At 40.6% G+C, this 107,249-nt stretch overlaps 5 protein-coding genes across 11 annotated transcripts; 1 reads left to right on the top strand and 4 right to left on the bottom strand.

Moving 5' to 3' along the window:
• Positions 1 to 11,774: 11,774 nt before the first annotated feature.
• On the bottom strand, positions 11,775 to 16,055 carry LOC139442305 (nicotinamide N-methyltransferase-like). The gene is made up of 4 exons (XM_071223096.1): positions 16,037 to 16,055; positions 14,873 to 15,037; positions 14,093 to 14,297; positions 11,775 to 12,204 (listed from the first exon to the last, which is right to left on the bottom strand). The coding sequence occupies exons 1-4, from the start codon at positions 16,053 to 16,055 to the stop codon at positions 11,775 to 11,777; spliced, it is 819 nt and encodes a 272-aa protein (XP_071079197.1).
• A 6,367-nt stretch (positions 16,056 to 22,422) lies between these two features.
• LOC139444307 (phenylethanolamine N-methyltransferase-like) lies at positions 22,423 to 26,465 on the bottom strand. The gene is made up of 4 exons (XM_071225242.1): positions 26,375 to 26,465; positions 25,073 to 25,255; positions 24,225 to 24,429; positions 22,423 to 22,852 (listed from the first exon to the last, which is right to left on the bottom strand). The coding sequence occupies exons 1-4, from the start codon at positions 26,463 to 26,465 to the stop codon at positions 22,423 to 22,425; spliced, it is 909 nt and encodes a 302-aa protein (XP_071081343.1).
• A 228-nt stretch (positions 26,466 to 26,693) lies between these two features.
• On the bottom strand, positions 26,694 to 27,227 carry LOC139442301 (dynein heavy chain-like). The gene has a single exon (XM_071223092.1). It carries the CDS (start codon positions 27,225 to 27,227, stop codon positions 26,694 to 26,696), a length of 534 nt encoding a protein of 177 aa, XP_071079193.1.
• A 4,838-nt stretch (positions 27,228 to 32,065) lies between these two features.
• On the top strand, positions 32,066 to 47,254 carry LOC139442822 (anti-sigma-I factor RsgI6-like). The gene is made up of 12 exons (XM_071223718.1): positions 32,066 to 32,266; positions 32,982 to 33,130; positions 33,656 to 33,757; positions 35,837 to 35,996; positions 36,733 to 36,778; positions 37,187 to 37,345; positions 37,578 to 37,633; positions 38,635 to 38,772; positions 39,399 to 39,570; positions 41,138 to 41,248; positions 43,832 to 44,050; positions 45,680 to 47,254. Exons 1-12 carry the CDS (start codon positions 32,097 to 32,099, stop codon positions 45,920 to 45,922), a joined length of 1,725 nt encoding a protein of 574 aa, XP_071079819.1. The 5' UTR covers positions 32,066 to 32,096; the 3' UTR covers positions 45,923 to 47,254.
• A 2,265-nt stretch (positions 47,255 to 49,519) lies between these two features.
• Positions 49,520 to 98,798, bottom strand: LOC139442750 (uncharacterized). 7 transcript variants are annotated; one of them, XM_071223635.1, is made up of 9 exons: positions 98,719 to 98,795; positions 64,181 to 64,229; positions 62,768 to 62,863; positions 61,810 to 61,884; positions 58,034 to 58,141; positions 55,160 to 55,216; positions 53,897 to 54,195; positions 51,152 to 51,259; positions 49,520 to 50,550 (listed from the first exon to the last, which is right to left on the bottom strand). In XM_071223635.1, exons 1-9 carry the CDS (start codon positions 98,773 to 98,775, stop codon positions 50,035 to 50,037), a joined length of 1,365 nt encoding a protein of 454 aa, XP_071079736.1. In that variant the 5' UTR covers positions 98,776 to 98,795; the 3' UTR covers positions 49,520 to 50,034. The 7 variants fall into 7 exon arrangements, with proteins under 7 accessions (XP_071079736.1, XP_071079737.1, XP_071079740.1 ...); XM_071223636.1 differs by having other exon boundaries at positions 64,181 to 64,226; positions 98,719 to 98,790; XM_071223639.1 differs by lacking the exon at positions 98,719 to 98,795 and adding an exon at positions 80,036 to 80,151 and having other exon boundaries at positions 64,181 to 64,226.
• Positions 98,799 to 107,249: the final 8,451 nt, after the last annotated feature.

The raw sequence follows: 107,249 nt of genomic DNA, 5'->3' as shown, positions 1-107,249 counted from the left end.
TAATATTTTAACTTAATGCTACCATGACATCATGACCTTTTTGATGGAACTTATATGGTTTTTATGTCCATTTTTAATTAGATTTTAATATTTCTTTTGTAATGATTCTTGTTATTTTGTCAGCGTGTTTGTAGTCATATGAGCAGAAAATAGTCTCAGGATATTTTTTTCGTTTTTTGGCAAGTCTGATAGTGACAGAATTTAGGCCTGATGTGACGCACGACTGGACGCACCGAAGTCATGATGCAATATGGACCTATGTACCGTTCAACATATATTCTAATTTCATATAATAGACATAATGAAAAATGTTTGTTCCAAAATCAGTTTTTGATAACAAAAAATCGGTAGACCCTCTGATGGATGATACAGAGCACTGTATAGATACAGAAGGAAGTGTATCCTTGCCATCTAGTGTAATATCTTGCTTCATTGATGAATAATTTCAGCCTTGTATAAGTTTGAAATATACTAGTCAAAAGAAGTTAACATTATTTGAAAACCTTTCAGCATACATGCCTACTTTCAATTCATCAGACATTATGTCTGAAACCTGCAATTAATACATATACAGATGCATGTCATCGATCCCAATTGCGTGGATCAATGCTTATGAAATCAATCACTGGATTGTCTGGTCCAGACTCGATTATTTACAGACCGCCGTCATACAGCTGGAATATTGCTGACTGCGGCGTTAAACAACAAACAGGTGAGCTAACAGCTAATCGGGCTCAAATCAAAGCTGTTGTAGCGAATGGGCAGAGACAATGTATTATAAAAGAATGGAGCTGTAATATACTGGATAATCAGGGATAGGAAAACACATGCGAGCCCTGCTCTGTGGTGGTGTGGACGAACTTACATTCACACTCTAGATATCGCACAGCTTGTCTAGCTTGTAACGCGATACGATGTACGCGCGAGGGATACCATTAATGGAAGTGTTAGTTCCGGGCTGAGGTGAGAGATGATACCATCTGCATGTGTCCTCACACCAGTGTGAGAAAAAATACACTTGAAACGGCTGTTTATGCTGTGTGACACCGGCCAAACCAAACCCCGTTGTACTGTGTAGTTGTTGATTATCCTGTTTTCCCTATTTGTCTTCAAATGGAAAGCCCACAGGCTCAAACGCGCCCTCGCAATACAGCTCTTAAGTCTCTCTTTCAATGAAACCCTTGTTCAAATGCTCAACCCTTCAAAGTTCGGTTCTTTGTTATGATGCTGAAATTCTGAGTTAACAACTTTCAATAGTGGTGAAAAATAAAAATTACATTATTATTACATTACCACCTCACCCTATCCTACCGGGTACCCATTCACTGCTTATACTCCCCTAAACCCCTAAATTAAACCCCAACACAACAGTTATCACCCCTGCGCTGGTAGCTTTAGGCCACGCCTCCAAATAGGTTCGATCCGTGTAGGAGGTGAGGTGAAACTGGGTTTAACGTCGCGTCCAAGATTATTGCACTTATATAGCGACGTGCATGCACACGTATGTGTGTGTGTGTGTGCATGCGTGCGTGCGTGCGTTTGCGTGCGTGCGTGTGTGTGCGTGTGTTTGTTTGTGGCTTCTTGTACTAGTCCGGACTGATGCCGATTTATAGTGCTAGCTCACTGAGATACCATGCAGCAGTTTAACATGAATACCCCACTCAGACACAGTATACTGACTCCGAGCCGACCAGTCCTTGTTTTAGCCCCTTAATGCCGAGCGCCAGACAGGGTACCAACAAGTACCATCTTTTAGCGTCTTTTGGATCGAACCCCGGATCTTCCGCTCTCCGGGCGGACGCCCTACCACTAGACCACGGAGGCGGTCGATCCGTGTTGGAAGCCCGATTACAGAGCGTGTGATGTCATCACTTTCACTTGAACATTTAAATACTTTCTATGACTGTTTTTTTTCAAAAATCGCCATCATTTGTTTAACTTTACTTGTCCTTTAATACTTAGATACAGTATACTGACTCCCAGCGGACAAGTTCTTATTTTATCCCCTTAGCGCCGAACGCCAGGCAGGGTAAGAACAAGTACCATCTTTCAACGGCTTTTGGTATGAAGCGGACAAGGATCGAACCACCGACCTTCCTCTCTCCGGGCAGACGCTCTTTCCACTAGGCCACGGAGGCGGTGTTAGACATCAGGGGGCACGGGTGGCCCAGTCGTCTAAAGCGCCGTGATTCTCTTTACAGAGTTACGTCCCTTGGGCACGCCAGAAACCTATGATTGTGGGTTCGAATCCCGGTTCGCCCCGATTATGTTTCCAGGTTTGTCAGCACCATACCTGTCCTCGTGGGTTTCCCCGTGTGGTAAATGTCTGAAACCTGCAACGTTTCGGGCTTTTCTCCCACATAAAACTGACACGCCCGTGATATAACTGGAATAATGTTAAAAGCAGCGATAAACACAACTCACTCACTCTCAGACTGGATTTGAAGAATAATCAAATGTCTTCGACTCGCATTGCTAAAATGTGTTCAATGGATGAAACATTTCCTTAACTACATATATACCAATTCTGAATTCAGTTCCTATTTTATCATAACAAATTGTATAAACATGACGGTCATCAGAACACGCACATAAAAGTCAATTATTTGTAACCATTGCCTAACAAATTTGCATATCTCAGTATAATGATTCTCAAATATACTGACGGATTTTATTGAAACTTTATTGCCATTACTATGACCACAAAGAAAGAGAAGCCGTTGGTAGTGCCCCGTCTTCCTTGGTTCAATGGCGTACGTAGTTAGCTGGAGATGACAGGAATCTGAGAAGGGAGACACAAACTGTTACATTTAAAGTAACACCATGGGTGCTATAGAGGTTCTATTCAGATGACTCAAATTGAAAATAGACTCGACGACATACTCAGTACTTGGTATTACCATAATTACGTTTCCGAACAATTTCCCAGTATTCGCCTTACATGATATGCGCTTTCAAGGACATTGGTGATAATTATTAAAAAACAAAACATTACTCACTTACAGATAAATTCAATTTACTGACTCTCCCCTCAAAGATAAGAGTTTGATTTCGTCTCAAGCAACCCATAATTAACGTTACATGTGACTATGGGATCAGGAGGTAAGGCTCGCTGACTTGAATGATGCATGTCATTTGTTTAAATTAATGTTCACGATCCATATTCGATTTTCTAACAGACCGCCGTCATATAGCTGGAATATTGCTGAGTAAGGGGTTAAACAACAAGCTTCAATGAATTTTCCTTCACCCACAGGGCGGTGGGGTAGTCTAGTGGCTAAAGCGTTGGCTAGTCCCGCCGAAGACCCGGGTTCGATTCCCCACATGGGTACAATGTGTGAAGCCCATTTCTGGTGTCCCCCGCCGTGATACTGCTGGAATATTGCCAAAAGCGTTGTAAAACCATACTCACTCACTCACTCACTCACTCACTCACTGAGTACAATAGTACAGATGGATACAAGATGCTACAAATGATCTGTTCAGTCTCCTACCCTGTAATTACAGTTGAAATTTCCCGAATGTCGCCATCCTTTACAACAGAAGTATTTTACGTCGTAGTGAGGGACCCAGTAGTATTTGTAATGGCCACATCTGGGAATATGAAATAAGTAATTCGATCAATCATATTTTCAGAGCTAGTTTCTAACAATAACATTATTGATAATTGGTACATTTCTGTTAATTGAAAGGAACGTTAATTTGGGATTAAATTATTAGTTAAATAATCTTAATTTAATTTAATTATTATTAATGTTGCCATTTAACAGAATGAGCTCACGTCCTAGAAGAAATGTACGTCTGGCATACCTGGCATGAATTGGCTTCTCATTCCTCAAATGATTAAAATGTGACTCCATTTCTATCTTAGCAAAGACAGAAATTGTTCCTTGCATTCCATGTCTAACCATGATAACTACTGACATTCTTCAATTCCGTCCAAAACTTTGATATAAACTAGTGGGCAAAAGAAAGTATACACCCATGTTTGATGGTCAATAAAATGAAAATAAACAAGAGAATGTTATTTAATGATGATGTATTAGTGAGAAAAGCAAATATACACCCATGTTTGATGGTAAAAAAAATGAACAAGAGAATGTTATTTAATGATGGTGTATTAGTGAGCAAAAGAGAGTATACACCCATGTTTGATGGTCAATAAACTGAACAAGAGAATGTTATTTAATGATGGTGTATTAGTGGGCAAAAGAGAGTATACACCCATGTTTGATGGTCAATAAAATGAAAACAAACGAGAATGTTTTTTAATGACTGTGTATTCGCTAATAGGGTCACATGCGATTGTCCGTGCACAATTTCAGTGCGAAACTCAAAACAGGTGACGTGTACATGACGTTTACATGAACATGGGGGTAGGCAGATCACAGTTCACAGCAATGATCAGGGTCAACCAGGTACTCTCTTAGTTTGTGGTCTTTAACGGATACCTGGTACGTTCAGTAACGAGTATGACCACTGTGAGCACCAATGTACTCCCAGACTCACCGCCTCATTGATGTTGTCAGCCGCCTGATGACGTAATCGCGAATCCGATTCCATTCAATTCTTAAAGCGTCGGCAAGTTTGGAAGCTTGGTTTACTGGTGGGTGTGGACGTCTTTGGATCTGATGCTTCAGATGACCCCAAAAGTGTTCAATTGGGTTCAATTGGTCTAGCGTTGTCATGCCGCAAGAGTGTTCCCTGCTGTTGGTGGTGAAGTAATGGAAGCACCACGGGTTGAAGAACATACGTCCGTTGGTCGCCACCCCCCCCCCCCCCCCCCCCCCCCACCCCACCCCCACCCCCCACCACCCCATATTCCTGCTGTTGTCACTCGTTGCCACTCGTGGTCTGCCCGATCTTTGCCTGCCTTGTGTCCTGCCAGTCTGTCTGAAGCGTTGAAACAGCCTGACGACCGTTGCCCGTGTACAGTTTAGGTTTCTTGCAATCAGGGTGTGGTTGGCTCCCATCTGCTCCATACCCGTGGCTCTCTCTCTTTGTTCCGCAGTTAACCGTGGCATACCTTTGGTCTTTTTTATTACGTGTGATGTCTTAGCAACGGTTCATCGCATTTTTATACAAATTCAGCACGCGGAAGTTTACGAATACCTGGAAAAGCTGTTGGGTGACTTTTGGCCACTGCACGTACATCTTTACGGCCAACTCATTGAGTTTTAGGATTGATTTTGCAGTTCTTGGGCAACTGTTTTAAGTCTTATGCTATTTTGCTCACTTTGATAGTTTAAAAGTGTATACTTTCTTTTGCCTATGAGTTTCGATGTGAATTAATTGTATCTTGATTTGCGCTCTGCATTGTTTAATTCTTGAATCAGTTTGACAGAAGAAAAAACGTTGTTTGAGTTCATGTTTATGTATAACATATGCTACACTGAACTGCGAAATACATTTTGCACATTTGAAAATAATGTGATTTTATATCAGTTGTACGGGTTCAAACCCAAATAGGCACAAACACATAGCCCCAAACGCATCGTTATGTACCTGTAAGTTTCTACTGAATATACATTGTGTCTGTCAGTTTAGAGGAACACATCGAAAGAATATACCACGTTTCCATTTGAATCAATAACAAGTAATTGATACCAAATGCGCTTTTTTAAAGAGGAATTACACTTCTAGAACTTTAATAAGGATTTGAAAATTTTATCACCATTTGGTATTCTTGGAGTCCCCTGAGAGCTTTTCGAAAATACAGACATGGACGTTCGCACCCACTACCATTAACTTGTTTCATACACCTAATTGAATTTATAATACTAACAGCATGGGTTTTGAATGACTCGAATAAAACTCTCAGTTGGCCAATTTGCCGGGTCTAGTGCTTCTTCAAACTTAATATATGTCTTCCAAAATATTCAGTATAGGAGAACATACGAGACACGATAATATATGACTTAAGGGAATAGAGCATATTCATCAATGACGTAGATCCGGGTTAGAACAGGTCTTCAGCAACCCGTACATGCCATAAAAGGCGACATGCTTGTCGTAAGAGGCGACTAACGGGATCGGGTGGTCAGGCTCGTTAACTTGGTTGATGCATGTCATCATATCCCATTTGCGTGGGTCGATGCTCATAATGTCAATCACTGGATTGTCTGGTCCAGACTCGATTATTTACAGACCGCCGTTTATACGCTTGATTATTGCTGAGTGCGGCGTTAAACAACAAACACACAAACAAATCAATTACGTGTTTTCTACAAACGTCTTCTTTAGAAGAGTGAGTTAAGAAAAATCAAATACCTTATCCAGGTCCGATAGGCACATCGACGCTCTTTTCGGTAGCTTACAATAGTACGAGAACACACCTCCCTGTGGATAAGAACATAATATCAATAGTATATTGTATAAACACTATATTAGGATAGTGTGATTATGATGTAACACATTAGAATAATATACCTAGTTCATAGATGACGTACCGATCGATGTGATAAAGTTTATGATACAAATGAAAGAGAAAAAGTTTTTAGGTATTAAAAGTTGGAAGAGACAGGAAATAGCCATGAAACTTCGCTTTGAACAATAAATAAGTCATAGCTTCAAAGAATAAATGATTTATTTACCCTCTCCACTTTTGTGCTGGCTTTGCTCCAACGTAGGTAAACAACAGTAGCGCCAGAAACAGGTGCGTCCACATGATGCAGGTCGGCTAGTGGATCTGACAGTGTGCACTGTATGTAGAGTGTCTGTACCACGAACAGGACATAACACCCCACGACAAACTAGTATTATACTGCAGATTACAAACCTATTATCGAGGTGTGATGCATCAGGTTGTCTGAGTGGGAATCAATAGCTACGATCATGTGAAAAACGGTGTTACTGCAAGGTTGGGTTATTGAGTGTCGTACGTGTATAGTGAGTGAGTTGGGTTTAACGCCGCTTTTAACATTATTCCAGTTATATCACGGCGCGTCAGCTTAATGTGGGAGGAAAGCCCGAAGTGATGCAGGTCCCAGACGTTTACCACTTCGGTGAAACCCACGAGCAGGGGTATGGTGCTGACAAACCTAGAAACATAATTGGGGCGAACCGGGATTCAAACCCAACAATCATAGGTTTCTGGCGTGCCAAGGGACGCAACTCTGCACAGCGAATCGCGGCGCCTTAGACGACTGGGCCACCCCTGCCCCCTTATGTGTATAGCGTTATGTGTTTAGTGTTATGTGTTTAGTGTTATACGTGTTCAGTGTTACATGTGTTTAGTGTTATTTGTCAAGTGTTATATTTGTTAATTGTTATGTGTGTTTAGCGTTATGTAACTAACTTACTAACTAACTAACCTAACTAACTTGCCAGGTATTGCCAGGTATTGCCAGGTGTGTCACCGGATGTTGCCAGCTATGTCACCTGATGATGCCAGCTATGTCACCTGATGATGCCAGCTATGTCACCTGATGATGCCAGCTATGTCATCTGATGATGCCAGTTGTCACCTGATGATGCCGGTTATGTCACCTGATGATGCCAGCTATGTCACCTGATGATGCCAGCTATGACACCTGATGATGCCAATTGTCACCTGATGATGCCAGCTATGTCATCTGATGATGCCAGTTGTCACCTGATGATGTCAGTTGTCACCTGATGATGCCAGCTATGACATCTGATGATACCAGTTTCACCTGATGATGCCAGCTATGTCTTCTGATGATGCAGGTTGTCATCTGATGATGCCAGTTGTCACCTGATGATGCCAGAAATGTCACCTGATGATGCCAATTGTCACCCGATGATGCCAGTTTCACCTGATGATGCCAGTTTCACCTGATGATGCCAGCTATGTCACCTGATGATGCCAGTTGTCACCTGATGATGCCTCCTATGTCACCTGATGATGCCAGTTGTCACCTGATGATGCCAGCAATGTCACTTGATGATGCCAATTGTCACCCGATGATGCCAGTTTCACCTGATGATCCCAGCTATGTCATCTGATGATGTCAGTTGTCACCTGATGATGCCAGCTATGTCACCTTATGATGCCAGGTGTCACCTGATGATGCCAGCTATGTCATCTGATGATGCCAGTTGTCACCTGATGATGCCAATTGTCACCCGATGATGCCAGCTTCACCTGATGATGCCAGCTATGTCATCTGATGATGCCAGTTGTCACCTGATGATGCCAGCTATGTCATCTGATGATGTCAGTTGTCATCTGATGATGCCAGTTGTCACCCGATGATGCCAGCAATGTCATCTGATGATGCCAGTTGTCACCTGATGATGCCAGCTATGACATCTGATGATGCCAGTTGTCACCTGATGATGCCGGCAATGTCACCTGATGATGCAAGTTGTCACCTGATGATGCCAGCTATCACATCTGATGATGCCAGTTGTCACCTGATGATGCCAGTTGTCACCTGATGATGCCAGCTATGACATCTGATGATGCCTGCTATGTCATCTGATGATGCCAGTTGTCACCTGATGATGCCAGCTATGTCACCTGATGATGCCAGTTGTCATCTGATGCTAGTTGACACCTGATGATGCCAGCTATGTCATCTGATGATGCCAGTTGTCACCTGATGATGCCAGCTATGTCACCTGATGATGCCAGTTGTCACCTGATGTTGCCAGCTATGTCATCCGATGATGCCAGTTGTCATCTGATGATGTCAGTTGTCACCTGATGATGCCAGCAATGTCACCTGATGATGCCAGTTTCACCTGATGATGCCAGTTTCACCTGATGATGCCAGTTTCACCTGATGAAGCCAGTTATGTCACCCGATGATGCCAGTTTCACCTGATGATGCCAGTTTCACCGGATGAAGCCAGCAATGTCACCTGATGATGCCAGTTTCACCTGATGATGCCAGTTTCACCTGATGAAGCCAGCTATGTCACCCGATGATGCCAGTTTCACCTGATGATGCCAGCTATGTCACCTGATGATGCAAGTTGTCACCTGATGATGCCAGCTATCACATCTGATTATGCCAGTTGTCACCTGATGATGTCAGTTGTCATCTGATGATGCCAGTTGTCACCTGATGATGCCAGCAATGTCATCTTATCATGCCAATTGTCACCTGATGATGCCAGTTGTCACCTGATGATGCCAGCTATATCATCTGATGATGCCAGTTGGCATCTGATGATGCCAGGTGTCACCTGATGATGCCAGCTATGTCATCTGATGATGCCAGCTATGTCATCTGATGATGCCAGCTATGTCATCTGATGTTTCTTGATTTCCAATTGAATGACGTCTCTTTCTATTTCTGACTTGTCTCAATTGCAGCAATTGGAGGTGCAGAGTTGCCACGTTGAGTCGTGCCGGAAACCTTTTTTATTGAGTCCGAAACTGACATTTGCCATGATTATGTCTCTTGGTTTGTCAGCAATATGCCCAATACGTGGTCTTCAGGTGCAAAACGTCAGCACTAAGGCTGCCGTCCCACATCAAGCTGAAGAACTAGTCAAAGAAGCGTTAAACCAAATTAACTCACTGGTATATCTCATGCATCTTAATATGAATGCTATTTCAGATCTAATCACCGCCACATCTACTATCATATACTACCATGACATTGCTGAATGCTTGATTCTGATTGGTTAAAAAGAGGTTTCCATTTTGCTGCGGAAACCCCTTTCAGATATTTCAAACCTTTTCACACAAAAAACGTGCGTATATTCCAATATACCAATTAGTATATAGCAATATTCCAACTATATGACGGCGGTCTGAAAATAATCGAGTCTGGACCAGACAATTCAGTAATTGACATCATAAGCATCGATCCACGCATTCGGGATACGATGACATGCATAAAAAACTTGCGAACCTGACCACCCGATCCCGTCAGCCGCCTCTTACGGCAAGCAGAGTAGCTTTTTACGGCCAGCATTGTTTGCTGAAGACCTATTCAGGTGATCTTTAATGAAAAATATGTACGTAAAGTGAAGAGTGACATATTCAAAGCGTCGAGCAGGCTTCGACCAGGCTATTAATACCAACCATAAAACAGTAGCCGGCGAGAGTTACAGGTGTATTTTCCTGATTTGACCTTCCAGAATAACCTAGGGCGCCGGTGCCGTAGACATCTAGGTTTGTAACAACACCACACTTGGATGAAGAACAAATACTCATTCAACTTCCGGCAAATAGAAAGGACACACCCGTGTTTGATGGTGGCTAAAAGGAAACAGACAAGAAATGGTTTTTCGATGGTGATGTCTTTGATACGGCATCACAGATGTGTTTTGGATCTTAAGTTTGCAGTATTTGGGCGACTGTTTTCAGCCTAGTAACGTTTTGACAACATTTGATTTTTTTAGTCATATTTTCAAAGGTATACTTTCTTTTTATGTCCCCAATGGAATGGCCAAACAGAAGGCAGTTTTCTCATGCTTTACGGCACTAATTTCTAATTTGCGACTACGCTTCGAAATATATTTTGACAAATTCTCGATTAAAAATTTCAAACCTGAACAAAAGAAAATTCTGGAATGGCTTATAGATGGTCAAGATTGTATGGATTCAGTCGTTAAGCCTGTAACTATCGTTTGGAATACACCGTGTTAAAGTTTACGAGGATGCATGATTAGAAATCACATTCCGACTGTCACTTTCATGATCTGGTAAGCGACGCTCTGATCGGTCGGATGAAAGGTGGTTCTGACGTGACCAGTAATGGGATGTCCTCAGATCTTTGTTTAGCGGTAGCGAGAACTCAGATCTGATTTTAATGAGATTGACAGACCGCTGTCATATAGCTGGAATATTGCAGACTGCAGCATTTGACAAGAAACACGCAAACAAATAAATGAATGGGTTCAAACACATCCCTCTCTCAAGTGTGATTAAATTATGGAGCGTTGTATCATATACCGGTAATGTAATGCTATCAAACACTAGTCTTTTGACAAATCATTAATAACATACTAGTGTTATTTATCAAATTTATTCTAGGTTGGAATTTGTGAGACTCGTCATAAAGATACATCATTAATCAAACATATCAAACTATAAACTTGCAGCATTTAAATACTAATTCCTGATAAACAAAAGACGGACATGATCAGATGATATGTCATCGATGAGTCATAACGCTTTTTTTTAATTTTTGGCCACCATGAAGCTTGCGTCTGAGGTCCAAGGGAAGCAAACAAGAACGAAACTATTCAATGCGCACGTAAAATATTATTCTTGTTACCGTACGCGGCCGTTATCGCCGACATGGGGGTGTTTGACCATATGAGCAAGCTTACTTGCACATCATGTCTAAGATACCTGTTTGGAGATGACCTAAATGTTTAAATACTCCGGTCCTGGTGATATGATGAAAACTATACATCGTTACTGTAGCTCAGCTTGTGATATATAAACAACGCAGTCTTAAAGAGTACACAGTTGTAGTCAGCATCTGTATTTATTAAGTTGAATCAACCTGTAAAGATTCGGGGTAGAATAGGTCTTCAGCAACCCATGCTTGCCCAAAAGGCGACTACTGTGCCTGTCGTAAGAGGCGACTAACGGGGTCAGGTGGCCAGACTCGCTGACTTGGTTGATGCATGTAATCGTATCCCAATTGCGGGGATCGATGCTCATGATGTCAATCACTGGATTGTGTGGTCCAGACATGATTATTTACGGACCACCGTCATACAGCTGGATATTGCTTAGTGCGGCGTTAAACAACAAACAAATAAAAGGTAATAAAACGTAACAAAATTTTCTTAATGGGGCCTATGCATATCTGCGACAACGTGGGAAGTATTGCTCCACATTAAAGACTCTTCTGTGCTACCATGTGAAACACACCCTCAAAATCTGACAATGAAGTATCATGTTGACCAAGGGAAGCATTTTGCATCCAACCAACAATTTTGAATCCAGATCGTTTCCAGATTTCTTGGACTTGTTCTCCACTGATCTTAAGGCAGTAGAATATGTGGCTGCCCACTTGGTAGAAAGATCCTTCAGGAACTCCAAAGAGAGCAATATGGCCTCCTTCCTTCAGAAGTTTTCCTACACTCCTCGCTATGATCTCGTAGCCGGCGAGATCTGGAGCAGCAACCTTCATACACAATGACGAAGTGTTGATATCAAACGTAGGAAACAGTGATGGCAGCAGAGGTTCCGCCTGCAGAAGGTCAAGTGGAAAGATCCCCACAATCTTATCTTTCAACATGGCTTCTCTGTCACTGGGAAGTTCTCTGAAAGGTTGATTTAGAGATTTTAGGGTATTAGGGCATCAATTTTACAGTGTATGGAGAGTTCCATACTATGTGGACAAATACTCTATAGCTTCGTATCGGAAGTGACGTCACCATGCCTATGTCTCGTATCGCTTACTTAGCAAAGAATGTGTTGCTCATGTGAGTTGTTTGATTGGACTGGTATTTTCAGCTTCGTGTCGTTCGAACCGGGGTCAAAACGAATTAGGGTATTTATCAAAAGAGAAAGGAGATATGATACACTGGATAATCGAGGATTATGGTCAAATGTATACTTGGTAACTGCAAAAGTCCAGAAAGGTAGCACAACTACTTTCTTACCATGCATATACTCGAATTGCCGAATATTTCGCTTTTAAACGGTTATTTCGTTACAGTACTATATTCACTTCAAGTAGAATGTGTTTTAAGCAACATAAAAGCGACAAAACCCTTTCCATATCTCCATTGTACGATTCCAACTATTTCATGAGCATGTGTTTATGAATCATTTCAAATAGTGATGACACCAGGTGTTCGCGAAAAGGTGAATGTGTCTTGCCCCTCTGGTGGCACACGTCACAAACACATGCAAAGGCAAGTTAATTGTTCACCTGAAAAACACGGGAACATTAGCCAAAATAGGGACTTGCATCGGACATAAATTTTGTCACTGACGCGTCTCTTCGTCTGGAAATTGCATCTCTACCATAAAACCTTTTGAAAGCTTTAGTGAGGCCCTGAATGTTATAACCTTGATCAAAACGCTTTTGAGAAAGAGTCGGATGGCGCTCTTTGAAATCTTCGTAGAAAGAGCTCGATTGTACCTCAAAACTTGTCAAATGTAGACACCAAAGACTGGAGCTGCTGGAATATCACTCGACATTAAGGGAAAGTTGAAATCACCTCTCTTTCATAGTCTTGTAGAAAGCTTTAGTCACTCTGAATCTTTAAGCACAAATCTCAATATGAAACAAACAGATGAGTTGGTCTCACTTGTGTCCCTTATGTCTAGTTCAGGTGGGTACACCAGTGGAAGGGAATTGTTTATTTGATGGTCACTGAATGATATCCGATCATCAATGTAAATGTACCTGAAGTTAAACGTTTTGGTGAAACTAACTTGCTTTGACTTTGCCGATCCGAGCAGAAGTTCCTATTCATTTGCATAAAGAAACAAATCAGCAAGCTTAAGAAGGGGCGCACAGTTGGTTCCCCTAGAGATACTTTCTTCTTGCCTGAATGTCGAAACCCCAAATGTTACATAGATGTTATCAATGAGGTGTCCAACCTTTCACATATTGCTTTCTCAGTAAAATTCTCAACTGTAATCGATTTGAATAGTGATGCTTCTTGCTAAATTATAAAAATCGATTCAATTGTTGATGAGTAATATCCCCAGCTGGACCTAATATTGGTAACATATGAATGGTGACCTTCGAGTTAATTAATTCAGGAACTGACCAATATTTTGAGGAATACTAGCATAATGTAATTGCCAGAAGAAAATATATTCTGGTGAAACAGCGGCCAAGTATGGAAAATGACAAACGTGCCAATATTCAGTATTCTTCCGATTTATAATGATTATATAGAATTGGAAATGAACAATAATTGTCACATTCGATACAAAGGTAGAGCAAGAATGATGACAACGGTAGCAATGAATGAACTTAAAGTCTTGTACACATCTGTAAAGGTTCGGGCTGTCTGAAGGGCTCCCTGTGTTAATCAATGGTTCAAGTGCAATCAATTGTGTAACGAGTCAAAAACCATCCCCTTCCCTGTCGACCACTCATTGGAATCTGCCAGTCAACGAGTTATAGCTACCTTTTCCCTTCCCTGTCGACCACATATTGGAATCTGTCAGTCAAGGATTGATAGTTACCCTTTTCCTTCTCTGTCGACCACATATTGGAAGAAGCTCCTGAAGCTATGCTGAAGACTCCCCTTCAGCCATTTCCTCAGCGTCTCCCTGTTCTGAGGGGCGAAGTCAGACAGGTAGATGGTGTCACAGCAGTTGGAGGCGCTGATCACAGTGTGGATTGTGGGGCCTGTTCCGATGTCGAGCAGCCGCCGGCCAGTCAACTTCCCTGCAATATAAAAGAATAAAGAAAGAGTTGTATTAATAATAATGGATTTATCACTGTTTAGACCCGTGAAAGTCCGGGGTAGAATAGGTCTTAAGCAACCCATGCTTGCTGTAAAAGGCGACTATGCCTGGCGTAAGAGGCGACAAACAGGATCGGGTGGTCAGGCTTACTGCATGTCATCGTATCCCAAATGCGTGGATCGATGCTCATGATGTCAAACACTGGATTGTATGATCCAGAGTCGATTATATAGCTGGAAAACATTGTCTGTTTAACCCCCGCATCAAAACAATCAGTCTCCTTACTACACTGCCGCCCAACAGAAAAAATGCACCCATTTGTTATGAGGGCTAAAATGAAACAACCAAGAAATAGTTTTTCGATGGTGATGTATATGATATGGGTATCATAGTTTTGTGTTGGGGCCTTCAGTTTGCAGTGTTTCATCAACTGTTTCAGCCCAGTAACGTTTTGATAACGTTTGTAACATTTTGGTCAGATCCAATTTTGAAGTGTATATTTTTTTCCTGGCAGCTTAAGACAACTTCAACAGATCAGGGTGAATCAGGACTCACATTGGTTGGACTTGTTATTGACGAAGGGAAAGAGGACAATGAAGTGGAAGTGTGTTTTTATGGCGATGGACGTTTCTTGCCCATCACAGTGAAACGTCTTCAGGAATACAGCTGAATCAAAATACTTCAGGTAGTCCTCACGTCCAAACTTTCCTCTGTTCATGGCTGCGTACAGACATCAGAGATACGCAGATGAACTCATGCCTCATCAATAACTCGTTCTAATTCTATACAATATGTGTTAACACATGCTTTTAAACAATAAATTACTGTTAATATATATACTGCTGTTGGTTATTTTTACAGCACTGTCGGGAACTTTAAAATATATGACGACGAAATAATCGTAATAATAAACCGTAAATAATCGTGTTTGGGACAAGCAAACTAGTGCCGGACAGCATGACCACCTACCCACGTCGTCGGAGTACGGCATCCTTGATGATTCAGTGTATATTATATCTCCATCAAATTATGATAAATGCCCTGGACTCAAGCTTAGAACGTGAATGTCATTTTCTCAGTCCAGGGTATTTATCATGATGTACTGAACCAAATTAAAAACTTCACAATCATAATAATTTAACATTTTGACCAGTTATCATTGTGAACCCTTACTGTGTATTTAAACAGTAATGGCCACGTATTGTCTTCAGATAACAGATATTTTTGTGCAGGTGAATCGATCAAAATCATGTACACAGCACTATAGTGGCAAAAGTGTTTTTTCATGTGCAACTGTTCACGTGGCCATAATACCGCACGTGTTTTCAGCCATACTTGTTAGCAGTCATTAACAAAAAAAAGAAAAACACAAGAAAACAAAAGTCTTTACGGCCATTTGTCACGCCACGCCTTTCAAATGTGCAATGTGAACGTGCCATCGGCATGTTGCAGACGGGAACGTCCGTAGCTGAAGTCGCAAGGACGATGGGTTGTAGTCGACGGGCTGTTTATAATTTACAGACGCGTCTACAGCAAACGGTTACCACCGCTGATCGCCCTCGGCCAGGTCGACCACGTGTGACGTCACATGCAGAGGATCGTCAGATTGTCTTACGTCACCTCCGTAACCGATTTTTGACGGCTACATCAACCAGAAATGAACTATTTAGAGGTAGACTGTGTGCGCAAACTGTTCGAAACCGTCTGAGAACTGCTCACCTTCAAGCACGACGGCCATACTGCGGGACGATTCTGACTCAATTACACAGACGTCAACGTCAATTGTGGGCACAGCGACACTTACTATGGAATCAAGTCGTCTTCAGTGATGAATCCTGATTTAATCTTCGATTTGCTGATGGTAGGGCGAGGGTGTGGAGGCGCCGTCATGAACGTTACGCCCCGTGTTGTGTACAGGAAGTTGACAGATTTCGAGGCGGAAGTGTCATGGTGTGGGGTGCTTTCTGTGGCAATGCACGTTCATGGCTTCTTGTCATCCGTGGCAACCTCAACGCTGTTGCTTACTGCGACCAGGTACTGGCACCAGAACTTCTGCCTTTTATGGCAGCACATAGACCCGGTTTCATCTTCCAACACGACAATGCCAGACCCCACACAGCAATTTTGACAAGGAATTTCCTTCAGAATGCGGGAGTCAACGTCATGGACTGGCCGTCAAGGTCTCCCGACCTCAATCCCATGGAACACCTCTGGGATGCTCTTGGCAGAAGTCTGCGCACTCTCCAGAACCAACCACAGAATTTGCAAGATCTTGGCACCATTTTGCAGCATCATTGGCGTCGTCTTCCCAATCATTTGTTCACAAGCATCACAAGGTCCATGCGGAGGCCTTGTGTGGCAGTTGTCAGAGCACATGGTGGCCATACACGCTACTGAACTTGTGTGCCATCAGATTCTCGTGCTTAGGACTTAAACTGTTGATGTTATTACCGTATGTGCTTGGAACAAATTATGGTTACCACCGTTAATTAAAATCCTTCTTTGGACATTAATGATTAAAACTTACCTTCTCTGATACATTTGTCCATTGTATATCATATATGGGATTACTTTTAAAAATGTGAAGTATTTAATTGACTCAGTACAGAATGGAGACATAATATTCGGGATCATCAAGGAAAGGGTAACACACACAAACCGAACACACACACACACACACACACACACACACACACACACACACACAGAGAGAGAGAGAGGGGGGGGGGGGGGGGGTGTAGGTCAATGGTTCAACAATCAGCTGTATTCGTAATGTAAGTTCCATAGACGGAACAGTTCAGAATATTCTATTATTAAACACTGGTTGACCCTGAGTGATGCTTCCAGACCAGATTACGTTGGTTACTGCCTTCACATGACAATTGTATAACAGAAGGAAGGAGCAACAGACGTAGAGCAATCATTAAACTATGCACATGGTATAAACACGATTTTACTCACTTAGTGATTCGACGTCTGAAGTTTGTTTCGTACTCACCATGAAAGCTCCAACGCACTCAACTGTTGTTGGGCCAAAGACAACTTCTCGATTCATATGGTAAAGCCAGATGACGTCGTCTCTTGTATTCAGGCTCCTAAAAACTCTGTAATGTGATACTTTAAGTAAGTTTGTGTATTTTTGCATCATGTTTAATTAATTATTCAGGTTTCCTGAAACCTCTGTCATTTGATACATTTAATAATATTCCGTATTCTGACGGCCTGTTACAATTAATATAAGTAAACTATGGTAGCCGAGGAGGGACATCGCATTATCGACTACAATATCGGTCTTGAAATCGCGATAAAGCGATCACAAGAAGACAAGGCGATAGCACCAGAAGAGAAGGCGATAGCACGAGGAGAGAAGGCGATAGCACGAGAAGAGAGGCGATAGCACGAGAAGAGAAGGCGATAGCACGAGAAGAGAAGGCGATAGCACGAGAAGAGAAAGCGATGGCACGAGAGTAGGGGATTCCTGTCCAAGTTCTTAGCAACCATTTCCTTGGCTCCACGGGAGTGGGGGATTCCTGTCCAAGTTCTTAGCAACCATTTCCTTGGCTCCACAGGTGAAGGGGCTTTGCAGACGACTGGTATTGTGGACACCTGGTCTGAACACCCTATCCATTCCGTCGCCTGTTAGGACCAGCACAGGTTGCTAGGGACCTCTTCTTACCCGGAACCCTTCTCAAGTACTTCATGCACATGGTACAGTGCACAATAGCAAATCATTCAGTCCATTGGATTTTCGAGGCTTTGCTACACCAAAGTGTTTGGAAATGACTCTTCATGTCATATATTGTGACAAGATTGCTTACACGTCCTGTGTCAAACCCTGTGAGGACTGCAAGGATAGAATAGGTCTCCAGGACCGCTGTGTCCGGCCACAATGAGGATCAGGTGGTCAAAGGTTTTGATCTGGCTGATTACATGCCATATCCGACAACATGGGCTGTTGCCGTGAGTTAGTTGACTATAAAAGTCCAGTTTCCACCTCAGCCAAACTAAGCTTGATTTTCTGAGTTATATTTTGGCTATACTAACGAGTCTGTGCAAAGTCAATCAAAATCGCGTAACGAAATTCATAAACAACATGGCGACTTCATATCTCGGTCGATTACAGGATTTGCGAAGCATGTGACCGTCAACTGGGCGTTGACATTTTTGTCAAATCTTTTCATTTTTATAATCAATGTGCTCAAGTAATTTTATGCACTTCGTGAGGTAAGACCCGTTTTATTACTATATAGATCTGGGTTATCGGATCGTCTTGACTTGGCGCCGCCATTTTGTTTGAAGCAAATGCAGGTGATATGAGAGGTGGAATCTGATTGGTCAATACAACAGACATAACTCGTAATAGCCACTGGTGAGGCTACGATCGACCCACGAAATTCCAAGCAATTTCGAGTTCACAAGGGTGGAAACTGGACTTTTATTGTCAGTTAACTCCCTTGTTTCGGGAAGATGTGATATAGCTAAAATAGTGCTTACATTGGGGAAAAAACTGATAAATACATGAACATTTCATATACCTCCATTTGAATTCGATGAAGTAACCGGGTTTTAATTCATGAAAACTTTAAACTTCATCCAGGACAACTGGTTTATGCTCATGAATAATGTTTTGTGAGCTCCATACAATTGATTGTGGGTTTCACAAAAATGGTAACGTCTTACGCCTGTATTACTTCGGGTTTTCCTCCCACAATAAGATGACACGCTGTCTGATAACGGAAACTTTTTTCAAAGTGGTGTTTAACCAAACTTCATCACTTTAACATTGTAACATTGTATCAGAAACGAATTACCTGCATGCAGAAGTTGGCCTCCCTCTGTGGTGAGCGAACTGGGCTTGTTTTCCCCGGATGTTGACAAGTGATTGGTACGAAACTGCTCTGATGTTACTACAGTACCGGGATCGGGTGGTTAGGCTCGCTGTCTTGGTTGAAACATGTCATCGATCCCAAATGCGCGGATCGATGCTCATGATGTCAATCACTGGATTGTCTGATCCAAACTCGATTATTTACACACCGCCGTCATATAGGTAGAATATTGCTGCGATACACAACAAACAAACAAACAAACAAACCACAGTTTGTCCCCGGTACCTCATGAGAGCAATTAGTGTGTTCGTAAGCGCCGCAATATTCCAGCTATATATGATGGCCTATAACTAATCCACTGTGGACAAGTTAAACATGTGATTTATGTCATCGATCCCAAATGCGCGGATCGATGCTCATGATGTCAATCACTGGATTGTCTGATCCAAACTCGATTATTTACACACCGCCGTCATATAGGTAGAATATTTCTGCGTTACACAACAGACAAACAAACAAACCCCAGTGTGTCCCCAGTACCTCATGAGAACAATTAGTGTGTTCGTAAGCGCCGCAATATTCCAGCTATATATGGTGGCCTATAACTAATCCACTGTGGACAAGTTAAACATGTGATTTATATCATGATCAAAGTTCCAATCCATCTAGATACGATGACACGCAATCAGCCAAGTCACAGCGTCTGACATCAAGATCCATTACGTCTCGTCATAGACCGACATTGGTTGCTGGGGGTCTATTCGAACCCGGAATCCCCAAAGGTTTAAGATGGAGATCGGGATGTTAGACTCATTGGCTTAATGCGCGTCATCGTATCTGGATGGTGTAGATCGGAGCTCATTTTATCAGTCACAGGTTTGCCTTATTTAGACAGTTGCCGTCATAGGAGGAATATTGCTGGCTGTGAATGACACATTTCTTGAATGGTAATAGATATACTTTATACAGGGAACTTTTCTGTAACAATTTAGGTACATTCAGTTCAGTTTGTTGCTGCTTGACTCGAGGGTTCCCACTTGTGTTCATAAATAAGTTCTCCGTAAACTAATTGTTTCTTGTTTAACGCCAAACACAGCAATATTGCGGCCATTCTGTAAATAGCCGAATTTGTCCCAGACATTTCAGTGATTGACACCCTAAGCATCGATCGACGATGACATGCATCAACCAAGTCAGCGAGCCTGACCACCCGATCCCGTTAGTCGCCTCTTACCACAAGCATTGGTTGCTAAAGACCAATTGTAACCCGGATCTTCGAGGGGACGTTTATTTATATGTCAATGTGATATAACTACATGTGACTTGAAACTAATACGCACAGATTTTCTTCTTTTTGAAAAATAATTGATAAACAGTTCTACGTTTTAGGTATCGTTTTCACTGGAAATAAGTATTCAAATAGTTATTACTAGGATATATAGTACATGTGAATTCATAACGTTTCGTCCAAATATGAGACATATTCCAATTACGTAAACACAGCTGCTCTTATGTAGCCTAATTAGTGCATATTGCATTCAGTGTATATGACAACAATATCCTAAGAGAGATACCACCACGAAATATATAAAGGTTATCACGCGAGTGTGTTGGGGGGTGGTAATTATCCTGCATTAGGAATAAACATCGTATTTAGTGCCCTCGCAAAATTGTTTCGAAATCTATATCTCTAAAGTTGCAAAAAAACTTATAAAATGCCTTACCTACGTCACAGTTAGACACTGATTTTCAGTTTATTAGACTGCTCTTTTGATAATGATAGCAATTATCCCTGTAGTTTATTTAGATTCCCGATGGTAATTTCTTACTCGATCGCCGAATTACACGGACGACCCCATGTTTGTTCATAAACACTGAAAGAAGTCAATTCTTGACCTTTGATGTGTGCATCTCCATCCGCATATGACCCCAACAGATATCGTTTTTATCCTTTGGCTTTATCCTGACGAGAAACCTACACATTATATGATAAAGCATAATATCAATCAATCACCGGATTGTCGGTCGCAGGCTCTATCAATTACTGGTCATGGTTATGTAGCTGAAATATCGCTAATCAAACAGAAAAACAGTTATTATGACGCATGTAGTCATCGTCCAGTTAGCCTAGAACGACACATGTTTATTTACTAGGTGAATACAGCCAGACAGCGATTCCTTGACCTTCTGGAGAAAGAATGGCTGACGAACATGACGTCGAACATTTCCCATATCCATAGACAGTTTAAGGTGCCCGGTTTCCATGGTGATTACGAGCTGACTGCGACCTTACACGGACATCCAGTACAAACAAAGGCAATGTTTACACCAGGAAAAACTTATACTCGTGCAAAACTGCACATTCCTAGACAATCTGCTGCCATCATTGGATGATATGACAACTTTAAGTTGTGAAATGACAAGATAGTGGAATAAATGCTCCAAAATGTTGATTGATGCGCATTTATTTTAAGTATTTCTTTTAAAAATACATTAAACGTCAACTGTAGCCACGTGAGTATCGTGGATGTTTTTGCCAATTCTTAACATACTGGCTTTCAAGAACACGTACGGTATTAACGTTCAAATTTCTATTTTGGACTGTAATCAAATGTAATTGTTAACGGTACGGAGACTTTTTAAATTCCATGAAATTCTTAAATAGTTGACCAAAAGGGCTCTTAACTTTTTGGTTGTTATATGTTGTGGGTATATTTAAAAATATAGACGATCTTGCATATTCGTTTTGAAGGAATAGTTAGGAACCACGTAAGATATATAATGTTTGTTTTATTGCACTGATGTTTTGAATTGGTTCGAAAAACTAGAGTTATCCGAGATTTGATCTCATTTTGCTGAAGTTATTTTCGCTGATTTCGTGGTTATGGCGTTCCCTACATATTTTCGTAAATATAGCCGGATACACCAAGGTATTATATTGACGATGTATTGCAGTATACGATCATGGGTTTTTTCCCACTTTTAACTTATGAACATGGTGATGGTACGCGGTAGTAATATCTGAAAACAAGAAAGACAAAAAACAGAACTCAGTTGTGTACATTTCATAATTTACTTTCCACGTAAATCCATTCGTCACGACTCGCATCTTTCCCGGAATGCTCACGCATGACGTAAATCGAGACATGTATATCATAATATCAATCACTGGTTTGAATGGCCCAGGCACGATTATTTACAGACCGCCTTGAAATAGGTGAATTTCTGAGTATGGTGTAAAACAACAAACAACTTGACAAATAAAGGTAAATATCCTTAACGCACCCTCTTAGCTGTCATGAGAAAGAAGCCTTCAAAATTAGACACTGTGTTCTCCGTGTTCTCCATGTTCTTCTGTTCCCTCCAGTCGACAATGTCAAACCCACAGTGTGTCCATGCATCCTTCACTTCCCCAGTAGTGACATGACAGCTCCTGAACACATGCTCGCCTACTGTGTATGTGCTTGCTCCATACAGTCCGAATACAATCAGAAAACCTCCTGTCTTCACCAAATTCGTTATCTTTCTGGCTGCGTGCCCGTAATCTACGTGGTCTAGGACAACGGAATCAAGGCAAAGTGATGTCGTTACTATGTCGAACCTTGGAAAGTAGCATGGCGCCATAGGGTCCTCCTCCAGAAGGTCAATTGGCAGGATGCCACCGATCTTTGTCCTCAGTTCATCTTCTCGATGTGTCCATGAAGTCCTGGATGACAGAGAGCGATGAAATCATAAAAGAAACATTTTAACGATATTTTGCCCCCCCCCCCCCCCCCCCCCCCCCCCTTCAAGAATGGTCTTAGGGGAAGGTGCCGCAATTCGCTACTCAGGCTTTCGCCCTTAGGCCTGCCTGAAAATCTACAATCGTGGTTTCGAATCCCAGATTCGCCTTAATTATGTTTCCAGGTTTGACAGCACCATACCCATGCTCGTTATTTTCACCAAAGCGGTGAACATCCAAGACCCGCATCAATTCGGGCTTTCCTTCCACATCAAGCTAACTAATTTTACATAAGAAAATTCTGCTGAAACCAATGTCTATTGTTTGCTTCCCACTAGATCATAAGCATGTGTTTATGCAACACTATCAAATAGTGATGATACCAGGGGTTCACGTAAAGATAGCAGCCGTCACAAACACATGCAAAGGCAAGTTAAGTGTTCACCGGAACAAACATGGGAACAGGATAGAAGTCAAAATGGATATTTGCATCGGAAATTATTTTGGTCACCGCGGCATTAACCCAAACCCAAACCGTCTAGCCAAATGAACTAAAGTAAAATCTACTACTTTAAATATAAAGAGTAGATTGTGAATAGCGACAATGTAGCCATAAATACATTTACAATCTTTAGGGCTACTTGGCACCTGTAAAGGTTCGGGGTGCAAGTAGCGTTTCGGTTTTTTTAATCAGTTCTACAGGTGCAATTAAAAGAAGTGATAGTTATCCATTCCTGTCGACCACATATTGGAATCTCCCAGTCAAGGAGTAATAGTTACCGTTTCCCGTCCCTGTCGACTACATATTGGAATCTGCCAGTCAAGGAGTAATAGTGACCTTCCCCTTCCCTGTCGACCACGTATTGGAATCTGCCAGTCAAGATGTAATAGTGACCTTTCCCTTCACTGTCGACCACATATTGGAATCTGCCAGTCAAGGAGTAATAGTTACCCTTTCCCTTCACTGTCGACCACGTATTGTAATCTGCCAGTCAAGGAGTAATAGTTACCCTTTCCCTTCTCTGTCGACCACATATTGGAATCTGTCCGTCAAGGAGTAATAGTTACCCTTTCCCGTCCCTGTCGACCACATGTTGGAATCTGCCAGTCAAGGAGTAATAGTTACCCTTTCCCGTCCCTGTCGACCAAATATTGGAATCTGCCAGTCAAGGAGTAATAGTTACCCTTTCCCGTCCCTGTCGACCACATATTGGAATCTGCCAGTCAAGGAGTAATAGTTACCGTTTCCTGTCCCTGTCGACCACATATTGGAATCTGCCAGTCAAGGAGTAATAGTAACCTTTCCCTTCCCTGTCAGCCACATATTGGAATATGTCAGTCAAGGAGTAATAGTTACCCTTTCCCTTCTCTGTCGACCACATATTGGAAGAAGCTCTTGAAGTTGTGCTGCAGAGTCCCTTCCAGCCATTTCCTCAGCGTCTCCCTGTTCTGGGGAACCAAGTCAGAAAGGTAGATGGTGTCACAGCAGTTGGAGGCGCTGATCACAGTGTGGATTGTGGGGCCTGTTCCGATGTCGAGTAGTCGTCGGCCAGTCAACTTCCCTGCCACATAAAGGCGAAAGAAAGATTTGTATTAATAATAATGTATTTATCATTGCCTGTTTACCTTCCATAACAAAATGCTACAACAACAAGTCTCTTCACTGAACTGACGGGCAACACAAAACATGCACCCATGTATGATGGGGGCTAAAATGGAACAAACAAGAAATAGTTTTTCGACGGGATGAATTTAATACGGGTTTCATAGTTTTGTGTTGGGATCTTCAATTTGCAGTGTTTCGGCCACTTTTTCAGCCCAGTAACGTTTTGATAACGTTTGTATTTTTTTGGTCAGATCAACTTTTGAAGTGTATTCTTTTTCACGGTAACATAAGATACCTTTAACAGATCGGGGTGGATCAGGACTCACATTGGTTGGACTTGTTATTGATGAAGGAAAAGAGGACAAGGGAGTTGAAGTGTGTTTACGGCGATTGTCGCTTCTCGCGCAACACAGTTAAACAAGGGTACACTTGGCATAGGCCTATAGGACTATACTGCCCAAGGAAGCAATGCAATTAAGCACCAGGTACATGTCTATATGGTCAGCAGACAGACAACGACTGACGATTTACCTAGGTATAAGCTCATTCCGCCCTTTTACCTCTGTCCTTAAAAACGCCTCCATTAATCATGAAGTCACCTTCTGCAAAAACGTCATGAAAACTCTTCATCTTCCAAGGCATCAGGTCCCCCTCCATTTCGCTGCCTTTAATATCAGATTGAAACGTCTTTAGGTATGCTGCTGAATCAAAATACTTCAGGTAGTCCTCACGTCCAAACCTTTCACTGTTCATGGCTGTGTAACACGCAAATGAAAAGATTGCTCATCACATAACATCCAACAAAAATAATGCGTTACAGTTCTTCACAATATGTGTTAGTACATGCATTCAAACAACAAGTTACTGTGAACGTATGAGGATGCACGGGTGGCCCAGTCGTCTAAGGCGCCGCGATTCGCTGTGCAGAGTTGCGTTTCTTGGGCACGCCAGAAACCTATGATCGTCGGCTCGATTCCCGGTTCGCCCCGATTATGTTTCTAGGTTTGCAGCACCATACCCGTGCTTTGGGTTTCACCGAAGCGGTAAACGTCTGAGACCGGCTTTTTTCCCACATTTAGCGCACATGCCGCGATATAACTGGAATATTGTTAAACCCAACTCACTCACTCACTCACTCTGAACGCATGATTTTGTCGGGGTTTTTTTTTACACCACTGTTGGGAACTTTTAAGTATATCACAACGAATTGTAAATAATCGTGTTTGGAAGAAGCAAACCATAGCATGACATCATGACCGATTTCCCACGTCGTCGGAGTACGACATCCTCGATGAGCCAGTGTCTATTATATCTCAATCATATTATGATAATAACCCTGGATCCGATGCCACCAAAGCTTCGAAAGTCGAAGTCACTTTCTCTTTGCTCAGAATTTCCTTTTCCTTAGTGTTATTTGTTGCAATGGACTTTAGGCGTCATGTCTTCAAAATCGAACTCAAAACGAAGTCACATTGGGAAAAGGTCCAGATCTTTAGCATAATAGAATGGAGACATAATATTCTGGATCATCAAGGATAGGGTTAGACACAAACACAGGAAGGTCGTTGGCTTAACGATCAGCTGTAATCGTAATGTAAGTTCAACAGAAGGGGCAGTCAAGAATATGGAATGCTAAACAACACATATAGCCAATGGTTGCCCCTGGGTGATGCTTCCAGCTGACGTTGGTTGCTGGGTCCACACGACATTTGTATAACAGTAACAGTAGAAAAGAGCATCAAACAAATGTGGCCACAAATAGGACGTCTTATCTCCGGTAGAGAAGTAGAAGTGAGCAGTAGAACACACCAGCATCTGCCACATTACTAAATACGTCCTCCGGACGAAGACGAAGAGCAATCGTGAAACTATACACATAGTATAAATACGATTTTACTCACTTTGTGAGTCGACGTCTGAAGTATGTTTCGTACTCAGCATGAGATCTCCAACGCACTCAAATGTTGTGCCAAAGACAACTTCTCGATTCATATGGTAAAGCCAGATGACGCCGTGTCTTGTATTCAGGCTCCTAACAACTCTGTAATGTGATACTTTTAATCATTTTGTGTATTCTTGCATCATGTTTAATTAATTATTCAGGTTTCCTAAAACCTCTGTCATTTGATACATTTAATAATATTCCGTATTCTAACAGCCTGTTACAATTAAAGTACATAAGAAAACTATGGTAGCCAAGAAGGGACATCGCATTATCGACTACAATACCGGTCTTGAAATCGCGATAACGCGATCACAAGACGAGAAGGCGATAGTACGAGACGAGAAGGTGATAACATGAACCGAGAAGCCGATAGCACGATACGAGAAGCCGATAGCATGAGACGAGACGCCGATAGCACGAGACGAGAAGCCGATAGCATGAGCCGAGAAGCCAATAGCACGAGATGAGAAGCCGATAGTATGAGACGAGAAGGCGATAGCACGAGACGAGAAGCCGATAGCAGGATCCGAGAAGGCGATAGCATGAGACGAGAAGGCGATAGCACGAGACGAGAAGGCGATAGCACGAGACGAGAAGGCGATAGCAGGATCCGAGAAGGTGATAGTATGAGACGAGAAGGCGATAGCACGAGACAAGAAGGCGATAGCACGAGAAGAGATGCCGTTAGCACGAGAAGAGAAGCGTATAGCATGAGCCGAGAAGATGATAGCACAAGAAGAGAAGCCATAGGCCCTTTCTACAGTTACATCCTTGTTTGAGAGAGTATCAGCATATATACATTGGTACATTGATAGACATTGTTCACCCAAATGATTGTCTTAAGCAAAGGATGCAAGATTTTTAACAGTTTCTGTTTTTTTTTAGTAAGTTGAATTTATGTAATGTATGATATCAGTTGTATTTTGGTGGTATATACACACGCCTGAGATTGTCCGAAACATAATTATAACACACATGTACAAAATGGTATTCATCCTCTCTATATCTTTGTTCATCCTCTCTATATCTTTGTTTCCATACATGACATAGTCTATCTGCGTTTCAATGTATACTTGGTGTGAAGAACATCTACATTGAACTAATGCAGCACGGAACTTTAAAATGGATTTTTATTTAATATATAACTCGAGGTCAAATGATATTTTGAAGGAAGTGTTGGTTGCCAATTTAAAACTGAAACAAAGGACCGCATGCCAATCTTGCTCGTAGGATGATTTCAGTCCATGTACAAAGTCAGATATGAAACTAGATACATTATCAACATCTTCTTGCAAGATCAAACCTTGATAAAATATCTTTATTTTCGTAAGCCCAGTGCGTCTTTCCATTCACGTGCAGCAGCACTATAAACGGTATCAAAGTGCAGGGTTTTTCATTGCCTGGCATCTGCGTCAATCGAACCGTGACAGTTCAACAACATGCCAAGATTAAAAGAAGTGCAAAGAAACAACGTCATAGGTCGCTTGGAGGCAGGGGAATCCCGATCAGCTGTAGCCAGGGTTTTCAATGTTGCGCCAAGCACCATCACAAGGCCATGGGATCGGTTTCAACAGCATGGGTCAACACGTGATCGACCAGGTTCCGGACGACCAAGTGTAACCACCGCCGCCTAAGATCGCTACATCCGACTGCGCTACCTACGTGAAAGGACAACAGCCACCTCAACCGCATCCCAAATACCCGGACTGCGCAGAATTTCCGACAAGACGAAACCGTTTAAGAGCAGTAGGTCTACGAGCAAGACGTCCTGTTCGACGTGTCATATTGAGTCGACAACATCGTCAAGAACGACTGCACATTGGTGTGGTCAACACAGGGTATGGCTTTTTCAATGCTGTGAAACAGTTCTTTGGATTGTGCTAGATACATAGGCTAGATTGATAGTGTTATTAATTTACTTACCACGCACTTTCAATAGTGTCTTTCTGTCTATTGCTGTTGCTTTCCTTATCCCACCTTCCACAAGTAGAATCGGGTATGCAATTATATGATTTTAGCTCAGCACGTCGTTGGTAACTTCTAGATGTATTTGACACAATCATGCAGATACGCCTTGCTAAATTATATGGAATGCTTCTTTTTGAATGACTCGGGTGACAAGATGAAAAATGTAGATATTGCTTAATAGCTGTAGGTTTATAGTATGTATATGTTTCTAGATCACGTCAATATACTTTTTCCATAGACTGGCAGCATTCGGTGAGAATTGCAACGATTTTATTCGGTCTGATTCATCAGTCGCTTTATCGTCATGTGTCATATGTATGGCTTTGTCGTTGCTGTTTCGTTTGTGGCTGAATTGCAATATCTTATCGTACTAGTGCTTTGTCCCCTGATCTTTAGGAAATCTATCGACGATTTAGCGATGGCCCCACTCAGCCACCATAGCTACTGTTGTTCAATTTCACATCAGCACATCGGGGTGTTTTGCATAGCGGAATGATATGTGCATTGGATAATGTATGCTGGAAATAAAATATTGTGACGCCATGCGTGTATGGCAGTGTAACTGATATTAAAATTCAGTTAAAGATTTATAACCTATGTTTTAACAATAATTAGTTAATCTAGTTAAGAATCGACTATAAAATGCGAGAAGTAGCGTGGAGGTTATATTTTATTTTTATATTGGGGTTAATACATACACCTAAACAGAAATACGTATACACAATGTGAATATGTTAGCAATGATTTATATGTTGCTGTGCTTTAAGGAGGTATATACTGGTGTTAAGCAATATTTCATTATTTTCTCTAAAACAATGCATAGATGTGGATGTTATATAATTTCCTATTCTATCAAAGTATTATGTGATTTTGTGAAAATGTGAAATTCACTTCCAATGTAGTATGGTCCTTAAAGGAGGCAACCTGAACAAAATATTTCTTCATAGGGTATGTCATTGTATCTTCCAGTATCTTGATCCAGATTAAAGTTACTGCATATAAAGTGTGATAAAATTCTTCTCAGATGAACAGGCATTAACATATAAATAGCTTTCATATTTAAAAGGGATTTGTCTTGTTGTAGGTTGTCAAAAGTCTGTCTTTGAACAAAGATATGAACCTGGGATATCCATACAACTCGAAATCCAAAGTTAAATAGAATATTCTTAAAGTGGGTGACCCAGGTTGTCCGTCAAGTATCATCCAGAGCAGCAAACACCTTGTGACCCTGGCATGGAAGTCTATCCGGGCTATGGTGTCAATCGACACCGGTATGTCATAGCACTTATCATGCAAGTTAGTTGCAGAGGTGCACGACCACATTCTCCATAATATTAAATGAGTTTTTATCAATTTTAAGAAACGATTTACACATTTTAATGATAGGGATAGTGATAAAATTATTAAAAAGCAATAGATCTTTACATGGTATATTACAAACTGTCCTCTGATATCTGCTAATAACATTCACAGCTTTAGTGCTCTGAGCAGCTAGACTAGTTTGGGCCTGTGTCCAAATCAATTTAGGTGTAAACTTTATGTCAAGATATCTATAGAATGAAACAACATCAATATTTTCACCACTGTATGTACATTTTTATAGCTTTGAAAGGGGCCTGCATTTCTAAATATAATAACCTCAGCCAAATTTACTTTCATACCAGTATTGGAGCAAAATGCTTCCTAAGCATATATTTTCGTTTGTAGTTGGGGAGGGGTGTCTGACACAAAAAAGACATCATCAGGAAAAGTCATCTTAAAAATCATTTGCAATAAAAACTCCTTCTCCTCCATAAAACATCCTTTAGCTGTAATAGTTTATCTACGAATATATCGAATAATTGTGGAAACATAAAACATGCTTGCCGCGTGCCAATGTTGCAAGAAAAAAGCTTGTTGAACATTTGAATTCTTCACACAGACACTTAAGTTTGAGTACATTGTGGAAAGTATATTATAAAACCTGCCAATTATTCCAACATCTTTCAGGCTTGCAAGCAATATATCATATCTAACAGAATCAAATTCCACAGAAAAAAGGCAGAAGAGTCGTCCTTTTAAACATATCATCGGTAGTGCAACAGTTGGGCCGAATCCCGCCTGTATCTATCTCATCAATAACATTGTAATCTTCACAGAATTGCAGTCTCGAATAAAGAATAGAAGTACATAATCAACATATAGTGTCAATGAGGGATATGCCTCTGTAGTTGGTCGTATCCTTCTTAATACCAGATTTAAAAAGGTGGACAAATAATATGTTTAATGTGGAAAATCACTGCTTCAAATATATTTTTTTCAAAGAGACGCAAAAGTATGTATGATGAGACATTTGGTATCTTTTAGATATTAAATGACAACACCATCAGGGCCAGGGGACGTATTTTTCTAATTTATTTACACGATTTCTTCTTCTTGACTGCTTATACTGGAGTTACGTGGATCCTGAATTCGATTTCCTGCTGTGTGACACTTCAGAAGTGACGTTAAATAAAGGGTGCACATCTCAACTGAACGAAACAGAAGATAAATAGTCTACTCACTTTTGTGTGCTGACTCCAACCGATAAGTTAACTTGTTTACCTTTCTTTAATATTTTTCAGAAGATGTTTTTGTCTCTGTTGATTCTTATATAAGTGTCTTTTCTGTTCAGACTTTTTTTTCTCAAATGATAAGCGTAAACATCAAAACACTTGAAAGTTTTATCCATAACCTCTATTTGCTGTTAAAGTCGTATATTTGCCATTCTTTATGGTTTCAAGGTCAGGATCCAGATAAAATGTTTTGTTCACATCAGTTGTTTGTTAAATATTGATAAGTAGAGATATCACATTAACTTGTGTTAAATGGGTTACTTCATGCTTACTTTTTGCAAATAATGTATTGAATATATCAATGAAGAGACATATATCATCTTCATTCTACACATGCTTAACCCAGGTTCTCGTGTCATCTTTATTTAGCTTTGAGTCAACAGAAACATCATTGCCTACAATCAAATGGTCTTCACCAAACAGTGTTGACCTATCAGGATTATTTGTGTCAAAATTATAAGTGTAATAGATTAGGAAATGATAGGGTCCATCTCTGACACCCACACGAACAGCAGAGATTTGTTTCTATCTTCTGGAGTTCCTCATTGATAACATCTGGATGTTCATTGGATAATTCATTCGAGCAAGCTGAAGCCATCCCCTTGTGAACCAAGGCTGATCTGTTTCTTTATGCTAATAAACTTGTATTTCTTCTGGGATAGACACAAATCAAAACAAAGGAACCTGTCCAAGAAGTTTGACTTTAGCTTCAGATAATGATCTGTTTTCGTTCAGTAATGATCAAATATCCAGCTCCCTTTCACTGATGTGACCCTACTGACCTAGAAATGGAAGAGAACAATGAAACCGCCACACACGTTTCTTATTTAGATCTGTGCATACAGACAAAACACTTTCCACAAGACTGTATCACAAGGGAGATGGCTTCAACTTTACAAAAGTCAGTTTCCCCTTCATGTCGAACAATATTCCAGCAGCTCCAACATTTGGTGTCCACATTTCACAACGTTTGAGGTACACGTGTACACTAAACACTGAGAGCAGCCATGACAGATAACGACCCTGACTTACATTTGATCTTATCACTCCACACGTTAGATAAGGTGTATGCCAACAAGGTTGCCGAAGTTGGGCTGACGTTAATACAAGGTATTCATGTACACAGCAGTACTGAGTGTGTTGTTGTTGGTCTTCCCCGCCTCCACAAAGGAGCTTCTGACAAATGGCGGATTCGAAGATTCCTCACACTGGCATTGCACGCATATCCACTGTACACTGTCTCCTGATAGTGTCGCAGGACAACACTCCTTGCGTGTGTCACAAAGGTGAGATAATCTGCAATTGTTTTTGTGGTTTAACGCCGCACTCAGTAATATTCCACGTATATGACGACCGTCTGTGAATAATCGAGCCTGGTCAAGACAACCCAGTGATTGGCATCATGGACATCGATCCACGCAATTGGGATACGATGACATGCATCAACCAAGTCAGCGAGTCTAACCACCTGATACCGTGAGTCGCCTCTTACGACAAGCAGAGTCGCCTTTTGGGCAAGCGTGGGCTGCTGTAGACCAAGTTAACTGTGTGAATAACTTTTGATAGAGTATTGTGACGAAATATTTCCATGTTTGTTTTTGTTGTTTGACGTCAACATCTTCCAGCTATATGACGTCGGCGTGTGAATAATCGAATCTGGCCCCTTGAGGATGCGGGTTAACAATGGTCCACAGTAACCTATCTGCAATCTGTAAATATTCAAGTCAGAACCAGACAAATCAGTGACAAGAAACATAATCAACAGTTCATACCTTCACTGAGCCCGATCCAGTTTAGTCGCCCCTGACCAGTTATGACCACGGCTAGCGTAAGACTTTCACATTTTAAACTAAAACTTAAGTTTCAAATTAAAGTATGCTTGTTTTCCAAGCAGTATCGATGCAGATGATGATAATACTACAACATAGCGATTATCCGAACCTTTTACACATCCTGCACATGATGCAAGTTATGATCAAAGATTACCCGTGTGCGTTTCAGACACCACGACACCGAAGGTCCAGCGCAGGATCTGACCACGGTCAAGCGAGGTGGACGTTACACCGCAAGCGTCTATGTGAAACTCATGAACGACGAAGCTCATGTGCTGGGACAATCAGTCATGTTCAATATTCAGTTTGTTTTCAAAGGTTGTTGGTGTTTTTAATTTGGAATGGTTAGAAAAAAATAATGTTAGCTAAAAAAAACACATTTGGATAACACAAGTCAGAGAAAATCTGACGTGGTATTTTGGTGATGTGTAAATGTGAATAACGCGTTTGCAGTGTCTGATTCTCTGTTTGAACCTGGACACGATTTTAATGTGTAAGAGTGAGTTTTGTTTCACGCCGTTTTTGGCAGCTTTGCAGTTTTATAACTGCCTGTCGGCTTGATGTTGGTGAAGGACCCGAAGTAATGCAGGTCTCAGATGTTTACCACCTACCATAACAGTGCTGGCAAATCTAGATAATAATTAGTGCGAATTTGGTATTCAAACCCACGACCATCCGTTTCTAGCACGCCAAAGACAAGCAAAGTTTCTAGGTGATTTGCTGCTCCTTAGACGAGTGAGCAACTTTGCCTCTAGTTTATAGAGCGTAACAAGTGACAATTCACTCATTAACTCGGGTAATGTATGTGGTATTGTATGCTACATTGCAGTAGTTTACTTACAGACAAGACTTCCGACATGTACCTACCCATGGCGCACATGCCTCTAGTCAGGTCATCAGATGGTTGGGTTCATCTTGTCGGAGACTTTGTTGTTCCAGAAAAAGGTTGGTTAACTGAAGATATATGCAACATTTTTGAAAGGGCATCCTCGTGTTCAGAAGGATGAAGTTGATACGTTTATGTGTTTGTTGGTATCTACTTAGTAATACCTTGTGATCTATTTGGTTGTTATTATCCGTGTGTTATGACCTAGTTAGATGTTACAAATTATGGGTCATAACCTACTTGGTTGTTATGAACAGTGTGTTATGACCTACTTGCTTGTATAACCCATGTGTTATGACCTACTTGCTTGTATAACCCATGTGTTATGACCTACTTGCTTGTATTACCCATGTGTTATGACCTACTTGCTTGTATTACCACGTGTTATGACCTACTTGCTTGTATAACCCATGTTATAACCTACTTGCTTGTATAACCCACGCATTATGACCCACTTGCTTGTATAACCCACGTGTTATGACCTACTTGCTTGTTATAACCCATGTACTATGACCTACAAGGTTGTTATATCAAATGTGTGCTAACTGCTTTGGTCCGTTGGTTATATTTGTATATATGTGCCTACTTGGTAATATGTCCTATATTTCATGGCCCACATGGTTGTTTTTTTACGTATGTGCCTACTTAGTGCCTACCCTGTGTGTCACGGCCTACTTTGTGCATTGCCCTATGTGTCATGGCATATTTAAATTGTAGTCCAGAAAGTCCCCAGTACCTTATACATTTCATTGGAACCTACCAAATTGGGTATTGGGTGATCAGGTTCTGCGTCTGGGCTCAACGTGCGTCTTCCTTCCCCCGCCAATCACTGGTTTGCTCAGTTATTCATATGGACCATTGTGGCGTGAACTAGGTGTTCCACATGTTTGAAAAGACCAACGTGAATAAGATGTTCCACACGTTTGAAATGACCCCAGTAAAGAAGGTGTTCCACACGTTTGAAATGACCCTAGTGTATTAGGTGTTCCACGCGTTTGAAATGACCCCAGTAAAGTAGGTGTTCCACACGTTTGAAATTACCCCAGTAAAGTAGGTGTTCCACACGTTTGAAATGACCCTAGTGTATTAGGTGTTCCACACGTTTGAAATGACTCTAGTGTATTAGGTGTTCCACACGTTTGAAATGACCCCAGTAAAGTAGGTGTTCCACACGTTTGAAATGACCCCAGTAAAGTAGGTGTTCCACACGTTTGAAATGACCCTAGTGAATTAGGTGTTCCACATGTTTGAAATGACCCTAGTGAATTAGGTGTTCCACACGTTTGAAATGACCCCAGTAAAGTAGGTGTTCCACACGTTTGAAATGACCCTAGTGAATTAGGTGCTCCACACGTTTGAAATTACCCTAGTGAATTAGGTGTTCCACATGTTTGAAATGACCCTAGTGAAGTAGGTGTTCCACGCGTTTGAAATGACCCTAGTGAAGTAGGTGTTCCACACGTTTGAAATGACCCTAGTAAAGTAGGTGTTCAAAATGTTTGAAATGACCCTAGTGAATTAGGTGTTCCACACGTTTGAAAAGACCCACGTGAAAAATGTGTTCACAATGTTTGAAATTATATGTATTTAATATTTACTGTTGAATAACGTTTATTATAAATTAAATATAGTTTCGAGTCACCAAATACTTAGGTACAGACTTTGACCTAACATTGAATCAACAGATTCACTTTTGAAGTGTGAGTATTGATTCACTGTCGAATGTCAAATGTAATATACATAATCTCCTTTAAGTCTTTAAAAGGCATTTAGAAGTGATGCACATAAGGAAGAAAATTTATGGATGTCAACTTCTTTATTATGAGGAACACAACGTTTCAGAGTATATGCTTACTCCTTCATCAAGTGAATGAATGCTATGAGGCAGAGAGCATATAGATGTACATGTAAGAACAACAAAAGTAATAAGATAACAAAATGGAAACTTAACAAGGGAAGCCAACAGATAATTGGCGCTGATAGGTGATTAGCAATAGACAATGGAAACCAACACTTTACAGTAATTAGCGCTGATAGTTAAGTACTCTGCTCTCTGGCTCATAGCATTCATTCACCTGATGAAGACGCAAGCCTACACTACGAAACATTGTGTTTCTCTTTCTTATCATCTCCTTTAGATATTCAGTTGTCAAGAGTGAAAATATTCGGGCCACACCCGTCGGTTGACTATCTGGTTGACAGCGCGACGGTGACGCAACTTCCTCCTTTAGACCCACATTGGAAGGACGGAACCTACCGCGTCATACAGGCGGTCAGAAAGTCTAACATACACCTGAGGTATGTCATTTGTCTACAGTTGCTCCCAATAGTCAACTGTCTCTTTGTGTCAAAGGGCTCCAGTCTGTAGAAGTCTCTCTGTCTACATTTCACAACTTTTGAGGTACAATCGAGCGTGTTCTTTCTTCGAAGACTTCAAAGAACGGCATGCGACGCTTGCTCAAAAGTTGCTTCATTCCCTTGTACCTTATGTTCCGGTGGGTTTTATTTTCAAGTAAATAATTGACTTGCCTTTGCATGTGTTTTTATGTGAACAGGCAGGATATCTCATCTTTTCGCGAAACCTGGTATCATCACTATTTGATAGTGATTCATAATAGTCGGGATCGTTCAATGGACTCTGCTTATAGTAGAGATTTATTAAGGTTGTGGAAATGGTTTGTGTCGCTTTTATTTAAATCCTGAATAGGACCACACCAGCCCATGCTTTACAATGCGACAAGTGGATCGGTGGTCAGGCTTGATTGGTGTCATCAAAGCCGGACGGTGTGGAACGTGGCTCATAATATCAATCACTGGTTTATCTGGTCAAGGATATTTTCATATCGCTGTCATGTAGCTAGATTTTCGCTGAGTGTGGCATTAACCAACATACGAAAAATACAAAGCAATATGTTTATTGTAGTCCAATTCCACCCAAGGCAATAACGTTGTATATTCGTGGGTCAAATGACACGAAGTACATACTACGAGTTTATCATTTTATCAAACACGTGTGTTGATGTTATATCTTCAGCATTACTCTGGAAAACGGTCTTGATCCTCAAAAAGTTACAATAAAGGTGAGATATATACGTTTTAACTATAAATGCCTTACAAATGCTCACCAGTAATCAAATGTAACGGATGATTTCAACGTTTGATCACATGTGTATTATTGTATTTTGGCGACGTGCATCGTTGTTCGTGCTATCAACCAGGATCCTTGACAAAGGAAAAAGACAAAGATATCCATGGTTTAAGAATTTTCCATCGCGTCGGATACTGTTCTCGTCCATTGTTGCCATAATCTTCTGATTTCTATATCAAAAGATAGCTTATTGTAGTGGCGTCAGCGTGAACACTGATCTGAAGTTTGTGATGTCGCCTACTAAAATTACCTATTGGTGTCCATTTGATTTTGATCAATATTTTTTTTCAATTTGCCAACAAATAACATCTAATTTATTTTATTTTATTTTAACGGCTAGATAGATCAGATGAAGCATGGCTTTCCGTTTGGTACTGCTGTAAACTCCAACCTGTACCTGCACGGCACCGAACCTCGTTACAACGACTTCATCAACAAGCATTTCAACTGGGCAGTGCTTGAGAATAACCTGAAATGGAAAGCAAATGCACCTCGGGCGGTAGGTGCTTTACCTTGTTGAGTGCACTGTGCTTAACCTATGAAACAACACAAATGTCACCTATATTTTCATTAGCAACATTATTTTCACTTATCTTTATATTTCTTATAATGCAAACGCAGATGTAACAATCTAATTTATTTGAATAGGATAGAAAGTCAGATTCGCCCTGATTTCGTTTCTTGGTTTGTCAGCACCATTCCTGCCTAACATTGCTCTTTCTTCCTTACAGAACACGTCCTTTTATGACGGTCCTGTGGACACGATAAAGGAACTTCGATCGCATGGGTAAGATTTAATCCCGCAAGACTACATTTTATGTTGAAATGACACTGTGTTAGTAAGTTTAACGCAGTTTGGAACAGTACCTTAGGTTATTCACGACGTCACAGCATCATGAGGGAAACTCGAAGTGAAACCAAAGAGCGTGGGTATGGTGCTGACAAACCTGGACACATAATCAATGCGAATCTGGGATTTGTTATATGGCGATGTATTTTATTGTTTAACAGTGACTGTAGCTGTGTTGCATTGTTTCTGTTTGGATTCGGTAGCCGTTCGTTACATTGTATCGTCGGGAAGTTACTGTATTTAGATGCTGGTGTGGTGTGTAAAATTGCGGTCCGGTATAGTACGTTATGGAAACCATTTTAATGTTCTAGTACTGGTGAGGGCAGCATCACCAGCATCTAACAGAAACAACCCAATTCCATATCACTGTACACTAGGCCGTTCTGACCGCCTCCATGGTCTAGTGGTAGAGCGTCCGCCTGGAGAGCGGAAGGTCGGGTTTTGGTCCCCGGCCGCGTCGTACCAAAAGACGTTAAAAGATGGTACTTGTTGTTACCCTGTCTGGCGCTCTGGCTAAAACAAGGCCTGGTCGGCTCGGAGTCAGTATACTGTGTCTGAGCGGGGTATTCATGTTAAACTGCGGCATGGTATCTCAGTGAGCTAGCACTATAAATCGGCATCAGTCCGGACTAGTACAAGCACACACACACACACACACGCACGCACGCGCACGCGCGCGCACACGCACACGCACACACACATACACATATACACGTGCATGCACGTTGCTATAAAGGTACACTAATCTTGGACGCGATGTTAAACCCAATTTCACCTGAGTCCCAACCGGGATTCGAACCACACTCTCAGAGTGAGGCACCTAATCGCCAGCACACAAATTATTTGTTAGACACTTCATTGTCGGTATCCCCGATAACGATATTGCTGAACTGTTCTCAAAGGCGCACACATCTCTCATAACACAGATTTCTGTGTAGGATAAAGGTCAGAGGTCACTGCCTCGTGTGGTCATCGGAAACCTTTTTACCGACCTGGGTTCGAACTCTCAGGGGTGATGATTTAAGACGGGCTGTCATTCACAGAATAGACGAGGCGATGAAGAGGACACACGGATTGTAAGTATTTTCTATAGCATAGGTTATATGTAGCTCACTGGAACAATTAATTTTAAACTTTGTAAAACGGTACAAAAATACAGGTTATGGGAACATTCAGTTACATCGACATATATGAGCTATACACCAAATGAGGAGAAAAAGAGTATATGGATGTCAACTTCTTTATTATGAGGAACACAACGTTTCGGAGTATATCCTTACTCCTTCATCAGGTGAATGAATGTCATGAGGCAGAGAGCATATATATGTACATGTAAGGACAACAAACTTAATGAGATAACAAAAGGTGGAAATTGACAAGGGGTAGGAATTAACAAGGGAAGCCAACAGATGATTGGTGATTAGCAATACTCGACTATTTACAGAGGGCGGTCATATAGCTGGAATATTGCGACGTTACACACTAAACAAAAGCATAAACATATATCCCATTCGGTCGCGTAGATAGATCTTTCAGCGATGGTCTGTAATGGAAGATATACGACTTCGTGCTTGCGGTAGATATGCCAAATACTGCTCGATGCTGCCTTGATGCAGTAGAGCATCTCGATTCCAAGTGCCCCAGGAGGTGACTATACTGCTGTTTGTAGATTGTTTGTACTGTGTGGAGTGGGGCTTTGTAGGGTGGAACACTGGGATGTAAACAACGAGAACCTACACGGGCAGTGGTTCCAGGAGGTCCTCCAAGACAGGGATTACAACCTGGAACTGTTCAGGATAGCCCACCAGGCGGACTCCGGCGTCAAGCTCTTCCTCAACGACAACAAGGTGGTTGCACGTGGAGCCAATGTACAGGTCAGAGATCCTTATTCTCTAAACTGAGGCGTGAATGCTGTTTATGAAAGCGTAACTAAATGTAAGACATCAAGCAACATTTAGCCAACACTACCATACAATATATTTTTTTATATACTCCCGCCCGCAAATTAGAATTCTTGTCTGTTCGTACCTGACCATAGAAGTACCAAATCATATAATGGTCAGGATGGAAAGAAACCCCACCTTATTCAGCGGAGGTCATATCTGCCATGGTAAAAAAATAAATGTATAGTATTCCCTCGCTGTAGTACCGCCTTCCCGCGCTATAGCACCGCCTTCCCACGCTATAGTACCACCTTCCCGGGCTATAGTGCCGCCATCCCGCGCTATAGTACCACCTTCCCTCGTTATAGAATCGCCTTCCCGCGCTATAGTACCGCCTTCCCTCGCTATACTACCGCCTTCCCTGGCTGTGGTCGTCGCACCTCCTAAAGTAGACTTTTAGAAGATTCTCTAAAAGGATCCGAGTATAATAAATAATAAATCTGAGATAGTATCGTTCACGATGAATAAAACACAGTGAAACAAAAATACGCATACATAATCATCCCGTATTTGGAACATAAAAAACGAGAACTGAAATATATCTCTTGAAAAAAATTGTTTGTTTGTTTGTTTGTATTTTAACGCCACACTCAGCAATATTCAAGCTATATGACGGCGGTCGGTAAATAATCGAGCCTGGACCAGACAATCCAGTGATTGATATCATGAGCATCGATCCACGCAATTGAGATACGATGATATACATCAGCCAAGTCAGCGAGCCTGACCACCCGATCCCCTTAGTCGCCTCTTACGACAAGCATAGTCGCCTTTTTCGGCAAGCATGGGTTGCTGAAGACCTATTCTACCCCGGATCTTCACGGGTCGTATAAACTTTGAGGATAATAATCAATGTAATTGTTCCTTCATGATAAAACACTGAATGTGTCTGTGTGTGCATTATTTGGGTATATAAGATAGCTACGCCATAAATCGCAAAGAACAATGAAGAAGGAAGCGTGGTTTATTTCACGATAAAACATTGTTCTATTTTGACGTTATTTCTGGAGATTTGGACATGCCCTCCCAACTTGTTTCTCATAGATGTAGTTTGGCAACGTAGATAAACGCAATGCTCGAACGATCGCATCTAAAAGTGGAAGAGATGTGACAATCGGTATTGGGAGAAAAGGTACAGGTAATGGACGTGAAAAATGTGTGAATATCTGGGAAATATCAAACCTAACACCTCTCTTTATAAAATGTACTTGTCCGACATTGCTTCGGTCTCATTCTATTCAGGGTGTAATCATTATTTTAATACGGGTAAAAAATTTAAAGGATGTACATTTCATTAAGATCCTTAAAAACGCAGTAAACAACACTGTTTGTCGTACAATGAAACGCTGCTGGGAGAATAAACCACTTTGGGCTGCGTTCTTCTGGTTTATTCTCCCTGCAGTTTTTTTTTTATTGTACGATAGTCAACGACCATAAGTCGTTTATTTCTTCAATAAAATGCCCTCTGACCTTTAGTGATTGAGTATCTTCCCTGCAGGCGTACCTGGCACAGGCTACAGAGTTCAAGAACGCACATGTGGGACTCTACGGTATAGGCGCACAGACTCACTTCCGGGATATGACGGCCCCAGATCCTTACTTGATAAAGGTAAAAGTCCAATGTTGTTTTCAAACTTAAATATTAATTATATACATGGTTTGTAAAGAGTGAGTGAGTATGGCTTTACGCCGCTTTTACTAATATTCCAGCAATATTACGGATGGGGACACCAGAAATGGGCTTCACACATTGTACCCATGTCGGGAATCGAACCCGGGTTTTCGGCGTGACGAGCGAACGCTTTAACCGCTAGGCTACCCGACCACCCCGGTTTGTAAAGAGGCCATAATTGACAGTCCTTTTGACTTTCATTCATAAAGTATTGGTTTTCCAAACACCTAGTCTGATATTTGGTGGACTACGGTAATTCGGCTCCTTTTTCAGTGATACGCGCCTGTAATGAAAATTCCGGATTACACAATAATGTTTTGTATCTTTAAATAGAATCTGCCAAAAAAAAACGCAAAAGTAGAAAAATCTGTAAAAAACTATCTGACAAAATTGATACCAAACATTACATGCATGGATTGGGATTGATTTGTGTGGAAAGATGGAAAAATCGCAAAAACACAACCAAGTGAGAGCCTGGCGCCGCAACATACCACATGACATGCACGTGCAACAATACTTGTTTGGCTATCATCTAGACAGACGTCTAAATTACAGGCGTCGCGGGGAACGTTTAGCACGAAACTGCATACAGGAAGTGAACTGATTTGGTGGTGGAAGTGTGGTGATGTGGGCAGCCATCTCCTACACTGGTAGAACAGACTTGTTTCAAGTTCTAGGTAGTGTGATGATGTGGGCAGCCATCTCCTACACTGGTAGAACAGACTTGTTGCAGGTTCTAGGTAGTGTGATGATGTAGGCAGCCATCTCGTTCACTGGTAGAACAGACTTGTTGCAAATTCTGGGTAGTGTGATGATGTGGGCAGCCATGTCGTTCACTGGTAGAACAGACTTGTTGCAGGTTCTGGGTAGTGTGATGATGTTGGCAGCCATCTCGTTCACTGGTAGAACAGACTTGTTGCAAGTTCTGGGTAGTGTGATGATGTGGGCAGCCATCTCGTTCACTAGTAGAACAGACTTGTTGCAAGTTCTGGGTAGTGTGATGATGTGGGCAGCCATATCGTTCACTGGTAGAACAGACTTGTTGCAGGTTCTGGGTAGTGTGATGATGTGGGCAGCCATGTCGTTCACTGGTAGAACAGACTTGTTGCAAGTTCTGGGTAGGGTGATGATGTGGGCAGCCATCTCCTACACTGGTAGAACAGACTTGTTGCAGGTTCTGGGTAGTGTGATGATGTGGGCAGCCATCTCGTTCACTAGTAGAACAGACTTGTTGCAGGTTCTGGGTAGTGTGATGATGTGGGCAGCCATCTCCTACACTGGTAGAACAGACTTGTTGCAAGTTCTGGGTAGTGTGATGATGTGGGCAGCCATGTCGTTCACTGGTAGAACAGACTTGTTGCAGGTTCTGGGTAGTGTGATGATGTGGGCAGCCATCTCGTTCACTGGTAGAACAGACTTGTTGCAAATTCTGGGTAGTGTGATGATGTGGGCGGCCATCTCGTTCACTGGTAGAACAGACTTGTTGCAGGTTCTAGGTAGTGTGATGATGTGGGCAGCCATCTCCTACACTGGTAGAAAAGACTTGTTGCAAGTTCTGGGTAGTGTGATGATGTGGGCAGCCATCTCGTTCACTGGTAGAACAGACTTGTTGCAGGTTCTAGGTAGTGTGATGATGTGGGCAGCCATCTCCTACAATGGTAGAACAGACTTGTTGCAGGTTCTAGGTAGTGTGATGATATGGGCAGCCATCTCGTTCACTGGTACCATGGGTCAATGACAATGATGTGTGTCAATTTGTTGATCAACATCTGTTGATAATTCATACCATATATAAAAGGTACATCTGAAATCACTTTTGCGTTTCTTTTTTTGAAGAGTATATGTATTATTGCTCTACTGATATTTACAATGCATGGTACAGGGCTGTTCATAATATCCTGGGGTCCTAAAGTAGCATTTTATCAATCGCTTGCACTTTGTAAATACATGCTGGCGTGGATAATAGGAAATATAGAGACCTCAACTAGGAGATATTTGTTTACCTGATATTTTGCTCGTCAAAGTTTAATCTAATTGCTTTAAATAGATAGTAGCATGTAACATGGAGAGTTATTCGGACTCTACATATTCCCCTCTACATAGGATACCCCTTCTCTCCACGGCTGCCTCGTGCATTCTACCAGGCATGATAGTAAATTCGCTGTTTACGAACAACCTGGACGCTGTTACTCATTAACTTAGTAGAATTCACCCAAATTAGCTGTGCAGAGTTGCATCCCTTTGGCTCGCCAGAAACCGTTCGAATCCAAGGTTCGAAGGTTCGAATCCAAGTTAGGCTCGATTAGGTTTCCTGGTTTGTCGGCACCATACCGTGCTCGTGGGTTTCACTACAGAGATACACGTCTAAGACCTGCATCACTTTAGAGTAGCCTCCCATATCAAACCGACACGCCGTGATATAACTGGAATACTATTCATAGCGCTATTTGACCAAACCCTCTCATTCATGTTGGACATCGCGATATAGTTAACTCACCCGCTGGAGTTGAACATTTTCAGAATCACCTTGATACGCTGGCTAAAACCGGACTTCCAATCTGGATAACCGAGTTGGATCTGTATCACCCGGATGAGAAGACGCGAGCTGATTGGTACGAGACCGCTCTGAGGTCAATGTTCGGCCACCCGGCTGTTGAGGGTATCATGATCTGGGGCTTCTGGTCCAAGAAACAATGGCGCGGTGAACCAGCATCATTGGTCAGTGGAGACAATTTTAGGGTAAGGGTTACCACAAACCAATCAACTTCTGTCGTTTAGCCAGAAAAATATAAATATTAACCGTCTACGCATGAGAATTATCAGTCTCGGTTATGTGTGAAACGGCAAAAATCTGGCCCTCTTTTTGGGGCGCAAAGTGGTAAAGTTTATGAATGGATCACTGATAATCAGTGACACCAGGTGTTCGCGCACGGGAAACGTGTCCTGCACTACCGCCACTCGCGATTTGCATAAAACCGTATGCCTCCCAAATCGAGAAATGCCCATGAGAGATCAAGTCATGGCATGGCATGGCATTAAAGAACAGACTTGGCCTATAGTGTCTTATGAAAGATAATGGTATCAACTCGTATGTCTGTAGTTGAGGCATGGTAGATTTACGTGTCCAATAGAACACATAGACATGCAGACCTCTGTTTGTCCAGTAACTCAAAGGCACCCGTTCTGTGCCAAGATAAACATCTCCTAAACAAGAAACGCATAACCAGAATATTTAGTGTGGAGAACCACAACAAGAACCACAGTGTGAGGCATGTTCAGTATGAAGAGATTACAAGGAAAAGGTCACGGTCAAGGTCGTGTGAATTCAAGATTCGTGGATCTACCATAAGCGCCAGGTACTGCTTGCTGACCCTGATTGTGGAAAAAAGCGTTGGGAAAAGTCGTCCATGTTGTGCAAGGTGCTGCAGTGTCTGTGACGACGCTGTCATACCCGGCGAACCACCTCGTCCGATAGGTGCAAATCTGGTTCGGGTTCGAATCTGGTGACCAGTAAAGATCCGGGGTAGAATAGGTCTTTAGCGGCGCATGCTTACCGTAAAAGGCGGCTGTGCTTGTCGTTAGAGGCGACTAACGGGATTGGGTGGTCAGGCTCGCTGACTTGGTTGATGCATGTCATCATATTCCAATTGCGTGGAACAATGATCATGTCAATCACTGGATTGTCTGGTTCAGATTCGAGTATCTACAGACTGACGTCATATAGCTGGAATATTGCTGAGTGCGGGGTTAAACAACAATCAAGATAAACTGCGTTGTATTCACCAACCATTCCAGGGTAACGAGGGACCCGGGTTAGAATAGGTCCGAATCACTCTCTTTATTGTTTGTGGTGCGATGCAATGCGATGCAATTTGTTTGTTTAACGCCACACTCAGCAATATTCGACCTATGTGACGGCGGTCTGTTTTCAATCGGGTCTGGACCAGACAATCCAGTGGTTGATGTCATCAGCATCGATCCACGCAATTGGGATACGAAGACATGCATCAACCAAGTCAGTGAGCTTGATCCGATCCAGTTAGTCGATTCTTACGACAAGCATAGTCGCCTTTTACGGCAAGCATGGGTTGCTGAAGACCTCTTCCAACCCGGATCTTCACGGGGGCGATGCGATTAAATTTGAGGAAGTGGTCAGGATCGGTGACGTGGTTGATTGCGTGTCATCGTACCCAGACAGTATTGGACATTGCTCATGATATCAATCAGTCGTTTGTCTGGCCTATTTTCAGTAACATACAGGCTGGCGTCATTCAGATGTTAACTGTTACGTTAAGCCAATATCATCATCATTCACTTTAATCACTGCTATATGAATGAAATATCAATGTTTAGTTTCCCACTTGCCAGATTAACTCGGCGGGACAGCGATTTCTACACCTGCTGGAACACGACTGGATGACTCACGCTGAACGGAATGTGACTGACACGGGTGCACAGTTCTCTGTCCATGGTTTCCATGGAGATTATGACGTCACAGTCTTGTATAATGGACACGAGGTTCACCAGGCGAGACAGACTTTCACGCTTGGAAAGAACGACACACACATCAATATACATGTTCCCAAACTCGGAGCTAATATCATAGGATGAGCATAGAGGACCATTTAGGAATTAATGTGGATCCATTGGTGTGATCATGCTGGTTATATTAATATTAATGAATAACGAATAATGACAAGTTAATGTAATTTTTTTTTAATGTGAAGTTTACGCGATATACAGTTTTTCCATTGGGTGAGAGGTCGGTCACATGACCGCGAAATTGTCGTTGATAAGTGCATGAACGACACAATTTGACGTTCACGCGTTTTTCTGTGCAGAGCTGCGTCCCTTGGGCAAGCCACAAACCTATGATTGTAGGTTCGAATCCCGGTTCACACCGATTATGTTACTAGGTTTAGCAGCACCATACCCGTGCTCGTGGGTTTCACCGACGCGGTAAACGTCTGAGACCTGCATCACTTTGGGCTTTTCTCCCACATTAGGCTAACACGCCGCGATATAACTTGGAATACTATTCAAAGCGACGTTAAACCCAACTCACTCACTCACTCATGCGCTTTTCACGAGACTTTATTCTTGTAATGACGTAAACACTGACAGACTACTTCCACATTCCTGGGGGAAACCCTGGGAATTCCCTTGCACGAATACACACAGAAGCAAGCTCCGACTTTCATGCAATTTCGCCCTCACTCTATGAAGGTTCAAACTCCAATGAACTCACAAAAAGTAAAAATCAATTCTTATGTTGTTAAAGACATATTGATAATACTTTCGATTATATTTAATTTGGAGGATTCCGGGTTATAATACGTCCCCAGTAACCTCTGACTAAATACCTTGGGAGGCTATAAATACGTCTCACTTGATTTAGAAAGTGGTCAAATCTAACAAATGTTATATTTGGGATAACACTTTCTAAGTAAGGTACATGTCAAAAAAAGACATGTACCAACATGTCGTTAAAACATTTCACAGTAGATAAGACTACAGAAATTTACTGTTCATACAGCTTTTATCTCACAGTTAAAAGGATTAAATTACAGAGTGTTTTGTGATCTCAGTTTCTCAGACTGTTTCAACAGATTCAATATTCATTACATTCAAATATCTCACTGCACAACAGATTAAAGAACTGCTTCTGAACACACTCAGTCTGTCAATGACTGTATTGCCGTTAATAAGGACAGTTGGATTGAAGGCTTATCTTACGATTAACAACTGAGTAGCCGATTACTGAAAAAAGATTTTATGTTTATCTGTAGAAAATGATGTTTTTTTTATGTAAATCTTTTAACTCTCGATTAAAGTTCTCAAAAAGATGGGAATAAAATAAGGGCCCATCTGCATGTGTTTCATTTTGAACAATTGTGACTTGTTATCTGTTGGACCAAGATCACTGTTGTATATTTATTTTATGCATCATAAATAATCAGATGCCTTACATTAATACCCACTGTTTGTGTTCTCGTTGAATTCCACATGATTCATTCCATTCTTCACAAACGGTAGACGTGTGACTATCAGACCATAAGTTTTGACTATCAGACCATAACTTGTCATAAGACTATAGGCAAAGTGGAGTGTAGGAGATATCATACCAATCCCAGATTCCCGTACCTTTGGGGGTCCGGGATTCGAACCCACACTGCCAAATCGCCAGCACACCAAGGCATTTGTTACACAATCATATAGCTGGAATATTGCTGGAGTGCGGCGTTAAACAAAAAAACAAGAAACTTAACATATAGACAGTTATTGGATAACACACGACAGTATTACAATATTTTAATTTATTATATACTTCAGTGTGAAAGACTGAGTTTTCTGAAGTTGAGAAAAGTGATATTTTCATTGCAGTGAACATAACACTTGATATTTCACTGCAGTGAACATAACACCTGATATTTCACTGCAGTGAACATAACACGTTGACGGAACTATGTTGGCCTACACTAGACAGCTCGTACACAAACTGTTGATTTACGTCAGTTCAACGTTGACAAGTCATATAATGACAGATGGTCATTTATGTAGTTAATACCGATTCTTACCGTTTGTTATTTTGTTGAAAATGATTTGTATTAAACTGTGAATTTCTCTTCTGATTTGTCAGTCGATACTTTACGTTTCGCAAAGCGCCATTTTGTTACTTGAATTGCGTGTATTCTTTCGCTTCGAACAACCGTCTCATTGATTTGAAATTTATTTTTTGATGAAGTTGATTTTGTATATAATCATATCCAAATGTATACAAAAGAATTTTAGTGACATCAAATATTTGTCGTCTAAGGCGCCGCGATTCGCTGTGCAGAGTTGCGTCCCTTGGGCACCCCAGAAACCTATGATTGTGGGTTCGAATCCCCGTTCGACACGATTATGTTTCTAGGTTTGTCAGCACCATACCCGTGCTTGTGGGTTTCACCGAAGTGGTAAACGTCCGAGACTGGGCTTTCCTCCCACATTAAGCTGACACGCCGTGATATAACTGATATACTGTTAAAAGCGGCGTTAAACCCAACTCACTCACTCATTGATGCTCGTAAGATGAGGCTAAGCTGACAGCATTTGTTTCCCCGTGGCATCCTTGGCTCCAGATCGCTCTGGAATCACCACAAGGGGCATACAATAATTGGCACCAGGGGGTTGGGCATTATATCAGGCGCGGCTAGGTAGCCTTGTATTGGTGGTTACTTCCCGAATTCCAAACACCCCACTGAGGATCGCAGAGGTGAAATCTGGGATGACGTCGCATTCGAGATTATTTCTCTTATAGACCAGTCATTGTTTTTGCCCCACATGGCTGAGCGTCAGACGGGGTAACAACAAGTACCATCTTTTAATGTCTTTCGGTATGACGCGACCGGGGATCGAACCCACGACCTTCCGCTATCCGGGCTGACACTGTATTCACTAGACCACGGAGGCGGTCTCAATCGTAGATGAGAATTGGTTGATCAGTGTGTGACTTGCCTGCTGACACATTGATATCGTGGATCGTCACTGGTTTTTCTGTCTAGGCTCCAATGCAACATGCTACATCTGGAATACTGCATCTTCCCGAGGCAAGTGAGTTAACTGACTATAAAAGTCCAGTTTCCACCCTTGCCGAACTAGGCTGGTATTATGGAGTTACATTTTGGCTGGACTAACGAGTCTATGCATAGTCCAATCAAAATCGCGCACCGAAATCGAAATCCGGTTCGTAAAGTGTCATGCAGATTTCGGTCGACTGCAGGATTTGCAAAGCATGTGCACCGCTAACTCGTTGTCAACAGATATTTTCTAAATCTTTCCATGTTTTTAATGAAGGTGCTCACCTTATTTGATGCACTTCGCGATGTAGGACTCGTTTTATCACAATATAGATCTTGATTATCGATCAGATCGTCTTGACTGGGCGCCACCGTTTTGTTTGAAGCAATTGCAAGTGATACGAGAGGTTGAATCTGATTGGTCAATAGGAGAGGCATAGAAAGGACATAACTCGTAATAGCCACTGGTGGCGCTACGATCGAGCCCAGGAATTCCAGCCTAGTTCGGCAAGGGTGGAAACTGGACTTTTAAAATCAGTTAACTTGCTTGCCTCGGGAAGATGGGAATACTGCGGCGTCAAAAAACATTCACCCACATGTTACCATGGGGTCATCGGTTTTCATGACAAGCTATGTTTAGCATGATGGGTATTTTTTAATCCATTGATACAAAAATAGAAAATTAACATTTCTTTGGAAAATAAAATATATACACGGCTGTTGTGAAAATCACATACATGACCCATATAAATGTACAATATTTACAGGAGTATTTACAATGTTGGACAGACACGTGTTTGCTAACCGAAGCCCCTCTTTTCGAAATCGTCACGCCGAAGACCCGGGTTACCATAATTATTCAACATTTCTCAGACATAATGTGATGTGAATATCAATGAATTAATGAGCCACGTTGTATATGATGTCATCTATGAAATTCAAAACAGTTTGATCTTAACAGGTAATAACACAAACATATTATGAAGTTGTGAAGTTGCACATTGCACAAACGTAGCTGCTCGTGTAAGATCATTGCAGACTTTAAATTCATTTAATTGTGAAATTATATTAGAATGGTAAATAAATATTCACATTCGGAACATTATTTACATTTCCTGGTATTATTTACAATTTCTGGTATCAGACTTTTTTTGTCTTCGTTTGTTATTTGTCTTCTGGGAAAAACTTAATCTTTTCCCCGCGTTTGTTCACGTTGATAGTGTTCTTCTTTAACAAAACATATCCAACATCATCGGCGAATATTTTGATCAAAATAGTGCTAAGCGCAGCTTGGTCAAATCTGTGACATGTCCCATATTTTCTCTGAGTCGTTTTGCAGGAATAGTGGCTGGAAGATGCGGGTATTTCTTTGAAGGGGTACATGCAGTTGGGTGCGAATGCGCACGCCAACCAAGGAAGTACTATTGCATTCTGGGTAAACACATCATTGTGGAATATCAAAAATGTGCCTTCCATTTCTCGGAATCGTGACATCTGGCACGGCTCAACGCCGAAATAGTCATACATTTTTGGGTCTGTGTGCAACGGCGTGGAGACGTGAGATGGCGAGATCATCATGCCTCGGTTTCGTACGGTCTCGAGTATTCCCGTGAGATTACGCACGAGGAACCTTACTGACGCGTCCATCCAAAATACATACTTCGATACCGGGAGATGAGCCTGTAGAATAAAAAAAAGTTTTATTGAAGTTTGCAAAGTAATTGAAGAACATATTCCGAGTTAACTTTAACTATGTATTGATTCGACAGATATATAATGTGTGACTAAACACATTACAATGAAAAGTTGCTGCTATAGTATTTAATAAATGTCGCAGGTGAGTCTGTCCGAATGAAGTTATGGCATAGATTCAAGGAATGAAATGGTGCAGGGTGTCTCAGACATCTTCCCGAAAGCAAGGAAGTTAACTCCTTGCCAAACTAGGTTTGGTTGGATTAAACGGCGACTGCCGTTAACTGGGCGTCGACAGATAGTTTCCACATCTTTTCATATTTTTAATCAAGGTGCTCAAGTGATTTGATGCACAATAGGGGCATAACTCGTAATAGCCACTGGTGGCGCTAGAGGTGGAAACTGGACTGGGTGTGACAGAATGGGGGGGGGGGGGGGGGGGGGGGGTGTCAGAATGCATGACGTTATGGCACAGATTCAAGGAAGTAGATGATGCAGGAGGGTGTCAGGATGCATGCCGTTATGGCACAGATTCAAGGATGTGGATTATGCAGGAATGTGTCAGAATGCATGACGCTATGGCACCTACCTGTATTATAGTGGGTTTCCAGGTGTAAGACTTGAGGTTGCTGAACACGGGGGGTAGTTCGCTGAACGGGAATTTCCGGAGAATACACACAGGGCAGTGTTTCTTGAGCTGAAACCAACATTAAGTTTATCATATGTTGTGTGATCGGAACAAGCACAAGTGGGGCGGTTGGGTAGCCTAGTGGTTAAAGCGTTCGCTCTGGTGTCCCCCGCCGTGATATTGCTGGAATGTTGCTAAAAGCGGCGTAAAACCATACTCACTCACTCACAAAAAGTGTTTCGTGTCTGTTCGACTGTTTAGTCCCACCATTCATTCGTCACCACTCGCCCCTTTCCGTAACCTGCGAGAAGACTCGTCCCTCTATCGATGAATGTTATGTGCGAAAATACGACAAACCAATCAGAATGTCTATTCGGCTTGTCCCGGAATAACACGAGTTGGTCACGAATGTCCCACCATTATCATTCGTGACCAACTCGTGTTATTCCGGGACAAGCCGAATAGCGACTCGTGCCCCGCTCATGGCCATTTTTGCGACCGGGTTCCGTCTTAGCGCAAACGGGCATACCTAAAACAATTGTCAACTCGTTGCGTAATGGTTCACATATATTTCCCCATATATTATATATATTTTAGATGCAATTTAAAGCACATCGGGACATGCGGATATACAGTATGATTGACCACATTTAACTGTCTTGGGTATATTTTTAGATGTAAGACGTATGTTAAATTAAAAATTGTTTCTGAGGGATTCTTTGACGAAGAACTTGAAATCATACGCGCATTCTGATTGGTTTGTCGTATTTTCGCACATAACATTCATCGATAGGGGGACGAGTCTTCTTGCAGGTTACGGAAAGGGGCGAGTGGTGACGAATGCCACCATTATATATGTTGAACATTGTTTTGTTTATATTTGATATAACTTTGATTTCACGAGTAAGGCCTAGACAACCACGACAACATTTACACGCCAAAAACAAACTAGAAACGGCAGGTGACTGAAATATAATCAATCTACTATTCCGGAATCCAACGACAATAGATTCAATGGTTGATTATCAGACAGAAGGCGTTTAATGAAGCGGTCGTAAAATATCTCCAGTTGCCCAGATCGGCCTGACAAGACGACTGTATTTTCTTCTGGCAATCTGCGGTGGCCAAGGGGTGGATGAGGCGGCACAAGTCGTTGTGTGTACCAGTAATATTGTTTATCAATATCACATCCATGATCGTGGGTATCCCCAGCATGATAATCCTGCGTCACTTGAGGATTTCCCCTCGCGCTAAGCTCACGCGCGATGTATAAGTCAAATACCGGGGTGTCCTCGCATCTTCTTGCACGGGTAACGTATCAGATGTGTTTGTTTGTTTATTTGTTTGTTGTTGTAGCAATAGTCTAGCTAGATGACGGCGAGTCGTAATCGAGTCTGGACCAGACAATCCAGTGATTGAAAACATGAGCATCATGAGCATCGACATTTATCAACCAAGTCAGCGAACCTGACCACCCGATCCCGTTGGTCGCCTTTTACGACAAGCATAGTGACCTTTTACGGCAAGCATGGTTTGCTGAAGATCTATCCTGACCAAGATCTTCACGGGTCGTAACGTATCAGAGTAAGGATATGTTTGATTAAGTGTTATACGGCCATTGTGAAACCGAATCACAACGAGATAGTTACAGAGTAAGGTGACTGACTCCTTGACATAATTTTGTGAGATCGATGCTCATGATGTCAATCACTGGATTGTGTGTTCCTGATTCGATTATTTACAGACCATCGTGTTCAAGCTAGAATATTGCTAAGTGCGGCTTAAGCGCAACAAACAAACGACATATTTGTGATATTATTTTTCAAAACAATTTACGGTATGAGAGGTATGATTGAGGCGGTTTGTACTCTGCAATACTTCAGAGAGATCACGCCTGTTAACACCAAGAAGTTCTCGTGTGGGAAAGATACATTCGTCACCACTCGCCCCTTTCCGTAACCAGCAAGAAGACTCGTCCCTCTATCGATGAATGTTACGTGCGAAAATACGACAAACCAATCAGAATGCGCGCATGATTTCAAGTTCTTCGTCAAAGAATCCCTCAGAAATAATTTTTGATTTTACATATGACTTGCATCTAAAAATATACCAAAGAAACAGTTCAATGTGTTAAATCATACTGTATAATTCAGCACGTCCCGATGTGGATTAAATTGCATTTGAAAAATATATAATCCATGGGGAAATGTAAGTCAACCATTACGCAACGAGTTGACAATTGTTTTAGGTATGCCCGTTTGCGCTAAGACGGACCTCGGTCGCAAAAATGGCCATGAGCGGGGCACGAGTCGCTATTCGGTTTGTCCCGGAATAACACGAGTTGGTCACTAATGGGAAAGATAATGAGTGTTCGCCGTGACGAGCGGACACGTACTACACAAAGCTTACGTCCCCTGACTGCAACACGAATGTCAGCATATAAACCCTTGACTTTTGGAAGGAGTTAGTGAGTGAGTTGTCTATAAAGCCTCTTTGAACAGTATTTCAGATAACCATGGCGAAATGGAATACGAACACAAGCATAGGTTTCTGGCATGCCTATGAGAAGCAACTGTGCAGAGCAAATTGTGACGTTTGGGACCGCACCCCTCTAGAGAGTGAGTGAGTAAATGTTGCTTTTAGCCACATCATCAATACCCTCTAAAGAAAAGGACAAAACATATATTATTGAATATTAACACGAACCGTTAAAACCTGCTCAGGCGTTAATCCTAGGTCGTAGACATAAAATCGGAACTGTGATAAACTCGGAAAGACATTCTCGATCAAGTTCTTCATCAAAACCTGGCACTCGTAGAAGTGGTTGGCCGAGGCTGCAGTGACAAACGAGATTCTCGTCTTGTCTCGTCTCGGGTCCACCATCTTCTCTATAACGCGCATGTACTTCTCTGGAATGGGGTACTGTCGGCGCAACACGTCCACCAAGTTCTCTTCCTGAGGTTGAAGAAAATCAGCTTTGCACCTCGTGTCTACACAGGGCCTGTCTGAAACAATACATAGCCGTGTTGAATGTTTGATTGATCAACTGGATCGCCAACGTGTTGACTGTATATTCATAACTGCTCATAGTGTCATTTGGGGCTGTTTCAAGTTTCAAAAATTAGCAGGACCCTGCCTAATCCCGCACAATGACTGTGGAATTTGTTTACTTTATGATATCTAGATATGTATACGAAAGCAAGTCTAGCCAGCTCCAGCTAGCTCTATTCCGCATATGAAATCAGAATTATCCCTTTATCCCCATGGAGAGAGAAACATGGAGTAAGATTCTGCCATTGTACCCCACGGCGAGACAGACATGGGGTACTGGGGTAGATCCTGTCTCTGTATCCTAACGGGGAGATAAGCACGGGCTACTGGGGTAGATTCTATCCCTTTATCCCCAACGGGGAGAGAAACATGGGGTACGGGGGTGGATTTTATCCCTGTATCCCCACGGGGAGACAAGCATGGGGTACTGGGGTAGATTTTATCCCTTTATCCCCACGGGGAGACTAGGGGGTACTTGGGTAGGTACTGACCATGTATCCCCAACGGAGAGAAAAACATGGGGTACTTGGGTAGATTTTATCCCTGTATCCCCACGGGGAGACAAGCATGGGGTACTGGGGTAGATTCTATCCCTTTATACCCACGGGGAGACAAACATGGGGTACCTGGGTAGGTACCGTCCATGTATCCCCAACGGAGAGACAAACATGGGGTACTGGGGTAGATTCTATCCCTGTATCCCCATGGGGAGACAAGCATGGGGTACTGGGGTAGAATCGGTCCCTGTATCCCCACGGGGAGACAGATATGGGGTACTGGGGTACATTCTATCCCTGTATCCACACGGACAGACAAGCATGGGGTACTGGGGTAGATTCTATTCCTGTATCCCCACGGGGAGACAAGCATGGGGTACGGGGGTAGATGTACTATGTCTATATGAAGCCGCATCCTTACCAATGCTCTCTTCATCATCACAGGAGAGCTTAGCTGTCGACGGCGGGACTTTAATATCTGTAAAAAAAAAACATGGTTTCCTCAATCAGTGTGCGAGCTCAGCCTATGTTACCGCCTATAGATGAAAACCAAACCTCGCTTTCACACAGGTTATAAATAGATTCAATGCTAAAGGCCCAATTGTGACGTCACAACCCCTGTCACAGGAAGTGAAAAATCCTTGGCTCTACACCTACCTCATGTAAACCTTTTATTACAAATCCTATATGAACATGTAATGTTTTCATATATTTCCCATTTCCACATAATTTATCAACATAATACCAAAATATGACCCATCCATGCACTGTAGAGGTTGTGAGAACATGTTTATTGAAGTCATGTGACCTCAAAATATTCTCTCACAGGGTAGAAGTAATTCCCCAAAATATGGGTTCCATCTATCTTAAAGGGAGGAGGGGCCAATTCCTATGCTTCCTGCAATCACTGATCACTAAGCTTCCTATATCCAACTTAAAATAGGAGGAGCTACAACTGTAAACATGTTTTTAATTGGATAAAAGACAGTTCCCAGTTTCCCCCTCGAAGTGACCAAGAAGTCCCACACAGAGCGGCCAGAAACATAAATAAATCTGGCACCTTACTGATGGCATCACATTCTAGTGACAGATATGTTACTTTAGGGCAGCTTCATACCGTTTGTTTAAATTTGTGTTGACTGATATGTCATTGATGGTCTAATTTGTATGGCAGGGGTCTAAACTGATTGTTTACAGGTTTTGGTGTTTGACATTTGGTTCTTTCTGTCTTAAGCTGTCTGGACATAGTTTGTCAGTGTTATCACACTGAACAGACATTTGCGCTTAAATAAATCAGAACTTAAATCTCAAATATGTATTGGTTGTTAGTTTTAATTAGGAACAGTAACCCTTCACAGCACCGGAAGTAGTCAAGATTGTAGTCACGTGACCTCTATCAGTAAAATGATTGGCTCAACCCTATCGTCTGCTGTAGCAGTATACTACTGTTACTGTTGTGGACGATTACTTTTGGATTATACCTTGGCTATTGCATTTTAAGCTCAGTAATCATGTGTTTCAACTGTTATTTTCTTGAAACTCACTTGGAATACCAGTCTCTTACAAACTGTTTATTATGGTGCAACTTCCAAGTGACACTGTACCGATGGAGATTTGTCAAGAAAGGTATGAACATATTGGAACTCTGGCGCCTCTAAAACTAATGAATTTTCAAGTGGAAAATATCAAGAGTACATTTGTACCAATAAGGCTTGTGTATGCATTAATATTATGTAGAACTTTAAACGCTTGTAGAATTTTGCATCTTGTAAATGTATGTGCATTTAGGCCATCCAAAAAGTCAGAAAAAATAGAAATAATGGTATTCCTCCTGAGAACAAATGTAAGACATCATATCATAATGGTAGCCCATGCCGTCCCTGTCAGGTATGCTTACAGTTTGGACAATTTAAAAAAAGATGATCCTCATCATGAAATGAATAAACCTTATTATCCAGGTGAAAGGCATTAATATCCAGTGAATATATTTCGTAACATGGAAAACTAATAAAAGTACAAAAAAAGTTGTTTCAGTAGAAACCTCTGTTTAAAAACTCCAGTTGACAGAGACTATAGAGTGAATATGTCATCTGCTAGCAAACTGTATTTACTGTTTGAAGGTCGCACTTAAGAACGAGGCTTGATTTTTACGGGAAAAGATATCAATTACAACATTGAGGCTAATCTCGCACACTGAATACACATTCGCTTGTTTGTTTCGTAATTCAACGTCGCAGTCAGAAAACGCCTTTCATCAAACCAGCGTCAATTTAAGGATCCTATTCCAACGGTGCATTCAATACATAATGAAATTTAGTTGCACGGAAGATCAGTTTTCTTACAAAAACGTTCTCCTTCACATCTGATAATAGTCACATATGTACTTCCAAACCCCCCTGTACGTCATGTGCCCACAATCAAGACATCAAGTTATACAACAACACACGCAAAATAAACATCTCCTGGATCTTGTACGTATACACTCGTCTGGCGTCGTCACTAATGGAAGAAGTATCAGATCCCGGTCATATGTTGTCACGGGAGTGTGAACATATGGAAGCGATCATAGACGCTGATGAACGTGACGCTGCAATAGTGGTGGATATGGCTAGGGTGAGTGAGTGGGTGAGTGAATGTCGAAGATTTGGAAAATGATACTTCTATAAATCATGCATGTTAATTTACAAATGACAACTGACGCAGATTGGTGGTGAACACATTTTGGATCAGAGACGTTATAGTGAGTTTACTAGTTTATGTAAGCTCTTCTACGGTAGTATGTTGCAAGTACTTGTTTAAAGGACCCCCAACCCAATGTTTGTTTTTTCTATTCCTCAATTTAGGTCAATATAGGAAGAAAGACGTATTTATATTTAAAGAAGAAAGATCCGAAATCCAGGTGATTAAAATGAGTGAGTGAGTTGGGTTTAACGCGGCTTTGAGCAGTATTCCCATTATATCACAGCGTGTCAACTTGATGTGGGAGGAAAGTCCGAAGTGATGCAGGTCTCAGACGTTTACCTTAAGCACAGGTATAATACTCTCAAACCCCGAACCATAAATGTGGCGAACCGGGATTCGAACCCATGATCTTAGGTTTCTGGCATACCCAAGGGACGCAACTCTGCGCAGCGAATTTAGGCGCTTTAGACGACCGGCCACAAGAGAGAAAAGAGAGACCAAAGCAGAATAAGTAATTGCAGTGAATTATTATCAATGTCAGCATCTTACTCGCTTCAATAACAACTGAAGTACAATAACATTTAATAGTACAATCATTTTAGGACATACATACCTTTCAACTTTGATTTATATATATTGACCAACGTTTTCTCAAGATGGTTTCTCTGCGTCCCTGTTCCATGCTGGATGTTTGGAAGTGAATTGACCTCCTCTGATTCAACTGAACGAGAAAGAAATACAAAGTTTAACAAATTACACTTTAGGAGAAATTATCAAACTCTTTGACAGTGGATATATTTGAGGGTGTTAGAATCACAAGATAATGAGCATCACTTTCACAGTATAGGAGGGGCGGTCGGGTAGCCTAGTGGTTCAAGCGTTCGCTCGTCACGCCGAAGACCCGGGTTCGATTCCCGACATGGGTACAATGTGTGAAGCCCATTGCTGGTGTCCCCCGCCGTGATATTGCTGGAATATTGCTAAAAGCGGCGTAAAATCATACTCACTCACTCACAGTATAGGTCTTCAACAACCGATTCAGGATGCATGGATTGACTCCATGAACCAGTCTCCCGATGTACCGAATGCTGAAGAATCCAACGACTACATAGTCACAAACTGGGTGGATTATGAAGCAAGATTCCCTCTTTCGCTTTGGAACTATCACCAGACATTCGGCCCAAGGACCAACAACCACCTGGAAGGTTTCCACAGTCGCCCCAATGCATCACTGAATCATCGTCATCCTAATCTCTACAGGGTCATCGAGATCATCAAGAATATTGAGAAATCTGAGAAGACCAAGTTATCTCAGCTAGACCTAGGTGCAGCTCAAACCAGCAAGAATGAGTGAGTGAGTGAGTTTGGTTTTACGCCGTTTTTAGCAATATTCCAGCAATATCACGGCGGGGGACACCAGAAATGGGCTTCACACATAGTACCCATGTCGGGAATCGAACCCGGGTCTTCAGCGTGACGAGCGAACGCTTTAACCACTAGGCTGCCCGACCGCCCCCCCACCAGCAAGAAAGCGTGTGTACAAGGAGATTGACAGTCGACTTTCCAGACTGAAGAATCAGCTACAAGACACTACCCCAGTTCATGAATGTTGTTGGCAAACTTCTGAAGATGGATTAAGGTTGTGTCAGTGTGACAACCTCGATGTGAACTGTGATATTAACTTTAACTGAACTCTAAGTGGCGAACATATTAAACAATGTATTTAAGCGATGGATGAATTAAAATATTGAATGAAAAAGAGGGTATCAAGCATCTTGAGTCATTTCTTTTGTCTATAATAAGACAAGTCCATTTTCATGATAGGGGTTAATTACCTGATTAACATGTGCAACCAGGTATGACATTGTTGTTTTAAGGTGTCTCACAACTGGGCTGTCCTACTAATGGGAGGAGACCATGTCAATCACTGGATTATCTGTGACTCGATTAATTACAGACCACCGTCATATAGCTGGAATATTGCTGAGAGTGGTGTTAAACAACAAACAAACAAATTTTCACATTATAGTGAGTGAGTATGGTTTTACGCCGTTTTTAGCAATATTCCAGCAATATCACGGCGGGAGACACCAGAAATGGGCTTCACACATTGTACCCATGTCGGGAATCGAACCCGGGTCTTCGGCGTGACGAGCGAACGCTTTAACCACTAGGCTACCCGACCGCCCCTTCACATTATAACAATGGCATTGTGCAGATTATCAGGAAAAAAAATCTGAGTTCAATAATAAAAATGTTTTCTGCATGTCAGGTCTTGTCAAATTACAACCAGGTCTTGTCAAATAACAACCAAGTCACGAAAAGCACTGATCCGTTGCAAGGAAACAGGTAGCTTATCAGCATACCAGTGAGATATTAATATCAAAGCATTTTGAAAAGTAACGCCAGCATCTAATTCTTTATGTTGAAACTGTTAAATATTTTTTTCAGTTGCCGCTGTGCGTTAACGTTGCTTGACTTGCAGATTTGGAAAAAAACGTCAACTTTTTTTCAAGTGAACGTAATAAATAGTAATAGGTGGACATGCACGATTATCTAGTATCTTGGCATGGCGGCCAAAACAAACCGCGAAACAGGCGCGCCATTGACCTGACCTATATAGAGGCCGAGTAAGTGGCGTCATGTTTCACAGGCAGGGTGAATTTTGCAAGTGGCTGTATGCTTGGAGACATGGTTCGTGCAGGGGAAGTCGAACATGACATGTACAAAACACTACCAAGTGATACCTTTTACGGTTTTCTCTGAGGTATCTCATATTGATACTTTTGACATAGAATACCAAGTGATACTTTTTACGGTTTTCTCTGAGGTATCTCATATTGATACTTTTGACATAGAATACCAAGTGATACTTTTTACGGTTTTCTCTGAGGTATCTCATATTGATACTTTTGACATAGAATACCAAGTGATACTTTTTACGGTTTTCTCTGAGGTATCTCATATTGCTACTTTTGACATAGAATACCAAGTGGTACTTTTTACGGTTTTCTCTGAGGTATCTCATATTGATACTTTTGACATAAAATACCAAGTGATACTTTTTACGGTTTTCTCTGAGGTATCTCATATTGATACTTTTGACATAGAATACCTTATATATGGTTCGATTGGCTATAACAGTATATATAAATATCGAGCCAACGCGCAAGCTCAATTTCAAAAGCTGGCCCTCCACAGGGTTCAGTTCTTCGTCATATCCTCTTCATTGTATAAATTGCGTTGCTGATAGTCGAAATTGTATGATAAGGCTATGTGCCCTGGATTGGTTTAGAAGGATGTACACTGAGGGGTAAAGGAAAGTATACCGAGATAAATTTTATGTACTTAATAATTGAAACAACTGTCATTATACTTGATAATATCAATTTAACCATTACTCATTCCCGCAGAGTTAAAGCAATGCATGGGTAATGTTATTTGCATATGGTGAGTGAGTGAGTTGGGTTTAACGCCGCTTTTAACAGTATTCCAGTTATATCACGGCGTGTCAGCTTAATGTGCGAGGAAAGCCCGAAGTGATGCAGGTCTCAGGAGTTTACCACTTCGGTGAAACCTTATTTGCATATGGGTATTCACAGGTATGGTTTCCACAAGAAGTAGGCGATATCGATTTGTTCATAGTTGGATTGTCTGGTCCAGACTCGATTACTAGTATTTACAAACCGCCGTCATATAGCTGGAATATTGCTGAGTGCGGCGTTAAACAACAAACCAAGCAACCAACCATTTTAGGTTCAGAGTCAGTTACGTTTGAAAAAAAGCTCTTCCATTGCTGCCATTATGAATCTTATTTAGTAGGAATCAATTCTGTAAAGACACGCAGAGCCATTGCCAAATTTAGTTGCCGAACAAAAGATCTTAAAATACACACCTACTGACGCAAGGTAGAGAAAGATCCAATTCTAGCTTTCACTTTAAATTGTCACACTGGTTTAGAAGATGAATATCATGTACTATCATGTAAACGTCATATTTATCTAAGAGAATTTTACATCCGAAATTAGACTTTCATTATCACAGTAGACTAACGTTTGTTGTATTGGTGTGTACATCGAATAAAAATATTTTGCTTAGACGAGCTATTTTCCTATAAAAGGTGTACAAATCTAGACAAAGTATAAAAACTAATTTTATTAATGTTAGTGTTTTCATATGAAATATGTTAACAAGTGAGTGAGTGAGTGAGTGAGGTATTATTTATGCAGGACGTAAACGTTTCGCATTTGTTGCAACCAATCAAATCGTTAAACCCAGCTGCCGACCAGGACGTTAAATCCAGCTGCCAACCGGTTAAACCCAGCTGCCGTCGAGGACGTTAAACCCAGCTGCTGACCAGGACGTTGATATTAAACAAAAAGTACAAACCTGTGTCTGGAATGTGGAATAGTTCTCCATTTTTCGTTTGGATTGAATTTACTTGAGCTCTCAACCGTTCGACCTCTGCAAATTTAAATAGAAATTGGTACGTTTGCTACGTTTTTGTTGAGGTGTGTGCTCAACTGGGCGTATACGTTGTAGCCATCATTTGTCTGCTTACAATTTCAACTGGCATAGCGCCATCATTGTTTGTCAAGGTCATTAACCATCGGTGAGCGTTTTTTAGAGAACACCATGTTTGTTTGTTGGTTTGTTTGTTGTTTGTTAGTTGGTTTGTTGTTTAACGCCGCACTCAGCAATATTCGAGATATATTATGGTGGTCTGTAAATAATCGAATCGGGTCCAGACACTCCAGTGATTGACATCATGAGCATCAATCCATGCAATTGGGATACGATGACATGCATCAACCAAGTCAGCGAGTCTGACCACCCGATCCCGTTAGTCCCCTCTCACGACAAGCATAGTCGCCTTTTACGGCAAGCATGGCTAGCATTCTACCCCGGATATTCACGGGTCATATTTGAATATAGCTCATCTTAGGTTAACATTATTGATATGCTTCAAAGGGGGAGTATGAAGTTTGATAGTCAGAAGAAGTGGTGTGATCAGATAGATATGGGAAAGAAATCATGTGATCAGATATATATGAGGAAGAAGTCATGTGACCATATAGGAGTGTAGGGACACACACCTAACATCATATTTACTGATTTTCAGTCATAAATGAAATGTATAACATTTTGGTTTGCCTGAGGGTATATGCAAGACCAGAGCAACCCATTCATATATAGGGTACCTAGTTACTGGATAACATGCATGGCATACCATGCAAAACATGCAACATATGTACCCAGTGTGAACAAATAAACTAGTCTATGAACGGGGACATGCATGCAACAGTTTTTAATTCCTCTTTTATATGAACCCAAAAGGTAGACTTACCGCTAGAAATCTGTGCTGTGATTTGAGATCGCAGGGAGAGGTAAAAGGCGAACAGAGTCATGAGGAGCAGAAAGGGTTTTATAAAAAGTCGCACACCTGAAACATGACGAAAACCGTAATAGGTTTACACAAACTGGCATGCAGTGATGCTTATCATAAAACAAACCGTATTGTAACCGTAGATATAAAGAGCGACATGTTTTATACATCAGGTCTAAAAATAGCAGGCCGTCATGTACATTTCAGCACAAAAGACATTCTGGGTTCTGTGCATTTCAGCACAATAGACCTGCAACATTCAGTGCATTTCAGTACAATAGACCTGCAACGTCCAGTGCATTTCAGTACAATAGACCTGTAACGTCCAGTGCATTTCAGCACAATAAACCTGCAACATCCAGTGCATTTCAGCACAATAGACCTGCAACATCCAGTGCATTTCAGCAAAATAGACATGCTAGATTCCTTGTCCATGTTAAAAGCAGCGGGAAATTGTGCATTGCCAGACAGTTCAACATACACGGTGAGTAGTTTATGGGTAGACGAGACATGGGGTTTAACGTCACGTACACGGTTATTGTACATTGTATTTAACGACGTTGTAGTTTTGTAAGATTCGTGTGAAACATAATTATTCATACAAAAGTCGAGGTGGAAAATGAAGTTCCTTTTGTGCAAGCCAATATAGCGTTATTGGTTTGGGGCGGTCGGGTAGCCTAGTGGTTAAAGCGTTCGCTCGTCACGCTGAAGACCCGGGTTCGATTCCCGACATGGGTACAATGTGTGAAGCCCATTTCTGGTGACCCCCGCCGTGATATTGCTGGAATATTGCTAAAAACGGCGTAAAACCATACACACTCACTCACTCACTCTATGATGGTTTAATGGAAGAAGACGAACAGGTGTAAATTTCAGATGTAGAATCAGCACCAAAATTAGACAATTATTTTCAGAAAAAAAAATCCAAACACAAAAATAACAATCAGAATACAAAGTTCCCTCTCTATAGCTATAGTAAACTGTCCGAATAAAGAGAGTAGACAACATGTTTGGTGGTGACTGAAAATGAAACAAACAAAAAATGGTTCTTCGATAGTGATGGGTTTTTTTTAAACGGGTATACTAGTTGTGTTTTGGACCTAAGTTTGCAGTGTTTCGTATGGTTATTCGATGGTGATGGGGTTTTTTTATATACGGATATCATAGTTATATTTTGGACCTTAAATTTGAAGTGTTTCGGGGACTGATTTCAGTCAAATAACGTTTTGCTATGTTTGTAAACTTTTGTTAAAACTAAATTTTCAAGTGTGTAATTATTTTGTCCGGCTGCCTGTCTTTGAGAATCCAACAACAGTCTTGTGACCGTAAATTGGTTGAAACAATGATGACGATGTACAAGTGCATTCTTCTCACCTGTTTTCCGCAGGTATTTTGACATCCCCATCTTTGTGTCTTGCACCTGCTGAAACAAATACAGATGTTACTACATATTCCTAGTCAAAATGAGGGGTCACCATCAAAACAACCCGTGAAGATCCGATGTAGAATAGGTCTTCAGCAACCCATGCTTGCCGTGAAAGACGACTATGCTTGTCGTAAGAGGCGACTAACGGGATCGGGTGGTCAGGCTTGCTGACTTGGCTGATGCATGTCATCGTATCCCAATTACGTGGATCAATGCTCATCATGTCAATCCCTGGATTGTCTGGTTCAGACTCGATTATTTACAGACCGCCGTCACACAGCTAGAATATTGCTGAATGCGGCGTAAAACAACAAATAACCTAACCTAATGATCAAAATCGGGTAATAATCAGGTAACCTATCATATCACCCACTCTGCATAGCTGGGCCATGTAGACCACCAGTATCACCCTTCATTAGACGGCGTGGTTTAAAATAATGCAGATGGTCAGCACAGAGGCTCAGACAGTTGGGTTTACTCTTTTGAAACGAGGGGCGGTCGGGTAGCCTAGTGGTTAAAGCGTTCGCTGGTCACGCCGAAGACCTGGGTTCGACTCCCGACATGGGTACAATGTGTGAAGCCTATTTCTGGTGTTGGAATATTGCTAAAAGCAGCGTAAAACCATACCCACTGACTTTTGAAAAACGAAGTGAGGAGAAGAAAGAATGGTAATTATAAGATATATTAGTCCTGCACCATGACTATTTTTTATGCATTTGTGTTACTAAAATCCTAGGCAAGTCTGGATCAAACTAACCAAGTCTAGTTTGTTTGATTCCACATATGTAAACAGCAGAAGAGGAAAGGTTATTTCGAAAAAAATATTTTATTATTTTAAAGACATGTTTTCATTGACTAAGAGTTAGTCTAAGGATATATGTACAATATGAATGACACATGCGAAAAGTTTAAAATGTCTATAACAATACAATGATAATATTTATGGGTTCTATTTTTCAGTAAGTGTTTTGAATGTAATTATATGTTTTCATATGATTGGCATATTTTTTCATGAGGCCATTCATAATACCTTTGCGAAATACGGGGATAGAAGACACTGGTATTCCAAATGTAACATGTGTTGAACGTGCCACTTTTAGCCTAAATATTCAAACTACCTTAAACGATTTTGTGTTCAGATAGTTCTGAATATGAAGCACTCTTTGGTGCCTTCTCTAATATATTACAAACCGTCAACAAATTAAAAAAGCCTTGAAAAAATAAATCAAATGTGTGTGATGTTGAATGTTAAGAGGCAAAACGTAATATGGAGGGGAAATATCACGAGTTCAATAAATAAAACAACATATCAATTAAAAATAGGATTCATTTTGCTAAAAGAAATACAAAAAAATACTCAGAAGGAAACAAAATCAGCTAGAACTGGAAACCCTATCAAAACAGGAACCAACACATTTTTGGAAATAAACTTAGAATTTCATCCCAGAAGCAATTTGTTTATCCTGATCCTCAGGAGCTAATAAACCATTTACAACACTAAAAAAGAGATATGCGTATTATCATGCGAGTCTTGATAAACCAATAACAGCTAATGAAATTCTCACTTGTATAAAACAATTCAAAACAAACAAAACCCAAAACCCAAGATTTCTGGTCTGTTCCACTTTAACGAAAATAAACACTTTACTAACCAATCAAGTGTAATCCTGGTATAGGCTGTCTGATAATTGAAAGGTTACCGATGAGAAGGTCCCGTTTAGAAGAGTGGTGGAATTTGTAGAGAGAGCTAGAGGGATGAGTTTCCTTTATTCTATATCACTGAGAAAACTACGCTAAGTCATTGCTAATAAAACACACGAATCAAACGCAAGTTCTTAACATAATCTGGTTTATCTGTATCACGTAACGAGTTGGGGTAGCTTACTCTGCCCACTGTATGGAACAGCTCAGTAATTAGTAGGTAAGACCAGGGAATTACACTGGTCACACTTGACTGGTCTGTCTGATGATTCAGAGGTACAAACTTATATATAATTATATAATATATATACATATAAATATAGAATGGATACATCTTTACCGAGCATGTATGCATCTTTATACAGATTCACAAGGGTAGCACAATATGTGCAATTGGATAAGAGGGAGAGTTACTTGATAGGTTTAAACAATGACATGATGATTTTACAGGATTTGGACAATTCTCGATGTTCTTAATCGTGATTTATTGAAAGTAAATTCATTTTATGTATATTCGGTTTCATGTTGTAGAATCTGTGTAAAAATTGTTTTGTTTTGGGTTTTTTCGTTCTCAGAAGATGGACAAATAAACAAATAATGGAATTCATCACATGTCAGTGGACGTTTCATTTATAAATCATGGTTACAAGTTTTAAAGTAAGACTCGCCAAACGTTTTCCTGCTGTACGTTTAAATATTATTCATAACTGAGGCAATCAGTTTTTGAGATACTATACATTGTTCCTTTGAAGACTTTCGTGTTTACATTTTCAAAACAGGTCGAGTTGGTCGGTCGTTCGTATGGCAAGCCGTTTTCACATTTATTAAGGAATAACAGATATCTTCAATTGTTTTAAAGATATCGGTATTTTATTTAAAGATATCAATAATGTTTTTAAGATATCAAAAATTACTTGAAGCTATCTTAAATTCATCTCTGATATCCATAATATAATTACTGATATTTTAAAATGTTACGGTGATATCAACAAATTAGTTTGTGATATCTCTAAATGTATTTAAGATATCATTAAACCTTTACCATCCTACAGTACATAAATATATTAGAAATAAATTCAAGATATCTTAAATTCAATTCAAGTTATCTTGAAATACGTTATACATATCAACAAATGCATTACAGATATCTTTAATTCAATTAGAGATATCTTTAATTCATTAATTCTGACCGTAACTGATAACAAAAATCTATTTAAAGATATCATTAATAATTTTGATGATATCTTTATATCAATTATTAATATCAGTTATCTAATTTAAGTAACATTATTAATGTAACATCTTTAATAATTGCAACAATTGAAGATATCAATAATTAATTATTGATATCTGTATTTAGTTTCAAGATATCAGGAATTGAATTAATGACATCATAAAAAAACATGACATTTTGAAATCTTTAAATCATATTTTGATATCCATTATCGAATTTAAGATATCTTCAATTCTTTTCAAGATATCAGTAATACGCTTCACCATATCCTTAATTCATTTCGTGATATCTTAAATTTTATGGCAGATATCTACAATTATCTGCATTTAAGATATCTTCAATTCGATTCAAGGTATCTTCAATTCAATTCAAGATATCTTCAGTTCAATTCAAGATATCTTTAAAACAATTGAACATATCTGTAATTCTGTAATAAATGTGAAAACGGCTTGCCATACGGTCGCTAGCAGGTTTGTTTAATGTCGCGTAGGACATCCCGCATCCCCAACTCAAAAGAACCTCTCCAGCCTGTATCTCGCCTATTGTACTCATGAAACCACCATTACACAACTAACTTCAGCCTCGGGGCGTAAGAAGAAACCACGAAGGTTACGTATACAACTTCAGCAAGTTATATCTCTAAATTATATTTTTTACGTCAGTGTTTTATTTACACAGTTTAAGGTAATGTGAAAGAAGTTTAGTAATCAATTCTAAATGAACATGGTTCAGGTTTTGAACACGCAGCTGACACCGGTTAGCGCAGATTAGTTTTTCACACCACCCCTCAATCGTAATTTCTTAAATAAACACAAACCAAACAACAAGAAACTTCAAAGTGCACCGCGATTCACCTTTATCCTTTCCTTTTCATGTGATTTAATATTCAATCTGAGATTAAAAGTCCATTTTATATATTTCGTGTCAGAGATAAAATAAACATGACATGTAATTCTACCGCAAAGTGAACCGATAGATTAGGCATCAAGGGTAGAACCCAAAAAGTTTAAATGCATTTTTCAAATAGGCAATAATACAAAGCAAAAATACAATAATGAAAATATCGTTAAATGAGGAAAATGTATGTGTGGATAGTGATTCCGAATGATGCATTAACTAGGGCGTTGACTCGTTCCAGTTACTCATCCAGGCATGAAAATGAAAAAAATTGCCATTGAGAAATCGGCAAACCGGTTTCGGCTTCCTTTGTACCCTTTGTTATTTTTCACCTTTTGCTGTTCTTACATGTACATATATATGCTCTCTGTCTCATGGCATTCGTTCACCTGATGAAGGAGAAAGCATATACTCTTAAACGTTGTGTTCCTCATAATATAGGACATCCATATATTCTCTTCCTTATTTGAATCACTTCTAAATGCCTTTCAAAGACAAGATTGAACATGGTCATACTATACATATATGCGTCAGGATAGGAATTGGCGGTCATATTCCCGTGGCCATTTTAAGTTTGACCGGTTCATTCCGAGCTTCTTGAATTTAACCATCATCACGGTATGCATTTTAAAAGCAAACGAACTTTAATTTTTAAATAGAAAGTTCTGTAAAGTATAGTCTTCAAAAGTTTTGTAGTGATGTTTCGGGGTCAGAAATAATGAACACTACTTGAAATTGTATACATACGTCTTAACACAACATACCTTTGAAAGATGTTATGAGAGTAGATCCTGCTAGCGTCATGAATCCACGCAGTGTGTACCCTATAAGTATCCACGGTGGCACTTCTAGACGTATAATCCGGTGGATATGCGGTTGCAGCCTCACCTGATACTCCCCGTGATAACGTGTAAACAGAAATGGTTGATCCAAGGTATTGCAACGCATCACCGACCTCGTGGTGTGCCTCCCGTCCCATTGTGCTTACAATAAAATCGTGAATCGGTGGTGAATAAGTAATGCATGAGTGCACATGATGATCAGCTTTACCTGGGATATGAGATAAACTTGTCCACACTGAGAGAAGGAAACTGGTTTTATACGTTTCAATGTGATTGGATTAAAACAAAGAAGCGAGATACACTGACACATTTTACTTAGTCACATGTTAATTCCTTGATCACTAAAAGAAATAAAGTTTATTAGGGCATGTGTATTGTACGTGGTTGCTGTCCACACATGGGTAGAAAGTGTAAAGCTCATTTCTGGTGTCCCCCCCAGCTAGAATATTAATGAAATATTTCTGAAAGCGACGTAAAGCCGTATGTACTCAATAACAAAACCATGTACATGCTGACATGTACAATCAAGGTATGTCAGTCTCACCTAGACTTGCATTTAGTCTCTTAACTGATTCCTTAAAAGTTTTCCTTTTTTCGCTTGTCATTTAATATTACCAAAGGCCAAGAGCAGCGCTTCATCTGGACTTACCACAGAATTGTTGACCTATCTGGGGACTGATAGTTTTGTTTCTGGGTCTGCATGAGAGATATAGTCTTACCTTCTGAATCTGGTTACATGTGATTAACATCATATCCGAATGAATTCTTCGACCTTAGAACGGTTAGTCAGCGGTGTTTTTAAGGGGAATGTGCAGATCATTTTAAACCGCACCAGATGCCATTGGTCAACAGCGACGCCTGTTCATTGACAGAGTAAAAGAAGCACCTTCCTATAACAATGGAGCCAATTATGTTAAGGTAAACTGCAGGCCAGGATCATTTAGAACGACTCACATGAAGCATTAGGGTACAGTGATGTTGCGGGTGCATCCCCCATTGGCGACCCTGAGGCTGTGTACACAGGTGAGCGCCAGCCCACAAGAAACTCCTAATGAGATCAGAATGCATTGTCTTAACACTTAACCTGTCTAACATAAAGCCGTTATTGTTTTAGATGTCTGTTCCCCACGACGTTTGAACTAATTAAGGTTTTGACAGGTTCGGAAGAACAATAGATTATTAGTCGAGCTTTCTATCCTTCTTTAAGTACAAGCGTAAACATGTAGTAGTAGCTTTGTCAGCAATAAGCTGCGAAATGGAAGCAGAAGTTAACTTTTATTTACACCCAGGCCGATTTCAGCGACATCAGAGGTACAAACTTATTCCAACATAATACATACACGTATAACTATAGAATAGATACAAAAACATCTTTACCGAGCATGTATGCATCTTTATACAATGTGCCATTCAATAAGGGTGAGAGTTGCTTGATAGGTAACAATGACTTGATGGTTTTACATAATTTGGACAATTTTCTCAATGCGCTTATCGTGAATTATTGAAAATTCATTTTATACATACTTCTCCGTATCATCCACTGGTCGCCTATACATAGCTATGTACGATATACTACTTTATAACGCGGTAGTGGAGTCTCATGCTGATTTTGCACCGGCCTTCACAAATTCCGTCAGAGTGCACATGACAGAACAATGACAATAAAATAAAAACAATAAATTAATTTGTGTACAGCTATGCAAATTCCTGTGTGTGGAACGTCGCTATATAATCTTGGACCCGACGTTTAACCCCATTTCACCTCACCTGTGTGTGGAGCGTGTATTCAGGCTGATCCAATCCTGTATTGTGCATCAAGTATAACTGTCGAAACACATCGGGGCTCGTCACAGGTGTCATCCCGACATGCCTTTAGCGTCTGAACATCCGGCTTTACCACAGTGCACTCACTGTTCTCAATTGACATTTTGTGTATGATTCAAATGAGAATACTGAGTTCGGGATATTGAGAATGTTTATCGGTTAACGTTAAGACAGGTATTATCTGCCCCGATCCAAAAGTGACATATAATCTGTAATCCCGATTATGTTGATTTTGTTATGAACTATGCATAGATTCGTTAGTCCAGCCAAAATATAACTCCACAATTCCAGCCTCGTTCGGCAAGGGTGGAAACCGGACTTTTATAGTCAGGTAACTCCCTTGCCTCGGGAAGATGGTATGAAGGTATCAAACCAGCATTTAGGCAATAATCATGTGCACTTCGACACAACGCGAGAACATTATGCGATGACGTCTGAGTGTTCACATCATATATGTCAATGACACCAGTAGGTGACAGATAATCTGTAATCCCGATTTGTGAGTAAGTTGTGCTATATACCATTCGTGACCAACTCGTGTTATTCCGGAGCAAGCCAGGGGCATGGTGCGGGCATACATGTTTGTATTTATCTCATATTACACTCACATTAACACGATCTCATATATGAAGAGAAGAAGGAATTTAGTGCCAGGGAACCCTCTGTCTAAGGCGCCGCGATTCGCTGTGCAGAGTTGCGTCCCTTGGGTACGACGGAAACCAATGATTGTGGGTTCGAATCCCGATTCGCCCCAATTATGTTTCTAGGTTTGTCAGCACCATACCCGTGCTCGTGGGTTTCACCGAAGTAGTAAACGTCTGAGACCTGCATCACTTCGGGCTTTCCTCGCACATTAAGTTGACACGCCTTGATATAACTTGAATACTGTTAAAGCGGCGTTAAATCCAACTCACTCCGGGACAAGCCGAATAGCGACTCGTGCCCCACTCGTGGCCATTTTTTGCTACTGGGTTCCGTCTAAGCGCAAACGGGCATAGCTAAAAGAATTGTCTCGTTGCTATACTGATTCACGTATATTTCCTCCATATATCATAAATATTCAAGATGATATTTAAACACATCGGGACTTAGGGTATTATACAGAATGATTGAACACATGTAACCTGGATATAAATTTAGAAGCAAGACATACACACAATCAGAAATTATTCCCGAGGGATTCTTTGACCGAAGTACTTTACGTCATACGCGCATTCTGAGTGGTTTGTCGCATTTTCGCACATAACATTCATCGATAGGGGGACGAGTCTTCTTGCAGGTTACGGAAAGAGGCGAGTGGTGACGAATGGCTATACACAAGTCTTCTGCAATAAATGTAGAAACATAGATCGGCCACAAATAGAGACAGCTCAGTCAGTCGTTTGTTAATATATGAAATAATAACTCCACATGCCATTTTGTATGTGATGCCATGATAATTGAAGACGCCATATTCAATTATTTGTGACAGTGCATTGATATCAAGTCCTGTTTCGAAAATATAAAACGTCAAAGCCAGTTTATTACTGCGCGAATGTCTGTTAGAATCCATTTGTCTTACAACTACCGTAATCGACGTAATAAGCGCCCATGGCGATATTTGCTAATATATTGGCTAGTGCACAATCACTATTAGCACCCTTTCCGATTGACCAATGTACACAAAACTTAGTTATTCGTGTATTATACGCACTCGTGTGTTACATGTACCCTTAATTATGGGCAATAAATTTCTGGAAAAATATATCTGTCGTATATAAACATTTCAGGGTGTCAGCATAGACCACACAATTTACGTTCACCATATCAAAATAATATTCTAATAAGCGCTCTTATTTCTAATTTTGAGAGCGCCCTGGGCGTTTATTACGTCGAATACGGTATGTTGTTTTAAAACGTCATGAATGAACGAGTTGTAAGATATATGGTAGACAGACACAAGGGCAGTAATCTGCTTCTTACAAACCTTAAATTTGCACCATTTTAGCATAGAATCGATTAATAGTTTGCCCTTTCTCATGATCGGAATAATACATAACGGTCCTGAGTGACGTCATCCAGCTTACTGCTTATTTCTCATTCCTTGTCATTCCAATTTTGTCTCCGCCATGTCTGTGAATTATATAGGCGATGGTGATAATGCCAACAAGCTAAGATCAAAGAACATGCATTAAAACACTAAAACCGTAAAGGGTCGACACAGACGTAGGTACATTCGACTGAAGTGAAGTAACTTATTAATGGATAACCATCAGAAAAGTAGTACGTCATAATCTGGCCTGAGGTCAACACCGTGGATTTGTCAATCGCCGACCTGGAACTCGATCTCACACTTTTTAAACCAGGTATATCAAAATGGTTTTCTCACCAGCAGATTTTTTTAAAATAACCAGCCCCGATTATCCACTGAAACAGATTCCATTGGGCGTAAAAGACAAACTAGCTGGGTAAAGTACATGAATGGACCACTGAAAAGCAGTGATGACACCCGGAGTTCGCGAAAAGGGTAAGCATGTCCTGCTCTACTAGTCTGTCTTACAGACCCTGATACAAATATATATCAAATACAGCCCATGCAAGTCTATAATGTTTGGCAAGTCTAGATTACTGCAGGAAAATGAAGAGTGTCACTGGGCTCCCTTTTATTATATTTTTATTAAGATAACTGAACAACTGTTTTGTTCGGTACGATATGTTCATTTCAGAGACTAGATGTTAGTCTACTGCTTTACCACCGCTCTAACGAAAGTGGTCACATATATATTAAAAATGGTTTTCTCACCAGCAGATTCGTAAGAGTAACCATTCTCGATTATCAACAGAAACAGATTCCATTGGGCGTAAAAGACAAACTAGCTGGGTAAAGTACATGAATGGATAACTGAAAATCAGGGATGACACCAGGTGTTCGCGAAAAGGGTAAGCATCTCCTGTTCTACTAGTCTGGCTTACAGACCCTGATACAAATATATCAAACACAGCCCATGCAAGTCTATAATGTTTGGCAAGTCTAGATTACTGCAGTATCTGAAAATGAAGAGTCTCTGGGCTCCTTTTTATTATATTTTTATTAAGATAATTTAACAACTGTTTTTTTCTCTACGATATGTTCATTTCAGAAACTAGATGTCAGTCTAACCCGGGCCATGCGAGGTCGGCCCGTAAACAAACCCGACAATCAAGCGATAGACCGGAAAATCCAGGGACACGATAGCGCATTTCCTGATTTTGTTGACAGTAAAATCGATAGTGTAGAGATTATAAGCAAAGGAAACATAATCCCTGTTTCTTAAAGGGGGACTATATTCCACGGTCCGATGCCCATTTTCGGCGGTCAAGACGTTATATTGACAGTAGCGGGTGACCTTTGTTAGATGAACACTATCAAGCTTACTGTCGTTCATTTAGGAGATAAACCTACTGTGTTTTGAAATTTGATGTAGTCCCACTGTGGAGTAAGCTTCCATTCTGTTCCGCTTGAACTTATACCTCAAAGGCCTCTGAAGCGAATAGGCATACTGAGAAGCAAGCCACTTCTTAATGCGATGTGATCCGAGATCACATTTTCCCTCCTTAGTCACAATGTGATTCAGCAAAGGAGACAGGATGTTTTGGATTAAAAAAAATACCAGACAATACTCCTTCCGTCCTCCAACGGGCATGATAAAACTATAAATAATAATAAGTGTCTTTAATACAGGTATAAACATCCTACGCTTCACTTGAGGCTTAGTGTAGCCGGCCCATTCAAGAGTTTCCAACATTGCCTGGCTAACCGAGACAGATGACATGTATTTATCGTTTACCTCCCGCATTCCAAGGCGATAACCACCCACGGTATTCTCCATTCTCCAAGGGTAAGCATGTCCTGCTCTACTAGTCTGTCTTACAGACCCTGATACAAATATATCAAATACAGCCCATGCAAGTCTATAATGTTTGGCAAGTCTAGATTACTGCAGTATCTGAAAATGAAGAGAGTCTCTGGGCTCCTTTTTATTATATTTTTATCAAGATAATTTAACAAATGGTTTTTTTTTCTGTACGATATGTTCATTTCAGAGACTAGATGCTAGTCTACTGCTTTACCACCGCTGCAATCTAACAATCTAACAATCTGCATGACAAGGCAAGGGTTTATTTGTTGTACTGTGCACGCCAGTACTCGGGCTATGCGACGCCGGCCTTTGAATAAATAAACCAGACAATCAAGCGATATACCGGAAAATGCTGGGACACGATAGCGCATTTACTGATTTTGTTGAACATATCTTAATGCAACAGGAAATCTGTCATCCTTTCCTCGGCGAATAGTTCCTCTCAACTTCCGTTCGTTGTTAATATGTATATACTCAATTCGAGGACTCTCGGAAACGAAACTGCTAATGTCATAACGATTAACGAACGTCTGCATGATGAAACTCGGGTTATGCTGTAACATTAACCGTCCCGGGCGAGTTCATTGGCATCGCTATTTGAGTACACGTGTCACAACGGGCGAATCCCATGAGGTGGCATCCGTGATTGCAAACCCAGAGGCTGTCTTGGTGGTCTCTGTGAATAAGAAAGTGAGTGGTGGGATTCAACGCCATTTCCCGTAATATTTGTCCTCATAAGGAGTGAGTGAGTTGTGTTTAACGCCGCTTTTAACAGTATTCCAGTTATATCAAGGCGTGTCAACTTAATGTGGGAGGAAAGCCCGAAGTGATGCAGGTCTCAGACGTTTACCACTTCGGTGAAACCCACGAGCACGGGTATGGTGCTGACAAACCTAGAAACATAATTGGGGCGAACTTGGATTCGAACCCACAATCATTGGTTTCCGTCGTGCCTAAGGGACGCAACTCTGCACAGCGTATCACGGCACCTTAGACGACTGGGCCACCCGTGCCCCCGTCCTCATAAGGACCGAATCATCTCTGAACTGATTTTCGGAGGTTGTTAATTAATTGAACCTCTTCGTGCGCAGGGTTCCCTGGCACTAAATTCCTTCTTCTCTTCATATATGAGATCGTGTTAATGTGAGTGTAATATGAGATAATTACAAACATGTATGCCAGCACCATGCCCCCGGCTTGTCCCGGAATAACACGAGTTGGTCACGAATGGTATATTGCACAACTTACTCGCAAATCGGGATTACAGATTATCTGTCACCTTCTGGTGTCATTGACATATATGTCGAGAACACACAGACGTCATCGTATAATGTTCTCGCGTTGTGTCGAAATGTACATGTTTATTGGCTAAATGTTGGTTTGAAACCTTCATACCATCTTCCCGAGGTCAGGGAGTTACCTGACTTTAAAAGTCCGGTTTCCACCCTTGCCGAACGAGGCTGGAATTGTGGAGTTATATTTTGGCTGGACTAACGAATCTATGCATGGTTCATAACGAAATCAACATACGGTTCATAAACTGCCGTGCAGATTTCGGTCGATTGCAGGATTTGTAAAAGCAGGTGTACCGCCAACTCGGTGTCGACAGATATTTTTCATGTTTTTAATCAAGGTGCTCAAGTGAATTGACACACTTCGCAAAGTAAGACACGTTAAATTACAATATAGATTTTGATTATCGATCCGATTGTCTTGACTGGGCGCCGCCATTTTGTTTAAAGCAAAAGCAAGTGATATGAGAGGTGGAATCTGATTGGTTAATAGGAGGAACATAGAAGGCACTCCTACCCAGAGTTCCTTGCGACCAGCATAGTACCTCTGCCACAGGCCAGCGCCATGTTTCGATTCGTCACATCTTACACAGTCCATTCAAGATATTGCATGTGTTTATCATCTGTTTTATTTTTGACAAATCTACATATTTAGATAAACATATGTCATAGAATGGTTAACTTTCATTGAGAATATATCCTAAATCGCGAAAAACTATTTCCATTTGCGTAGTTATCCTATGTTTACATTGGTTGTACGGCTCCACGTGATGTCACCGAAGCCCTACGGAGAGCTAGCGATACGGTCACATTGATGTGTAAATGTGTATTGCCATGCAACTCACTGTCAGTGTGCGAGCTTAGCCTCAATTTTGTAATTGATATCTTTTCCCGTAAAAAACAGGTCTCGTTCTCAAGTGCGACCTACACACAGTAAATACAATTTGCTAGCAGATGACATTTTCACTCTCTAGTCTCTGTCAACTGGATAAACAGTGGTTTCTGCTAAAACAACTGTGTTTTTTGTACTTTTATTAGTTTTCCATGTTACGAAATATATTCACTGAATATTAATGCTTTTCACCTGGCTGATAAGGTTTATTCATTTCATGATGAGGAGCCTCTTTGATAAATTTTCCCAACTGTATGCATACCTGACGGAGCACATGGGCTACCATAATTATAAGACATCTTCCATTTCTTCTCAGGAGGAATGCCATCATTCCAGCATCTGTTTCTATTTCCTTTCTGACTTTTGGATGGCCTAAATGCACATACATTCACAAGATGCAAAATTCTACAAGCGTTTTAAGTTCTACATAATATTAATGCATACACAAGCCTTATTGGTAAAAATGTACTCTTGATATTTTCCACTTGAAAATTCATTAGTTTTAGAGGTATCAGAATTCCAATATGTTCATACCTTTCTTGACAAGTCTCCAGTGGTGTCACTTGGACGTTGCATCATGATAAATAGTTAGTAAGAGACTGGTATTCCAAGTGAGTGAAACACATGATTTAGCCATGACTGAGCATATAAATGCAATAGCCAAGGTATAATCCAAAAGTAATCGTCCACCACAACAGTAACAGTAGTATACTGCTACAGCAGACGATAGGGTTGAGCCAATCATTTTACTGATAGAGGTCACGTGACTACAACTTGACTTCTTCCGGTGCTGTGAAGGGTTACTTTCCCTAATTAAAACTAACAAGCCAATACATATTTGAGATTTAAGTTCTGATTTATTTAAGCGCAAATGTCTGTTCTGTGTGATAACACTGACAAACTATGTCCAGAGAGCTTAAGACAGAAAGAACCAAATGTCAAACACCACAACCTGTAAACAATCAGTTTAGACCCCTGACATACAAATTATACCATCAATGACATATCAGTCAACACAAATTTAAACAAACGGTATGAAGCTGCCTTAAAGTAACTATCTATCACTAGAGTGTGATGCCATCAGTAAGGTGCCAGATTTTTTTATGTTTCTGGCTGCTCTGTGTGGGACTTCTTAGTCACTTCGAGGGGGAAACTGGGGACTGAAGAATATTTTGAGGTCACGTGACTTCAATAAACATGTTCTCACAACTTCTACAGTGCATGGATGGGTTATATTTTGGTATTATGTTGATAAAATGACATATGTGGAAATGGGAAATATCTGAAAACATTACATGTTCATATAGGATTTGTAATAAAAGGTTTATATGAGGTAGGTGTAGAGCCAAGGATTTTTCACTTCCTGTGACAGGGGTTGTGACGTCACTATGGGGATTTTAGCATTGAATCTATTTATAACCTGCGTGAAAGCGAGGCTTGGTTTTCATCTATAAGCGGTAACTGTGTCGCAGTTGTAGTAGCAGATTTATATAATTATTCAAAACAATATGTAAAGCGCCCCCAAATACTTGCATTAGTCCGTTCTGATTTCTGAAAAAGCGCGTTTGTTTACAAAGAAGAGAAAAGTTCGGTCACGTGATATGCAAATTAGCCTGTGGCAGTAGTGTTATGCAAAGTCACCACTGCGCCGGAGTGTGCATAGAAGGGACATAACTCGCAATAGTCACAGGAATTCTAGCCTTGTGCGGCCGGGCATGGAAACTGGACTTTTACAATCTGTTAACTCCCTTGCTTGAGGAAGATGCCTTTCGATAGAAGCAACAGTTTGTTCCCGTAAAATCCAAGTGAAAGTATACTTTATTATATCGCAGTGACGGCGGTCTCGCGTTTCAAAGAAAAGACAATGGTCTCTCGCGAGATCGAAGTGACAGTGGTCTCTCGCGAGATCGAAGTGACAGAGATATCACGCTAGATCGAAGGTGGCAGTAGGCTCCCGTTATATCGAAAAGACAGTGGTTTCCGGTTATATCGAAAAGGCAGTGGTTTCCGGTTATATCGAAAAGACAGTGGTTTCCGGTTATATCGAAAAGACAGTAGTTTCTGGTTATATCGAAAAGGCAGTGGTTTCAGGTAATATCGAAAAGACAGTGGTTTCCGGTACTATCGAAAAGACAGTGGTTTCCGGTTATATCGAAAAGGCAGTGGTTTCCGGTTATATCGAAAAGACAGTGGTTTCTCGCTAGATCTAAGTGCCAATGGTTTCTCGCTACATGAAAGTGACAGTTGCCTCCCGTAAAATAGAAAAGACACTGGTCTTCCGTCAAATATATATGTGTGTGTGTGTAGATGAGAGACCATGTGAAACTTTAATAAATAGTTTTGTAACAGTAAATATTTAAATAGGTCTCCGGTTAATTTCAAGATGGTGGTGTGTTTATGCTAGGGACGCGTGATCACTGACTCGCGAGGCCACGTTTACCAGATGTTTAGCAGAACATTCGTAGCTGTTACACAGAATATAGAACGATTTCTTTACAAACACTGATTTCAAAGTAGTGTTAATAAGACTTTTCATCATATACAAATTACAAACTAATTATTCAGGTTATTATTCTTACTGTAATAACTTTATCACATCGAATACTGAATATAAATCATTGCACACTAAGCACGTTGTTGGTGTTTGGTGTTTCTTAAGCATATGTCAGTGTTTATGCTCAGCCCCTTGAAAAACATTTGCGGATTGAAATAAAGATAAATTTAACATACTAAATGTGAACTTAAATTGAATTACACTACAATCACACAATGATCACGCATTGACTACAATTTGTCTGATTATTTTATCGCTGGCTGACCTAAGAGTCAATCTTTATATTCGGCAAAAGGTTATACATTAATATGAATTTTTACAATTGCCTACACGATTTAAGCTTTAGAATTTATAAATTTACAATCTAGTATGAATCTACATCATAATATTGTGAATGCTGAAAATACAATACTTTTCCCAATATTGAAAGTTTTGTGATTGACATATTTTTCGTTTAAACATTTGTATGATCTGTGTTTGAATGTTGAGCAGCTGTTTAACACACAGTAAACTACGGTTATAACGAACACGCTTATAACGAACTGACGGATATAACAAACTTACTTTTTGGTCCCGACTACTTGCTGTAGTTATGCTGTATATGTACTTATAACGAACTACGGTTATAACGAACTAAAATTAGTAGTCCCTTTGAGTTCGTTTAGTTTACTGTATATATAAACACTTACACTCACCTATCGGCAACATGCTCCAGTCAGCTCCACCTCGGAGAGTCTCATCATGTCTGCATCTCCACTGCAAGACATTTGTGTGACTACCATCCACTGGAAAAAACACAGTATCTTATCACAGCCACGCTCGTTCGTGTGGTTGCGGTTGGAGAATCGACCATTATCCCATTCTGATAGGGCACCTTGGGAGTAATGGCAAAGATTTATACTAGCGCTTGCAACATGTAGCCCTGTAACGAGCTTTGCTGCCTGAGATTGGTATGACGACAGGGGTTATGTTGAAGGCGGTGTACGGAGTATGGGAATTGGCCTCCTTTTTTATCACATTGATCTTGTCGCGGTATTCTCATAAAGAAGAAACGAGAACTGGCAGACATCTCGTAGAAACACGTGTGACAGGCACGATCTGTGCCGATACCGAAATACTAACAGGCGCGGATGCACATGTTGAGTTTGTGGGTCAACTCCGAAAACAGCCTGAAATCTAATTACAGTCTGAAATGAAAGAATTTCTAAATCCATATGCGCATCGAAAAGTAAATATTTCATACGAAATGTTCGGTGTATACACAATGTTATAGATGAGACATCGTGAAGTTTCGTAAAAAGACAGCATATTCACTCGTGTGCCTCGGGCGTGTTATGTTTGTTTTTGTTTTGGTTTTTGGTTTAACGCCGTACACAGCATTATTCTAGCCATATGACGGCGGTACGTAAATAGTCGAGTCTGAACGAGACAATCCAGTGATTGACATCATGAGCATCGATCTACACAATTGGGATACGATGACATGCATCAACCAAGTCAGCGAGCCTGACCACCCGATCCCGTTAGTCGCCTTTTACGACAAGCATGGGCTGCTGAAGACCTATTCTAGCCCGGATCTTCACGGGTCGCTGGCATGCTATGGTCCGTTTCGTCGCCCTCTGCTATAGTTTGTTCATATTTGCTATCTTGCATTATTACATGTTTTGTATGTATGTACAAGTGAAAGGCTCCCTGTATTTATATCACTGTTGACAAACCGAGGATCATCATCGGTGAATCTAGAATTCGGATCCACGACCAGCAGATCCTGAGTATTGCTGTATTGGAATCGGTTCGGCTGCAGTGTGTTTAAAGGAATGATACATATATTGTTGGAAATACAACCTAAGAAAGTAAAGCATATTTATGAAAGAAGGTATCATCGTAGATTCTGGCTAGTTATGGCTTACATATTAAGTCATATTAAGTGAAAACAGCACTCCCCAACGAACATTGCGAAAAGAACCTTTAGGTCTATAAAATGATCATACATACCGACCTATAATATGCGGGTGGAAACTGGACTTTTATAGTCAGTTCACTCCCTTGCCTCGGGAAGATGACAACAAGCCTTTATCTCTCATGCTTTAAAGTCCGGATTTTCTAACGCGTTTCCACACAAAACGTACGGAATCCTACAAAGTCGTTTTCAAGTGAGGAAACAATACAGTGAACTAAACACGATTACGATAAACGCTCACATAATCCGGTTTCTTGGGGACTATGTTTCACGGTCCGTTGCCCATTTTATGTGGTCAAGACGTTGTGGTCATTGCGATGCATACCACTAAAAAAGTTAAATAACATCCCATCGTGTTATATCATTGATAGAATTTGTGGAAGCAGTAACCCGGATGTGAGTTTGGAGTGACTGTGGGGGTCTAGGCATTACAAAGGGGGTGCCAAGATCACCACTTGCACTTTACCATCAGCAAATGAAATACAAGGAATATGTGGGTGTCTTTGTTCATTATGTAGATGGAAATCCTCCGAAATCAAAACGATTGTGTGATGAAATCTGACATGGATTGTCTAAGCATTGATTGTATTTCTTATCAGAAATGTCATACAAATACTACGTACATGCTTCAATTTAATGTTTCAGTCATTCCAACATCCATTTTCTTTGGTACAGCCGATGCTATTTGCGTCCATTCCTAATATGTATGCGAATAGGACGCCATGTAAAAATTATACAAAGAACGTAACTTCTCCATTGCAGATTCCCCAAACAAAATGTAGGAAAGAAAACGCGGAGATTGACAGCATCCGTCAACTTCACACGAGATGAAACAAGTCTAGATTCCTGGTTGGCAACCCTTGACTGCCATGAAATATAATACTTTTTTCTAAAGCGTTAAAGATTCTATCTGCTTTCTGAAATTTTACCTAAACAGTCAACGTTCACGTAGCGCTAGACTTGCACAGGTCTCTAAGGCAATAATTATTAGATTAAATCATTATTTCTAGATTATATTAATAATAAGAACAATTGTCCCTACAAGAGACTTCAGTCCGTACTTTCCAAATATCTAGACTTGCCTATTAGGAGGATAGAATTACTACACATCCATGGACTTATCTTTCAGTACAGCCTTGGAGCAAGGCTAGCATAGAGCATGAACAGGCAGTTTCTTACAGCCGACAAAAATTAATCAATGACGTTATTCGAGCAAAAGCGTATGTTTTAAATAAAAGTGTTCTAATGCAGAAAAAACGGTATCTCTTATTCACTAAGAAACACATAGTTAACATATACAAATAAAGTATTTCCCGAATACATTTAACATAGAATATTTACGAAAATAGAGAGTATCAACCTCGCGTGTTTCCGTATTGTAAGTATCAAGTACTAGGAATAAGAATGTATTACGCGAGAAATAAAAATGGATTATTCCTGATATAAACTAGTTTCGATACAGAACCATGCAAGTATTATAATCTCTGAATCAAATCTTCACTAAAATAAACAATTTAACTTCATTCTCATTAGATATCACGTCTGAAATACAATCCTGTTATTGACAAACTTGATGTTCAATGCAATTCCCTATTTTGACGTGTGCTTTTCATTTGATCGCGTGCTTTTTTCAGCTGAACAGTTGACCTGCCTTTGCATGTGTTTGTGACGGGTGCCACCATAGGGGCAGGAGACACTCACCTTTTCGCGGAAACCCGATATCATCACTATTTGATAGTGGATCATAAACAAATGCTCATGATACAGTCGGAATCGTAAATCGACTCTGTTTTTAGCAGAGATTTCTTGTGACTATGGAAAGGGTTTTGTCGCTTCTTTTGTACACACGTAGTGCACACAAGTAGAGATCACATCGATGTATGGAGCGTATCAATTTGTTCCGTTCTGGTGACCTCAGCATGTTTATCGGATCCTGACACCAAAGTTATGGGATTGAATTTCCGCATCGATAAAACGCCTCATTATAGTGAGTTAGTTGGGTTAAACGCCGCTTTAAACAGTATTCCAGTCATATCACGGCGTGTCAGCTTAATGTGGGAGGAAAGCCCGAAGTGATGCAGGTCTCAGACGTTTACCACTTCGGTGAAACCCACGAGCACGGGTATGGTGCTGACAAACCTAGAAACATAATTGGGGCGAACTTGGATTCGAACCCACAATCATAGGTTTCTGGCGTGTCCAAGGGACGCAACTCTGCCCAGCGAATTGCGGCGCCTTAGCCGACTGGGTCATCCGTGCCCCCGCCTCATTACAGGTCAAAAATATTTTAAGATATGACATCGTACTCTTCGGTACTCTCTTCCTACATAAGAGAGTAAAGGTTGAGTGAGGTTTCAGTATAAAATCGTCTAAACATACAGCAATTCATACAAACAATATTCATTGAAATGGGTCATTTAATTCTAGGATCAGTATAAGAGGTTGTGCAGTCTGAGCTCCAGATAAACTGCGTATAACCCAATTACTTTTGAGTTGCTTGAGGACATGTAAACATGAAAAAATGTAAATTCCAACTGAAACGGCGCTGTGAATAATTACCCAATGGAGCCTTTGATCCTTATTAACTGACTGCCTGCAAGCATCACGTACACACAGTCTCATGTACAGCTAATAATGACGGAAAAGTGCCACGTATGGCATATCATAGCTTGTACCGTTGTTATAATATGTGTCACGGGAATCACATGGAGATTTATGCAAATTATGTTGATAAAAGGTTCACTCAAGGATTAAAAAATACATATAAGACTTGATCCAAAGGAGTAATTATGCTATGCAAAAAATGTAGGGGATATTATGTTTTGAGGTGAAACTACAGGAAAATACATCGATGTCTGGCAAAGAAATAGCCTGTCTTACAGACCCTGATACAAATATATATCAAATACAGCCCATGCAAGTCTATAATGTTTGGCAAGTCTAGATTACTGCAGAGAGTCACTGGGCTCCCTTTTATTATATATTATTAAGATAACTGAACAACTGTTTTTTTTCTGTACGATATGTTTATTTCAGAGACTAGACGTAAACCTAGCAATGAAAATAAGTGGCAAGAATATTTCCCTAGATATAAGGCTCGCCAAACCAACATTGTGACAGTCATGAAACACGCTACCCCGGACAGCACGTGCTTGGGGGAATGCCAGATGCAAACGCTCAAAGACACTTCATTAATCATATTTAATCATTAAGGAGTGAGTGAGTTGGGTTGAACGCTGCTTTTAACAGTATTCCAGTTATATCACGGCGTGTCAGCTTAATGTGGGAGGAAAGCCCGAAGTGATGCAGGTCTCAGACGTTTACCACTTCGGTGAAACCCACGAGCACGGGTATGGTGCTGACAAACCTAGAAACATAATTGGGGAGAACCGGGATTCGAACCCACAATCATAGGTTTCTGGCGTGCCCAAGGGACGCAACTCTGCACAGCGAATCGCGGCGCCTTAGACGACTGAGCCACCCGTGCCCTCTAATCATTAAGGAAGCAACAGCATTGATCATACAACGTTTGCAACGTGCTGGACGTTTGCGTGCCATAGGCATGTTGCGGGCGGTCGGGTAGTCTTGTGGTTAAAGCGTTCGCTCGTCACGCCGAAGACCCGGGTTCGATGACCGACATGGGTACAATGTGTGAAGCCCATTTCTGGTGTGCCCCGCCGTGATATTGCTGGAATATTGCTAAAAGCGGCGTAAAACCATACTCACTCACTCACTCACTCATAGGCATGTTGCAGGTGGGAAAACGTCTGAATATTGTTCACTAAACGCTGCATGTTTCTCAATCTGTCACCAGCAGATTGTGGACCCGATACAAACAAACACGTAACGTCGATGATAGACGCCACTCTGGACGCCCAAGGGCAACAACTCCAACTGAGGACAGATTAGTAAGATCGATGTCATTAAGAAATCGGTTGTCACTCAGATAAGGGACTGGTTGCCACAGGCAACTGGTGTAAGAGGACATATCAAGTGGCTGCGAAATCGTCAGCACAGATGGCATTTGCGTGAACGACGTCCACGTGTCATCCCACAACTTACTGCGCGTCATTTCAATCAGAGGCGTCAGTGGTGTTGGGAAAGTCAGCACCCGGATAATCTGACGTATCAAGGTTCGCTCTCGACATCCATGGCCGAAGGAATTGAGTCTGGAGACGTCTTTATGTGCATTTTATGGACGTAAAGTCGCACAGCATGATCGCTTTTGGGGTGGATCCATAATGGTTTTGGGTAGTATCACAATGCCTGGCCGAACTCATCTTCCCGAGGCAAGAGAGTTAACTGACTATAAAAGTCTAGTTTCCACCCTTGCCGAACTCGGCTGGTATTATGGGGTTGCATTTTGGCTGGACTAACGAGTCAATCAAAATCGCGCACCGAAATCGAAATCCGGTTCATAAGCTGTCGTGCTGATTTCGGTTGATTGAATGCTTTGCAAAGCATGTGCACCGCCAACTCGTCAGCAGATATTTTCCAAATATTTTCATGTTTTTATTCAAGGTGATCACGTGATTTGAAGCATTTCGCGATGTAAAACCCGTTTTATCAATATATAGATCTTGATTATCGATCAGATCGTCCTGACTGGGCACCACCATTTTGTGTGAAGCAAATGCAAGTGATACGAGAGGTGGAATTTGATTGGTCCATAGGAGAGGCTTAGAAGGGACATAACTGGTAATAGCCACTGGTGGCGCTACGATCGAGCCCTGTAATTCCAGCCTAGTTCGGCAAGGGTTGAAACTGGACTTTTAAAGTCAGTTAACTCTCATGCCTCGGGAAGAAGGGCCGAACTGAGCTCTATATTGTCGTGGGACGTTAATGGCAGACGTGTAGGTCAACGTCAAAATCCATCCACCATTCTCAATGAATTCGGCGTTGAGTGGAACAACGTGAGTCAAGCCTTGAAGCTTTCGTGCGTGGCCACCAGGGGTGGTTTTACCCGATATTAGTGACGGCGGCTGCAAAATGCAAATTTCGAAGTTGACCCTCGCCCTCTTTTCCGACCTAGTGTGTCACCATCTCATCACACCAATTAGATCTGATCGCCTACTCCCGATCAAATATGATCATATCAATTCTGATTTCGGTTGATTGAATGCTTTGCAAAGCATGTGCACCGCCAACTCGTCAGCAGATATTTTCCAAATATTTTCATGTTTTTATTCAAGGTGATCACGTGATTTGAAGCATTTCGCGATGTAAAACCCGTTTTATCAATATATAGATCTTGATTATCGATCAGATCGTCCTGACTGGGCACCACCATTTTGTGTGAAGCAAATGCAAGTGATACGAGAGGTGGAATTTGATTGGTCCATAGGAGAGGCTTAGAAGGGACATAACTGGTAATAGCCACTGGTGGCGCTACGATCGAGCCCTGTAATTCCAGCCTAGTTCGGCAAGGGTTGAAACTGGACTTTTAAAGTCAGTTAACTCTCATGCCTCGGGAAGAAGGGCCGAACTGAGCTCTATATTGTCGTGGGACGTTAATGGCAGACGTGTAGGTCAACGTCAAAATCCATCCACCATTCTCAGTGAATTCGGCGTTGAGTGGAACAACGTGAGTCAAGCCTTGAAGCTTTCGTGCGTGGCCACCAGGGGTGGTTTTACCCGATATTAGTGACGGCGGCTGCAAAATGCAAATTTCGAAGTTGACCCTCGCCCTCTTTTCCGACCTAGTGTGTCACCATCTCATCACACCAATTAGATCTGATCGCCTACTCCCCATCAAATATGATCATATCAATTCTATTTGTCAATACCATATAGATCAGAAGATACATGTATGTCTTGATGATTGTCACTATCCCCTACTTCTTTGGTACAGGATATATATCGAATATCCAAAGTGAATGAAAACATGCAACTTAATGACTAAAAAATCACCAGGGCCCCGTTCCTCAAAGCGATCTTAGCGCTCGTAAGTCTATGTCAAAGTATGGGACTTACGATCACCTTAGTCCTAAGATCACTTTGAGGAAAGGAGCCCTGGAGGGCAACAATTCAAAATAATTCAATCCATACACCTCAAATTTGTTAAATAACAGTAAATATTACATCAGTTTATTTTTTTATTTTTTTTTTTTTATTTTTTTTTTAACACCGTACTCTGCAATATTCAAGCTATATGACGGCGGTCTGTAAATACACGAGTCTGGACCAGACAAACCAGTGATTGATATCACGAGTATCGACCCACGCAATTGGGATACGATGACATGCATCAACCGAGTCAGCAAACCTGACCAGACGCCTCTTACTACAAGCATAGTCGCCTTTTACGGCAAGCATGGGTTGCTGAAGACCTATTCTGTCCCGGATCTTCACGGGTCCAATAACACAATGGAACAGTGGGGTAGTCTAGTGGTTAAAGCGTTCGCTCATCACGCCGAAGACCCGGGTTCGATATTTTCCACATGGGTACATTGTGTGAAGCTCAATTCTTGTGTCCACCACCGATATTGCTGGAATATTGCTAAAAGCAACGTAAAACAATACTCACTCATATGGCATTCTCTTGAACCCAAACATAAATTATGACGGTCGCAATGGCATGAAATGTTATAATTAAATTATGAAAAGTATGATAATGAACCAAATTACACACAAAATTAATGTTGTCATTATTATTATTATTATTATTATTATTATCATTATTATTATTATTATGTTTTAGTTATTTCACAGTTTATTTAATCCTGTAGTAAAGCATACGCATGTCACATGTTATTTTCAGACTGTTAAGACTTAAAAAAACCAAAAGGTCGACTTCGTGTGCATTATAGGGAAATTCATATTTGTCCAACATTAGAGCAAAACTAATGTCCGTCTTTCCTTGATCGTAATTATGTAATTCTGAAAATAATTACCCAACATCCCCAGGAGGGCAGATTAAATAACCCGTTTCTAAAGTTTAATCGAGACCAGTGTTGAAACTGACATTTGGGGGTTGTAATTTATCACCACCGAATCCGTGAACAAGTGGTGCTTTTTCATCCCCGACACTGCATCTGAGACAAGGTGGGTTATAAATAGAGCACGCCGCAGACTGAGTTCCTGCCTTTATCAAACATTATAGCGTCTGCGCATTTCAGTGAACGAACCGTTACCAGTGCCAACCACAGTGAACTCTTGATATCCCCATGAAACTCATCAAAACGTTATCAGACATTGTGATGGATGCGCTTTATCTGTGTTTGGAGTTTCACCACATGTGGTAAATGAACTCTATTTCAACCTAAGCCACGATCGAGATCCATTTCAAACGTGTTCAAAATAGAGCACTCGCTCTACGTTTCTTCGCATTTATCTGCAAGGCATCGGAAGTGTCGACGAGTTGGGTTTTTTTCCAAATAAACGAGCGGGACTGTTGCGGTTTGTACTATGAATGGCCCCGACGAGTTTATCTTCATCTGCAGTTGTTTCCACGCATCGTATTAACGTGTAAATGTAACTATATAGTTTTCTTGCGAACAAAACCTTGCATTCTGCAAATTAAATCGACATCCATTAGTATTATCAGCGCCCGACAGACAAAGTCACGATTTCCCTAAACCTGAGGTGATTTCAAATGCATTAGACGTTATTTTTCTTGTTTACTGCCTTGTTTCGTGGCTCTAGAAACAAAAAACTGGCATTCATTGATCAATGTTTCCAATGTAAAACTGCTTCAGTGTTTTTACTTCCCAACGCCACAGACGTGTAACGGGTTTCGGCATTTTAGTGAGTGAGTGAGTGAGTGAATGTTGTTGACGCCACTGTCAGAAACATAGACTAACATCTGGTCTCTGAAATGAACATATCCCACTGAAAAAAAACAGTTGTCTAGTTGTCTTAATAAAAATATAATAAAAGGGAGCCCAGTGACAGTTCATTTTCCTGCAGTAATCTAGACTTGCCAAACATTATAGACTTGCATGGGCTGTATTTGATATATATTTGTAAGGGTCTGTAAGACAGACTATCAGAAACAATGGGGCTTTATCACAGTGACATCCAATCAGCCACGTCACAGCGACGGTAATGTGTAAAGTATGGAATGGAGTTTAGCTTGGAATACTGGAATGGCATTTGGATTAAGAAAAAAGTGCAATATACTTATCTCGCAATGAAAACAAACCTTATGAAATCCTTACTGATACAATAACGTGAATTGAATTGACATGTCGGTGACATCTGTATATGTTACAGGGAATATGTGTAATCCCTGAAATATTCAGGGAATATGTTTAATGTCTGATTCATTCACGGAATATACATAATCCCAAAACTTTTCAGGTATTATACATATTCCCTGATTTAACATCAATCTTTTAGACATATTCCCTGAAATTACCTTTGAGGCTCTTATATGGTCAAACTTGATAACCAAAAACATATTTATGAGAAGACAAATTTATTTGTCATGATAACAAATATCTTTCACTTAACTTAACTTAAACTGTCTTGGCATATTCGATTTGAGATTTGTTTGTAAGTAGCGTATATTTCATTTGTCTCATTCTAAATCCCAATCAGTATTACAATCCAAACTCCTTTCCAAAACCCATCCCATTCTTTACATTATGCCAACAGCGACTGGCAATCCGCCAATCCCATTTAACCACCCCTTATGAGCAACAGAATGCTGTGAACGTATTTCAACCCGGACCCCATCTCCTAGACTAACATTTAGTCTCTGAAATCTTATATTACACAATATCCTTCTTGACTCTAAAAATAAAACATTCCCTATGCTGATGTGGAATAGAGCTAGCTTGAGCTGGCTAGATTTGCTTTTGTATGGATTTCTAGATTATTATTTTTTCATAAAATAAATATATTCCACGGTCATGGTGCAGGACTACCCATCTCCAGTCATCTTCCCTAGGCAAGGGCGTTAACTTACTATAAAAATTCAGTTTCCACCCTTACCGAACTAGGCTGGAGTTCCGGAGTTACATGTTGGCTGGACTAATGAGTCTATATATTCAAATATGACCCGTGAATATCCGGAGTAGAACAGGTCTTCAGCGACCCATGCTTGCCGTAAAAGGCGACTATGCTTGTCGTAAGAGGCGACTAACGCGAACGGTTGGTCAGGCTCGCTGACTTGGTTGATGCATTTCATCGATCCCAATTGCGTGTTTCGATGCTCATGATATTAATCACTGGTTTGCCTGGTCCAGATTCGATTGTTTACAGACCGCCGTCAAATAGCTGGAATATTGCTGAAGGCGGCGTCAAACAACAAACCAACCAACTATGCATTGTCCAGTCAAAATCGCAAAAAATACTAGACATCCGGCGCGTAAACAACATGGATCTCAACGTGCAGATTTCGGTCGACTGCAGGATTTGCAAAGCATGCGTACCGTCAACTGGTCGTCGACAGATATATTGCAAATATTTTCATGTTTTTAATCAAGGTGCTCATGTGATTAGATCCACTTTGCTGGGTAAGACCCGTTTTATTACAATATAGATCTTGATTATCGATCAAAGCGTTTCGACCGGGCGCTGCCATTTTGTATGAAGTAAATGCAGGTGATATCAGAGATGGAATCCGATTGATCAATAGAAGGGACTTAGGAGGGACATTACTCGTATCAGCCACTGGTTGCGCTACTATCGAGCCCAGACATTCAAGCCTAGTTCGGCAAGAGTGGAAGCTGGACTTTTATAGTCAGTTAACGCCCTTGCCTAGGGAAGATGATCTTCGATATAGTAACATATAGTCTATGAAATCTTTTGTTACACAAAATACATTTTTATCCTCTAAAATTAAAACAAATAATTTTTCCTGATGCTTATTTCTTGTGGCTAGAGCTGGCTAGACTTGTTTTTATATAAATCTAGATTGGTTCTGTTTTCATAACGTAAATACATTCCACAGTCGTGGTGCATGATTTGCAGTTACATGAGAAGAACATATTTTTTAATAATCACGCCTCAGATTCTCCAGCAATTTCTAACAACGATACCACCGACCGATTATATCTTGTTTACAATACCACCACGGCACTGTTGTTTACATAGTTTTAGAAGATTAAAATAGCGAAAAAAGATTATATCCTTCGGAAATCCCCAGAAGAATGCCTAGAAATACGTCCAAACACTAGTTTCTAGTATGCAGTCAGAGGTAATACGCGAAAGCCCTAAAAAATGTATTGGAACGTTGGGAAACGTTCTGCGCACACTTACCACACACCATACACACACACACACAGCCGCCCACCCCAACCCCCACCCTACCCCCAACCGGCCTTTCTTTGTCTGTATTGAGATTAATTACCCCGTAACAGATACAACACTGCTAGTTGTGTTTCTGGTTGGTAAATGATCACGGATTTTTTTTTTATTATCTTCAAATGGCTCTACGAGTAATTATTTTGGTAGTTTTTATTTTTTCTAGTGATACTGGCGAAGGCACATTTCCAAGAGCTTTCCATATACCTATTGACCTTTTTCACACTTTCGCCATCTTGGATCGAAAACGAGGCTTGGAGAGCATAGCTCCATGCAGTGTGAGTCGTATCAGCTCATAGGGAACAGACAGCATGTTGTGCATTTCACTGGTGGACATTTTAAACAAACAAAAAATGGTATCCTCTGTATCTAATACAGAAGATATTTCACATTAAATCATAAGGACCAACTAAAATATGCCTGTAATACACTGGAATTAGCATTTTGCTGTCAGGATCCCGGAAGTGAATCGAAAGGTGCATTTCGAGATACGTATTTCAGAAATAGATTGTTTTATCATAACCTCGTCGGCATATAGATACAATGTGACAGTACATTCAATGACAGAAGTTTTGTATCGTAAATAAACCGCATAAAATGAAACACGTCAGTGTACCTTTGCAAAATTGCTCAGTCAATGCGTGGCTTGGCGAACTCTAGATCAAGATTGAGATCATGTTTATTTCACGTTTCATAGTGGTGTTTGCTGCACAACGCACTATCGTTTTGCCATGAGTCCAGTTGACAAAAGCCACTGTTTCTGCTAAGATTTTCATTTTAACATATTACAATGAGAAGGGGCGATAACTCTATTCAGTGTGTACAATGACAGATGATACTTTCAAACATCACTTACTTAACTGATTATTGCCGATTGACATTGCACCGTGCACGACAAAAGTAATAATGTGTGAACTGTTTAAAATAAGTTAAAGGGAAACTAAAAATTGATAAATATAAATAATGTATGAAATTGAAGAAATATAAGAATTGATACAACTATCAACTTCTTGTACACCCTCACCTAATCCTGTATGATGATAGGTAATTGTATATCAAAAGGAAGCTACTAATACATTTATCCTGAATAGTTTGAAAATGTCTTGATCAGATATGAGTACAGATAAAATAACAAAAGATATAAAGGAATCAACTTCAATTGGTAATCAAGCCAAGATAAAATATATGTATCGGTACATATTATGTTGATGGAACAATCTGGATTTCTCATATTTAACAAAGAAAAACAAACAAAAAAATTCATATCTTTATTTCTCACAATATAAGTTTTCAAAACTTAACATGGACTGGGTGTCTTTGTCAGTCAAAAGCACCTAATTAAATTCCAGGAGAAAATAATTTTCTTGCTTGTAAACAAATGGTACAATGTGCTTTTTCAGTGTCCGATAAATATTGGCTAAGTTGATTTGTGAGTGAATTCACTTCCTCGTCCTATTTAAGTGACATATGACAGGAAGCACATTTGGTTATGGCTTTTCACTTCCTCGTCCTTTGAAAGGACGCACATTGTAACTATTGTGTTACTGTCAGCAGAAAGCTCCTCCAGAAATCCGTCACCGGATACTAGTACTTCATTGTGTTGACTCGCTGGCCTGAATGAATAATTCAATAATATTGTAATAATATTCCTACTTCAATAACATTTTTTGTAAACAATGCATATTAACCTTCTCTCAAAACATTGCTTATTTAGAAAACAACATTCTTCTGAAATAGAGAAGTTTAAGGAAATTTAATCACAGTGTGTAACATTACGTGCTACTTAAAAACAATCTTGAAGGCATTAATTCATCTGATATGTCGAAAACTCAAACAGTATATTCTTTGTAAACAGTAAACTCAACAGATGCATCAATTTAATGACAGTGTACTGAAGCTCTTTATATCAATGTCACACAGAAATTCACTCTTGTTTTAATGAAACACGTTTTGATATTTGTATTACCGGTATGTATTTAATCATGAAATACTTTGTTTAGTCTGACCATGTTGAAAACATACTTTCGCTGGAGTGAAAATCAGGTGAAATATCACGTTTTGTCACACCTACAGTCAGTCTGCCTCATTGACACTATGGTTTTCTGAGTAAAGATCACAAAGAAAATATAAGACTTGAATTTATTTTGTCAAATGCAATGTTTATCCCTTCATGTGGTTTACTAAAGTTGATATCTTGACTTGAAAATATTTGCTTTGTCAGATCACAAGATGAAATATTATTAAACATATTTTATTGTCCAAACAGACAAAGGGCAGCACTTATTACCGCCTTCTCCCTATATACAGTTATACATAATATTGCATGATGAAAATGAACAATTTACAGTTGAAGCTTCCCATTGTGGAAACATAGTGCGCAATATATATACAGTGCTCATATGAAGGATATGTACAATGTGTTGGAAAGTGAAGACAGTGTGCATCTCATACATATCCTAATATTATTCATTTTAGTGTTGAATATAGATTTAACATTATTAATGAATAACAGTTTGGAAAAAATAATATGCTAGCTACTGAATCTGTTCGTCGTTTTTATAAATTTGTGTACAGACAAGAATATTTTTGTATTCAGGAAAACATCTAAGTTTGTATCACCAAAAAGAATACTATGTGAAGTATTTTGTCCTCCAAGATTATCGATAGCTGTCAGTAATGTCTCCCTAAAATCATCATATAAGGTACATTCGAAGAAGAAATGGAATGAATTTTCACAAGGAGCATGCTATACAAGGAGCATGAGATAAATTCATGCTATCATCGTTATTTGACAAGGAAAACAAATTTCTTCTATGTATTTATATTTTTTTATTTTTCTCGTTTTGATTGAATTATAAAAAAAATATCAAAATGATCACACCACTTGACTTGATTGAAATAAACTAAAGTTCTAAAGATTGTTAACAAAAGTAAAATATTACATCATAACAATATAATTATTGCAAAATGACACAGTAAGCACAACTATATTCTTATATATAAATTGATATGATTAATAATCAATAATACATGGCAATTGCTTGCACAAAAGAAATCTTTTTGTTTTAAAAGTTTCAAAACATGTTTGTGGACACAAAACCAGATGGGTTTCACAATTAAACAAAGGGAATAAATGAGTTATGATTGCAATACACATGGGAATTAAAAATAATTCTTTTTAAACTTTAAGTTTTTAGTAATGTCAATATCAATTTATGCATTTGAAATATTTGAATACAAACTGTTAAAGAGTTATCTGTTTCTGTAAATTATATAAAGATCACATGTAGATTGAACATCTACTGGACATTAATTAGTTGGGTTTTTGTTCATTTCATGACTTGATTAAATTGGTACAGTAAAGTAAATATCATGTTTGTAGAAATATTAATTGTTACCAAAATTGCAGATCAAACTGTACTTTACTTTAAATATTTACACACCCTTTATGTAATAATTCAGTTGAAATATTACACCTCATGCTATCTAATCTGTCAACATTGACAATCAAAATAACAACTGTTCACAATCACTACAGCACAAGTAGATCGAGAGGTCTAATATTTTATTGGAATGCATTTGAGTCCATTACAATTTACATCAAATACGCAACTGATGCAAACTTCTGATTTGTTACGATTGTAAATTCTCAGTAGGTTACAATTTGATACATTATATCAACATATCAATTTAGTTAATTTCTGACATATATCTAGATATGGTCAAAAGGTCAATATTTCGACTTCAAATACAACCCGCAAAGTTATTTAAACTCACAATAAATATTTTGGCTTAATGGTGTGTAAACAATGAATTATTCTTTACAAGATTTCAGTAGCATTTGTATTAAGTCTGTTCAGCTACCATCAACTGCACTGGGAGTTACCAGGTGGTCATGGATATTTTAAATTGAAATCACATCAGAACGGCCAGATTCAAATTTATATCGGTAAGGAGACCAGATAACAGTAGAATAGTTTCTCAATAAGAATAATGTTCAATACTTACGAAAAATGTACCGGGAAGGTTAAATTGTCAGTTTGTCCCGATTGCATGCCTTGTTGACATCTCCATGTGTTTCATGTGCTATCCAGCCTTCACCTTCTGCTCTCCAAGCCTCGCTTTCAAACCGGAAGTAGCGATGTGTGAAAAAGGTCAATAACATATGGTTTGGCTGCAAAAAACATGTCACGTGACCAGTCTCTTATGCATTATGGTCGGAAATTACCTTTAACCCCGACCTGGATGTTCAGAAGGTTATATTTGGCAACAAGTACACCGAGTCCTAACTGAATTGGAAATCATCGTTATTGTGCGAAAGAATGATAACCTGGTAAGTTGTTTTGGGTAAGTTGTTACTGGTGTGGCAAAAGCTGACTGGTCCTTCGAACAGACCTGGGTGCCGTTGTACAATGTGATCTCAGCGCTATACCTGAACACCACATCTTAACTCCACACATTAACACAGACTTGCGACAGTCGTAGCGCCAGGGTTGTATTGTGAAACGGGACCCAGGGCCCGTTTCACAAATCGCGCGATCTAACCCCCATTTAAAATTAGTCGTAGCACTGACGTTGCTTCTTGAAAGAGGACCCGAGGGAAACAATCCCCGTAGAATGTTACGTAAGAAGTTCCGCCAGGTGTTTAACTGTACTGCACGTGCGTAAGCTGTTCGTTTTTACGTGCAGCACGAGACAATTGCTTCTCACGAGATTCTTACGCACATTCTGCCACATTCTTTCCCGACTGCTCTGAACATCTGGTGTGTTCTGCACTCGAAGTGAGAGATTCCACATGCTTGATGTGACCGAATGACAAATGTGCCCTACGTGAAACCAAGACAGTATCATATCACCAATTTGTACCCTACAATATGTTCAAAGCGTTTTGATTTTGAAGGGATACGAGTGGATTAAAGCATCGCAATTTGATGTACACAGTTGCTTGACTGTAGGTTTTAGTTCGAATCCATAAATGCCCTGATTCAGCTGCGGTTTCTCTCATCCGGGGGGCACGGGCACGTCTAAGGCGCCGCGATTCGCTGTGTAGAGTTGCGTCCCTTGGGCACGTCAGAAACCTATGATTGTGGGTTCGAATCCCGGTTCGCCCCGATTATGTTTCTAGGTTTGTCGGCACCATACCCGTGCTCTAGGGTTTCATCGAAGTGGTAAACGTTTGAGACCTGCATTACTTCGGGCTTTCCTCCCACATTATGCTTACATGCCGTGATATAACTGTAATATTGTAAAAAGCATAGGTTGCTGAAGACCTATTCTACCCCGGATCTTCACGGCTCGTTTCACCGAAGTGGATAACGTCTGATACCTGTTTGGGCGGTCGGGTAGCCCAGTGGTTAAAGCGTTCGCTCGCCACGCCGAAAGCCCGGGTTCAACTCCCCATATGGATACAATATGTGAAGCCAACCTATGGTGTCCCCGTCCGTGATATTGCTGGAATATTGCCAAAAGCGGCGTAAAACCATACTCGCTCAATACTTACGTCACTTTGGACTTTTTTCCCATTATACATACATTAACACGCTGTGACATACTGAAATACTGTTCAAATCGAAATTTGCAAGATGAACTTTGGTTTTTCAATGTACTCAGACTGACAGACAACGGAAGCAGGATTCATTAAAGTCAAAAACAACAAAATCAATCGCGACCATTTTAGAATAAGATAAATTCCATGGTCAGTGTGTTATTTTGTTACTCTACTGTAATTTCAGTTTGTTCAACGACATATCTGATGTGATAGACTTAAGCGTAAGCATTTACATTTTATGACAAGAGTGAAATGAAATATATTATTAATACATAAGCCTTGATAAGAAATAAGAAATACTGTTCAAATCGCCGTTAAATCCAACTCATCAGCACTTTTAGTAGAGCTCTGGTTCGTTGTGATCATACTATGTACCGAGACTGACAGAAGGTGAGATCAAATGGGGTTTAACGTCGCGTCCAAGATTATTGCACTTATATAGCGGCGTGCATGCACGTGTGTGTGTGGCTGCTTGTGCTAGTCCGGACTGATGCCGATTTATAGTGCTAGCTCACTGAGATACCATGCCGCCGTGTTACATGAATACCCCACTCAGACACAGTATACTGACTCTGAGCCGACCAGTCCTTGTTTTAGCCGAGCGCCAGACAGGTTAACTACAAGTACCATCTTTTAACGTCTTTTGGTATGACGCGGCCGGGGATTAAACCCCGGACCTTCCGCTCATCGGGCGGACGCTCTACCACTAGACCACGGAGGCGGTCCAGACTGATAGAAAACCGAGACATGATGAATGAGGTGAAATAGATGGTAATGTTCATGGTGTTTAATACTTGTTTTTACAAAAAATAAAAAAAATATAAAAAGTAAATTAGTGTGTTCTTCTTTCAGTGGTTTGTTATAGTCACATGATCTTTTGTTAATTTACAGGTTGACCAGCCTACCAGTGTCCAAATTGTCGATGAGTTGGTTCGTTGTTGTTACACTGGTACCCTTTTCGCGAACACCTGGTGTCACAACAGCTGTTTAAATTGCCCTTTACTCCAGATGGAATCTGTTTCGGTGGCTAATCTAGAATGGTTATTCTCTTGCATTGACAATTAATATTTTGTAAGGAATATCCTTGTTTGATCACAAAAATCAAACTGTTTTTATACTTAAAATGTGTTATGTACAGAACGTAGTAAGGATATTTTGTGATATTTTAAGATATGTTGCATGGGCCTACTTGCGTTTCAGTTTGAAAAGCGTTGTGAATGATTAAGAAAAATACGTACTGCAATATGATTGCTTACTTTTTAATTTCCCCAAGCCACGCCCCTGAATATTGTTGAACTATAGACAGCCTTGGCATGTGAACGTTTGGAGACCATGTGCATTGCATATATTCACATTAATAGGAGCTATCAGTAGCCATGAAACGTCGTTACAAACAAAAAAAGATGTAGACAGACGTTTTAATTTAGTTAAATACAATTCAATTGTAGACGTGTATGTAAAAATACCTTCTCACAAACCTTTCCCATCATAAATGTGTATAAAGAAATGTATTTATGCAAGACATTCAGACCTGCGTGTTATTGCATCAAAGATGAAGCTCTCAATCTTTCAAAACAGCTGTGAATGAAATATACAATCAATCAGATGCTCACCTTCAGATCATCAGTATTCCAGTGGCGAACTGATAAAGCACGCGTAATCCATTTCATTTGTGGAATTAAATTGTTGTTCACAATTAAAGAAAAAACAGGAGGCGAAGCTTTACCCCATTTTCTGAGACTGGTCTCTGGAACACTGCCTGGCTTTAAAGTATCCGGTCTGGACGCCGCCGAATATAAACATTCAGCTGGGCTATCTTATCAGAACATTAGTCCGGTTTGGCTTGGTAGCGGTTATCTCCCTTCGTGTGTCCAATATCTTACAAAGTTGTGTTCGTGCGATTTGTTACAGACTCGACGACAGTTGTAAACTTAAAAAACAGGCTAAATATAGCTATAAACACAAGATAACAAAGCCTACACAAGACGAATTGTTTCGATGTATAGGATATGCGGGGTGTTTTAATGGTACCAATTTGAAAATATAATGTTATTAATCCTACTGTTTTGAAGTATCAATTCTAACATGACTGGATAAAACATACATTGTATGTATTTTGCACTGATGGTGAATATCGTAAAACTGTCACAGAACAGCACATAGGCTTAATTAACAGATAGGGGCGGTGGGGTAGCCTAGTGGTTAAAGCGTTCGCTCATCATGTCGTCATGTCAAGACCTGGGTTCGATTCCCCACTTGGGTAAAATGCGTGAAGCCGATTTCTGGTGTCCCTCGCAGTAATATTCATGGAATATTGCGAAAAGCGGCGTAAAACCATACTCACTCAATAATTAATGAATATGTTACTAGTGAGTGAGTGAGTGAATTTTGTATAACGATGCAGTCTGCAATATTTCGGCAATATCACGAGCGCCTGTAAATTATAGTGAGTGAGTGAGTTGGGTTTAACGCCGCTTTTAACAATATTCCAGTTATATCACGGCGTGTCAGCTTAATGTGGGAGGAAAGCCCGAAGTGATGCAGGTCTCAGACGTTTACCACTTCGGTGAAACCCACGAGCACGGGTATGGTCTGACAAACCTAGAAACATAATCGGGGCGAACCGGGATTCGAACCCACAATCATAGGCTTCTGGCCTGCCTAAGGGACGCAACTCTGCAAAGAGAATTGCGGCGCCTTAGCCGACTGGGCCACCCGTGCCCCCTGTAAATTATAAAACGGGGTAGGAGGAAGGTACGTTACGAAACACAAAGAGATTTATGTTTTATTTGTTTGTTGTTTTGCGCTGCATGGTTGGTTTGTTGTTTTACGCCGCATTCAACAATATTCCAGCTATATGACAGCGGTCTGTAAATAATCGAGTCTGGATCAGACAATCCAGTGATTGATATCATGAGCATCGATCCACGCAATTGGGATCGCATATCGATCCATGCACCGTTTTAAAGCATAGTCGCCTGTTACGGCAATCAAGGTAGACTATTCTACCCCGGATCTTCACGGGTCTGCACGAGATCACAGACCCTTCTCTCGGCAAAATATTTGTTGCCACGACGGCATAATCATTTCATTATAGCGTGTACATGGAATTTTATCAAAACGTAATTGATAAATAAATTATAATATTCAAGATTTTACATACACGGTAAGATAATGATTGTTGATAAACGTCGAAACAGCAATATCCAAGCTATATGACGGCGGTCTGTAAATAACCGAGTCTGGACCAGATGATCCAGTGATTGATATCATTAGCATCGATCTACGCTGGGATACGATGACAGGCATCAACCACCCGACTCATTACGTAGCCCTTTGGGGGTATTATCAAGCAACACAGCGTGACCATCGCTTCGGGTGGTCTTCGAACATGCCCCCAAACTGTCTACCATCTTAACCCCATTAGACCCGCTGACCATCTTGACCATAGACAACCCTTCGCTACACGAATTCGACTTCGACCCTCTATAACAGACACAGCCTGAAGAAGAAAGAACTGAGCAAAGCTCACATACCCCCGTTATCCCCGCTGGTCAACAACAAATAGTAAATAGTTTGTTAATTAATGAAATATTACATATTTCTAACTGATTTTAACTACAATGTTTTAAAAACTAAGATTGAGTTCCAGTGACACAATTGACCCCCCCCCCCCCCCCCCCCCCCCCCCAATCTTCCATGTTACCAGTGTTCACTACGAGGAAGTAGATCACCATTAAAAATTTGATTGAGGAGTTACATAAGAAGAATTATCAAAAGGACCAAAAATTGTTGATATAAAAACACATAAAAATGGTACAATATCATTATAAGAAAATCAATAAATAAATAATTTCCATCTAGCCTTAACAGATATGGTAAAGAATGCATAAATTCAAACTAACACAAAGCGCAGATACTTATGATGATCTACATGTGTGGAAACAATTTTGCAAAATATATTAGCTATACAATACCAGTCATCAAAATTTCTAAATTCCATCATGTTTCCATGAAAACAGCAAAAGAGAAAACTTTCAGAATCTTATAAAAGATTTTTAAAAAACAATCATAGTGGTTAATGTAGCAAGTTTGCTGAAGCTAGGATACATAAAATTGTAAACATGGATCGTACAAAAACTCTACCCAAAATTTATGTTTCACCATGGTTCCATGGAAACGGCAAAAATAAAAAAAATTCAGAATCTTCAAACTAGCAAAAGGCACAAGTACTCATTGTGGTTAATGTGTGTAGCAAGTTTGGTGAAGCTAGGATGCATAGTTAAAAAGATATAGGCCGTACAAAACACCAAACCCTAAAAGTTTAAGTTTCTCAATGTGTCCATGGAAACGGCAAAAATTAAAAAGTTAAGAATCTTCAAACTAGCAAAAGGCACAAGTACTCATTGTGGTAAATGTGTGTAGCAAGTTTAGTGAAGCTTGGGTGCATGGTTAAAAAGTTATGGGCCGTACAAAAGCGCGGACGGAAGGACGGACGAACGGAACGCTATATACCCTTTTTCGTAAACGGGGGTATAATTAGGTAAAATATCATCGCCTCAGAGGGAGTTTTACCTTTAAATCAGTAAAACATGATGAGGGTTTTTTCTCAAAATTAAACCGCATGCTAGGGTATTCTGCATCAAAGATGGACCAAATACGAGACGGATTTAGACCCTGGTTGTCTTTATATATATATATATATATATATATATATATATATATATATATGTGTATATGTATATGTTTACCCCGAAACTATTACTTATTTCCTATACATGAGGTCCAGGGACTCTTTTTATAAGACAAAGAAATAAAGACTCACAACTGTAGCCCGTGTCTTGTAGTCCTAGATCCCCACACAATACGCGTCTGGTGTACAGTAATTGATTGTATATTTCCCTCGCTGTGAGACAACGGCCTGTTATCAGCACATTGGGCAATTGCTGAATGTCATGTCCGTTATATCACACGATTATAAAAAAAGTCAAGCACCTTTTAAGAGAGAAATACGAGACTACAAATCTGACAGTGAGCAAACCATGTCATGTCTCGGATGACTAGCCTTACTCTATGTCAAAATTTGTCCTGTGGGCTGGTGAACAGATTTCAATGATATACTAACCCGGATGTAACAAATAGATACGTAATTCTCATATCCCATGCTCACTATAACCTTCGTTAAAATACCTGTTTACTCTCTTCTGCCCTCTTTTTACACGGTGACCCAAAAAGATACCATTATGTGCATTATATTTGAATATTTGTTTGTTTGTTGTTCAACCATCCATATGACGGCGGTCTGTAAATAATGGAGTCTGGACCAGGCACTCCAGTTATAGGCATCGTGGTCATCAATCCACGCAACTGTCTAACCACTCGATTCCTTTAGTCGCATCTTACGACAAGTATCGGTTGCTGAAGACCTATTCTACCCGGATATTCACGGGTCATATTTGAATATAGCTCATCTTAGGTTAACATTATTCATATGCTTCAAAGAGGGAAGTTTTAAGTTTGATAGTCACAGTACCAAGAGCGAGATATCTCATACGGAAGCTATTTAAAAAAACATTGACAGGAAGTTTCCTCGTTTTGATTATATTTTGTTCAAGGAGCCCTCCTTGAGGGCTGACAATTAAGACTCCAGTAAATAAACAGTGTCTAAAACATGAATAGTCCCTCAGTTTAAATTCCGAGAAAAGTCACGTGACTAACCGGCGAATAGGCGTAACAAAACAAGTACAAAAGTCCAACAATGAACCACCAGACCGATATAATTCCCAACTCTGGAAACTCTGGCGTCGTCTTGAAACGCATCGCGCGAACACAACAAATGTAAAATGGGAATCTGATTGGAAAGTGTAAACGGGCTTGACCAGGCCTTGACCACACAGACTGCAGAGATAAGGATCAATGGCCAAGCATCTGCGACGAAGGGGTCACGCTGGCAATGGGTCAGACGCTTGGCGAAACAGCTCTGTAACTTTGCCAGGACTTAATGGCGCAATGTGCGCGCCACCTGGGAGACATATGTACAATTTCTCTATCGAGGAAGTAAGTTTTAAAATGCCAGAAAGCACTCAAGGATAAACTTCCTTTGTTTTGAAATACATGCATTAAGGAAGTTAGCTTATATCACCGGTTCAATACCATTAAATCAGATTTTATCAACAATACAAATATAATGAAAATACACCTCCGGGCAAAAGACAGAATATACTGAAAGTTTGTATTGCACTAAAACTTTGCAAATGTTATCTTAAAGTAACTAGGTTTATAACAGTCACCTAAACACTGCAAACTTCATTTCAATGTTAAAATACATCACCATGGAATAACCGTTTCTTCTTTGTTTCATTCTTAGCTACCATTAAACCTTGTATACCTTTTCCCTGCTGTTTACTATAACAGATAAGAAGCGACTAACGGGATCGGGTGGTCAGGCTGGCTAACTTGGTTGATGCATGTTATCGTATCCCAAATGCGTAGATCGATGCTCATGATATCAATCCCTTGATTGTCTGGTCCAGACTCGATTTTTTACAGACCGCTGTCATACAGTTGGGATATTACTGAGTGCGGCGTTAAACAACAAACAAACATAATATAAGCAGGACCGTTAATATCTATCTATAAAAGTCACAATCGGGGGCTGAAACATTAGAGATAAACTCTTTATATGAAGTGGTGCGTCACAACTGGTCCTGAAATATTAGAGATAAACTCTTTATATGAAGTGGTGCGTCACAACTGGTCCTGAAACATTAGAGATAAACTCTTTATATGAAGTGGTGCGTCACAACTGGTCCTGAAATATTAGAGATAAACTCTTTATATGAAGTGGTGCGTCACAACTGGTCCTGAAACATTAGAGATAAACTCATTTTATGAAGTGGTGCGTCACAACTGGTCCTGAAACATTAGAGATAAACTCTTTATATGAAGTGGTGCGTCACAACTGGTCCTGAAACATTAGAGATAAACTCTTTATATGAAGTAGTGCGACACAACTGGTCCTGAAACATTAGAGATAAACTCTTTATATGAAGTGGTGCGTCACAACTGGTCCTGAAACATTAGAGATAAACTCTTTATATGAAGTGGTGCGTCACAACTGGTCCTGAAACATTAGAGATAAACTCTTTATATGAAGTGGTGCGTCACAACTGGTCCTGAAACATTAGAGATAAACTCTTTATATGAAGTGGTGCGTCACAACTCGTCCTTACACATTAGAGATAAACTCTTTATATGAAGTGGTGCGTCACAACTCGTCCTTACACATATTAGACCAACCCATTATATGAAGTGTTTGTTTGTTGTTTTACGCCGCATACAGAAATATTCTAGCTATATGACGGTGGTCTGTAAAAAAATCGAGTCTGGACCAGGCAATCTAGTGATTGACATCATGAGCATCGATCCACGCAATTGGGATTGGTGACATGCATCAACCAAGTCAGCGAGCCTGACCACCCGATCCCGTTAGTCGCCTGTTACGACAAGCATAGTCGCCTCTTACGGCAAGCATGGGTTCCTGAAGATCTATTCTTCCCCGGATCTTCACGGGTCTTTAATCTTCTTGACTTCTTTTGAGTAGTATATAAGTGTTAGTTAACTCTTGAGAGGACCGCCACCCTGGTCTAGTGAATGGAGCGTCTGCCCGGAGATTAAGGGGATAAAAAAGGACTGGTCGGATGCAAGTGCAATAATTGAAACCCCTTTTCACCTCACAACTCTTGAGAGAGCTTATTAAATGACACCAATTCCGGCCATGATGCGCTACCAGGGGAGTTACTTGCAGTCTGCCAGAAGCCTTTCCGACCTTATAGTGGTCATCTTCCCGAGGCAAGGGAGTTAACTGACTTTAAAAGTCCAGTTTCCATCCTTGCCGAACTAGGCTGGAATTCCTGGGCTCGATCGTAGCGCCACCAGTGGCTGTTACGATTTATGTTCCTTCTAAGCCTCTCCTATGGACCAATCAGATTTCACCTCTCGTATCACTTGCATTTGATTCAAACAAAATGGTGGCGCCCAGTCAAAACGATCTGATTGATAATCAAGATCTATATTGTGATAAAACGGGTCTTACATCGCGAAGTGCATCAAATCACGTGAGCACCTAGATTAAAAACATGAAAAGACTTGGAAAATATCTGTTGACAACGAGTTGGTGGTGTACATGCTTTGCAAATCCTGCAATCGACCGAAATCAGCACGACATTTTACGAACCGGATTTCAATTTTGGTGCGCGATTTTGATTGGACTATGCATAGACTCGTTAGCCCAGCCAAAATGTAACTCCATAATACCAGCCTAGTTCGGCAAGGGCGGAAACTGGACTTTTATAGTCAGTTAACTCACTTGCCTCGGGAAGATGTATAGTGGTCGTTAAAGAGATTTCACCTACTGATAAACAAACAGTCCATACCAACCGGGTTGGAAGATTTGCTGGTGGGCCAGTAGTTCATGCGTTCGAGGGGGCACAGTCGTCTAAGGCGTCGCGATTCGCTGTGCAGAGTTGCGCCCCTTGGGCACGCCAGAAACCTATGATTGTGGCTGGGTTCGAATCCCGGTTCGCCCCGATTATGTTTCTAGGTTTGTCAGCACCATACCCCTGCTCGTGGGTTTCACCGAAGTGGTAAACGTCTGAGACCTGCATCACTTCGGGCTTTCCTCCCACATTAAGCTGACACGCCGTGATATAACTTCAATACTCAGCGGCGATAAACACCCACTCACTCACACTTCCCACTGAACCTTAGGGGCAGGTGATAAAAAGTTGTTCAATCTTACATGTCATGGATCGAGTTGGTCCATGCTGCACGTGTTTGTTTGTTTTTTCTCTCTCGCACGCATTGATCGAATTCCTTTTACATCGCGACACACTGTATCGTTTCACTATAAGGTATCTTGACGCTTTCCTATTATCTGTGCGATGAGTCACTTTTCTAGTTGGACAAACCACTTCTGCTCGGGATTACTTGAGATTGTAAACATTGACATTCGATAATATACCTCCTTTCGGGGTTTTCAATCTCAAGAAATCCCCAGGAGAAGTGGTTTCCCCTTTACGTGATACGTTTCGAAAAATATGCTTTGAAAGTATGTCAATATATCTTTGAACATTTCCAACAAACGCCATTTCCAGACACACGTCATCAACACCAACAATCGCTCGACACACAGCGCATGCGCAGATTATACACTGGCGCAGTTGCACGGATAGAGGAAACGGTGATACTTTATATTTAGTGGGTACTTCCGATAATGAAAACCTCGCTGTCGTGTAAGAAGTGGCTTCCATTAACTCCTCGTTACTGGCTACTTGGGTGCTCTAAAGAACTGTCAATATCAGTTGCATGTCTCATTCATTATTTCAGGGGGGCCGGGTAGCCTGGTGGTTAAAGCGTTCACTCGTCACGCCGAGGCCCGGTTGGTTGGTTGGTTTGTTGTTTAACGCCGCACTCAGCAATATTCCAGCTATATGACGGCGGTCTGTAAAATAATCGAGTCTGGACCAGACAATACAGTGATTGATATCATGAGCATCGATCCATGCAATTGGGATCACCTTTTACTGCAAGCATAGGTTGCTGAAGACCTATTCTACCCCGGAATCTTCACGGGTCTCGGTTCGCTTCCCCACATGGGTACATGCGTGAAGTCCATTTCTGGTGTCACCCGTCGTGATATTGCTGGAATATTGCTAAAAGAGGCGTAAAACAATACTCGCTCGCTGGCTCTAATACCTGCGTCACTTTGGACTTTCTTCCGAAATACATAAACTAACACGCCTTGAAATACTGAAACACTGTTCAAATTGAATATTGCTAAAAACGGCGTAAAATCACACTCACTCACTCACTTGTCATTAAATTGCACCTGATTCATCTCACTCAAAGTGGTGGTTGTTGTTTAGAGGCAGATGTAGATTCATAATAGACAGACGACATAAGACACTGGATATTCGAAGTACAAAAAAATGAGAGAGGAAAAAATGCATTGGAAACACTGCATAATGTCTAGATGAATATCTCACATTCTAACGAAATCTCGAAATGATTATTTCATTATATGCGGTGCGATGTTTATAGGCGATTGACCAAAACTTGAGTGAATATTATGACACTAAAGCAA

The sequence above is a fragment of the Haliotis cracherodii genome, unplaced genomic scaffold, assembly GCF_022045235.1.
Source record: "Haliotis cracherodii isolate W230 unplaced genomic scaffold, xgHalCrac1.p SCAF_5, whole genome shotgun sequence".
Classification (NCBI taxonomy): domain Eukaryota; kingdom Metazoa; phylum Mollusca; class Gastropoda; order Lepetellida; family Haliotidae; genus Haliotis; species Haliotis cracherodii.
The sequence above is the reverse complement of the archived record's forward strand: the minus strand, read 5'-3'. Positions and strand labels throughout refer to the sequence as shown.

Bases quoted from the DNA above. Each gene is read 5' to 3' on its own strand.
- LOC139442305 (XM_071223096.1), bottom strand. The intron at 14,298-14,872 runs GTGAGTCCTGAT...TTTATATTGCAG, and splicing joins CAATAACAAGTCCAACCAAT to GGAAGTTGACTGGCCGGCGG. The intron at 12,205-14,092 runs GTAACTATCAAT...TCAACCTTTCAG, and splicing joins GTCGACAGAGAAGGAAAAGG to AGAACTTCCCAGTGACAGAG.
- LOC139444307 (XM_071225242.1), bottom strand. From the start codon at position 26,465: ATGAATCGAGAAGTTGTCTTTGGCACAACATTTGAGTGCGTTGGAGAT. The intron at 25,256-26,374 runs GTGAGTAAAATC...TTATGTGATGAG, and splicing joins TTCAGACGTCGACTCACAAA to CAATCTTTTCATTTGCGTGT. The intron at 22,853-24,224 runs GTAACTATTACT...TCTGTCATCCAG, and splicing joins GTCGACAGAGAAGGGAAAGG to GACTTCATGGACACATCGAG.
- LOC139442301 (XM_071223092.1), bottom strand. From the start codon at position 27,227: ATGTACCAATGTATATATGCTGATACTCTCTCAAACAAGGATGTAACT.
- LOC139442822 (XM_071223718.1), top strand. From the start codon at position 32,097: ATGTACACAGCAGTACTGAGTGTGTTGTTGTTGGTCTTCCCCGCCTCC. The intron at 32,267-32,981 runs GTGAGATAATCT...TGTGCGTTTCAG, and splicing joins TCCTTGCGTGTGTCACAAAG to ACACCACGACACCGAAGGTC. The intron at 37,346-37,577 runs GTAGGTGCTTTA...TCTTCCTTACAG, and splicing joins AAGCAAATGCACCTCGGGCG to AACACGTCCTTTTATGACGG.
- LOC139442750 (XM_071223635.1), bottom strand. From the start codon at position 98,775: ATGAAATGGATTACGCGTGCTTTATCAGTTCGCCACTGGAATACTGAT. The intron at 61,885-62,767 runs GTAAGTCTACCT...TTAAATTTGCAG, and splicing joins CACAGCACAGATTTCTAGCG to AGGTCGAACGGTTGAGAGCT. The intron at 55,217-58,033 runs GTATGTATGTCC...TTTTTTTTACAG, and splicing joins ATATAAATCAAAGTTGAAAG to ATATTAAAGTCCCGCCGTCG.